The sequence below is a fragment of the Lissotriton helveticus genome, chromosome 4_1 (genome assembly GCF_964261635.1).
Source record: "Lissotriton helveticus chromosome 4_1, aLisHel1.1, whole genome shotgun sequence".
NCBI classification, from domain to species: domain Eukaryota; kingdom Metazoa; phylum Chordata; class Amphibia; order Caudata; family Salamandridae; genus Lissotriton; species Lissotriton helveticus.
Window position 1 is genome coordinate 390,972,348 of NC_136063.1, and position 144,179 is coordinate 391,116,526.

General features: G+C 43.2%; 1 protein-coding gene across 1 annotated transcript; it reads left to right on the forward strand.

Annotated features, from left to right (window-relative positions):
• Nucleotides 1-20,951: 20,951 nt before the first annotated feature.
• Nucleotides 20,952-71,746, forward strand: LOC144828003 (uncharacterized). Its single transcript, XM_078686150.1, has 3 exons — nucleotides 20,952-21,255; nucleotides 21,531-22,093; nucleotides 71,690-71,746. Exons 1-3 carry the CDS (start codon nucleotides 21,099-21,101, stop codon nucleotides 71,744-71,746), a joined length of 777 nt encoding a protein of 258 aa, XP_078542276.1. The 5' UTR covers nucleotides 20,952-21,098.
• Nucleotides 71,747-144,179: the final 72,433 nt, after the last annotated feature.

Below are 144,179 nucleotides of genomic sequence, written 5' to 3' on the forward strand. Positions count from 1 at the left end.
AGAGTTAATGAGGGATGCTATTTACTTTTTAGTCCATTCTGGTGCACTGTTTTCATATGCACAGGAACTAAAACGCAAATATTTATCATTTCGTGCTTTATGTGGCATCAAAGAAAGAGTCATCCGAACTGTGTCCCTTAGCTGATGGTTCTCAGCCCAAGGGGCTATGAATGCTGAGAGGGCCTTTTCACAGAAGATTACATGGGAAGGAAAGAGCGAGCGCACATGACCCAAAGACTCACTGAAGAAGTATTGTATGGTGTACTACAATAAGATTAATTTGCAAAAATCTATTTGGACCTCATATACACTATAAGTGCACTGTCTATATACCATGTTCATTTAGTGCAGAAAGCAAGCAATAATAAAAGCAAAATGTTCCATAAACACCGGAAAAACACTTTTTCTGTTGTTTTTAGTGGCACGAAAATGTGTAACCACTGATAAAAACTGTTTTTAGGTTTCGCCCTGGCCGTAGCACTGCGCAGCAGTGCTCGCGCAGGGTGAAATCTTATGATCCTACAGTGTGGGGCTTTGTCCCACCTTCTCTTCCATTGGCTAGCTCCATAAATGGAGGCTAGCCATTGGAAGAGATTGGCTGTCAATCACTCTTTCCCGTCAGAATGCGATTCAGGGGCGTTTCCGTGACTTTTTTTAAGTCCCGCCCTCTCCTCTTCCCATTGGCTGGAATTTTACCTTCCAGCCAATGGGAAGGGGAGAGCACGAAAAACACGCCCCCGAATCTCAAATTGACCTTGTTTTTCGTCGGTGCATGGGTGGGGGTAGCTATTCTTTTGTTTCCTTTCCTGCTTCCTTTAAGTCCCGCCCCTTTTGTTAATGAAAACAGATGGCGAGACTTTGATCTCTACGGAGTATCTTGCTCCCGCTGTCTGCACGGGCCAGTCGGCTCTGTGATTGGTTGGCAACTACCAAATATGCTTTGTGATTGGTGGACCTTGTCAGCCAATCAGAGAGCCTACTGGCGTGTACAGGGAGCATGAGCAAGACACGCTGTCGACTCGTTTCTCCTTTTCTTTCCTTTCCTCCGTAAATACATCTTCACACTCTGAAGGGACTGCAGGGGCTGTGTTATGCCCCTGGTTTTGAATTTAAGTGCTACTCTAAAACGCTTTAAGCACGCCCAGTGGTTTTGTGATGGTGAGGCGTCTCTGCCTTGTGCATATAGCCAGTGTCTAACCCAGGGTGGTGTGGAGTGCAATAAAATGATGGATTTAGGCCCAGATCCTTGTACTGGGGTGAATGTATGACATTGTTCTACATTCTGTCCATCAACTGTGTTTTTTGCAATTTTCACCCCGAGTGGGCTGGGTATGCTCAGACGTGAGTCCCAGGCTCTCCACACCACTGGAGTCAAGCTATCCAGGCTGAATGAAGGCTGATAGCCAGAAACCGGTCCTTGGATGCTTGATTCCGGTCTGGAAAAGACATGGCTTGGTAGTTCGGACTGGACTGTTCCCATGAGGCACAGGGTCAGAGCTGATTTGCATATAGCCAGTGTCTAACCCAGGGTTGTGTGGAGTGCAGAAAAATGATGGATTTAGACCCAGATCCTTGTACTGGGTGAATGTATGACATTGTTCTACATTCTGTCCATCAACTGTGTTTTTTGCAATTTTCACCCCGAGTGGGCTGGGTATGCTCAGACGTGAGTCCCAGGCTCTCCACACCACTGGAGTCAAGCTATCCAGGCTGAATGAAGGCTGATAGCCAGAAACCGGTCCTTGGTTGCTTGATTCCGGTCTGGGAAAGACATGGCTTGGTAGTTCGGACTGGACTGTTCCCATGAGGCACAGGGTCAGAGCTGATTTGCATATAGCCAGTGTCTAACCCAGGGTGGTGTGGAGTGCAAAAAAATGATGGATTTAGGCCCAGATCCTTGTACTGGGGTGAATGTATGACATTGTTCTACATTCGGTCCATCAACTGTGTTTTTTGCAATTTTCACCCCGAGTGGGCTGGGTATGCTCAGACGTGAGTCCCAGGCTCTCCACACCGCTAGAGTCAAGCTATCCAGGCTGAATGAAGGCTGATAGCCAGAAACCGGTCCTTGGATGCTTGATTCCGGTCTGGGAAAGACATGGCTTGGTAGTTTGGACTGGACTGTTCCCATGAGGCACAGGGTCAGAACTGATTTGCATATAGCCAGTGTCTAACCCAGGGTGGTGTGGAGTGCAAACAAATGATGGATTTAGGCCCAGATCCTTGTACTGGGGTGAATGTATGACATTGTTCTACATTCTGTCCATCAACTGTGTTTTTTGCAATTTTCATCCCGAGTGGGCTGGGTATGCTCAGACGTGAGTCACAGGCTCTCCACACCACTGGAGTCAAGCTATCCAGGCTGAATGAAGGCTGATAGCCAGAAACCGGTCCTTGGATGCTTGATTCCGGTCTGGGAAAGATATGGCTTGGTAGTTCGGACTGGACTGTTCCCATGAGGCACAGGGTCAGAGCTGATTTGCATATAGCCAGTGTCTAACCCAGGGTGGTGTGGAGTGCAAAAAAATGATGGATTTAGGCCCAGATCCTTGTACTGGGGTGAATGTATGACATTGTTCTACATTCTGTCCATCAACTGTGTTTTTTGCAATTTTCACTCCGCGTGGGCTGGGTATGCTCAGACGTGAGTCCCAGGCTCTCCACACCACTGGAGTCAAGCTATCCAGGCTGAATGAAGGCTGATAGCCAGTAACCGGTCCTTGGATGCTTGATTCCGGTCTGGGAAAGACATGGCTTGGTAGTTCGGACTGGACTGTTCCCATGAGGCACAGGGTCAGAGCTGATTTGCATATAGCCAGTGTCTAACCCAGGGTGGTGTGGAGTGCAAAAAAATGATGGATTTAGGCCCAGATCCTTGTACTGGGGTGAATGTATGACATTGTTCTACATTCTGTCCATCAACTGTGTTTTTTGCAATTTTCCCCCCGAGTGGGCTGGGTATGCTCAGACGTGAGTCCCAGGCTCTCCACACCACTGGAGTCAAGCTATCCAGGCTGAATGAAGGCTGATAGCCAGAACAGGTCCTTGGATGCTTGATTCCGGTCTGGGAAAGACATGGCTTGGTAGTTCGGACTGGACTGTTCCCATGAGGCACATGGTCAGAGCTGATTTGCATATAGCCAGTGTCTAACCCAGGGTGGTGTGGAGTGCAAGAAAATGATGGATTTTGGCCCAGATCCTTCGACTGGGGTGAATGTATGACATTGTTCTACATTCTGTCCATCAACTGTGTTTTTTGCAATTTTCACACCGAGTGGGCTGGGTATGCTCAGACGTGGGTCCCAGGCTCTCCACACCACTGGAGTCAAGCTATCCAGGCTGAATGAAGGCTGATAGCCAGAAACTGGTCCTTGGATGCTTGATTCCGGTCTGGGAAAGACATGGCTTAGTAGTTCGGACTGGACTGTTCCCATGAAGCACAGGGTCAGAGGTGATTTGCATATAGCCAGTGTCTAACCCAGGGTGGTGTGGAGTGCAAAAAAATGATGGATTTAGGCCCAGATCCTTGTACTGGGGTGAATGTATGACATTGTTCTACATTCTGTCCATCAACTGTGTTTTTTGCAATTTTCATCCCGAGTGGGCTGGGTTTGCTCAGACGTGAGTCCCAGGCTCTCCACACCACTGGAGTCAAGCTATCCAGGCTGAATGAAGGCTGATAGCCAGAAACCGGTCTTTGGATGCTTGATTCCGGTCTGGGAAAGACATGGCTTGGTAGTTCGGACTGGACTGTTCCCATGAGGCACAGGGTCAGAGCTGATTTGCATATAGCCAGTGTCTAACCCAGGGTGGTGTGGAGTGCAAAAAAATGATGGATTTAGGCCCAGATCCTTGTACTGGGGTGAATGTATGACATTGTTCTACATTCTGTCAATCAACTGTGTTTTTTGCAATTGTGTATGTACTGTGACTGAAGCAGTTTACTTTCGCTTTCAGAATGGGTCTAGATCTATTGGGAAATGCAGCCCCACTATTTGCGCTGTTAAAATCCAAGGTTTATGCTTCTCTGTGCAGCAGAAAGCACTGCTGGGCTGACATTGCCCGTATCTTCCTGCCGGTACAGTGCCCTGCCTTCACCCCCGGATCAGCTGTTTGTTGCCGCTGCAGCGCCAGGACCTCTCATCCGATCCTGCGCACACAACGCCTTACAAAGCGCTGGAAGGCAGCCGCCAGAATCGCTCTCTGGACGACAAAGTCGCTGCCCGGGGCCATGTCAGCCGGTCCCGAGGTCCAGCGAGTTGAACCTACTGGGGGAGCGCCCCCGTCTCCCTCTCACCGCCACGTCCCAGCCCAGCCCCCGGGAGCCCTAACTGCCACGTTGCCCCTGTGCACTGATGTGTTTGACTTTGATGAGGACGATGACCTGGAGGTGTTCAGCAAGGTACGGGGTGAAAGGAGGGATGCTGAATCTCACGGGGGATGCTAATGGTCCGAGGTTGTGCTCGGGTGGCGACTTGCCCTGTCTCCCGCCGGCCTGAAGCTTCTCGGTGCTGCGCCAGATCAGGGTCGCATCGGAAATCAGGAAGTCTCCTGTACAAGGGCCACATTAGTGGCTTCAAAAGCAAACTTGCGTTTTTTAAGTAAATGCAGTTTTCTGAGACGACGAAGTGCTGTTCGGTTCATCTGCACCACTGTCCTTTCCACTGAGGCCGTCAATCAGACATGTCAGTTATGTGATTCAGGGAGAGGGCTGCGATGTCACTGCCCTTTACATGCCTGGTCGAGAGAAATGGGCTGCGGGTGAGGAAAGCAGCTGCTTGATGGCGTCTACTTTGTGGGAAATGTCACTAGTCACACACTCACCGCAGCTTCGTCTGCACTATGCAGGAACAGTTCACAAGTGCCTAGCCCCCCTGCCCCATCTCCCTGCTTATACAGTGTGCATGCCACGCCCTCCGTGATGTCCTTAATCTGATTTCATAAAGCAATCATCCATATTTACATTATATGATGTTAGAAGCATCAGGTGCGTGCAAACAATTACTGACCTTTTGTTCATTATCCAGTTATTCTATATAAATACAGCTGCAGTTCCTGAGAAGCCTCGACGGGATGAGAGCTCCCGTCAGACAAACCTGCGCAATTCGTTTTCCCTTTACACCGCATTGTGTAAGTGTAAGCTGCCACGTCTGGTTTGTAGGCTGATGAATAGTAAGAAAGTGAATATGATGCAAATAAGCATTGGCGCCTGTTACCTACAGAGTTAATAGATTTCTGCCTCACGGATTCAGCGGATGGGATAATCTCCAGACTTAATTGTGATGCAGCTACTGTCTCCAGTAGCCCTAGGGAGGACAGGGCTGGGCCCTCCGCCGTGACCCCCGTCCCCCTAAACCAGCACTCTAGGGGGTGTGGGGGGGAGGGGGTTATCAGAACTGCCGGGCGTGAGTCTGCAGGGCCTCGCCTTTGCTTTTTGGCATCCCCCTTTGACGGGGGTGCATATAGCTTCCCTGTCGTTTGGCGGTCAGTACCCGCCCCCTTCACCACCCCCGGTTCCTCCCAGCTAGCACTAGGATTGTTTATATTTATATTTTTAGATCACCAGTGACATTACAGTTTTTTTTATTTCGTTGCCATAAATTGGATTCGTTCTTTGTCAGGGGTGAACGGGTTGCGGGTGCTCTTTCTAAACTTAAAATGAATCTAACATACGACTTGACATGTTTTCCGCTCTGTCCCTAGTTCAGTTCCTCGTGCCGTTCTGCTTACTGCGCCCCAGCCCCGCTGCCCCTGCTGAAAGCCTCCTCCATTCCAGTCACTCAACCCTAATATCCAGTGTCTCTTCCATCTGTTGCTGACTGACTGCTGCTTGTATGAGCTGCTATTCTGCTGTCCCTGCCCAAGCCCTACTACTCCTGCTGAACGCCTCCTCGACTCCAGTCACTTAATCCTAATATCCGGCCCTCTCTCTTCCTTCTATTGCTGAGTGACTGCTGTTTGTCTTTGCTGCTGTTCTGATCTCTCCACCCCAACCCCGCCGCCTCTGCTAAAAGCCTTCTTCACTACAGCCACTTAATCTTAATAGCATGCCCTCTCTTCCTTCTATTGCTGAGTGACTGCTGTTTGTATCAGCTGCTGTTCTGCTGTCTACGCCCCAGCCCCGCTGCCTCTGCTGAAAGCCTCTTCCACGCCAGTCACTTAATCCTATAATATTCGTCTCTCTCCTCCTTCTGTTGCTGACTGGCTGCTGTTCGCCTGCTGTACTGCTATGTGTCCATGCATGTCTCCAACTGCACACTCACACACCCTGGGACCCGGGTCACCTGTGTGTGCACTCGGTGCACTACACGCCCCTGTCATACCTGGCAGCCCAGCCCTTTGTTTTATGATGTTGCCACTCAATGCATGCTGCACTTTGCCTGTTCTCACAAAGTTCCTCAGTACAACGCTCTGATACCTGCTCAGGTGTGGTTAGCGCTTCATAAGGCAACACATACGTAAATAAAGTAAGTCTGCATTCATGTAGGAGTAAAACAAGAAACTGTAAGCTCTACCACAGAGGCTTTAGAGATGGTTGCTTCCCTGCCCCCTGGCTGTGCTTGCTTCCCTGCCCCCTGGCTGTGCTTGCTTCCCTGCCCCCTGGCTGTGCTTGCTTCCCTGCCCCCTGGCTGTGCTTGCCTCCCTGCCCCCTGGCTGTGCTTGCTTCCCTGCCCCCTGGCTGTGCTTGCTTCCCTGCGCCCAGGCTGTGCTTGCTTCCCTGCCCCCTGGCTGTGCTTGCTTCCCTGCCCCCTCAGTGTGCTTGCTTCCCTGCCCCCTCAGTGTGCTTGCTTCCCTGCCCCCTCACTGTGCTTGCTCTCCTAGGTGTGTGTGTGTGGCTCTGGGTGTGTGGGTGTGTGTGGCTCTGGGTGTGTGGGTGTGTGTGGCTCTGGGTGTGTGTGTGTGTGTGGCTCTGGGTGTGTGTGTGTGTGGCTCTGGGTGTGTGTGTGTGTGTGGCTCTGGGTCTGGGTGTGTGTGTGGCTCTGGGTGTGTGTGTGTGTGTGTGTGTGGCTCTGGGTGTGTGTGTGTGTGTGGCTCTGGGTGTGTGTGTATGTGGCTCTGGGTGTGTGGGTGTGTGTGGCTCTGGGTGTGTGGGTGAGTGTGTGTGGCTCTGTGTGTGTGTGTCTGGGGGGCTCTGGGTGTGTGTGTGTGCTCTGGGTGTGTGTGTGTGTGTGTGTGTGTGGCTCTGGGTGTGTGGGTGTGTGTGGCTCTGGGTGTGTGTGTGGCTCTGGGTGTGTGTGGCTCTGGGTGTGTGTGTGGCTCTTGGTGTGTGTGGCTCTGGGTGTGTGTGTGGCTCTGGGTGTGTGTGTGTGTGGCTCTGGGTGTGTGTGTGTGTGTGTGTGTGGCTCTGTGTGTGTGTGTGTGTGTATGTGGCTCTGGGTGTGTGTGTGTGGCTCTGGGTGTTTGGGTATGTGTGGCTCGGTGTGTGGGTGTGTGTGGCTCTGGGTGTGTGGGTGTGTGTGTGGCTCTGGGTGTGTGTGTGGCTCTGGGTCTGTGTGTGGCTCTGTGTGTGTGTGTGTGTGGGGGGGGGGGGTATGTGTGTGTGTCTGGCTCTGGGTGTGTGTGTGTCTGGCTCTGGGTGTGTGTGTGTGTCTCTGGGTGTGTGTGTGTGTGTGGCTCTGGGTGTGTGTGTGTGTGGCTGTGGGTGTGTGTGTGTGTGTGTGTGGCTCTGGGTGTGTGTGTGTGTGGCTCTGGGTGTGTGTGTGTGGCTGGCTCTGGGTGTGTGTGTGTGTGGTAGTAATTGCTGTCTGCTGAGCTCGTCCAGTAGGGTACAATAGGTCTTACATTTGCGAGAGATTAAGCTGTTGGCAATGTAAATTACAATGCCATTTATTTATCTGTTTTCAAAACCAACACATAAATAAAAATGTTGTCATTTACAATGCCAATAGCTCTAACTTTTGCAAAGGCGAAACCGTTGCATTGTAAATGCTTGTTTAAGATATTGAAAACACTGAAAAAAAAACACCAGAATTTACCAAAAATAGAAACTGAAAACAGGAAAGCCTAATTATAGTATAAAGTAAATAGTTTGAAGATAAATCTTGTGAAAACAAGATGAAGATTTTAGGGGGAAAAGTCAGTAGCTTTATATGTTAACTTAATTTTTATATTCTTTATTTTGATTTTTGATAAATGCACAACACAGACATAAAACTTTAAATGACAACTTAATGCGATGCAGATCGAATCAGTGAAACAATATAGGTATTTAGAACTTACTTTTTCAAGTAACACAAGGTGGGAAGCCCACATGAAAAAGGTAAAAGCAAGGGTTTTGTTATAGACAGGATCACTTGTTGAATTTGATCAGATGTATGAAGGCTTTCATTGGATCATCTTATGAAAGCATATGGTGGGAAAATAGCTCCTTTAGCCTTGTACGGGGTAGCTGTTCTATGCTTGGACCTTAGACATATCTGGAAGTCAGTTGAGAATGTAGCCTTATTATGGATATTGAGTTTATCCATGTAGTCCATGGTTTGAAATGTAACCTAACATCATGGTACCTTACGGCAGGCTCCCACCTCTTAAGTCTCCTTTATAAGCTGTATATAGATGAAAAGCCAATACAAATATCAAAGCTACTCTAGTGTCTTGTGAGTTAGAAATGATGGAACCCTTTTGGTTCCTGATGGACTATGTAGAACTGTTATGTAAGTATTAGAGCGGCATGCAATGAACGCTGGTTTAGAATGTGGAGTTACACGCAGGCGATGAAAGTCATGCATTACTAAACTCCATGTGTGGGGTAGTCATTGGTGGGGACCCTGTCTGGGAGAACACAACAACTAGCGATAAGTTAGGGGGATAAGTAACCTGAATATCAACAGTGCTCTCCCAGAGAGTTTGCTGTGGTCCAAGCAAACAGCTCATACGTGCCATGTGTGATGCAGTCGAAGTATGGAACCAACACATAACGCTTGTGGAATCAAAGCACAACTCCAGCTGCTGTAAATAAGTTGAAAACAACAAAAGCATTGCAAAAAAATCTACATATTGGTGACCGAGAACCTGCTGGTCAGACCGTACATAAAGGTACCGTGCTATTATATGATATATAATCATACATAATCCGGAGTGTTGATGCTGAAATCAGATACAGATACATTTTCAAATGCGGCTGTTGATAATCATGTATTGCAAGATAGTGTTACAATCAAAAGTGGAGAATATAAAGAGAGCGTAAAGAAACGCCAAAAGATAAAATAGTTATTATCTCACCAGAATGTGAGTAAAGTGAGCTGGTACGACCTCAGCACCAGATGCCACAACATAGGAAGAGCACAGGGGTTGTGCTTACGATGCTGATGAGTCTTTTCAAGCCCACTGAAGGGACCTGAATGTGGTAAGAACATGAACACAATCAATGGGTTGGAGATATTTTGGAATAGTGAAACACTGCTTTTCCAATGGAGGCAAAGACAAAAGACGTCAGTTCAAATGTCATCAAGGATGATCCAGAGGTCAGCACGTGTCATGGCCTCATAGATAGCTCACATGAACATGTTCAAGATGAACAGTCGAGGGAGCCGGAGAGAGCTGACCGTCAATGTCAGACACTCCCAGAAAAGGTTACAATGTTGCCTTGTTCCTGAAACCACCACCACCATTCAATACCGCCAAAAAGCTAAATATTGGCGATAGATTGACTGCTTGGATAGAGACATTCGGTGATTTCAATGATGCACTTGAAGAGACTGATAACAAAAAGGTAAGCAAGATTCTCAAAAATCTTGCTGGTGATGGTGTAAAAGAAATCATGAATACAATGCCGCAAACTGATGAAGAAGTCACATATCGTCAGATTAAAGAATTTTTGAATTTCAAGGTTAGTCCAATGGCAAATATTATTAGGAACAATACATCTTCAACCAAGAAGGCCAGAAAGACTTGACACACTCATCAGACAGACATTGTAAGTTCTATTAATTTAGTGATGAAGCTGTGCGTCTGAGAGTTATTGACAGATGCTTGTCATATTCATTCAGAAGACGAATGCTGAGGGAAACTCTTAGTCTGGAGTGAGAGATAACGGCTGTCAGAACTTGTAAGCATGTTGCTGTGTTATTTACCATCCTTAGTCCACTGGTTAGAAAGAAGTTGAGAGAGGGGCAATCATCCAGGATGTGTAGGGCCTGGAAAAACACTGATGGGACAGCCCTTAAGGGCTTGCTGATAGCGTCCAGGCCACTCCCACAATCTAATGTGAGTAAAGCTTCCATCGAATACACTGAATGGCTTGATAAAGCATGTCATAGGTTAGTTCCACCCAAAAATGTCGACCTACTAGGTCGGTACCCTCGGCCCCATGGTACTCAGCAGAGCTTAGAGAAAGCAAAACAAATTGCAAAAAGCTAGAAGGGATTTGGCGAGCGAACTATCACGAACCAGACAAAGAGAGACTAAAAACTAGTCTTAGGTCATATAAAGAACTCATCAGGAAAGCCAAGAGCGATTTTTACACGGAGAAAATCGAGAAGGCTAAGACCTCAGCTAAGGAACTTTTTGACAAGGTGGTCAGTTTAACCTCCCCGAAATTGGTGGTTGTTCCTCTCAAGATCGAATTCGTTCAATCACTGGCTGACTTCTTTTTAAATAAAGTTCAAGTTATTTTCTCCACACTGGAAAGGCAAGTAACTCTGAGTAGGGCAGAAGATCTACAAGGTGCTGTCCCGACCGGGACATTGGAGGAAACTTTTGAGGCCTTCAACCCAGTAAACTCAGACGAGGTCTTAAAACTTTTGATGGAAACCAGGTCAGGCTCACCTCATGATCCTTGTCCGACGTCAATTGCAAAGTTGGCAGCCGTCACTATTGCAGACTCTCTAACCAGCATTTTCAATTTAATGTTTGAAAAAGGTGACTTCCCCTCAGTATGGAAGCGGGCATCCATCAGTCCACTACTGTAAAAACCCTCATTGGACACTATGGACCCGAACAGCTACAGACCTATTGCCAGACTACCTCTACCTGCAAAACTGGTTGAGAAAATCATGAACTCCCAGCTCTGCTCCTTTCTTCGTCACGCTAAGGGTTTAGACCCGGCTCAACACGGGTTTAGAGAAGGACACAGCACCGAGACCGCCCTGATTAAATCAACAGAGGAGATCCGGAAGGTGCTTGATGATGGGGCCAAGCAGTGCTCATCCTCTTTGATTTGACGGCGGCCTTCGACACGGTTCACCATGTTTTGCTGGTGGACCGGCTGGAGGGCTGCGGGATCCAGGGGCGAGCACTTAACATCTTGAAGGCCTTCCTGAAAGACCGGGTACAAGTGGTGGCTATGGGGGACATCGAATCAAGACCTTTCGTACTCCCCGGGGGGGTCCCTCAGGGATCCTCCTTAGCCCCACTTTGTTTAATATCTATGTATCCTCTCTTGCTCCGGTGATTAGAGCTTTTCGGGTTTGAATTAACCACCCCCCTTTTCCAAAATCGGTTTTATCCACACTATGTGTGGGAGGGTATACTCAGACGTGAGTCCCTTGCTCATTGCACCATCAGGATTCAAGCAAGCCGGGCCGAAGAAGGCTGTGATGCCAGAAACCGGTCCCCGGAAGCTTGTTTCCTTCCCAGTATAAGAATTGGCTTGGTAGTTTGGTTTGCCCTGTTCCCATCATGCACTGGGACAGGAACAGACTAATTTGCATATAGCCAGGTTCTGAGCTGGGATGGTGCTGTGAGCTAAAAAACGGTGATGGATTAAAACCATGATCTATTGACTTGGTAAGAGTATTCTGCATCATTCAGAAACTCTGTCCATCACCACCCCCCTTTTCCAAAATCGGTTTTATCCACACTATGTGTGGGAGGGTATACTCAGACGTGAGTCCCTTGCTCATTGCACCATCAGGATTCAAGCAAGCCGGGCCGAAGAAGGCTGTGATGCCAGAAACCGGTCCCCGGAAGCTTGTTTCCTTCCCAGTATAAGAATTGGCTTGGTAGTTTGGTTTGCCCTGTTCCCATCATGCACTGGGACAGGAACAGACTAATTTGCATATAGCCAGGTTCTGAGCTGGGATGGTGCTGTGAGCTAAAAAACGGTGATGGATTAAAACCATGATCTATTGACTTGGTAAGAGTATTCTGCATCATTCAGAAACTCTGTCCATCACCACCCCCCTTTTCCAAAATCGCCAAGCAGTGCTCATCCTCTTTGATTTGACGGCGGCCTTCGACACGGTTCACCATGTTTTGCTGGTGGACCGGCTGGAGGGCTGCGGGATCCAGGGGCGAGCACTTAACATCTTGAAGGCCTTCCTGAAAGACCGGGTACAAGTGGTGGCTATGGGGGACATCGAATCAAGACCTTTCGTACTCCCCGGGGGGTCCCTCAGGGATCCTCCTTAGCCCCACTTTGTTTAATATCTATGTATCCTCTCTTGCTCCGGTGATTAGAGCTTTTCGGGTTTGAATTAACCTCGTATGCAGACGACACCCAGATTGTGGTCTCGGTGCATCCGGAGAAAGAGCTAGGGGTGGCAGCCAGGTTTCAGGAATGTATGTCTGCTGTCAGTTCTTGGATGGCAAAAAGTTGTCTAAAACTAAACTCCTCCAAGACTGAGGTGATCGTCTTTGGGTCCAACTCAAATCTCTGGAGTCCAAGATGGTGGCCAACAGATATGGGTGACCCGCCGGCTCCAGCTCAGAAGGTAAAAAATCTGGGAGTCATTATAGATAGCCAACTCTCTTTCAAACCCCAAGTTATGGCGTTGACCTCGTCCATATTTTGGCTCTTGAAAACCATCAGGAAAGTGCTCCCCTTTTTACCGGAGGGAAGCAAAAAGACGGTAGTGACGGCACTTGTTCTGTCGCGCCTCGACTATTGTAATAGTCTTTTTCTAGAGGCCCAACAGGGAGTGTTGAACAAGCTGCAAGTCCTTCAAAACGCGGCAGCCCGCCTTATTGGAGGTCTGCCTAAATTTGCCTCAGCTACCAAGGAACTGGAGAAATTGCATTGGCTCCCGATGCGAAAGAGGATTATGTTTAAAGCCCTCTGCATTGTCTTTAAGGCACTGCACGGATTGGGCCCAGTGTCTCTTCAAGATCAATTCCAATGGTACAGTCCTGAGAGACAGCTGAGGTCTGCCAGTATGGGACTGGTAAAAATAGCTCGGATCAGGAAGGCACGCTGGGGGGGCAGGAGTTTTGTCCGAGGAGCGGCAAAGGCTTGGAACTCCCTCCCCCTGACCCTTAAATCAATCACCAATCTGTTAGCGTTCAGAAAACACCTTAAAACATGGCTTTTCACCCTTTAGCCGGGGATTCTTAACCTTAGGGAGTTACCACTTCAGCGCCAGGACACTGGTTGGTATTAGTGCGCTTTATAAGTGTTAAAATAAATAAATAAATAAAATAAATAGACAGGTTGCTGACATGGAGGTCAGCGGTTCCCAGACTGAATTCGTCATGAGTATGAAAAGTAAGACAGAACAAAAGACTGAAGGACACAAATTGATATCTACAGGTAAAAAGATATTGTGTTTTAGATGTGGGTTTTTGATTCCACACAATGGTAAATGTCCCGCTCTTGGACTGATATGTAAAGGCTGTGGGAAGGAGAACCATTTTGTGATGATTTGTAATGTGTAGGAAAGTAAGTACATCATAGCATGAAAACCAAATGGACACCAGAACGTTCCAGAAGCAATGTTCAATGCAAAACAACAAGGCCAAGCGGCAACATCAGTTAAGACAAATTGACACTAAATGAAGTTGGTCATCTTCTAAATCATTGTCAAACACTTCTTCTGTGTCAGTATCAAGTGAAAGTGATGAAAATGACTGTGCCATGTTGATGTTTAACTCAGAAAATCATGTGAATGTTGGTTTAGCCACTTGTGAGAAAAATGTAATTCAAAGAAACATCAACGTGCCAAAGCATCAAAGTCATTCAAGCATTGTCTAAAGATTACACTGAAAGTAAATGGTTAGTCAATACCTTTAATTATTGACAGTCGTGCATCAATAAACATTATGCTTGAGGAGAAATGCACTGAATTATCTCCATTGCCACAACATACGCCATTGAAAACCAAAGTGTATACATGTGCTGCATCAACGCCTTTAAAAGTCAAGGTTTATTTGTAGTGACAATGAAACACAGGAAAATTAAGGTGCGAGCTCCCATCCATTTGCTTCAAGGCACAGTATCAAGTGCCTGTCTACTCAGCTGATACATGATTGATTTCTGTGAAAAACAACATGAATGCTCATCACGAAATAGTAAGCCAGTTCTCTTCATTATTTCATTGTTTGGGAAAGCTTAAGACTATGAAAGTAAAGTTGCATATTAATGAGGACACCCGCCCTGTTGTTCAAAGACATAGGAAAATTGCTTTTCATTTGTAAGAAGCCGTTGAAAAAGAACTTGAACCGTTACCTAAGCATGATATTATTGAGCGGTCTACTGGTCCAAAGCCCAACACCCTGCTATTTTCCCATAATAATAGTGCCTAAAAAGGACAGTGAAAAAATTTACACATACGCGTTGACATGCATCTGGAAAACAAGGAATGGACCAAAATGACATACCGGCCCACACATGCTGACGTGATAATACCATTAAATAGTGTAAAGGCCTTCTCTAGCCTTGATTTAAATAAATGTTATCATCAGTTGGAACTTGAAGAAGATTACAGGTACATTACAACCTTTTCTACACATGTTGGTCTGTTTTGATACAAAAAACTAAGGGGCCCTTTAGGATGGCGGGCGGATTGCCCCGTCAGGCTGGCGGTAGCCACCGTCAGCCTGGTGGGGGCAATCTGCCCGCCATCCGTACCTAAATTCCACCCGCCATATTAGGATGGCGGGGGACCGCAGCGGATGGAAAGACCGTCCTCCGCTTTTCTGCCCCGGTCGCCTTGTGGCCGGGGCGGAAAAGGTGTTATATGGTAGCGGTGTCTATTAGACACCACCAGCCATATTAGCATTGCCCAAACCAGATGCCTTTCCGTGGTGGCGACAGGTGGGGGTGCACACAGGGGGTACCTGTGATACCCCCCTGCATTTGCATAAACAAAGCGGCAGGCACCGCGCGGTGCCTGCCGCTTTGTTAATGCAAATGCATATGTGCAATTTTAGCATTGTGGCGGGCGGTGCTAAGAGCACTGCCCGCCACAATGCTAAACATGCAGGATGCGCCCGCCACAATGGCGAGCGCATTCTAATCCCCCCCTCCATGGGACCCCCGCCCTTATGGCGGGCGGTTCCAAACACCGATAGGATGGCGGGCGGACTAAGTCCGCCCGCCATCCTAATGACCCCCTTAGGGTCTGATTAGGAGTTTGGTGGATGGGAAACTCTGTCACAAACATGGCGGATATCCCATCTTCTGTATTATAGGTTCCATAGGATATAATAAAACAGTAATACGGCTATGGTTACTGGAGTATAATTATACCATTGTACCTATACAAGGTCACAGTACTCCATCCAAGAAGACTGAGGTCTATATTAACTACATTGTGAAATTAAACACACCAGCTGTCATTTTGTTAACCCAAATTATCACTGCCTGAAGCTGTGATAGTGGCATATTAAAGTTGAAGGATATAAATCAGTCATGGAACGAAAAACACTCAACCGCTCATCAGTGATGGCGAATACCAACAATGTCAAGGAAGAACTGTCCATAACTCAGGAAGAAGTAGTACTACGAGGGTCAAGGATTCTGATTCTGGAGAGTCTGTCACAGAAAATACTTGAAGTAGCCGATGAAGGACACTATGGATTTGTTGCCACAAAATGATCTCTCCAAGACTGAGTCTGGTTTCCTTATTTTGATGACAGGGTTGAAAAGGAATTAAAGGCCTGTCATCTGTGCAACTGCCTTTCTACAAAAAACTTCTCACCAGACCTTGAACCTGTCAGAACTCTGCAAAGCATTCATGGGAGAGTATAGCCATTGTCTTTTTCGGTCAACTTGACAATGGACATCACCTGCTGGTGAATATGGACGAATACACACAATTTCCAATAATTAAAGATCTTTCATCTACTACTAAAGAATGAGTCATTAAAAGACTAAAAGGCATCTTTGCGACATAGGGTGTTCCAGCCGTAGTGAAGTCTGACAAGGGGCCCCCATTCAATAGGTGAGAGTTCAAAGATTCCTTGGGGCATTTAAATATAAAGCTTCAAAAGATCACACCTTTGTGGCCGCAAGCCAATGAACCTGTTGGACATTTTAGGAGCATAGTAAAGAAAGCAGTGCAGCTTGCTACTCATGAGAAGCTCAATTTGAAAACTATGTTGAATTCTACCTTGAGAGCTTATCGCTCAACACCTCACTAGACCACAGGTGAAAGTCCTGCGACATTGATGTCTGACAGGGCAATCAACACCAAGTTACCACAATGGACAGATCAGAGAAAGAAAGATGATAATGCAATTCATGAGAAGGACTTGGTTAACAAACAAAAGATGAAAGCATATGCCAACAAAAGACGGCATGCAGAAAACATCGCCTTTAAGAACGGCAATACAGTGGTTGCACAATAAATACAGAGAAGGAAATCTGATGTTCCATTTGATGATGAACCTTTTCAAGTGGTGTCTACATGGTGACTGCCCAGCACCCTGGGAAGTCTATTACCAGAGACTCTTCTAATTTCTGGTACTTAACAAATCATTCATTAGATCTAACTGTTGAAGGAGAGACTGTGTCTGAATCAATGACTGCTGTTGTCTCTACACCATTGACCCAGATCCTTGACATTGGTGATGACAGTTTCCAGTTTCCAAGAACAAGATCAGGTCAAACAATTAACAGGCGAAAAAGATTGATTGAAGAGATTTAATTGTGCATGTTTATAAACAGATTTTGTCAAAATGTTGGCACATTCTCAAGACTTTTGTGACGCAGCGGTGGTGCAAATCCAGCACCAAGGTGCGGGGTACTTACAACGTGACCCATCTGGGAGATGCGTAACGTTGTAAAGCCCTGCGCCACAAATAGGCATTCCTGCGTAAGGGGGGGGGGTGATCGGGTGCAGGAACGCCTCCTAAAAGTGACTGAGTGAAATCTACAAGATTTCACTCAGTCACTTTTAGGGCCATGCTGCGTCAAAACCCTGCGCCTGCTTGAAGCAGGCGTAATGATTGACGCAGCATGTTAGAGATAGGGCACCCTGAGCCTTGCCGGAGTTTCATCGCGCTTGCGACGCAACTCCACCAATGCACCACATTTCCGCCGGGGATGCGTCACGCATCTGCCCATCCGAGCGACACGTGCGGCGCATTGTAAATGCGGCGCATCAGTGGTGGCGCACGAGTGGGCAGATGCATCACAACGCTTCTGGCGCATCTCTGCTGATTAGCAGAGATGCGCCAGAAGTCATACATCTTCCCCTGTATATCTTAATCACTGTTCTGTCAATGTGATGAATATTAAATTTCAGTAAAATACATAAAGCAAAGAAGAGAGTTATGGAACACATGTGGATCATAGCTAGACATTTTGAATTGGAACATAATGGAAAGGTTAACCTCCTAAAGTTTGCCATAATTCACAGAATACCACCTAATGTTAGAAGGCCAATAGGATCTTCGAACTCAGGAGATTAGAATCTAGGACGATTATCAGGAACAGCACCTTACATCCGATTGGCCTCAACCTGGATGAAGAGCTGTCAGTACGTCTGGGTTGAGTTATTTGTTTAAGTGGGGACTCAACTGCATCCAGATCTGTTTTGTGTAAACTATGGACTAAAAGAAACTTTTTTTCTGAAGAACTCTGTTGGATCCTTGTGCGTGGAAAGGTATATGTCACCTGTGTTTTTAACATGATTTTAAGCTAGGGGTTTGTGTTTATGTTGCACTTTTAGGTATGCACCTGTCGTGGATTTCGGTGCTGTATGAGGTTTCATTCACGTTGGACACTAGAGGGTTTACCCTCATGGCACAAGAAAGCAAAGGCACTAATATATCCTTTTCTATATAGTTGACAACGGTGTTCGGGCACCAATCCAGGGATGCCCAGTTTCATCTAGCGAACTCGGGCTTGTCATTGCCCACTGGGGCTTTTGTGCTCATGCATGTCCGCACTGCATGGTAGTATTTTAGCTGTCCTTTATATTCCTGCCATTTCAGTGATGCTATTGCTTGACATACAGATATACATATACATTTATATCCTTTGTACCTCAGGTTTCCTGGAGCCTGGAACAGGACAAAAGAAATGGAAGCCAGAGTTACAAAACTAAAGAAGGACTACCATTTTCCTATGCAGGGAAAAGGTGGAGCAGCAAGATGCGGGAGCCAATCTGGCAGAGAGAAGAAGCTCACCGGGTGCGGAGGAGGTGCGGAGGAGGTGTAAAAGGAGACAAAATCTGTAGGTGTAGAGAGAGAGATCAGGAAGACGTGGGATGCGAGTGACTGACAACCAGAGAGGTCAGTGTGCGATGGGAAACTCGGAGCAGATGAACCCAGGAGGAAAGAAGTGGGGTCCATGGATGCAGAACCGGATGGAGCCTCGGAAGAGTGGAGCGAGAGGTGGTGGTCACACGGCAGAGGACGTGCACAGCCACAACAAACTCATGAGAGTTGTGGCAGATGCAGTACTTATGTCAGGGACAGAACTGAAAGGAGGGTAGGGAAAGACAGAATGGGAAGTACCTGTAATTGGAGCAGACGGTTTCCTCCCTCGTTCTCAAACTAATTTCATCCTGCTGAAACTGGAATAGTTTCTCCACCCCTGTTGTTCATGCTTGGGCGCATGGGGGAAAAGAACTAAACCCAAATGTGGGTCGTATAGTTTAATCTACTTAGAGCCATTTCAGGATTAAGCAGTCCAAAAACTAATTAAAATGCCTTTTTTTTCAACCGTGAAAAATTAAGGAGAGAAAAGGAATAACGAGTAGAAATAGATAGAAAGTTAATTTTTTTCTTTCTTTTCCCACTGTACCAGAGTAGTAGGGCTCGTGTTATCACAAGGGTGTGGTGAAAGTGTCTATTCTACACAAATTTAAGGAGAACGGACTGCTACCTTGTTAATTATTATCCGTGAGCCTCGCGGTGGCACCCTCCTGGATGAGGTAGATTGTCTAGAGGAAGAAAAGAAGTAAGAGGAAGTCCGCAGAAACACTGGCTTCAACATTCAAACTTATAAGAAACAATTTGTTTTAAATAAAACTCAATAAAATACGCCATCATTAAGAAACATATTCAGCCTCCTCACTTCTTTTTCCGCCCATCCCTCCCACAATCCCATTGCCAGCTTACTCTTGTTCTAGTAGTACCAGCCTAGGATGCCCTATATTTTATTCCATACCACATATAGTCGTGGCCACTGACATAGCCTCATCAAAGACGTGCCCTTCTCTCAAAGATGGTAAGTAAAAGAATGAACTGGCCTTGCTAAAGTGCCAATTACAACTTACTTGACAATAGACATATCACAGGGCTCTGAAGGATGTCTTTCATCGGTTGGCAAGCTTAATGAAATAACCTCCTGATAGCTTTTAGAATGGGCATTATAGGACTTTATAACTCAGCTTACGTGGCCTGATCTTTTTTGGAAGAAAGGACTTTTTGCGCATGGGACCATTATTCACGGCAGTTCAACATGCACTTTTTCTTTGCCAACTCTTATGTATGCGGATTTATCTTTGATTTCATGTGGACATGGTGGTTTTGTCCTTCTACCCTGCCTTTATTAGGCTAATGTTGTTGGACACGGATGTCTTTTGCCTCGCAGTGGGGAAATTCTTATTGGCAAATGTGACAATAATGTCCCCATAAATTGCAGTTAGTTTGCTACCCACTAAAAAGACTAGCTTCAATTGCTATGGTCTTTAAGATTGTTGTGTTTTTGTTATGGGAATCAGCTGTTGCATTTGATGTTTGGTTTTACGAATTGTAATGCTGTGCAATGCTGTAGGGATTGTGTTTATGGTTCATACGAATCCAAAAACGAACATTGTGATTGATTAATAGTGCACTACTTAGTAAACTTTAGTGCATGCTCTGATTTCCCCAATATTCAGTACTGCTTGTGCATGGTCAGGTTTGTACCGCTACTCTCCCACAGTGCTGTAGTGATCTCTTGAAAAAGAAAAGTCTTTCAAATGTGCTATAAAAAAGTTGGTCATTCTAGAAATTAGATTTTCTAGCAAATGTAGGAAAGACATTTGTGTTACCAACGTGTACAGGACACATTACAGACAATAGAATATATGGAAAACACATGATATCTTGATGTGTGTATGGAACTCATACTATGGTGTGCAGTACTTTCCTCAGCGCATTAGGGGCCCGATGTAGGTAAAAGGGAATTTCCGATTCCAAAATACCGAGGCGGGCCGATTCGGTATTCTGAAATCGGAAAACGAGATGTAGGAAACAAACAGCGAAATAATAAGGAATCGGTCGGCATCGGTAATGTGAATCGGTACGTACCGAATCAGCACGGACCGAATCGGAAACTACCGAATCGCCTACCACCGAATCGGAACTAGCCGAATCGGCTACCACCGAATCGGAATTAGCCGAGTCGGAAAAATCAGATTCGGCTATTACCGAATCGGAGGTATGAAAACACACCCATGGCCAAAAAGCCCATAGGAATGCATTGAAGAAACCGATTCGGCTATCTCCGAATCAGATGATACCGATTCGGATTTTACCGAATCGGTAATATCCGATTCGGAGATAGCCGATTCGGTTAAAGCCGCTTCAGCCAATGAGGTGGCTCCCCCTCCCCCTCCCAAACAGGGAGTGGCAACCCTGGCAGGTGCAGCCAATTAAGAACTTTCTGGAGAGCCTGCCTGAGCTGAGCAGTCACAGTTAGCAGCAGTGGGAGTAGGAGGTAGTGAACTGTTCAGACCAAGATGGCAAACCAGAGTGAGAGCCAGAAGTCCAGCCAGAAGAGGAAGCCTAAGTTCAGCAGCACCGAGCTGCAGGTGTTGGTTGAGGAGGTGGTGAGGGTGCACCGGCAGCTATTCGGAAGGCTGTCCCTCAATGTGCCAGAATGCACCAAGAGGAGGCTCTGGAGCGATATCGGTCAGAAGGTCAACGCTGTGGGTGTCACCCCCAGGTCCCTGGATGAGCTGAAGAAGCGCTTCTACGACATCCGCAGCCTGACCAAACGGAAGATGGCAGAGATCCAGAAGCAGGCTGGAGTCACTGGTGGTGGCAGGAACCCGGCGCCACCCCTCACCGAGCTGGAGGAACTGGTCTCCAGCACCATTGAGAGGGAGAGCGTGACCGGAATTGGGACCCTGGACAGCTCAGCCAGAGCTACAGCTACAGGTAAGAGGCATGCGCATCAGGACACACCCTACCAGACACCTCCCCATTAGACACAATGCATAGCCAAACCCCAGCACAGTACTGCAACCAACATACAAGAGACAAGCATCATGGTACATCCAGTCAGCAGTAGGTATCAAAATATGGCAGTGCAGAATCACAAGACATGAAACAGTGGAACACATTCTACGGAGATGCTAGGACATGTGGAATGCTTTAATTGTACTGACTGTAATACATCGGTACTCTATTTACAAATGCTTCTTTGTACCTAGGGGCACCATCAGGCGGACAAACACTGCCAAAGGAGGCAGCAGCACCATCTACCACTGCACTCGCAGGGCCGAGCACGAGTCAGGCTGCCGAGGAGGAGGAGGAAAACACCATAGGCCTGGATATTGAGGGAGACCTGGAAATTGACTTTGATGCACTTCACTCCCCACAAATGCAAAGCACACCCTCCTTGCAATTCTCCCCAGAGAACTCCCCGACAAGGGAGCTCTTTCCACCTACACCAGCTCCTGCCACTGTGGCTCCAGTACACCCTGTCCTGGGAGCAGGGGCTCAGGCCCCGGCCAGCACCACACCCCCACCAGTGGCACCCCAGCCCACGCAGCAGGCGGGCAGCAGCAGTACCCGGCGCCGTGCCATTCCCACCACTGCAGACCCAGCACGGGAGGCCAGTGTGTTCCGGGGCCTCGAAGGCAATATGGTGAAGATCCAAAGGCAGCAGGCGAAATCCATCATGGCATGCCAACGCCAGCTCCTGCAGCACAACCTGCAGATGGGGGAAATGGTGAAAGGATTTCAGGCCTTTGTGGCTTCCAACAAGGAGGCAGTAGAAGGTTTAGGCAGGCTAACCACTGCCATCACACAGTTATGTGGCAGAATGGAGGAGCAAGAGGTGGTGCGCAGGCGGGATGCCCGGGTGCAGAACCGCTCCTTGAGCCGCCTTGCTGCAGCAACGGCACAACTCTGTCAGCGTGGTGCCAACATGGAGTCTAGTCTCGCTCAAAATACCGCAGAGTTGACAAGGGGAATGGCCCGCATCACGACAGCAATGGAGGCCTTGATCATCTCTAACACTGCCGCAAATCCTGCCCTGGACCTGGGGGATGCTGGGGACAGCAGCAGCCGCAGCAGCCCGGCCAGCGCTGCGTCAGAGCCACGCAGGAGCACCAGGCGCTCCGCAGATGCCGCTGGTCATTCTGAAGGGGGTGAGGGACACCACAGTGGGGCTGCAAAGCGCTCAAAGAAATAGCCTAGCAAGGGCGGGTGAGGCAACCTGGACCCTAGACTTTTGTTTTCATTGACATTACACCTTTGTTTTGTTGCACATCAGTGCAGTAACTGTGTAGCAACAGTATTAAAAATTGCTTATTCAACACAACCATTCACCTGTCTGTGCATTTTTACTCACTCAGAAATAGTTTGCTGTTATCTCCTCACGTCTATGTCTCCCATCACTTGGCGTACACACCCCAGCTGGCTGTGTTAGTGGCACAGCTTCGTCGTCATCATGGTCCTCGTAGTCACTCAACTCCACCTCAGTGCCCTTCTTCACCGCAAGGTTGTGTAACATTGCACAGACAGCTATGATTTTGCAACAGGTGATGGGGGTGTACTGCCTTGCACCTCCACTCTTGTGCAGGCATCTAAACCTGCTTTTCCAGATGCCGAATGTCCTTTCCACAACATTCCTGGTGCTTTTGTGGGCACGGTTATACCTCCTTTGGCTGGGTGTAGAGGGGTTGAGGTAAGGGGTGAGAATGAATGAACGGAGGGCATATGCACTGTCGCCTAGAAGGAAAAGGGGTAAAATTACTTACATGCATACATGTATTTCACTTTGCTGTTTTTGGTTATGGGGGGCTGATGATGTGTCTCACCTAGGAGGTATCCTTCTCCAAATTCCCCAGCCATCAGCCGTGCATAGATGCCGCTCTGTTGGAAAATGTAGGAGTCGTGGGTACTACCCGGAAATTTTGCTACCAGGTCTGTGATGATGCATTTCGCATTGCAGATCACCTGTACGTTGATGGTGTGAGTGGACTTCCGATTGCGGTAGATGTATTCTGTGTCAGATGGTGGGCAAATCGGAATGTGTGTGCCGTCTATGCAGCCAATGATGTGGGGGAATCTTGCCATCTGGTAAAAGTCTGCTTTGGTCTGTACAAGTTCTGCCTGGGTTGCAGGGAAGGAAATGTAGTGGGCCATCCTCTGGATCATGGCATCAAGGAACTTGTGGAAGAACCTTGACAGGCTGCTCTGGGTCACCCCTCCTGCCACAGCGACTACACTTTGGTAGCTGCCAGACGCCAGCAGGTGTAGGCAGCATAGCACCTGCACCTGCACAGGGATTGCGTGTGCCCTTGGGGTGGGGTGCTGCAACAGGGGTTGGAGGTCCCTAATGAGGTCTGTGATGGTCTCTGAGTCCAGCCTGTACCGCTGTAGGATCTCTGCATCTGTCAGCATGACCAGGGTGATACGTTGTCTGTATACCTGCTCCTCTCTTTGCCATTCCCTCTCTCCTTGCTGCTGTAGCCGTAGCCGCCTCGCTATGACATAAAAAGCTGCCATCCTGCAAGTTGCAATGCATTTTGGGGCTGTTTTTATGGGTTGGAGTTGGTTACCACCTGATCGTAATCCATGGTAATTTCCGAGTGGATTCTACCGATTTTGAGCCAAAATCGGTGTTTCTGTGTCTCCCTACATCTCCCCATCTGTCCGAAGCGGGGATTTTCCCGATCGGTGAATCTACCGAATTGGTAGGTTCTCCGATTCGGCTTCTGTCCGATTCGGTGTCACTACCGAATCGGTACATGCACCGATTCGGCTTATGTCCGAATCGGTGTCACTACCGAATCGGTACATGCACCGATTCGGCTTATGTCCGAATCGGTGTCACTACCGAATCGGTACATGCACCGATTCGGCTTATGTCCGATTCGGTGTCACTACCGAATCGGTACATGCACCGATTCGGTGTTTGCATCCGATTCGGTGTGTTACCGATTCGTACTGTATCCGATTTTCGGTATGTACGTATCGCATTCTTTTACATTCGGTAATCATTCCGATTCGGTTTTCGCTCCCATTTGTACTTTTTTTTGTGCCCTACATCTCGATGCCAGTATACCGATCGGTAAGGGCCCAGATTCGGTATTTTCGGCCGTTACCGATCGGTAACGGCCTACCTACATCGGGCCCTAGGTCTCTTATTTTGGAAATGTTACAAGTTGTGTGTTCTGATTAACGATGTCATGAATCATGGCACTGGCAGTAATGTCATGTGTGTACTGCACAGAGGGAAAATTAGGGTTACCTAGGGACCTTCACACATGAATCTTTAATAATCTAAAGTTTTACAACATATCCTTAATGCTCCCAAATAAATGTACACATATGCACATGATTATTGAAGCAACAGTGGTTGAAGTGCAGTTCAAATCAAATCAAAAGCATTTATAAAGCTCACAGCTACTCAATAGAGTGTCCTGGTGCTGATAGGTCAGAAAATGGAGAAGATCTACAAATGAGTGTTAAAACACCTCATTAAAAAGCCGTGAGGCTGATTTACAAGGACTGGCGCACCTCTGCATATTAGCAGGGATGCACCAGTAAAGATACAACACGTAAAACTATGCTTGCGCCACCCTGGATGTGTCGCATTTACAATGCGCGCACCATGGAGCAAGGATAGTCAGATGCGTGTCGCATCTTTTGCCGTACGGGCAGCGCATTGCTGGAGTCATGTCGCAAGCGCGACGCAACTCCAGCAATGCTCGGGTGGCCTTTACCTAACATGCTGCGTCACGCCTGCTGCAAGGAGGCGTAAGGTTTTGACGCAGCGGGGGCGTAAAAGTGTCTCACTGGAATAGTAAATTATCCAAAAATTGCCCTACTGTTGCACTCGCTGGAGTGGGAATAGTAATTTTTACCTCTCCACTATCCAACACTTTCCCTACTGTTGCATACCCTGGAGTGGGGATAGTAATGTTATCCCCTCCACTATCCAATCATTTCCCTACTATTGCTGTTAATGTAGTGTAAAACGCAGCCGCGGCCGGTAGTGGGAGTACCGGCCGGGCGGTGATGTGGGGACGGGGAGGGGCAGGGTGGGGGGTAGTAATGTATGGATTACGGACTTTAAAAGGTAAGTAAACATAAAAATAAATAAAACAAAATTCGTTGCACACACTGCATCGCATTTGGTGATGCAGTGTGTGCAACGAAATTCGTTTTATTTTTTTATGTTTACTTACCTTTTAAAGTCCGTAATCCATACATTACTACCCCCCAACCTGCCCCTCCCCTCCCCACGTCACCGCCCGGCCGGTACTCCCACTACCGGCCGCGGCTGGTAAAATGTTATTGTAAACGAATAAAAATATTGTAATATTTTGAATTAATATATATATATATATGTTATTTTTATTTTACTGATATATGTATATATGTGTTTATCATTTTTAAAATGTTTCTAACACTTTATAATTGTTCATAATTATTTTTTAATTAATGTTATTAAGTAAATATATATTTTATATTTTATGTATATGTATGTTGAATTTTTTTTATGTTATATTTATTTCTAATTTTAAACATTTTATAATAATTATAACTATCTTTTTTCAAAGTATATTTATTATTTACTTTATTTTATATTATTTGTTACATATTAAAAAAACTATATTTTTAACAAAAATATTTTTTACAACAATATTTCGTTTTTTGTTGATATTTTTTACTTACCATGAAGTAGATAGGATGTTGATATTCTTGACTTCAGTATTTTGGTGTCGATATTTTGGGACCTCGATATTGAGGTCGTCGATATTCTGTCACTGATTCACCAGAAACCAGTGCAAGACTTTGAGGTGGGCAAACACTGTGCTACTCCTAGGAATCTTGAGTAAAAGATGAGCAGCAGCGAATAACAAGTATTCCAGGAGACCCTAGGAGAGAGCATTTGCATAATCCAGCTGGGACGTTATCAAAGAGTGGATCACCTACTTTTGACAGGAAGCTAGAAACATATACAGAAACAGCCTCAGCATCCTGCGAAGGCCAAAACATGTACCAACCATGCTCTCAGCTTGGGATTTGAAGGGGAAATTATTACCAAATGTTACTCCTAAATTACGTACTACAATGGGAGGAGTCGGCGGGAGGGGAATGAGTTGGACCAGATCTCACCTCCTCACCGCGGTGGTGGTGAACCAAAAACCAACACCTCCATCTTATTAGTGTAACATTGGAGATTATTCTGAGACATCCAATTAAACACTGCAAAAGGCACAATTTTCGTTTAACCTGGGCAGTTAAAACATCACTCTCTCATGTTAGCATTAGCTGCATATCATTGTAGTGTAGTTCCTATAGTCCCAATAGGCTCTGCGCATTGGAATAATATATTCAGTAGTGTAGACGTAGGACTGAGGTTATCTAGGTCTTTACTGACTATATTAGACGTAAGTTTTTTGCCAGCTAGCTCAGAGTTCACTAGAAACTTTCTCGAATAAGCGAGGATGAGTTTAACCTCCCTGGATAGACAAGAAGGGATTTAGTTTCTGACAACCATAAAACATGACAACTTTGCTCTCCCTGAATAAGAGTATATCTCTAGAGTCGTATGAAAACAAAAGACAGCTATTTCACTCAGTCAATAAGTGCGTACTTAGTTTCACCAGTTTGCAGAGAAACAGAGAGACGGGCATTTTCAATAAAAGGTGTTATTTATTGAGCAGTCTCTTTCCTCATACAAGAGAAATGAATTGCTACAATTGCAATACTTATAGTTAAGTAAAGTGCATACAGTAAAAGCAGGATTATGAAATAATACTGTAAAAGCATTGATATGGTTTCTTAGCCATATGATACTTTAAAATGGATAAAATAGATACATACATATATACATTGACTAATCGTACTCAACTGGTGCTTCTAACTACGCCTACCCCGGTGTACCTGACCTAAGCCTAATACATGGGAGGGAGTAAGTAAGTAGCAGTTTAAGTTAAGTTTGGTTTGCCAATAATCTGACTCAATAATTCTCTGTAAGGGTTTAGTCAGTTCAGTACCTGGGTATTAGAAGGCAGGAGGGCTGGTATCTCTCTCTCAGGACTCGGTATCCCAGTCACCTGCAAGGGTAGGCTGGAAATGCCGGAGGCTGGATTTCTCGGCAAGAGAAAAGACAGCGTCTTTCTCAGCGCGTCAAAAGGGAGGGGCAGCGTCCGTGGGCTCTCGCATCAGCTGGGCTCTTCGGAAGTAGTAGCTGCTCTGCTCCAGGATTACCACCGTGTGTTTGCTTAAGGCAGCGTTGGTATATTTATACCTGAAAGGTGCCGGGGTTGACGTAAGGATGGACATAAGACGTCAATAAAGATGTCACTAAGGACTGGTCGTTCTTACAGTGCTTTACAGGAGTTCTCGGACGAAATCAAAACAATAGCAGCGGGGATTTCCCAGGTTGCTGGAGGCTTGGATTTGTTTAAGAACTCGGTGTGCTTTCTAGGGGGCTGGAGGAATAGGCTTGCTTAATGTGACAGCATGCGCTATGACCGAATTATGAAAAGGGTTTCTGTGCCGTTGCAGGGATATTATTGATTTATAACCGGACAAGGGCAAAGAATAGGATATTGATTCAGGTACCTAGATAAAACACACTACACCCACTCCACGAATTCATGTCCATAATTACTAAAACTAAGCAATAGTAAACATATCTAACGGTGCATGTGTATACCGATCCACCCCAAAATACATTATTTTGCATCTGAAATTGTATATGCGAAATACACGAAAATGAGTATAGGTACTGTATGCTTTCAAGCAGTGTAATCATTCAAAAAAAGATGCACATATATCGCAGCATGAATGATTTGCGAAAATTACACATGAAATGGCTCTTAATACAGAAAAGAAAAGTGCGAGACCATTCCATCACATATAAATACAGTTTTTTGTAAATATGCTAGAGGCTGAGTTAATATATTGTATCTAGAGTTCCTAAAAATAGAAGCTCTGTTCTCTAAGAATAGTTCTACTTTAAGCAGATGATGAGTGCCAAAAAAAGTAAATATTTTGGAATCGGGGAAAAATAGTTTCGTTTTCAAGGGAAGAAGTCAAAACAGTTCCAAATATTTTTCAGAAGCTTTTGTTTTTCAAAGCTGAAGGCCAAATTCAGAGTTCATGGAACGCTGAGAGCTCATTTGCTTAAGAGTTTATTCTTTCTGTTCGGGTGAGAACATCATTTCAGACTGACTTTCAAAAAAGCAGTTTGCCGCTTCAGGTGAAAGTTCGACCAAGTTGGAAAATGCCGCAACTGTGCAGTCGTGAGCGTGATTGCTATCATCGATGACAGGATTAGCAGTGCTCACAGAGGGTCGTACCTGGTTGATGCTGCTCTCATCTTGCACTTCACTACCCTTCAATCGCAGTGGTGAAGTCTCAACGAATGCCGTCATCAGGATGGGTAACCGCTGGGGACAACACGATGCATGAGCCTTTACTGGGTTCAGCAAAGTATCTGTATCCAATGGTACTTCTGATTGTAGTGTAAGACAGACGTCTAACACGCATTCTTCACCGCACAGCATACATCTTAACACAGGTAAGATACAGTTTTGCCAGATGGGTCTGAATGAAAGAAACCAGGTCATATTCAGATCTCTTAGCCAGGCTAATCCAAGGACTTTAGTTATGCGGTCCCGATAGCGTATAGCTAGAATCGTTTCTTCCATTGTTGCTGGAGTCTTGTCTGTGACATGGCTTGCCATAACGAAGCAGGAGAGTCAAAAATAAAATGCCTGCTACGAGTTCCAACAGGAGTGGAAGGCCGCCAAAGAGTGAATGGACAAAATTAGAAAAGATGCCCAGGACTGCTTCGAAAGGTGTCAACAGTCCCGAAAAAATTGACTTAAATACACTCGCGATACCATTCGTATCAGAAATGTTTAAGATTTCATTTAGCATTTCTGCGAAGTGTAGGGGGCAATTTGTTGATAAAAGGTTATGAATCTCTGCCGTTGTCCTTGCAACTTGGAGATCATACGTTTCTTTTGATGACGTCAAGTGCACTGGCGTCTGTAGAAGAACAGACTTCATTCTGCTTAAAGTATCAATTCGAATAGAAGAGATTTTCAGACTGGGCCAAATTTTTCCCTCCCTGTCTGGAGTGTCGTTGGGATACAATACTTGCTCACAGCAAGTGACCCTGGACGTTACACTTACGAGATAAGCTTTTCCTGGCACCAGGCCACAACATCTGTGGTCCACTATTAGAATGTAGCTCCCGTTAGAAAGCCGTCTAAAGAATGGCTCTATTCGAGTTGCAGGTGTGCCAAGCTGGTGACATGAAAGGTTATTTGAAGTCCCCTCACAGGCCCCATGCAAATTTATTCCCTGACACCGAAGTATACCACTTAGTGATTTTTCACAATTATCACCACTAAGAAATACATTCTGTCCTTTTTCAATAGAACATGTTTGTGTGTAAGGTAATTTCCATGATGACTTGATGTATCCTTTACCCAACCTTTCATACTGGCCTGCCTGTATATACTGTTGGCAGTATCGAAATTGGAAAGTCGTTATCGGAATAGTTATTATCCAGTGTATTATCCATTCAATGACAGGTCGTTCTGACATTGTCAATGGTAATCTCTCAAGTTTTTCAATGCTCAGAATTGTATATTCTGCTCCCTTTTGTGCCAAGCTGATTTGTATATCAGTAAGGTTAAAGATAGAGAACAGTGACGTTGTGTTGATTAAACGCCAAGGCACGTAGCCTGAACGCAGATTTTGTAACGTCCAGCCAAGCTCTACAATAGAACGCAATTGGGACTGACTATGTTGTAACATTAGCATGTCCTGTTCTATTATATCGATTGCAGATGATACAATACTGTCCAGTGAATATATTCTGGAAGACAGAGTCATTAACCCATTGTCCACAACAGAAAGTGATTATTTTTAAATTAATACGGTCAATTCCCCGTATTTTCTCTGCTGTTTTAATTTGAGTTACTTTCCAAGCTTCGTTATAAGCTGCATATATAGAGGCCGCTATGAAACGTTTTTGACGCTGTTTGCGTGGTCCCATAATGAAATCACGCAAGTCAGCACCTTCTTTAAGTAAAGTTAAGTGTTGCTTAATTTCTGCCAGTGTGGATGTATATAGCCATTCAAGGCATAGTTTACCCCCGCTGTATGTTGTTACAATCCCTGGATGTTGTCGCTGGGAGTATCTAGGGTCTGGCCTTGACAGTTTGAACCCCTATATTTTGTTCAGGAATCTATCTTGACAGTTATTTGTGTCTGTGGGCCAGATCAACCATTTCTTCCAATCAGGATGTGTTCTGTTTTGGTTAAAAATATGGGCTACGTCTATCTCAACATCTGTAGTGATATTACTATCAGGTGATGGCTTTGGAATAGACGGTTTGTTTAAGTCTTTAATTTTGGCTAGGCCAAGACAGGTTGTTTGTTGAATTGTGTCATTCAAAAATATAATTTGTTCTGGGATCATGCAGGCTCTGAGTAATGATTCTATACCTCGGACTTGCCAGTCTCTAGTACCCCAGTTTGTTTTTGTTTCAATGTTATTATTCCAGAAATCAAAACCAAATGTATTCATTTTTTCATAAAATAATTCTGAATAGATTAATTTTGTATTTGTTAGCATGGTTTTCATTCCTGTCTTATTTAACAGTTTGAAATAAAATGTTTCTGCTTCACTTGTGTTAAACCCTGAGAAGTATGGAAATTTCTCATAGAATGTTTTTGAACTACCTTTTGGTGGAGTTGCACAATGTTCCCATTGATTATAATTTAAAACATTTCTAGGCTGAGCAGATTTATGCAAATAATGGTTACCATAGTGGTTGTAGCAGTACATCTGATCATAATTCGATGAACCCTGTAAATAATCATGTTCCGTAAATTTGGCTGACATAACTAAGTCTGACATCATATCATTAATACCTTTAAAGTCCCAATCATCAGAGAATGTGCTCGGTTTTACAAAGTCACTTAATGAAACCTTAAATTGATGAGGATACTTCAAGAGTTCGACCGGGCCATATATATCGTAATCTGTTTTGTCCCATGCTACCCCACCGGGTAATGGATTGGCTGTGAAGTTTACTGAAGAAAGTTCTCTTTTCTCGATGTGTGACGACTTGTGTGGCTTTAGGACCAGGTTGATGTTCTGGCTTGCTGTGTCCATTGTAACATATTTTCCCTCAATGAAGTGTCCCAAGCATAGTACCATGATGAGCCAAAGCAGGAAGAAAAGTACACCTAGCACCACCCAAAATTCAATCCATGGGGAAATCAGATAGGTCTCCTTTAGTTGATGAAAGAGTTTTTTAGCCTTGTCTTTAAAAGTTGTTGTTGTTGGCTGTTCTTCAGGTTTGCTCGGATCCTCAGAAAAGTCATTGAAATTGATGAAGTAGCCTGATGCAGTTCAGTCAATTATTGGAATTGCTTCTGGAATTTTCCTTGTTTTATTAGCATAGTCTGTGGCTACATCGTTGTAGACAGGTGTTTCTTGACGAATTGTTGTAATTTGGGTTTCAAGAGGCATAAGTTCCATGGCTTTGTTGCATAGTCCTTGTTGATTCACTGTAGGTTTATCAAATGTGATTAGTCTCTCAGTTTGAACCTCTTGATTTGTAGCAAACTTTGGTGTTCTGCTACTTCTTGGGAGTCCACTTGGCCTACTACTTATTATTGGCCACATGATTGTGGTTTAACCAGGTCGATGGATACAACTCGGTTCTCCTTTTTATCAGCAAGAGGCGGTAGTACAACTGATCTTGTTCCGTTGACAGCTAAGACAGGTACTGCTTTTCTGTAAGAAGGCCCAAATTCCTTCTTCACCGCGATTTTCTCTCTGACCAGATCCCCAATCTTTGGAATCCAGACAGGCCTTGCTGGGACAGGTGGTTTCTCTTCAGTGGCTGTTGGCTGTTGTTTCAACTTTATGTTGCTCAGGTCTTTTCTTGTTTCATTTAAGTCCTGTAAAATAGCCAAACGATCTTTGATATCAAAGCATTTTCTTTCTACCACTGAAGTTTGACTATCGAGGTCCTGGATATGCATTCTAGTCCCGAACAATAGTTCGTATGGACTGAAACCTTTTAGAGAATTTCTTGGCAGATTATTAAGACTACGTTGGACACTTATTAAATGTTTGACCCACCCAACACCCGAACCTAATACCTTTGCCGTTATAGATTGCTCTATGTCTCGGTTTTTTCTTTCCACCATCCCATTTCCCTCAGGAAGGAAGTGATAAGATTCCCGCAATGCAATGCCCATGCTGGTCATGGCCTCCTTATAAGCTCGAGAGCTAAAAGCAGGACCCTGGTCAGAATGTAGCATGCCAATTGCGTCTATGCCGCTATAGACACGCAAATCTTGTATAACAGTTCAGACGTCAGCCGAGAGCTGGGATCTACATTTTTAAGTGAATTTAGTCTTAAATAATATTAATGGGACGCATTATTACTGGGTTTTTGCATATAGATTTCATTGTTCTCTCTAAGCGAAGGGCCATGGCAATACACCGGCTGGTTCGCCACTGCGATCTCTGTTGCAGTCTGGGCAGTTTATTGCGAATTTGTGATGTTGTAGGCTCATTCCCGGTCACCAGTATATTGATTGTAATTCTTTCAGAGATTCCTTAATCTTAAGGTGTCTTAGACCCTCACCCATATGTGCGTCTGCCACTAATAAGTTTTTCCTGTTCGTGTTTGGAATTACTCTATCCCCCACTCCAGGGATTTGAGCAAAAGGAACGGAGTTTGCATCGATTACGTATGTATAATTGAGTGGATAGTTGACAGGTAGCGCTGAACAGTCGCCTTTTGATGACGTTTTTATCGCCAGCATCGTTTCCCCGTCTACGTATTTTCCTGAACGCTTTTTTGTAGCTACGGAAGCCGGCTTACTTGCTTACGCTTTGGCTGTCTCAGCCAATGAATTCCCTGGAACGTGAACGCCATCACGTTCATGACTCAATGAATGTATCACGTGAGTCTTTGGTAGTTCTTTCTGTAAAAGAACTACTTGTTCCCAAAGCGATTTTTGCTTTATTGTGGCACCTGTGTCATCTTTGTAACCGTTTTGAACCCATTTCTGCAAATGGTTATTATACGATTTGACGCAGTAATATGAATCGCACACTATTAGTGTCGGGAATTCGCGATCCGCATTATCTAGCGCCATTTTCAACGCTATTATCTCAGTTTGTTTATCTGAATTATTTTCTACAGAGTGTGATTTTGTTACCAGAGGTCTCAATTTACCTCCGCGCCACACGTTTTTAACAATCTTGCATGTGGCGTTATATGCTTGTTTTGCCCAAACCGAAGGTTGTGCATGTCCGTCTGTGTATATTACACAAACGTACTGTCGTATGGGCAGAATGTCGATTGGCAGAGGATATTTTCTTTCATATTATAGATTTTTTAATTTTTTTCATTTCCGGGTCAAAATAGTATTTCAGTTTTTCTGTAGCAAGAGAATTTTCCCATTGTATCCATTTTGGATTTAATGCCACAGTAGGTAAATTACATGGGCTTGTTAATGCCTCAAAGGCTGATTCTGCTGTTCTAACAGTAATCTGTCTGCTGTCAGCTTGGTCTCTTTCTTTTGCTACAGCTGTTTGAACCGCATGCACAATGTTTTCCTTAATGCTGAATGTTTTTTCATCTTCTGTGTACAAATGTGATTTGTACGCTATTGGTACCTTTTCTCCCTCATTAGAGGTCAGGTATGTGAATCCGCATCTTCCTGGGATGACCCGGATCACAAGGTTGCGTGTGTTATCGCGTGTTTGCAATTTTGTTTTAGCTAACATGTCTGTTTGTAATGATTCCAAAATTTCTGTGTGTTTTTGAGTCCAATTGATTGTTTTAAAATCTGGTTTTATTAGTTCATAGAGAGGTTTAACCCTCTCTGCATAATTTAGAATGTAAGTTCTTCCGAAATTCAGGAAACCTAGAATTGATTGTAAGTTTTTCAGCGTTCTCGGTGCTTGGATTAGAGCACATTTCTCTAAGAAATTGTCTGCCAGGCTTTTGCCTTCACTTGATAATTCATATCCTAAAAACAGGACAGTTAGATGGGCAATTCGTGACTTTTTAAAGTTGAATTTGTAACCCTCTGCTGCGAACCCAAGTATTATGGTGTTCACTCTTTTCAAGTGAGTATCCAAGTCGTCATCTGTTAGATAGATGTCATCGACATAAGATAATGCCTCATCATCATACATTTGTAGTAACTCTGTTACTCTCGCTGTTAATAGTCCTGGGCTGTTCTTGAACCCCTGGGAGAGTCGACAGAATTTTTCTGCGAGCCCATTATTGAGAAAGCGGTCAAATACCTGCTTTCAGGTGCTATATTTTGACAAAAGAATCCATTAGAGATGTCTAATGTTGTTTTGTACTTTTTGCGCACGATGTTATTCATTAGTGTTGCACTATGTGAGTTTTGTACTGCAAAGGTTTTGCAACATGAGTTAGGGTGTCTGTAGTCCAAAACTAGACGATATGAATCGTCTGGCTTGGAGACAGGAAACAAAGGGTTATTCATTTGCGAGGTGCATGTTTCAATCACCCCCTGGTATTCAAGTTGATCTAAGATCTCCCTGACCTGTTTTTTAGCTTCTTGCTTAATTGGGTACTGCCTCTGTGCAGTTGGTTGATTTTTTAACTGGATTTTGTGAGGAGGAGAGTCCTCATCCCATCCAACATGGTTTTTATATAATGCAGGAGCTTGGGCTACTGCCCACTTTCTTGCAAGTGTATATTTTTTATGAATTGGAATGTGATTTGAGAAGGCAGGCATAATCATTTCTTCGCCATGAGGGCACTCCCTGACAAACTCCGATGGCCATTCTTTCTCAGCTAAAAGGATGTCATAGCCTTTGGAGAGGTTATCCCAAAATAGACCCCTTATTTTCCTAGTCTTATCTCCCTCTATACGTAATATTATTTCGTATATTTTATGAGGTTTGCTAACTCTGGTGTCTGCAGTTTCCACCTGAATGTATTCATTCGTGTCCACTGTCTCCAGATGATTCATCAGGATCTTGCGAGCTATGCTCACTTCTGCTGCGCTGTCTAGCATTGTTTGAGCCCACTCTCCGTTTTTCAGCTGTGTCCTCAGGATCCTTGGCATGTTTGACTATTTTAATGCTGGCTACCTTCTTTTTTGGAAATTGTAGTTTTTTACTTTGATGAGCAGGTTCTTTGTCTTTGGACTTGACGTGCTCTTCCCTGTGTTCTGACCGTCCTCTTCTTTCCGATTTCTGCGAGGAAGTCTGAAAAGATCGAGAGGGACGTGTATCAATATCTTGATATCTATCAGGTTTCTTCAAATTATCCCTATTTCTAAGGTTGTATATTTTCTCAGAGGGCTCCCTCTGGGGAGACCTGTGTCCTTGGTCCGGAGATCTTTCTCTCCGCCGAGGAGACTTTCCTCTGGACTGGAATCTTTTTTCTTTGGGAGTGGATTGTTTATTTCCATCCCAACTCTTTTTTGGAGTGGTTAGATTATTTTTAATAAATATCTTTTCAGGATTTTCAGTTAGTTGGGGTTTTACTGGTTTCCCACCCAAACTATCTCTTCCTAGCTCTTCATAGGATTTTTCTATGATTCTGGCAAGTTCAAATGGCTGTTCTGCTATATCTGTTTCTTTCAATTTCTGGCGGATCGCCACAGATGCTGCTTCTCCTTTTATGTTAGATAATAATAAAGCTGGGACCTGCTTGAAGTCTTTCAGTAATTTCATACCCAGAGTTAAAGCAGGTTCTGGACCGTATTCATTTTGAATCTGTCTTAGCACATCGGGTATTACCGCCATAGACGGAACACCATGTGTTTTTGTGTAAATGGAAGCAAAGACTGTGCCCCAAGTGTCACAGTCCTCCACATGTGGTGCGATCCCCATTGGAAGACAGATAGTCAGAATTCTGTGTTTCTCAGTAGGGGTAGTATCCAGAAATACTGCGTCTATTTGAGTGATTTTTTGTGCTAACCAGAATGGAATTTGTTCCCGTTTTGCGGGTACTTTACCCAGACATGACTGTATGTTCTGTGGTGTAATTTTGTTTGTATTCCCCTGATGAGGAGTCAGCTGTGGAATGTCAATAGCTGGTTGGACTGTTGAAGTCCGCATTACATATTGGACTAATTGTCTATGTATTTTAATCAGTTGTTTTAACTGTACCAAAAGTTCTGGTATTGACATTTTTTTCAATGTCTGGATGTGGTGTGTAGCTGGCTAGAACCGGCCACATTGCTCCTGGTCTACCTAGTGGACCGAGCCTGGTGATGTGATAATTATGTTTTAGGGCGCCTTTAAACCAGAGCAGGTGCTCTTGGTATTCTAATGGTATTGCCACCTCCACGAAAGGAGTGTACTCTTCCGGTGGTTCCTCTATTTTGTAATAGTGGAACTCATGTGTGACAGCGTTTGCTGCTGGAAAGTTTATCCATGAATAGAATACCTCTGTCTGCCGATATTCATGTGCCTCAATTACGAATATGTCTATACCACCTCTCGATGTCAGTCCATTTTCTATTAGTTTAATAGTTATAGTTTTTCTTATGCTGACCGGGATGAGTATTGCATCCGGGTCTTGCTGTAGGAGACTTGTGTCTTCCGCTAGGAGTTGAGCTGCTATTCTAGCTGTCTCCCTATCTCCTTCATTGTCTGACATTTTACTGACAGCAAGGTTTTTGTTGCAGATTAGGTTTTCAAGGAAACAAAGATTAGGTGCACAATATTTTGGAACACTGTATCCTTCAACGTTGAATAAACCAAAAACTATATATAGAAATCTCTTTCTACTAAGTTCAGGCGGATTTTAACCTTTGACCCACTCCAGACGTCTTTGGAGTATTTACGGGAGAAAGGGTCTATGTGAAAAAGCACGACTGAGTTACTCTAACGTCTTGCGTTAGATTTATCGCCTTACCAAACGTTGGGCGACATGTAGTGTAGTTCCTATAGTCCCAATAGGCTCTGCGCATTGGAATAATATATTCAGTAGTGTAGACGTAGGACTGAGGTTATCTAGGTCTTTACTGACTATATTAGACTTACGTTTTTTGCCAGCTAGCTCAGAGTTCACTAGAAACTTTCTCGAATAAGCGAGGAGGAGTTTAACCTCCCTGGATAGACAAGAAGGGATTTAGTTTCTGACAACCATAAAACATGACAACTTTGCTTTCCCTGAATAAGAGTATATCTCTAGAGTCGTGTGAAAACAAAAGACAGCTATTTCACTCAGTCAATAAGTGCGTACTTAGTTTCACCAGTTTGCAGAGAAACAGAGAGACGGGCGTTTTCAATAAAAGGTGTTATTTATTGAGCAGTCTCTTTCTTCATACAAGAGAAATGAATTGCTACAATTGCAATACTTATAGTTAAGTAAAGTGCATACAGTAAAAGCAGGATTATGAAATAATACTGTAAAAACATTGATATGGTTTCTTAGCCATATGATACTTTAAAATGGATAAAATAGATACATACATATATACATTGACTAATCGTACTCAACTGGTGCTTCTAACTACGCCTACCCCGGTGTACCTGACCTAAGCCTAATACATGGGAGGGAGTAAGTAAGTAGCAGTTTAAGTTAAGTTTGGTTTGCCAATAATCTGACTCAAGAATTCTCTGTAAGGGTTTAGTCAGTTCAGTACCTGGGTATTAGAAGGCAGGAGGGCTGGTATCTCTCTCTCAGGACTCGGTATCCCAGTCACCTGCAAGGGTAGGCTGGAAACGCCGGAGGCTGGATTTCTCGGCAAGAGAAAAGACAGCCTCTTTCTCAGCGCATCAAAAGGGAGGGGCAGCGTCCGTGGGCTCTCGCATCAGCTGGGCTCTTCGGAAGTAGTAGCTGCTCTGCTCCAGGATTACCACCGTGTGTTTGCTTAAGGCAGCGTCGGTATATTTATACCTGAAAGGTGCCCGGGTTGACGTAAGGATGGACATAAGACGTCAATAAAGATGTCACTAAGGACTGGTCGTTCTTACAGTGCTTTACAGGAATTCTCGGACGAAATCAAAACAATAGCAGCGGGGATTTCCCAGGTTGCTGGAGGCTTGGATTTGTTTAAGAACTCGGTGTGCTTTCTAGGGGGCTGGAGGAATAGGCTTGCTTAATGTGACAGCATGCGCTATGACCGAATTATGAAAAGGGTTTCTGTGCCGTTGCAGGGATATTATTGATTTATAACCGGACAAGGGCAAAGAATAGGATATTGATTCAGGTACCTAGATAAAACACACTACACATCAGCATATGAAACAATCATACAGTTAGTGTTTTCATCTAGCCAAATATGCACTTCTAACCATTTAACAATTTGACTATGTACACAGAAGAATGGCTAGTAGAGAAATGGTCTTAGAATGATAATTTGTACCAACTGGTGAGAAAAAGACTACCCCAGCTTTTAGAGAGTTCTAAAGATTCATCACCTCTGACAAGTATACCTTTGTGAGCCCCAAAAGTCTTAAGTGCAACCTTTTTAAAGTTGTTTTAATACATTTTAAAAGTAATGCAGGTTGAAATAGATAGATAGGATCATCTATATTAGTGAAAATATATTAGAAGAAAATGACATCAGGTACAGAGAAACAGAACAACTAATGCACCAAAAATGCTTTGTTCATACATTCATCTTAAAATCGTGTAAATAAAAGAAATATACTAATGTTAATTCTTTTATGTTGTTTCACGCTAGCTCACTCTCACTAACCATAAAATGATAGACCCACCTATGACTTCTAATTAGAGGTAATAATAGATTTAATTCCCAAACCCATCAGGTTAGTTAAAATTTCACATTCTCCCATTTTTACAAAAGATTTCAGCCCTTTAAACTCATAAATATGTTTTGATACAGTAAATTTCCCACCCTATATGCCGAAATAATGTGTAACAGCTTAACAATGGAAGAACATATGAGCTAAAGCACCTTCTTTATCATTACATTTCAAACAACTGGAGGAAATTAGGGCCAGATGAACAAAACAGTGGTTGCTGGTCATGATTGAATCCAGTATTTTTGTGTCCAGTGTCAGATTTTGCAAACCGACCTATGTACTAGAGATTGGTTCACAAGATTTTAAATCATAGTGAGTCACAATGTGACTTACCAAGACGTAGGTAACAAATTGCTTCTCACTATGATTGGTGGCCATTGCATAGTAGGTGGCCTTGTGGGGTCAGTAGACCACTATGTCAGTGATCACTTTTGTATTTGTTTTGTGAAGGCAGCCCATTTTCTATAAAGGTGATGTGACTGAGTTTAATTACAAGTTTTAAACCTTTCAGAAGCTTGTTTGAGAGTGGCCAGAAGTCACCTTGAGCACTGACTACTCCCCAACAAACATTTGTTTACATTCGGAAAGGGAATGGCTTACCATCTTGTGCTATGAATCAGAAACATTTCAGTGTTTTGAAATGATTTTGGCCGTAATACATTGATCCATATCAAAAAGAAACTGTGTTTGGAAGGAACGTCCTAAAATTAACATTTAATAATATCATTTTATTATCCCTTCTAAACCAATTTTACTATTCGGTAGCCTGTTACTGTTTTGCAAACTGGTTTTACTATGTACAAAAAATAATTTTTGGGGCTGCAAACCTTGGATTTAGCAAATCCCAGATGTGAGAATGAGGATTATTTGTTAGGGTGGTTGTGAAACCTAGCGTAATAGTAATATTGTTACTATTCTGTATCGGGTCCAGTTAGGTCACTTTGATGTAAACCTTAACTCAGTCATGGCAAGTTGTGGCACAGAACAGTCAGGCTTAATGCAAAGGAAAACAAATATAAAGTGTTTATCAGTACCATTTCAGTCAATAAGAAGAAAACACAACTCCACTCCAGTCTATAAAAATAGCATATATTTTTTATCTTTAAACAGACATCAACATGACTACAATCCAATGTATGGAACGGGAGATATGATTTTTAGGCAGGGTTGTGTGTCAATTTAGATACCGTATATAGGTTTCCTGATTTATGACCTCATAAGGCACAATTTGCATTGCCCATATTTATGCATAGAAATCCTACCCTTATTTAGGCATTATCCATGCGAACCAAATACATGCATGGCCACCTACATCCGTCCATCTACGTCACAACGAGCTCTTGGAGGACCAGACTCTTAAGCCTTTAGGACTTACCCTTGCTTGGATATTGATTTCTCTAAGAACTCATTTATTATGCATGAACATCTATTCATTATTGGTTCATTCATGACGTTCTTCTGCCCAACTTTTACGTCAATACTGGCATTCCTAAACACCTTCAAGGAATAAATATACCTTCACTTACCATGGCAAACCACGGTTCGGCTGCCTACTTGCACAATGCTGCTCGCCGCGGCAAGTTCAGAAAGAAGTCAAGTTCCCACCTGACGCACTGACCAGACGCTGTCATCCTCCTCGCAGAGAATCCAGCTCCAGCGTTTTTGACACCCCCTGCGGGGTGTTAGAGATTGAGACCCGGAAAGAGATTCCAACCTCACTCATTCTAAGGTATGAAGCGGACTAGAACATAGAGGGACTTTTGGCAAATCTTGGCAACCCCAATCTAAACTGTAGCCCAACTAGACTATAGACAAACAGCACCTACTTCTTACCTCTTACTACACTTAGGTTAGGTACACTGGGGTAGAACTAGCTAGAAGCATCAAATGAGTATTCACATTTTAGCCTGTGTTATTTATGTATTTATTTTTATAAATATCTGTCATAGCTAAAAAACATGCTATTGCAGTATTATTTTACCTTACTGCTAACGCTGTTCATATTATACTTCGCATTCTCTCTTACGATTGTAGCAGTTCATATCTCTTACACGAGAAATAAGACTGTTCAATACACCCTTTTTATTGAAACGCCCATCTATCTATTTCTGTGTAACTCTGTAGAAAAGAAGCATGCACGATTGACTGAGTGAAACTGTTATCTATTGTTCCCACAATTCTGAGTTTGTTCTGATTCTAAGGGAAACAAAGGTGTCATGTTTATGCCGTTGTCAAAAACGAATCCCTTCTTGTTTATTCAAGAAGTTTCAGTTTTCTCTGAGTTAACTGGCACACACAAGTAATTAAGTTTAATGTACTTGATAGAGACATACTTACCTCAGTCCTATGTCAAAACTATAGTGCATATTATTTCAATGCGCAGAGCCTATCAGGGATATAGGAACTATACTACATGGCGCCCAACAGTTTGGTAAGGCACTAATTTAATGCTAGATACTGTAGTAACTCAGTCATGCTTTTCTCAGAGACCACTACTCATAATACTCCATAAGACGTCTGGAGTGGGTAGGGATAATATCCGCCATAGCTGAGTAGGACGAAAAATCCTATGTATTAGCTGTTTGGTTTGTTCAACATTGAAGGATACAGTGTTCTAAAATATTGTGCACCTTATCTTTGTTCCCTTGAAAGTTGCTCTGTATTTTTCATTAAACAAAGATCTAATAACGGGGACTAACACCAAAACCGATGGAGCTGTAACCAACGAGGTTGCAGCAACTTTTGATTATACAGGTTTTAATGAGACCGATGAGAATGCTATAATCAATCCTCCAAATTTAAGGAGAGCCATTACCCTAAAACTTATAAAACATGGCCTAACACCGAGAGGTGGTAGAGCAGTTTTTGTGATAGAGGCACATTGAATCTCAACAGACAGAGGTATTCTACTCATGGATAGTATTCCCAGAATCACATCCAGTAACTAAAACATTTCACTTCTACAAAGATGATGATCCACTTAGGAATATATTCCTTTTGAGGATATTGAAATTCCACTCACATACCAGGAGCATGATCTTTGGTTTAAAGGCGCCTTAAAACATTACAGTCACATTACCAGGCTCGGTCCACTAGGTACACCAGGAGCAGCATGGCTGATTTTAGCCTGCTATACACCACATCCTGAAATTGAAGCAATGTCAGACGTAGAATTACTTAATCAGATACAAAAATTAATAGAATTACATAGTTAAACTACAACTGTGTGAAAAGTCCTGAAAAGGCCTTTATTAAAAATAATCCTACCCCTTCTAAAAAGATGTGGGAAAATAACAAACAAAATTCAAAAGAGAAAGATTCTCAATCCCGAGATAGGTCTCCTCAAAAGGAACCCTCTGAAAGGAGGTATAACTTCAGGAATAGGGATAATTTGAGAAAATATGACAGGTATCAAAATACTGATAATGTTCCTCTCGGACCTTTCAGATATCGTCACAGACATCCGAAAGAAGAGGAAGGTCAGATCAAAATGAAGAACGCGTGAAGTCCAAAGACGATCAACGCGTTCAGAAAAACAAACCAAAACCTCAATTCTACAAAACGAAGGTAGCAGGTCTGAAGATCAGACATGCCGAGGATTCTGAGAACGCAGTTCAAGAACGGAGAATGGGCTCAGACAATGTTGGATAGTGCAGCAGAAGTATCAATAGCTCGCCAGAACCTGAAGGGACTTCTGGAGACAGTGGACCTGAATGAAGACATTCAAGTTGAGACTATAGACACCATGGTTAGTTCCCCACAAAGTTTATATGAAATAACTCTCGGGATGGAGGAAGACATACCAAGAAAAGTGAAAGCACTCTTTTGCGAGCGACTTTTTAAAGTGTTATGATATACTTCTAGCAGAACGGGACGGCCACCTGAATTTGTCAGAGAGTGCCCACATGGCGAAGACATCATTATGCCAGCCTTCTCCAACTATGTTTCAGTACATTTAAAATGGGGTGGTGTGGTGAGCAAAAAAACAATGGATTTAGGCCCAGATCTCTGTACTGAGGTGAAAGTATGACATTGTTCTGCATTCTGTCCATCAACTGTTGTTTTTGCATTTGTCACCCCGAGTGGGACGGGCATGCTCAGACGTGAGTCCCGAGCTCTCCACGCCACTGGAGACAAGCTATCCTGGCTGAAGACGGCTGATAGCCAGAAACCCGTCCTAGGATGCTTGATTCCGGTCCAGGGAATACATGGCTTGGCAGTTCGGGCTGGACTGTTCCCATGAGGCACAGGGTCAAAGCTGATTTCCATATGGCCAAGTCTGAACTGTGGTGGTGTGGTGAGCAAAAAAAACTATGGATTTAGGCCCCGAACTCTGTACTGGGGTGTATGTATGACATTGTTCGGCATTCTGTCCATCAACTTGTTGTTTTTGCATATGCCAGAAAATGGGCAGTTGCCCAAGCCCCAGCATGATACAAAAATCGTGTAGGACGGGATAAGGACTTACCTTACCCCAAAATCCAGTTAAAACATCAACCAACTGTGCAAAGGCAGCACCCAATTAAGCAAGAAGCTAAAAAAACAGGTCAGAGAGAACTTAGATCAACTTGAATACCAAGGGATGATTGAAAAGTGCACCTCATCAATGAACAATCCTTTGTTTCCTGTTTCCAAATCAGACAATACATATCGTCTAGTTTTGGATTACAGACACCTAAACTCTTGTTGTAAAACATTTGCAGTGCAAAATGCACATAGTACATCATTAATTAATAATATTGTGTGTATAAAATATAAAACTACTTTAGATATCTCTAATGGTTTCTTTTGTCAAAACATAGCACCTGATCATAGGTATTTGACAGCTTTTTCAATAATGGGGACCCACCGTCAATTCTGTCGTCTCCCACAGGGATTCAAGAATAGTCCAGGGTTATTCTCAGCAAGGATAGCAGAGTTACTATAAATATATGATAACGAGGCATTATCATATGTCGATGATATCTATCTGACAGACGATGATCTGAACAGGCACTTGAACAGGGTGAACTCCATTATATTGGGCTTTGCCTCTGAGGGTTATAAATTCATTTTAAAAGAATCAAGAATTGCCCATCTGAACATCCTTTTCCTAGGATATGAACTATCAAGTGAAGGCAAAAGCCTAGCAGCCAACTTTTTTTAAAAGTGTGCGCTGCTCCAACCTCCAAAAACAATGAGAAACTTACAGTCAATCCTAGGTTTCCTACATTTTGGAAGAACATACATTCTAAACTACGCAGAAAGGGTTAAACCTCTCTACGAATTAATCAATTCTGACTTCAAAATCACACATTGGACACAGGAACAAACAGATATTCTGCGTTCACTTCAAGCTGACACGTTAGCAAGAAAACACTTACAAACATGCGTAAATATATGCAACTTAGTGATCCGAATCATTCTGGGTCAATGCGGGTTCACCTACTTAACTTTTAATGAAGGTGAAAAAGTACCAATTGCATGCAAATCACATTTGTATACGCAAGCAGAAATGAAATTTACATCAACATAATTTTATTTTTACAGCAATTCAAACCGCTGTAGCAAAAGAAAGAGCCCTAGCACAGGGGAAATGCGTTAATGGTCGTAACTTCTGTACCAGCCTTAGAGGCAGTTACAAAAGTTTGCATTCCGAATGCAAAAGCTTTTCATCCAAGATGGATACAATGGGGTAATTCTCTTGCTGCAACTGATGTTGAATATGTTTCTGATCCTTATTTAAAAACAAAAGCATTTCTGCAATATGAACACGAATGTCATCTGCCTACTGAAATTCTCCCTCTTGACCAATACGAATTTATAATTTATACTGACGGATCTGCACAACCCGCTAAGATGGGGAAGCAAGATTATAGTGCAGCATGCGCAATCGTTAAAGGTCTTATGCTCGATGGAAAATTTAGACCTATGGTCACAAAAATGCAAACTCTAGGAGATTGTACAGCTCAGCGAGCTGAACTACAAGCATTCAAAATGGCACTTGAAAATACAGATCGTGAATTCCCCACACTCATAGTGTGCGATTCTTTTTATTGTGTTTAATCTTACAATGAATATTTACAGAATTGGCTTCAAAATGGTTTCAAAGATGCAAAAGGTGGCACAATCAAGCATAAAAAGCTTTGGGAACATGTAGTTCAGTTGTGAAACGAACTATAAAACACTCACGTGATACACACGCTGAGTCATCAACGTGATGGCGTTCATGTTAAAGGGAATTCATTGGCTGATGAAGCCACAAAATGGGCTGTGCAAACGACTTCCGTAGCTGCAATCACTCGATCGAAAACAAAAATAGACAGTGAAATAATACTGGCTGTCAATGGTTCAAGCAAAGGTAGGGTGCAGGGTTACCTAAAAGGTTTCCACTCAAATACTCATATACAATTGATGCGAACAATGTTCCGTTTGCTCAAATCCCTGGAGTGGGGGATTAGGGTAACACCAAACATGGAACATAGATTAGGACTAATCTAGCATACTGGTGGCCAGGCATTATGAAACAGACCAGAAATTATGTTTTGGACTATGAAATATGCCAGAAGATGAAAGTCTCTACTGTGAAACGTCCTGTGCAGACGCCCCTGGTAATTTCAGATAAACCATTAGCGGGTGTTTACCTGGACCACCGCGGTCCCTTACAAAGGGATGGTAATTTTAAATATACCATGGTTGCATTAGATTTATGTTTAAGATTCCTTTGGATGTGGCCTCAGCGCTCGGCTGACGCTCTAACTGTTATAAAAGATATGCGAGTCTTTATTGGCACATACGCAATTGGCACATTACACTCTGACAAGGGCCCCACGTTTAGCTCTCAAGTTTACAAAGAAGCCATGGCCAGTCTGGGCGTGCATTGCCGTATTCTTCTCCATTCTATCCTGACGGGAAATTCTGTTGTTGAAAGAAAAAACCGGGACATAAAGCAGTCTATAACAGTTAGGGTATTAGGTTCGGGTGATGGGTGGGTCAAACATCTATATGGGGCCCAACGCTCATTAAACAATTTGCCAAGAAGTTCTCTAGGGGGTGTCATTCCATATCAAGTCCTATTTGGAACTAGAATGTTAATTCCGGACCTTGACATGAAAGGCACAGTTGTGGAAAATAAAAAGTTTTATATCAAAGATCGTGTGGCTGTTTTACTGGACTTATATGAACTAAGATCAAAACAAAGCAACGTGTTCCTGAAGCCAACCACCACTGGGGAAAAACAGCCATCCCAGCAAGGCCTGTCTGGATCCCAAAGCTTGGTGATCTAGTCAGAGAAAAGATCGCGGACAAGAAGGAATTTGGGCCTTCTTACAGACAACCAGTACCTGTCCTAGCAACCCACAGATTGTTACCAGTACTACTGCCGCCCCTTGCTGGTAAAAAGGAGAAAAGATTTGTGTCCATCGACCTGATAAAAACACACTATGTGGCCGGTACTAAGCAGTAGGCCAAGTAGACTCCGACAATGTAGCAGACGCACTCCGCTAGCTACAATCCAAGAGGTTCAAACTGAGAGACTCATCACATTTGAAGATTCTACAGTGAGAAATGATGGACTAAGCAACAAAGCTATGGAACTCGTCCCTCTTGAGACCCAAATAACAGTCCGTCCTGATACACCTGTCTAGAAATGAAGTAACAAGTGATCAACTGGTTCCAGTGATTTCAACTAATCCTGATGCAGGTCCAACCATAGACAGAACTGCCTCTGGCTATTTCATTAACTTTGATACATTTTCTGAGGATCCCAGCAAACCTGAAAGACCGCCAGCATAAAGAACTATCAAAGTAAATGAAACAGACTTTTTTCATCTCCTGAAATAGACTTATGTCGTTTCTCCATGGATTGAACTCTGGATTGGTTTGGGAATATTCTTCTTTCTACTTTGGTTAGCAGTGGTAATATCTCTGGGTATGCTGATAAATCGAAGATATATTCAAATGGACACAGCAAGTAAAGGAGTGAACTTATTTCTCCAGCCTTACAAATCATCCCATTGTGAAGCAAGAGACTTCTCAGAAGTGAACATCACAGTCGTACCTATACCGGATGGTATAGTGTGGGACAGAACTGAATATGACATTTTTGGCCCGTCGGAACATTTGAAGATTCCACACTTATTTAAAATTCCATTAAGTGACTTTATTACCTCTAGTACCTTTTCTGATGATTGGGAGTTCGATACTGTTAATAACATGATATCTGATCTAGAAACGTCTGCAGTATTCACAAATCATGAATATTTAGAGGGTTCACCAGACTATGAACAAATGTATTGGTACAACCATTATGGTCCTCATTTCTTGCATAAAACTGCGTCACCTAGAAATGTATTTATGTATAACCAATGGGAACATTGTCCTACACTTCCAGAGGATAGCTCAAAAACTTTTGCAATTAAATTTCCATATTTTTCAAGGTTCAACTTATCAAATCCATAATCGTTTTATTTTAAGAATGTGAACAATACAGGAATACAAAAATATGCTAACGAATATGAAACAGAATTATTCTGCAACCTTTATTACCCAACTATCTAGACAGGGTTTTGACTTTTGGAAAGACAACATTGAGACAAAATGTGTCTGGGGTACGACAGATTTGCAAGTGCAGGGCATAGAAGCTTTGTTTAGAGCCTGTATTATCCCTGAGCAAATTATGTTTTTGAATGACACTGTCCAACAAACGTCTTGCCTTGGGTTAGCCAAGATCAAAGACATGAACAAACCGGCCATACCTACACCTGAAAGTAATAGCACTACACGGGGAGGTCGACGTACATAAATATTGGCATCACAACAGATCAGATCCAGAAAGGAAAAAATAGTTGCTCTGTCCCACAGACACAAACAACTGTTCGATTCCTTAACAAAAAACAGGGTTTCACTATTAAAAGGCCAGACCCACGCTATGTTCAAAGACATCATCCAGGGGTGGTAACAACATACAGTGTAGGGAAACTTTGCCTTGATTGACTACAGAAAGCTACACTAAAGGATTTTAGAAAACACTTATCTTTACTTCAAGAAGGCACAGACCTTAGTGAATTCTTGCTAGGACCAAGAAAACTGCGTCAAAAACATTTCATATATGCCGGTATCTACGCTGCTTATAATGAGATATGAAAGATTACCCAAGCAGAGACTGCAGAACGAATAAGAGAAATTGATCGTATTAATTTAGGGAAATCTCTCTCTGTAGTTGACAATGGGTTAACGACTCTGTCGTCCAGGATATATTCAATGGACAGCATTGTGGCTTCTGCCATAGACATCATGGAACAAGACTTGGTCATGCTGCAACATGGCCAGTCTCAATTACGTTCTCTAATGCTATTATGCTGGATGCTCCAAAACTTGTGTTCAGACTATGTGCCTTGGCGTTTAATCAACACTATGTCACTGTTTTCAGAATTCAATCTCACTGATAAACAGATCAGACTATACAGTGCTGAGCATTGAAAAACTGGAAAAATGACCATTCACGGTGGCAGAAAAAACAGCTACTGGGTGTGTCATACATGGTAAAATTACTCTGCCTGTTACAATTTTCCATTTTCAGTATTGCCTAAAACATATACCAGCAGGCAAATATAAACGGTTGGGTAAAGAATACATCAAGACATCTTGGGATTTACCTTACACACACAGATGTTGGAGTGGGGGGGCGTGAAGTGTTTCTTAGCGGTACAAACTGTGAAAACGCACTAAGCGGTTCTCTCCTTTGTCAGGGTATTAATTTACATGGGGCCTGCAGTGGTTCCACTACAAACTTATCCTGTCACCTTCAACGCTCACCAGCTGCAGTGATTATTCCAATTTTTGGACAACTTTTAAATGGAAGTTACCTCATGTTGCGAGGTATTCCATATCTAGTAACGGTTACATACAGGGTCACTTGCTGTATGCAAGTCTTCTTTCCACAAATACAGACAGTCAGGGAGTCGCCTCTATCACCTATACTGAACATCTCTTCTATACAAATTGATACTCTAAGCAGAATAAAAGCCATTCTTTTATGACCAACTGTGCCACTATCCTCGGCCAAAGAAACCTATGATCTACAAGTCGCAAGGACTTCTGCCGAGATACAACCCCTTTTGAATACAAACTGCCCTATATATTTCTCAGAAATGTTGAAACGTATCTTAAACATGTCAAATACGAGCTGTATTGTACATGTATTGAAGAGCGTATATTCAGGACTGTTAGCACCTTTGCAAGCAGTCCTCGGAATAATTTCCAACTTCGTGCACTCTGTGTTTGGAGGACTGCCACTACTTTTAGCACTTGTTGCAGGGATCCTATTTTAGCTCCTACTGCTCCGATATGGCAAGTCAAATCACCAGCGTCACTCCAAGCACCATAGTGAGAGCTCTATTAGAGATGAAGCGTCGTGAGCGCATCGTCCACATTTTAGGTTTACCTCATCTATGAGAATAAAATACCACATGGTTCCTGTCATTCAGGCCAATCTGGCAATATTGCATCTTACCTGTTCTACGCTGCCTGCTTTGCGGTGAAGAATGTGTGCTAGACATCTGTCTAACACTCCCATCCAACATGCCTACGGATATCGTTCCACTACTGGACCCGGTAACGGCCCATGCTCTGTGTTGTCCCCAGCGGCTACCAATCCTGATGACGGCATTCATTGAGATCACAGAGACTCAAATTACTACTGCTGAGGTACGAGAGGAAGCAACAGGCACGCAGGTAATATCCAATACGAACATTGCTGATGCGACCAATGCTGACAGCGATGCTTCTCATCTATGGGCGGTTAGTCTTCTAAACGAGGTAATCCAACTTTCACCTACAACGGTAGATGACTGTTTGTCTACAGAATTAGAAGATTTCATGTTTTCTCCAACCCCATACACTGACTTTTGATTCAGCACACAGTGTACCGGGAAGACTCTGAATTTGGCCTTCATTTTTTCAAAACAAAGAATAAACTTGGAGCTTTTTCCTATTAATAATTCTTTTTGTTTCAAAATTTGAATTTTTTCTTTTTATGGCACAGTAATCTGCTTACAGTAGAACTATTCATAGAGACCAGAACACTTTCAGAGTCAATATGTCACCTTGGCAATAACAATTGCTTTATGTAACTTGACGTGAAATGGTTTCGGCTTTTTTTCTTCTGTAATTACGAGCCATTGTGTATATATATGTATGTTCATCATTTAGCAATTCACTGTAAATATATGCTTGGAATGAAACATTGCTTTAATATGTAGAGCACCAATGCATGGCAACAGTTTTTATGCATTTTACAATATATTCTTAGCCATCCATATGTGGCTATATTTTAGATATGTTTAGCATGTTTAGAATTTAGTAATGTCGTTCATATGAAAGTGAAGTGGGTGTTGTGTGTCGATTTAGATACCGTATATAGGTTTCCCGATTTATGACCTTATATAGGCACAATTCGCATTGCCCATATTTAGGCATAGCAATCCTACCCTTATTTAGGCATTATCCATTCTAACTAAATACAGGCATGGCCACCTACATCCGTCCGTCTACGTCACAACGAGTTCTGGGGAAACCAGACCCGTAAGCTTTTAGGACTTCCCCTTGCTTGGATATTGATTTCTCAAAGAACTCATTTATTATGCATGAACATCTATTCCTTAGGGGTTCATTCATGACGTTCTACTGCCCGACTTTTACGTCAATACTGGCATTTCTAAACACCTTCAAGGTATAAATATACCTTCACTTACCATGGCAAACCACAGTTCGGCTGCCTACTTGCACTGCGCGGCTCACCACGGCAAGTTCAGAAGGAAGACAAGCCCCCGCCAGAAGCACTGACCAGACGCTGTCATCCTCCTTGCAGAGAATCCAGCTCCAGTGTTTCTGACTCCCTTTGCGGGGTGTTAGAGATAGAGACCCGGAAAGATATTCCAACCTCACTCATTCTAAGGTATGGAGCGGACTAGAACATAGAGGGACTTTTGGCACAGCTTGGCAACACCAATCTAAGCTACAGCCCAACTAGACTATGGACAAACAGCACCTACTTCTTACCTCATGCTACACTTAGGTTAGGTACACCGCGGTAGAACTAGCTAGAAGCATGAGATGAGTATTCACATTTTAGCCTGTGTTATTTATGTATTTATTTTTATAACTATCTGTCATAGCTACAAACCATGCTATTGCAGTATTATTTTATCTTACTGCTAACACTGTACGTATTATACTTCACATTCTGTCTTACAATTGTAGCAGTTCATATCTCTTGCACGATAAATAAGACTGTTCAATAATTCCTTTTTATTGAAATGCCCATCTATTTCTGTGTAACTCTGTAGAAATAAAGCACGCACGATTGACTGAGTGAAACTGTTATCTATTGTTTTCACAATTCTGAGATTGTTCCGATCCTAAGGGAAACAAAGTTAGCATGTTTATGCGGTTGTCAGAAACTAATCCCTTCTTGTTTATTCGAGAAGTTTCCAGTGACCTCTGAGTTAGCTGGCACACACAAGTAATTAAGTTTACTGTACTCGATAGAGACATACAGACCTCGGTCCTTTGTCAAAACTATAGTGTATATTATTCCAATGCGCAGAGCCTATCAGGGTTATAGGAACTACACTACAGCAGGTTAAAGTTTTCTAAAAGCAAAAAGCATAAATTATCAACCAAGGGTATCTGTCTGGGTGGGGCTACACCGGGTCGAAGTCAAATGTCAAGGTCAACCGAGGTTGGCTAAAGGGACCAGGTTCATCACAATGAAGAGTTTACCTTCTGGCTCAGTCTTTTTTCTGGAAGAACTTTCACATCTGTGGGGTGTGCTGCAGGCTTCAGCCAACAGGGGGTTCAACGACGGCAGGATGCTACTTTCTCAATAGTCTCGATAAAACTCTCCATATTGAAACTTAGAAACTTTTCTCAAAGTTGGGCTGCTTTTAGCGAGAAAAAACAGTAACTTGAATTTGACTAGTGATGTGACAACTGTGGTTGACGGTGGTCCCATGGTAGCCTCTGGTTCTTTTATGAAAATGTTCAGAAAAGGGAAATTAAGAACTCCTTCTGGAAAACCACTTCAAGGAAAACCCTGTGCTTTTCCCCAAAGGCATTGATTCCACTCTGGCTACTTAAGCAATGGTAGGGGCAGACCTAGATGTGAGTTACATCTGCCTGTGAAAGGGGTGCCCCCTTGAAGCTTGTATAATTGTGGCCATATTTCCCAGGCCATCCTGTCCTCCCAGCCAAGGCTTTTGTTGTTCCTTTTCCTGAGAGCAGTTTCACACGTCTCAGCAGGCTGCCAGGCGACAACTGGGGGATTATCTCCAGAGGTGTACTATGGGCTTTAGGCAGAAAAATGCCAACTTTCTAAAGGTGCCATTTTCAAAATAATAGTTTCAAATCCAACATTACCATAAGTTTGGATTTTAAATTACTATTAATTTGAGCCCCTGAATCATGGTTTAAGCTATTCCAAAACTTAAGGTATACATTATAAAGTGTTATAATGTAACCCAGTGATTATCTCTGGGGGTGCCCACTTTTCTACAGTGAAAAATGACTTTGGGGATTTTTCACTGTTAGCACATGTAAATATTAAATACATATGCCCTTCCTTTTCAATACCTTGCACCATGTCCAATTGGCATATAGGGACTACATAATACCTGGTAAAAGATTTATTTTGCCATGTTGAATTTTCAGTCTTAAAAATGCACATGCAGGCTGCAGGGGAGGCCTGAAGATATGCTTAGCATTTTCACTTTAGTGTTAGCACAATGCGTGCTACATTCCACTTGTGTCATTTAACTAAAAGGCCCTGGGTACACTGGTAACCATATACTATGAACGTATAAATAAATGAAATATGCCAATCAGGGACAAGCCAATTACACATGTACTTCAGGAGTCAGAGCACATACATTGGGCATCAGCACCCCAGTGCTCAGAATCAGTGGGCAAGCACTAAAAGTAGCAAAAAGTGAGGGCACAAATTGGGATTGATCCTACAAAAAGGCAATTTCCTCAAATCAGAGTTTGAGACCACTAAATGGGTCCATACATCTGGCCTACAGTAATTTGGTGGAAAACATTTCCCAGGGAGTTCATAACGAATCATGAATTAAAGGTAATTAATGTTCAAAATACAAGCTAGTGATACATTTCAAAGTAATACACAATCATCATCTAGAATCAACAATTCAGCTATTCCCGCCTACCTACGTTGCAATCAGATGTTATTTTTATGACGTTGAAACATTTTATAATAATACAACCTTACATGCGTCTACAATCCGCAATGTTCCATTGAAAGTGTCACTTCTGTCTTTAGGTGTCAAAGCACATGTGTGTATGGAAGGGGCTCTTTAGACAACACTCATACAAATAGTGGGAAGGCCTACAACCTGAAATAGATCAAAAGAAACAGTGCTGGCAAGAGCAGCTGCACATCTCAGTGTAATTCATGTGTCCAGTGGCCCTAGCAGTAAGAGAGTGGCCCCCAAAGGGGAAATATCATCCCTTTCTGCTCTGTGGGTTAGTAGGGGTGTACAAGTTACACAGTATGCTCGTAGTTAGAGCACCGAAATTAATACGGAAAGCCCAGAAAGATTACAAATATTTTCAAAAAGACTGCTGTAATTTATCTAGGAATTCCACACTCGGCGAAAGACAGAAGCTAGGCATACGCACATTTTCACTGACGAAAGACCACTTTTCGAATGCATTGCTTTCAGGTAAAAGCTCAGAATTGGCTGCGAAAGAAACACAACTTAATTCTACAACAAACATATTGCATGCCGTTGGCCCTGTCCAGATTAAGTACTGAGCCAGGAGAATCCTGGCATTGATGTGGAGAATATTTTCTGCAAATGAGGCAAAAATATGAACACATTTACAACTTTAGGAAAACGCTGTCCTACTGCAGAAACATATGACGGGTGGCTACTTAAGCTGTAGCGTGCTTTCACTGTATGTATTCTGGGGATAGCATTGTGAGAAAAAGCAATTTCAAATTAGAAACAGAAGCTGCTACCTAAATACACATTGTATCTATTAACTTGATTGTAAAAAAGTGCAAGTGTGCCATGGCTGGGCCAGACCTTACCAAATATTAAGGTAGAGGAAATTTGGCTATCAAGGGAATATTTCCAATAAGGCCGTAAGTGGGGTAGATTTCAGGACTCTCCCGCCCCTGCTGGTGAGTTTCGTGGCTTCTACTCAGAGAACAAAACTAAAAAAAGCGAAAAGATTATTTTAGTTCTTTAGATTACTCAGAGAATCAGCAGGCCATTTATGGAAATAGTTGTTTTTAAAGAGAAAGTGAGAAATGTATTAGCAAATAAAGTATATGTTAGATCAATAACTGGCATAGTCGAAATGATTTTTGCAATCAAAGAGAGAGTAAGGGATTTTGTCCACTTGAAAGTGAACCCGAGATTACTCCTATTCCCCTAGGAGGAACTATTTGAAAACAAAGAGAGGAGTATCCCCAACGAAGATATAGAACAGACTTGTCTGGAGGGTGAGTTTTTTGGCAAGAAGGAGAACATTCATCCTTTTGTTAAAAACCCCTCACTCACCAACCTAGTGGTGACATGCTTCATCATCGGGGTCCACCCTGGTGACCTAGCGCCACCAGGATGTGCTTCAACACCTGTACTACAGTGGAGCGGGTTGTGACTGTAGGTGCAAAAAAATTATGTTAAAAATTGTCCTGGTTTAACTCAAAAATATGATTTTTATTATGGAGCAACTGAACAATATTAAAAAATTTTACTTGGTGAGATCCTGGTAGGTGAGTTACGACCAGAAGATCTCTATATGTGTTTGTGTGGGTTGGTCAACATGTTTCTACCATGTGGGCGATTGCCCGGTATTCCTCAGGACCAAAAACAGGAGGACGGAAGGTGTGGGCCCCCTAAAAGGCGCACCCTATCCTGATCCCCTGTGTACCTGCTGGTAAGTGACCAGTGGTATATAGGCTCAATCAAATAAATGAGCACGTAAAAAAGTGAAAAAAGAAGAGACCTGTGGAAAAGAGAAGGTAAACAAAATTCAGTTTCCATCATGCTTACTCTCCTGTAACGTCGTGCAGTGTCTCTATGATGTGAAATATCATGCCAATAGGTTTGTTTAAAACCCTCCTGCTGATTCGATCTCGTGATGATGGGGTGTCCATGTGGGGTATTAATGGGCATATATACTGATCAATAAGTGCGTGCGTTGTAGCATGCAATATCATTATAGCACTCATAATTCATGGCACCTTTATCATTAGGTGCGTGCATTGCTAGCATGCATTTTCGTCTGGTGCTATCATAGATATTCACGACAGTGCGGCGAATATCCCGTCGTGCTTTCAGTCATAGCATAGTGACTAAAGACTAGGTAATACAGTGAGTGCACATCATTTATGGATTGCGTAAATGAATGTGAAATAACGTACAAGACACACACACATGTAACACCACTTACAACCCTGGTACCCTTCCATGGACTCTCCACCTGGAGAATTTCGTTCCCATAGTCATTAATACATACTGTCATCCTCTCTTTAGACACGCAACCCCCTGGGGGTGCCTACATATTGACACCACCCCAACTGACAATGTCCCTATCCATTATGCCAAACCCCCTTAAGACACTTAACTCCCCGGGGATGCCTACATACTGACATCACCCTAATTGACAATGTCCTATGCCATGATGCCACATCAGACCATTCATCCCAATTATGAGAGGTGTTAATATGCCCCATAGCATACTCGCCTGTATAACTAAGGCACTATCACCTTTCCATCAATGACTGCCACGAAGCTCCTTTAGGCACACTATTCTACTGAATAACGCGAGTGTGTATGTATATATATTTTATTTTTATATATATATATTGCAAAATGTACTTTTTGTTAAGCAAGCCAAAGCGCATTTCTTTATAAATAATTTTCTAGCGTTGTTATGCCTATACGTCAGCACGCTATATGACGCTTCTGGCCCTGCCCCTTTCCTCGAAGCGGCCACGCCCACCCCGGAAGCGGCCGACGTCTCATTACTGAGACCGCTCTGCACGGCAAACACTAGCCGAGCAGAGGTCGATAGCAGTAGGTTTCATTCGGTTCCCTTCACCCAGCAACTGCAAGTAAACCCTATCTTTTTCCAGAGAACCCGACACATTGTCGGAACTCACGGTGCAGTTCACTCTCGTGAACCGGGCGTACCCGGGCGCGGCGTGTTTTTTACCATCTCCAATTCCGCCATTACAGAATATGTTGTTCTTACGTGAAAGAGCCTACGCCCTGCCCGTTGAAGCACCCTAGAGTCCAGAATTAAGTAAGCCTTCGCCCACGCCATACAGCTTTTATGTATTCCTAAATGTTACATGTGTGTGTGTCTTGTACGTTATTTCACATTCATTTACGCAATCCATAAATGATGTGCACTCACTGTATTACCTAGTCTATAGTCACTATGCTATGACTGAAAGCACGACGGGATATTCGCCGCACTGTTGTGAATATCTATGATAGCACCAGACGAAAATGCATGCTAGCAATGCACGCACCTAATGATAAAGGTGCCATGAATTATGAGTGCTATAATGATATTGCATGCTACAACGCACGCACTTATTGATCAGTATATATGCCCATTAATACCCCACATGGACACCCCATCATCACGAGATCGAATCAGCAGGAGGGTTTTAAACAAACCTATTGGCATGATATTTCACATCATAGAGACACTGCACGACGTTACAGGAGAGTAAGCATGATGGAAACTGAATTTTGTTTACCTTCTCTTTTCCACAGGTCTCTTCTTTTTTCACTTTTTTACGTGCTCATTTATTTGATTGAGCCTATATACCACTGGTCACTTACCAGCAGGTACACAGGGGATCAGGATAGGGTGCGCCTTTTAGGGGGCCCACACCATCCGTCCTCCTGTTTTTGGTCCTGAGGAATACCGGGCAATCGCCCACATGGTAGAAACATGTTGACCAACCCACACAAACACATATAGAGATCTTCTGGTCGTAACTCACCCACCAGGATTGCGGCAAGTAAATTTTTTTATTATTGTTCAGTTGCTCCATAATAAAAATCATATTTTTGAGTTAAACCAGGACAATTTTTAACATAATTTTTTTGCACCTACAGTCACAACCCGCTCCACTGTAGTACAGGTGTTGAAGCACATCCTGGTGGCGCTAGGTCACCAGGGTGGACCCCGATGATGAAGCATGTCACCACTAGGTTGGTGAGTGAGGGTTTTTTAACAGAAGGATGAATGCTCTCCTTCTAGCCAAAAAACTGACCCTCCAGACAAGTCTGTTCTATATCTTCGTTGGGGATACTCCTCTCTTTGTTTTCATATAGTCGAAATGATACCATACTCGTCAAGGTACCGTTAAAACAAATACAATACTATAAAATATAAGCGCACAATACACAAAGCCATTTGTGCATGCAACTCAAAGCAAACGATTTTTTTATGAGACAAATTAATTTTAAAAAGTGCAGTCATAACTCTAATTGCATGTGGTCAATAGTACCCCATGATCATGCAATATCATGTAGGAGAAATTTTTACTCTAGCGGGAGGCAGTGGGTGTTGATAAAAACAATCTGACTCACCCTCGCCCTTAAATTGATTGGTAATGTAATCCTGACAAGGGTGAAAGAAAATCTTTTTCCTTCCTTTTCGAGGGTAGCAATTGCAAGAGAACTCTCCTAAAATTGGTTGAGGTGCCAGTAAAAAGATTTCCCTGTGGAGAAAACTGTTTAACCAGTCTGGAGAAAATATACAAATGAGATTAAAATCCCCCATGTGCAGTTTTAGCTAAGATACAATTACTAATGTGGTAACTTTTCTGCATAAATGAAATTCTGGATTTCATGAAACATTTCCAGGTGTTCTCTTGAAAACCTACAGCTGTCAAAGGCTTCCCACAGTGCACGTGTGTATATATATGCACACCTATTTGGCACTAAACCTGCAGACATTGATTAATGAGTTGATTTTTGCATAGTGTTCTATACTGTACTGTAATATAAGACTTATAAAGTGCACGACTACCTGAATCGGGCCTCTCAGTGCTAGACCATTCAGGCAAAAAATGCTCATACAACTTACACAAAAAGCCAAGTCTTAAGAAGTTTCCTGTAAAAAATGAGCTGTATTCCAGCCATCCATAGCCTCATCGGCAAGGAACTCCAAAATTCTATGCAGAATCGGACTGGGGAGTGTTTTAACAATTTGTATCATTTTAAAAACATTGGGAGACAAAAATATCAGAAATTAAATATCATGAAACACAAATATTATGAAAAAGAAATACTGTTGACAAGAATTTCGTTTTTGAAGTAAGTAATATCATTGTACATAACATCAATGTTTTTAATATTGTTTTCACTAGTATAGCGGGTAATAATGCAGTTTTTTAATTATTCTAGTTGATATATCAATTTTGTGTGCTACTATTGTTTGTATCAATATTATTTAACTGTTTTTAAAATACAGCTTGTACTTCTGATAATTTAGACCTTTTCATTAATTTTTAACAGTCATTTATAGTGTTGTAGGGGGTTGTTGGGTTTGTAGGGGGATTGGGAGGGGAGTTAATTAGGTAATAAATAATTAAGAACTATTTAATACATTTTTATTTAATTATATAATTGATAATAATAATGCAATTTATGTAATACTGAGTTATTTTCATCATATGGTATTTGCGGGCTGTTCGGTTTGTAGGGGTAATGGGTTTGAAGTTACTTAAGTAATAAATATTTAAAAATTAATTATTAATTGCTAATTACTGTTTTATTGAAATTTAATGTAATTTATGCAGTACTTATCTATTTTATTTATATTTTAGTTGCAGGCTGCTAGGTTTATTGGGGAAAGGGTGGAAAGTTAAGTAAGAATTTGTTAACTAAAAAGTATTACTTATACATTAATTATTTATTTGAAATTTAAATATGTCAATTGTGGAATACTTAGTTAATTTCATCTTATTTTAGTTGCAGTAAGTTAGGATTGTAGGGTCTAGGATGAGATGTTGACTAAGTAATAATTATTTAAGAAATAATGATTCATTTATTATTTATTTTAAAATTTTAAGTTAGGGAATAGATATTTTTTTAGTTATATTTTAAGTGTGGACTGCTAGGTTTGTAGAAGTAAAGGATGCAAAGTTACTACATTAAAAATGTAATAACAAATATTTATTAATTGAAAATCAATTTTTTATTGAATGGAATTTATGTGAGTTCATTGTTTTATTTTTTTTTAATACAGACACACACACACACATATATATATATATATATATATATATATATATATATATATATATTACCTACTGGCGGTCGCCAGTAGGTATATATAGTTAGGATTTTTTCTCTATGGGTTTTTTGAAAATTCTATGTCTAATAACTTTGGCGTTTCTGGACGGAATTGGCTGAAATTTTCAGGAAAATGGCACATTTTGTTTCTGAGCAGCCCTTGAAAATTTGGGGGGGGTTCGTCCAGTGGGGGCCGAGAAAAAAGGGGGGTCCCAAAACGTGTTTTTAACATTGAGTTTTCCATAGGGCGGTTGGCCTCACTTTTAGCCCGAACGGCTGAATGGATTTGCACGAAACTTGGCAAAATTGTAGGGACTGGTAGCCCGATGTGCCTTTTGTAGGTCTCAATATATGTGCTCCAGTGGATTTTGAGAAATTAACGTTTAAAAAAAGATATATATCTGTAACAGCGGACCGGTTAGCGCTCTGGTTCGCGGACTTTTCGCGCAACGGAGCTTTGTGAAGCGAAGCTGATTGGTTCTCCGGCGTCTGTCAACATTCCAAACAGTCCGTAGCGGCCGCCATCTTGTCTCTCGGTAGGATCGAGAGACAAGAGGAGGTCAAAACAAAGGGGGAAATAACTATAAGGGGGCATAGTAGATCCTCGCTGACCCCCTAGGTTTGATGTGGAGGTTTTAAAAGGGCCCCGCGGGGCAAAAAAAAAACAAAATAATAATACTCGAACGGCTGAATGGATTTGCACGAAACTTGGCAAAATATTAGGGACTGGTAGCCCGATGTGCCTTTGCTAGGTCTCAATATATGTGCTCCAGTGGATTTTGAGAAATTAACGTTGAAAAAAAGATATATATCTGTAACAGCGCTCCGCTTCGCGTACTTTTCGCGTTACGGAGCTTTGCGAAGCTGATTGGTTCTCCGGCGTCTGTCAACATTCCAAACAGTCCGTAGCGGCCGCCATCTTGTCCCTCGGTAGGATTGAGAGACAAGAGGAGGCCAAAGCGAAGGGGGAAATGACCATAAGGGGGCATAGTAGATCCTTCCTGACCTCTTAGGTTTGATGTACCATTTTGCCAAGTTTGGTGTAATTCCGTTCAGCCATTCAGGCTGTAGACGTATGTAAATGTCCTATGGAAAATTGCATGGGGAAAACACATTTGAAAGTGTTGAAATTTAGAACCAATTAAAATGTTACTTTGGTTTTGTATTTGTGTGTGATGAAAGTTAATTGGTTATGTATATATGTCAAATGAGAGGAAACCACAGCCATTTTGTGATACTACTGTCTGAGGTACATTTGTGAGGAATTTTTGGTGGTGAATTTCTGGTGTTTGATTTACACAGTACTAACACTTCTGCTACTTTTAAAAAGGTGAGTTGTTAATTTGTATGGGGAACTATGTTGTACACTTGAAGATAATTTGAAAAATGTTTTCTGTTATTTATTTGCAGTCCTTCTGTTATACTAAATACTTGATAAAGTTAGTTTTATATTATGTATTACTAAAGACGATAAATGAAAGTGATTATTTTTTTCTGCAATTTACAGCAAGCAATTTCAAAATAAAATGGCTCACAATGAAGAGACCGTGGCAATTTCTTTTGAATTGTCCAACACATTGATTGAAATTGAGAGCACCAATAATGAAATATTGTCACAAGGAGGACATGACTTGTATGATTCCATTAGATTGATTGAAATGGACAGCACCAAGAATGAAATATTGTCACAAGGAGATGACTTGAATGATTCCACTACATTGATTGAAATTGAGAGCACCAATAATGAAATATTGTCACAAGGAGGAGATGGCTTGTATGATTCCATTAGATTGATTGAAATGGACAGCACCAATAATGAAATATTGTCACAAGGAGGAGATGACTTGAATGATTCCACTACATTGATTGAAATTGAGAGCACCAATAATGAAATATTGTCACGAGGAGATGACTTGAATGATTCCACTACATTGATTGAAATTGACAGCACCAATAATGAAATATTGTCACAAGGAGGAGATGACTTGAATGATTTTTTTGATCAATCTCTTGATGGCGAATTTATCGAGTGTTTGGAGACCATAGAGTTACAAGAATCATCATTGGAGACTTTTAATGAGGACATTGCTGATGAGCACATGTTACTAGTTCTTTCAAATTTAGAAAATTCTGAAGAATAAATTTATATTTAGAAATCAAAAATTGTTTGAGACATTATTCATTTTTATTTTTAATTTATGAGGTTGTAGCGAAGTGATTGTAGTATAAAATGAGACTTATAGTATAGAGTGCAACATTTTTATGTTACATGGTAAGTTTACTCATATTTACTTCCCTTCTGCCACTATATTATCTCCAATGTGTATTTGACATGTCTTCTTCATCTCCGGCCTCCTTTCTCTCACTGTGTGTCTCCGATGCATCTTATCGCTGGTATTTTGTGTAATTACAGAAGAGAGTAAAATAAAATAGTTCGGAACGTGAAAAGGGGGCAAAGTAGAGTACTCCTCACCCCCTAGGCCTTTTTAGGCGGTCCCAAAAGGATCAGTTTCTGCTTTCCTGAGAGATTATGGTATGAGTTCCATATACCACAATAACTTGCATTACAACATGCAAGATATCTATCTCCTATTACCAACTTTTGGAGATATTCGCGCTAAGCGCGAATATCTCCAAAAAGTAACACCTGCCCTGAGCAGTTCTTAGCCATGTTATCCAATGGGAGGTGGATAACATGGCTAAGAGTATTAGCTCGGTAATGCATGAATATCGCTGAGTTTTTAGCGATATTCATGCATTGCGGCCGTTTATTATCGCATTTGCGATAAACCTTGATAATAGTAAGGTTTATCTTCGATAATTTCTGACGATGCTTAGTGGTAAAAAATTGGTTGGTAAGCATCGTTAGCGATAAATATCGCTTAACTTTGGTAATATGCCCCAACGTCTGTTAACGTTCGATTCGAAGGAAATGAGGAAGTGTTGAAAAACATTGTCTGCGCCATCTTGCCTTTTTTGAAATGCCACACTTTTGTCGTGCACGGCAGCCATTTTAGATGTCTTGACCAGACCCACTCTCTGCACGCTGTCGATTCGTAGCATGGCTCCTCACCCTCGTAAGCATCTCCCCCAGGCACTGGTCACCACCGCTCTCTGTCTTATGCATGGGCAATAAACCTCCCCCCATCTGCGCTGCTCTTCCCTGAGAATCACACTCTGTGCCCGCCCGACACCTCCCTTTCGCCCTATTCACTACCGCACCCTCTGACACTCCTCTTTCTCTGTGTCCGATTGTCCAGGCTATCAGCTAGCCCTGCAGATGTAGTTTATGGCCCCAGCTGTAAAGAATCACCCCTCTTCAAAGGAGTTATAGTAGATCAAGGCCCACACTCGATGAGATCCGTCACACCACACGTGTTCCTACTATCTGAAAACCATCCTGTATTGTGATTGGGGAGGGGACCGAGCCTGAAGCGGAAGATTCCAGGAATGACTCTTTGTACATCAAAGTTTTTACAATTATGTGTCACATTAAAAATATATAGCACTCCAACAAAGTAGTAGGAATATAAAACTTTAATAACATATAAATATATACAACAAAACAAAAACAGTAAAAACATTTAAACAACGAAGAGACCGTGGCAATTTCTTTTTAATTATCCAATAGATTTATTGAAATTGACAGCACCAATAATGAAATATTCTTGTCAGTAGCGGTCTGTTGTGCGAATAGTTCCAAGGCAGCAGAACGCGCTGAAATCTAGATGGCACGAAAGTGATGTCTAGTAAGTTGCCGCCCAGCAAAAAACGGCGTGGGGCGCCGCGGGGGTGAGTGAGTCCAGTAGGCACCACAGCTATTCTTACCGGCATTGCAGAATTACTGCTGGGGACAATGCCTGTGCTGTAGCAGGGTCACAGCAGAAACAAAAAGGATTCTGTTGAAGATGTTGTTGGTTTTCAATTTGAAAACAGTTCTGGTGTCAACTGCTATGCTAATGTAGTGGTTAATGTTTTGTTTTCTCTAGAAAATGTAAAAGAGGGGGAGGCAGTCCAAAGTTCCGTTAAAAGGGCAAAGGAAAGGATCGGTGGTTTGAACTATCAGTCAAAAAGGGGAGGGGGTGCAATAATTTTTCCTACCGGGTCACACTGTGCTTTCACCGGAAGTGAGGTCTGCAGGATTGTAGTAATTCAAAGTGAGGCTGGCGCCAGCATGGGAGCGCCGACGTCCCGCGGATACAGTTTCGTCACTCCACGGGCGATCATGGCAGTCATTCCCCATCGGGGGTCGGAGACTCCCGCGGCTCCTCTAGAATCTTCAAGGTCGTGGAGGACTACGGTGGTGGAGTCAACCAGTGACCGGGCCATTTCTTTATGTTGGGCCCGCTCTTGCCAGGTCGACCGCCATTTTGAGAGTTCGGCAGCTACCGGCGATCGCGGGGTCACATGAGCGGACGGGCTCCACCCTGCCGGGCGAGACGTTGCAGCATGGCCACAGTGGAAGAACCGTTATCTAGGTCGTTCCGAAACTGTGCAGCACTGTAGTTGTTAGGATGCCACCGCCTGGAGCGCTGAGGGTGCAGCTGGGAAGTCTCCACCTGGGGAGGCGGGAGAGGCCTGTTCGCACCGTCTCTCCCTCCCAGTGCACCCCACGGCGTCTCGCTTGAGATTTGTTATGGCCGGACCAGGCGATGAGGACGAGGGGGGGGTCGGAGGCATGTGCAAGACATCCCCCCCCAGTGTTGTCGCAGCCATTATAAAAGAAAGAAGTGTCCCGTCCGTCTTCGGGCCGGGCTTCCGGTGGATGTCGGCCGGACGCCCCTGGCTCTGGCCCCATGAACGGGTTTCTTGGTTTATCGGCTGCAGCCGGATCCCGTCGGCCTCGGCCCCCCGACCGTTGGTGGTCGGACCGGAAGAGCATGTGGCGGGACTACCTGCAACTCTCAAGGGCCACCGCGGCCGGACTGGGAGAGAGAGGGGAGGGTCGAGGAGACATTCCCCCCCCCTGCAACTGTTCAGCGTTGTAAAGGCAATCCCCTGGCCGGGTCCCGCTGGCCTCGGCCTCTCCTTCGGCTACACCCTACGTTAGGATCTCCTGGCCGAGGCGTGGCAGCAGGACCTGCCTTATATGGGCTGCTCCCGGCTGGGCGTAGCCGGAACCCTGCCCCACCTTGGAAGTTTCCAGAGTGGGGGTGGATGTTCTACTGACTTGCATTTTCCCTAGTCTATCGATTTTTTTGGCGTGGCAGGCGGTGGGACAGCGAGGGGTGATTTGGTTTCTCTTACTGTTTTTCTGGTCTCTCACCACTGGCATATTTTAACGTTTTCTTGTTTCTAGGACATTAATAGGTTTTATCATTACGTTATGTTATCGTTTCTTTGTTCGTTGTTTAATAAAAGTTCATGTTCATCAGTGGCCTACTGATTTTCGTTTTCCTATTTTTTTCTTTCCAGGTTGTTTCATGGTAAAGTTTCTGTTAACAGGATACAGTGATCACTTCGTTATTATTGCATATGTCCTTTTCACTAGGGGTGCTCTCTGGTCGGGCCAGATGACGTATCTCTAGTAAATGGTCCGGGTGAAAAAGGTGCATCAATCAGTGGGGAGTAGATAGGCATGACAGATTACAACGGGGGAGAACGGTCCGCATTACGTACCCTTTCACTACTTGCAAAGATTTTCCTACGTTTATTTGCAAACAGGGAATACCTCCAAAAAGAACTAATTCCCAAACAGTCAATGTTCGGACAATCAATCAATCAATGAGGAATGAAATAGGTACGACGTGTTAAAGGCTTGCGTTACCTACCCTTCACTATCTGCAAAGGGAGATAGAATATTCCTATTCTTCCTCGTTTGCAGGTAGAGAAGATCGTTAAGAGAATTAACTTCGAACAATTCAATGCTCGATTGAAACAATCAACAAGGGGTACTGTGAACACAAATGAACGCCGCTTATATACATACGCATTGCTATTTTCAACAGGTTGTTCCTAATGTTTCTATTTTAGCGAGGTCAAAAGAGATCCCATTAGTGGCCTACTGATTTTGCTCGATTCCTTTTGTTTTTTTACACGATTTTTCGCTATCTGCAAAGACTAAACAGAGTATTGCGACTCTGTGCTTGTTTGTAAATAGAGAATGAACCAAAGAGAACAATCAATCAAATGGAGAGAGAAGCAGGCACGACGGATTACAAAGGGGGAAAGGGCTGCGTTAACTACCCTTCACTATCTGCAAAGAGAGAGTACTCCTAATAGAAATGAGGGGTGGGGGGCAGCAATCAAAGCAGATCAGTGTGCATAAACACGAAAAAAAAAATTCTTACCACGTACTTGACATTCGACAGCTTATGATATTTGCTATTAAAAAACCATTGAAATTCACTGAAAAAACCATAGGTTATAGACCATATATAGTTAGGAATTAGCATTTACAAAACCTTGAAAATTCACTGAAAAAACCATAGGTTATAGACCATATATAGTTAGGAATTAGCATTTACAAAACCTTGAAAATTCACTGAAAAAACCATAGGTTATAGACCATATATAGTTAGGAATTAGCATTTAAAAAACCTTATTTTACTCACACAAAACCATTGAAATTCCATATATAGTTAGTTGCACTAACTATATATCGCGCACCCGCAATCCACTGCTGATGATGTCACATATTACATCATTCATGACATGGTCAGTGACATCACTGATGACATCACTGATGACATCTCAAATGACATCACTGATGACATCACTGATGACATCTCATTTGACATCAATGACCACATCACTGATGATATCATTCATGTGACAATACAATGCATCTCTTCACACTTTAATATAACCTCTGTTACACCCAGTGTTAAATACAGAGTATAATTTTTGAAACCATTGACACACCAATACTAGTTACTACATACGCACTCAGTGATTCCTATGTTTACACACACATTCACTCATTTACCCATACAATCATTCATACATACAATCACTCATCTTTACAACACTATCATATGCACTCATACACCTATACAGACTCTCACACTCTGTCACTCATCCATGGAGTTACTCACACACCTAGTCAGTCCTGTAAAGAATCAATCACACTTCCATTTTCTAATCTATACAGTTAAACATAGAGCACCTTACATTTTGAAACATATACTAACACATAATTACTCTCTTATACAATCATTGATACAAGTACACATTGATCTGCACAGAGTCACACACCTCCCAGCCAGCCACACACACACTCAGTCTCCCATACAAATATTTGGGCAATCAATCAATAACCCATATAGTTACTCATATAGCTACTGATCAACACATGCAGCAGTTTACAGAACAACAGACATAATGATGCACAAATTAAGACAGTTTAGTCACTAACCCATGCACTCAGTGAGACACATTTAATCACTCACTTATACAGTCAGTCATGCACCTACTAAATCCTTCATCCAGACACTTATACATCCACTCATTCTTCAATATGTAAGACATATTTTAACTTTACAGAAACATACAGTCACTGGATGTTGTCATCAGTGATGTCATCAGTGATGTCATTTGAGATGTCATCAGTGATGTCATCAGTGATGTCACTGACCATGTCATGAATGATGTAATATGTGACATCATCAGCAGTGGATTGCGGGTGCGCGATATATAGTTAGTGCAACTAACTATATATGGAATTTTAATGGTTTTGTGTGAGTAAAATAAGGTTTTTTAAATGCTAATTCCTAACTATATATGGTCTATAACCTATGGTTTTTTCAGTGAATATATATATATATATATATATATATATATATATATATATATATATATATATATATATATATATATATATATATATATATATATCACAGTATTTCATCCAAACATCCAATCCAGCCGGAAAGATGAATATTCGTGGACCCAATTAGTTCTTTGTGCAAATAAGTTTATTTAATGAGCACCCTACATCGCCGCCATGACGCGTTTCAGCCCCACCTGGGCCTTGATCACATGACGCGTTGCGCATGAAGCTAGACCTATTTAAAGTGCCAGTGCAATTTTAAAATCAACGTCAGCTGCTCTGTTCAATGATAAATAACGAAGATAGACTAACGTACTCCAAATACATACTAAATGTGACTGAGTGTGATATAAATTGCTGCATAAATGCAATTCAAGTTAAAACACAATATAGACCTGGAACATATATACAAATAAATATATATAAATAGGTATATATAAAAAAGTATATATAAAAAAAACACTTATTACGTAAACCATATGAGTACATTGTTGCTTTCATACAGTACCAAACGCCATCCTAATAAATGGGCAAATGGATTATTAAATGGGTTTCTAAAAAGATCATGCGTACAAAAAGTTTAAAGTGTAAACATGCTTAAATATTGCACTGCAAGATACAACATTAAAATCAAGTATCTCATTGTGTTGTTACAACAGGTCCTACAAACCCAGTCAAGTTGTACAGAAAGAAAACTTGGAGTACAAAGTACTGTCTAATACAATAGGCGAAAATTAATTCATCCTAAAGTAAAAATTAGGCCCAAGTGGGCAGTACAGGCATCATTATTAGATCTATTCAAAAACAGCCGAACCCATACTATCAACTCCTAACCATCCGGAAAGGAGAGTAGATAATGTCAAAAAAAGTGTGATAACAAAAAATGTGAAAATCCCAAAATAAGATAAAATATGATGGTGATTATTGTAATCCATATAGATGTTAAAAAAACCACACATCCCCTAATCAAAAGAAAAAAAGAATGATGTGTAAACATTGGAAATAGCTCATGAGATTGATCTATAATAAATTAAATAAAGCAGGAACCTCAGACAATTTATACAATATACATCAGGGTAAAGATGCCATATTAAATACATGTATATAAATCCTCAGTGGTATTTAGCCCTGACGGGGACTTGGTATTAAGTTCAAGAATGTATTTGGTCTCCAAAAGGCGAAGAGCTCCCTCCCTATTACCACCCCTACGCAGTGGGGGCACACAGTCAATGGCATAGTAACTTAGATGTATTGGGTTACTTGCATGTGCAGTTTCAAAGTGCCTAGCCACCGGATAAGCTTGATCTTTGTTAGAGATTGTGCGTAAATGCTGGAGAATTCTTTTGTGCACTGGCAGCTTCGTGCTGCCTATATATCTCAGTGCACACGAGCATTCCAGCACGTACACTACATAGTCAGTTTTACAATTAATTCGCTTAGTGATGCACTTCGGTTGAGGTAAAAAGGGAGTGGTATATTTTTTTTTGTTCTTAGCAAACTTACATACTTTGCACGTGGCACACTTAAAAAATCCCTTATTTTATTTATTTATTTTATTTTTTGCATTTGTATGGCGCGCAGCTACCCAACAAGGGTTTCCCGGCGCCGATGACAGAATTTAAGCAAGTTTATGAAGGAAGGTAAGTGATGGTGGATTATTTCTGGAAGAGCCAGGTCTTTAGCTGTTTTCTGAAGATGTTATACCTGTCTTCTTTCCGGATATGGGGGGGAGTTTGTTCCAAAGTGTGGGCCCTATGACAGCAAAGGATCTACCTCCCATTCTTGCAAATTTGAACTTTGGGATGGAAAAGTTTGCAGCATTTTGCGAGCGTAGTGCTCTCGCCGGAGTGTAGGGAGTGGCGAGGGTTTGGAGATATTTAGGGGCGGTACCAGATTTGATCCTAAACATATAGCTCAGGGCTTTGAACCTAATACGGCTTTCCACCCTGAGCCAATGTAGGTCTTTTAGGTGGCTGGACACACTGGAGGTTTTTGGGATATTACAGAGTAGCCTAGCCGCTGAATTCTGGACCACTTGTAATCGGTTAATGACAGCTTTGTTTGAGCCCAAGTAGAGAATGTTGCCGTAGTCAATCCTTGATGTAATAAGTGCATTGACTACGGACTTTTGGGTGTCGAGGGGCAACATCCAAAGGATCTTCCTTAGCCATTTTAGGATGGTGAAGCAGAGGCCTACCACTCTGTTTGCCTGCTGCTTCATGGACAAGGTGTTATCGATGATGACTCCCAGATTTCTAACTTGAGTGGCGGGAGTAGGGATGGAACCGAGCTCAGAGGGCCAGTGAGAAGCGTTCCAGAGGTCTTTGTTTTTCCCCAAAAGGAGGACCTCGGTCTTGTCTCCATTGAGTTTCAGCTGGTGTGCGGACATCCAGCTGAAGATGTTTTGGAGACCTTGATTAAGGCGAGATGGAAGAAGTGGGTTTGCTTCTGACAGGGAGAAGATGATTTGGGAATCATCAGCGTATGTCATGAGGGTGAGGCCAGATTCATCCGCTAGATCAGCCAAGGGCCGGAGGTAGAGATTAAAAAACAGAGGGCTTAGGATGGAGCCCTGTGGTACTCCATGGGGGGCGCTCATTTTATCCGAGCAGGCTATTGGGGATGTGATTTGGAAGGTTCTCTGTGACAAGAAGGACTCAATCCATTTTAGTGCATCGCCCCTGATGCCATTTCTCCCCAGGGTGGCCAGCAGTTTGGCGTGGGAGATGGTGTCGAAAGCCGCACTCAAGTCTAGTAAAATGAGTGCGACTGTCTGGCCTTCGTCCAGGAGTCTCCTGATGTTTTCGGTAACTCCTAGTAGGGCGGTTTCAGTAGAGAAGCCGGCCCTAAACCCAGATTGCGAGGGATGGAGAAGACCGTTTTCTTCGGTGAAGAAGGTGAGGGCAGAGTGAATATGTCTCTCCAACAATTTTGAAAAAATAGGGAGGAGGGAGATCGGCCGGTAGTTTGAGGAGAGCTCCGGGTTTGCAGTGGGTTTTTTTAAAAGTGGACTGACCATAGCGTGTTTCCACATTGAGGGCACTACTGCGAGTTGAAGAGAAGAATTTAGAGTTTCAGCAATAGTGGACAGAGCAGGGACGTCCAGGATTTTAAGAATAGAAGTGGGTACCGGATCACAAGGGGAACCTGATTTAACAGTTTTGAGGGTGGAGACTAATGACTCTATGGTAAAAGGAGGCCAGGATTCAATGATGTTAATGTCGTTTGGCCAGAAGGGAGTTGATTCACCAAGGTCATGGGTGGGGAGGTTACTCCTAATGCCAGAGATGATATTCTCGATTTTCTCTTTAAAGAAGGAGGCAAGATCTTGGCATTGTTTTTTGTCCAAGGGTCGAGCTGAAGCTGCCGTTTTTTCCCCTGCGAGGTTTTTTACCGTGTTGAATAGCATTTTCGCTTTGTTTGTCGCAGTATTGATGGTTTTGGCCACATGAAGGGCTCGGGCTTTGTTGCAGGCTGAGTGGTAATCATTCCTGGCTTTGTGGTACGTGATTTTTTTATCATGAGCGTAATCTTTCCGCCAATTTCTTTCAAGGGTTTTGCATTTTGATTTCATGGTTTTTAGGGAATCATTAAACCAAGGAGCCGGGGGGCGGTGGATATTGCTTTTTTCTTGGGATGGGGGAAGACATCTTTCGACGGCGTTTTCTAGCCAGGAGTGGGTGGGCAGAGCAATATTTTCCATGTCCGTGCCTGGACCTGGAAGCTGGCTTTCTAGAGTACGATTAAGTTCCTTCACATCTAGAAGTTTCCAGTTCCTTCTCATAGATGAGGGCCGAATGGTGTTTGTAATCGGTGATGTAGGTAATTTTAAGCAAAAATGAATAAGGTAGTGATCTGACCAGCAAATCGGAGTTGTGTCTAGCCAGGAGAGTTGAGGGATGTTTGTGAAAACGGGGTCAAGCAGATGCCCCGCCTTGTGGGTAGCCCCAGTGTTAATTGGGGTTAAATGTAATGCAGCTAGATCGTCGAGTAAGTTCGTGCAGGCCGTATTAAGGGGATCATCCAAGTGAAGGTTTAGGTCCCCCAGCAGAGTAAAGTTTTTAGAGGCAAGAAAAAAGGGAGTAATGTAGTTTATCAGATTTGCAGCCCAGATGTTGGCATATCCAGGGGGCCTGTATATTAAGATGCCAGAGATCGTAAAATTAGGGTTAAGACACATTTTAAACGAAGCTGCTTCGCAGTCAGGGATGGGGACTGATTCAAGCGTACATATAATGTCCCGCTTGAATATGATAGCGATTCCTCCTCCTGTATGACCTTCCCTGTCTCTTCTGACTATGGCATAGTCAGGGGGAAGTGCGGTTGCTATGTCTGGGCCGGCACTGTCATGCAGCCATGTCTCTGTTGTGTTGATGACCAATTAGATGGTGGTTTGATTTCAGGATCATTTTTCACCAAGCAATTGCCCATTGATCTAGCCTTTCTGAAGTTTAACTGTGGCATTCGACCTTCCAGTGCCAAATCGGCACCTATTACCGGGTCTTTAGGTACCAGGTTCCAATTACGTTTTAAAATACCCCTGATAGCCTTATGTTGCTTATTGTACGTTAGAATGACCCTGGTTTTAGATTTGGCATCTTTCATAGAAATGCTAGTTCTTCTTCTGGGAATAAGTGTCTGGTCCCTTGTAAGCAATTTGGTCTTATTGATTGCTTTATCAACAACTATCTATTGAATAACCTCGTGCTAGGAACCTTCTTCTACTCAGATCCTGAGCTTCTAGGCAATCGGTATCATTGCTGCAAATGCGTTTGACCCGCAGCATCTCCCCATAAGGAATGCTCTGGATAAGATGCTGCGGGTGATGACTAGACGCGTGCAGCAGCGAATTGCCTGCTGTGGGCTTTCAATGTAATTTGGTGGATATTGCATTGTTCTCAATGAATACTTCTACATCAAGAAAAAACACACTTTCCTTGCTCATATTTGCTGTAAATTCAAGGTTCAAATGATTGTTGTTCAATTGATCAGCAAAACTCTTGGCAGAGGATTCCGACCCTTTCCAAATAAAAAAAAGGTTGTCAATGTACCTTAGCAATAGGGGTACATGTTTTTCCACAGTCTCCTTAAGTTGCCCTCTGAGGACCTGCTCCTCCCACAGTCCCATATGCAAACAAGCATAGCTGGGGGAGAAGCAGGCCCCCATCGCAACACCCCTAATCTGCTGGTAAATGTTGTTGTTAAAGGTGAAAAAATTCTGTTCTAAACAGATTTTAACCATACTAATGAGCATTTTGTTATGCATAGTCAAATATGCTGGTCTAAGGTCCAACAAATGTTGTACTGCTTTGATACCGTCAATATGGCCAATAGAGGTGTATAATGAAGTGCCATCCATAGTGATGAGGACAAAATCCTCATTCCATTGGATGTCCTGAATTTTCCTCAAAAAATCTGCAGTGTCTTGGAGGTATGAGGGTAAACTGGTGACCCATTCCTGCAAAAAGTAATCTATATATTTAGATGTATTTTCCATGATGCTACCTAAGACAGAAATAATAGGCCTCCCTGGGGGTGTTGTATTGCTCTTATGTATTTTAGGTAACAAATACAATGATGGAATAACCGGATGTTCATTTTTTAAGAAACAGTATTCATCCTCACAAATTAACCCCCCACTTTTCCAGGCAATTAATTTGCTATAGTAATCATTTCATGAAGTCTTTACAATATGCAAATTACTTAGTTTATTGCAAGAAGGGTTACTCAATTGGAGGTTAGCTTCCTCCAAATACAATGACCCAGGCCACAAAACAATATTCCCCCCCTTGTCCGATTACCTTATGATGACTTCATCATTGCGCTGGAGTTTTTTCATAAGTTGAACATAGCTTTGTTGTTGGAAACTAGGATTGTAACATGCAAAATTCATAGTTCTATATAGTTCCTTAAGATCTGAGGTTACATGTTCATGAAAAAGATCAAGATTATCATGGAGCATGACCGGTTGAAACACCATCTTGGGTTTAAACGGTGTCTTGATTGTACCACTTATATTCACATGCTCCATTCCTAATTCGCTTATGGGAGCAGTTTGTTCATCCTGAAACGATTGGAGATTATGAAACAGATTAACATCCCCAGCTAAAAATAAAGGCGGACTAGAAGGAGCTTCAAGTGCTTTATCTGAAGGTTTCTTTTCCTTTAATGTATAAAATGTTCTCAGTTTAAGTTTCCGGATGAATCTGTACACATCCATTCTTGTTTCAGAGTAGTTGAAGCTACTTTCCGGACTGTATGACAAGCCAAGGGCAAGGATCTGTGTTTCCGCTTTAGACAATGTGATGTCCGTGAGGTTAATGACTGGTTTTTCTGTCATTTCTTGCTCTATTTCCCTCTGCGATTCCATCTTCCCCTTGTCGTTTTTTTGAAGGGCTTGCCTCCGTTGTCTGCAGCAGTGTCTCCTTGCCCTGCGCTTTTCGTTTGCCCTCCTGTTTTTTGTGGTTGTTGGGGTGTTTGGGGTGTTTTACGATTGCGCGGTCTCAATGTATCCCGCCTGTCTTGGCACAGACAGTTGAGCTCCTGTGCTAGGGAAAGTGCTGGAAACCCCACCTTTGGTGCCCCAGCACCTTCCCCCTCCGTCTCGCTCTCCGCAGTTGTGCTAAGGTCAGAGGCGGACGTAGATGCAACAGTATTAACACTTAAACCAATCACATTAGAACGTTGTAAAGCAACACCCACTTTAGCTTTTACTCCAGCGTATCTTTGTGCGAAAGTAAAGACGTTGCCGTTTTGATAATCAAGTTTATCACGGTTGAACTTGTAAGCCTTACATTTTTTAATAATTTCTTCATCTTTTTGCAATTTTATCAACATGTCATTCCTCATTTTTTTGATGTTTTCTGTTTCCTCCAGTTTGGCTATTTCAACATTTAATTCATCAACTTTATTCTGCAATTTCAGTCGATCACTTTCAGCATATTTAACCAATATGCGGACCAATTTGCTTGAGGAGTCCAAATTGCATTTGGCCCATTCTGCGAGCATATCAGGGTCAGGGTTCTTGTAGCTGGGTGCCAGAGTAATACACAGCCCCCTCGGAATCCTGCCTACCTCCAAGTAACGTGTGAGTGATCTTTGTTCCCACCACTTGGCCTGTTCGGACCTCATAAGCTTTTCCAAGTTTTTTTAATAAATCAGGAGCGCTGTTGTTCACTTGGGGTACAACAGCCTGTTCTATTACCAAATCCGATTCCCAGCCGGGGAATCGACAAAAAGTTCGACCGCCGCTGCCTCGCGGCTGCGCAACACGTCTGCGGCCATGATGCAAAATTACGGGTGCAAATTGTTACAATAACGATGAAAGGTGTGTTGAACAGTGCCGACGCCTTCACCGAGCACACTCCTCCACTGGACAGTCAAACGAGTCTCCTACCTTAAACCAGATATCTTCCGGCAGACCGATTTCCATCTCCGGTCGCCTCGACTCCAGATATTCAGGCAGAGACAAATAACAAGCATCCAGGGGGCTGCCGTGCGGTACGCTCTTCACCAGAGCAAAATGATTAAGCCCCGTAAAACAAAGCCAGCTGCTTCCATCCACAACGCCCAAATCGGAGGAGGCGTTACCACGAAGTGTCGCTGAAGCAACTCGACACCGTAGAAATCCCAGTATTTCATCCAAACATCAAATCCAGCCGGAAAGATGAATATTCGTGGACCCAATAAGTTCTTTGTGCAAATAAGTTTATATATATATGTTAAACAACAAGAACACAGGAGGGTCGAGGCAAGAGAAATGCACCTGTTAATATAAGTGGCTTTGTAGTATGTCGATGGTGCTCAAAAGACTGAAGTTAAAAATGACTATGAGGTTACTACTTGATGGGTGCTAATTCCAATTTTGTCTTATATATATATGTTAATTAATAGTTTTTTTATCAAGAGTTTAATATTTTTTCTACATTCATGGGGTTACTCGCACATGTAATGTGTTTGAACTGAAGTTATTCCCTATTCTTGTTTAGATTTCAGTAGGAAAAATAACATGAACCTCTTTGCAATTCAGCACTTTCCATACTGTTGCGCTGTTTGGAGTGGGATTAGTAAATTTCAGCCCTCTGACATCCAACACTTTCCCTACTGTTGCAGAGATTAGAGTGGGAATGACTGGAGTGAGAATAGTAAATTTCACCTCCCAGAAGTCTAGCTCTTTCTTTACTATTGCACAGATTGGAGGGGGAATAGTACATTTCACCTCTCTCAAGTCCAACGCTTTCCCTACTGTTGCCTAGACTGGAATGCGAATAGTACATTTCACCCCTCTGAAGTACAATGCTTTCACTTCTGTTGCACTGACTGGAGTAGGAATAGTAAATTTAACTCCTCCGAAGTCCAACACTTTCCATATTTCCCTATTATTACCCTGAAAGCTGTATGAATAGTAAATCTAACCCCTTCGAAGTCAAACACTTTCACTACTTTTGAATAAACTAGAGTGGGGGTAGTATATTTAATATAATTAGACTCCAATAGTTTTCATAATATTGGTTAAGTAGATTTTAGAACATTAATTGTTTTATTTTTTATATATATATTTTTTTTACAGTTTTAATATTTTATTAATAGAAACATTACATGAATTGGTATACATTTTCTTACTGAATTATTTATATTTTCTAAGATTGTGTTGTATATCTATCTATCTACCTATCTATCTATCTACATATACATATACACAGAGTGAAAGTAGAAACTTTGTAGTTATAGTTAGGGTTACAAGAGATAAGAATTCATCGAAGTTTTGCCCCTTAATAACTTTGCAACCATTTGGCAAATCTCCCCCAACCCTTGCACACCTATTGCACCCATACATTAGCAGAGGATGTAAAGTTTTGAGACATTTGGTTGAAAGGGATTCAAAGAAAAAGGGGGATCCAAAAACAAATTTGGACGCTGTTGCATTGTACAAAAACTTTTTTTGCATCAGATGTAGCGCCAAAACGGTAGCACAGATTTAAATGGAATTGCAATGATTTGAATGAAATTTCATAGGAATTTACAACATACTTTCAAAATAGTTTAGTGGTTGTTAAATTAGATTATCCTTTTTAACATAGTTTAGTGGTTGTTAAGTTATGAGGCAACAATGTAATGATATCTACTCAGCTCAATACTACTAAAAGTAGCAAAGAATCCAAAAAATAAACTAGACTGCCTATGTAAGGTTTCAGATTTTCTACATGAGCTGAAAGACCCATTGAGGGTCACATGCTAATGGAAAGCAATAAACAAATACATAACAAATAGACTGCATCTTAATCTACATATGTTTTATTTGCATGCTCTCTGGCACACAAAATAAAACTGTGCCCAACAAGCCAAAAAAAGCCATATTCCTTATGCACTCCTGTGCAATAAAATGGAAAAGTGGCCTTGCAGTCAGCTACATAAACTACTATATGGAGGACTTATACTTGAACCTCTTCTGTAATTGTTAGTATTCACAGAGATAGGAATTCCTCCAATCATAGCTCCCTAATAGTTTTCCACCTGTTTGAAGAATCACCACAAAACTTTCCAGACCTATAGCATTTTCTACATTTCATGATGACGTAAATATTTGTGAGGAATTGTTAAGAGGGTGCAAAGAGAAAAGGGGGGTCCCAAAACATGTTTTTCTAAGGATGCATTTTCCATAGATTTTAATAAATAAACTTGGTGATATCTTTGGCCGCCATACTTTCGCGGAATTTTATTGCCGCAGCACATGGCTATGACAAGTCATTGTCTGATTGGAAGTAGTGTTTTCTGTTTGGATTTAGTATTACCACTTTCGTGAAGTGGTACTAGGTAGGCAAAAATAACTATACATTTTTATACATTTAACAAAAATGGTACGGAGCACTGCAGTACTTATAAAAAGTTTAAAAAAATGTAATTCTGTAACAAACATACAGAGTACTGTGGTAATACCAAAAAATATTATGCAAATTCGGCGCAAGTTAAAAGAAATTTAAAGAAAAACAAACATCTGCTAAAAAATATAGTACTTACGAGTAACTAGTGCAGTACTCCGGAAAACATATTTAAACATACATAAAAAAATATAAATACATTTCCCTACCTGGTACCACTTTGATAGGTAAGGAACTACAATAAAACCGAATTACCTATATCTAAGGACCTACCACTGAAAACACTGTACACTTTACACAACTCCACTCCATGTCAGTCCACTCTACACTATTAGATTGTATACAACTACACTCTGTGCCACTCCAGTGTACACCACTCCATTATATGCCACTCTACTAAACACTCCTCCACTATATGCTATTCCACTCTACATCATTCCACTGTAAGCCACTCCACCCAATTCTACTGTATGCCACTCCACTGTACAGTACTCCAGTTTATGCTATTCCTCTGTATGCCACTAAAGTGTACGCCATCCTACTATACGCCACTCCAGTCAATGCCACTCCACTCTATAACACTCCGTTCTTTGCAATTCCAATGGATGCAACTCCACTGAAGGTAATTCCACTGAAGCTATTCTACTGGATGCCACTCCAGTCTAGAACACTCAACTGAATGCTGTTTCAATGTATACCACTATAGTGTATGCTACGCCACTCTAGTGTACTCTCCTCCACTGTATAAAACTACACTCTACAAAACTCCATTCCACTCTATTCCACTCTACTAGACGCTACTCCTCTCTATTCCAGTACATTCCAATGTCTAAATTAGATTGATTGACCATTTACAAAATCAACTGATCGAAATGTAAAGAGCTTCCAATGTCGAGGGTGAGCACCAGAGTCTTTATCCAGATGTGTAATATGCAGTGTATGATGAAGGGCCCAAAGTATCTGGGATCTACATCAGCAGAGGCTTGATTAGAATGGTCAAAGATAATGTCTTGCTGTTAATAGCTAGATTGAAGAAGGATATCCTCAAGTGGGAGCACATGACCCATTTGTTAGGCGAGGGTGCAGACTGTCAAAATTACTGTAGCGCCTTGCAATACTTATGTGCTAGGGATGTATCCCCTATGGGTAACTAGTTCTCTTATTTAGGGGATGGAGGCTGATATACAATCATATATTTGAATAAGGCGCAGGCCACAGCTATCGAGATTGTCAGTGGATACTTCGGCAGGAGACTTCTGCCTTCCGCATATGACCTCGTACAGGCTGGCTTTCCGCCATTCACAATGATCTCAGTATATCATTAACCTGAGGTATGTGCCTTTATGATTTGGGATTGAACACCACACCTTGGGATGTCCAAATATGCTTCTTCCAGTCTCCTCACCTCCAGTACACCTAGGCAGAGACTACTTACCAGATGACTGAGAGATTCTACTCCTCTGTCATGATTACAGTGATGTAGATTAGAGTGGTGCACAGTAGAGTGCAATGATGCAGAGTGCAGTGGTGCAGTAAGGAGAGGTGTAGAGTGGAGTGGGGCAGGGTAAGGTAGAGTAGAGTGGTGTAGAGTGAAGTAGCATAGAGAACAGTTGCGTAGAGTGGTGCAGAGTGGGATGGCGTAAAGTTGAGTGATGCAGAGGGCAGTGGTGCAGCGTACAGTCAAATGGTATAGACTGCAGCGGCATAGAATGCAGAGTAGAGTTGAGTGGCATTGATTGCACTGGTGTAGAATGGTGCAGAGTAGAGTAGCATAGGGTGCTGCAGAGTAGAGTATAGTGCCAGAGTGCAGAGGCATAGATTTGAGTGGCATAGAGCAGAGTAGCATAGAGTGAAGTAGAGTGGCATAGAGTTCAGTGGTGGAGAGTGCAGTTTGGCAGAGTAGAGTGTCAGTGTGCAGTGGAGTAGAGTGGCATGGAGAGCAGTGGTATATCGAGTACAGTGATGAAGAGTAGAGTGCAGTAGCATAGAGTGCAATTGTGTAGAGTGCATTGATATAGAGTGCAATGATTATGAGTAGAGTGGTGTAGAGTGCAGTGGCGTAGAGTAGATTGTTTCAGAGTAGATTGAAGTGGCATAGAGTGGAGTGGCGAATGGTAGAGTGCAGTTGTGTAGTGTGGCATAGAGTGTAATGGAGTAAAGTAAAGTTTTGTAGAGTGCAGTGGCATAGGGTGCAGTGGTGCAGTAGATAGACCTGCGTACAGTGGATTGGTGTAGACAGGGGCCTAGAGTTGAGCGTGTCAGAGTAAAGTGCATTGCATAGAGTCTATTGGCATAGAGTACAGTGGTGTAGAGTGTTGTGTTGCACAGTGGCACAGAGGACATTGATGTAGAGTGGAATTGTGCAGAGTAGATGGGTGGAGTGGTGTAGGGTGCAGTGGAGAAGAGTCCAGTGGTTTAGAGTAGAGTGGTGAAGAGTGCATTGGCATGGAGTAGGCTGGAGAAGGGTAGTGTAGAGAGGCATAGTGTGCAGTGGTATAGAATGCAGTGGTGTAGAGTGGTGCAAAGTGCAGTGGTGTGGACTGGTGTAAAGTGTAGTGGTGTAAAGTGGAGTACAGTCGTGTGCAGTGGAGTGGAGTGGTGCAGAATAGAGTGGAGTGACACAGAGTGAAGTATTAATGGTGTGGTAGTACACTGCCAATACAGACAACACATTTCCGATTGAGGTGACCATTACATTTGCACTGACATACAGGTTTTCTAATAAAATGTAGGTTACACAGACAAAAATGTGTGGAAATCAAATCACCTAATGTAATGATTTTTTTAGCATAATAAAGTATTTCTTTGTAACACACTTCAGAAATAACAAATAATTTGCTTCATTTGTGCTCTTTATTCTGAAATAATATGAAATACTTACACATTTCATTTAAATGTTGTTGTGTACTGGAAAAAAACTCTGTGCTACCCCCAGAGACCAGCAAGATCATCACATAAATCTTCTCACTTTAAAGTCAGAGGAAGAAAAGTGAACAATCGCCCTCAGAAGATCGAGCCTGATATTTGACCTCAGTCTTTGAATGCATAGCAAATGTGATGAGATAAGAAAAAGATTTACAGGCCTGTTTACGGAAAGAGAGTTCGTAGAAGAATACAGTAAACACGATTTAGGCAACAGGAGGGATGAAGCTAACCTGCAGAGCATAAAGCTAATAAAGTCAGTAAATAGAAAGCCAGAAATGTGAGTTACAAACCACAAAGCCAATAATAATCAACTGGCAGAATGCATTCCTAGGTCAACTTTCTGAAAGTCCCCAAGATGTCTTTAGCAAACAAGACAGCTGTGCCATCTGATAGGCTGTGATGTGAAAACAAGCAAATGCATACAATTATATTGAATACATGAAACTAGGATGGTAAAAGTATGTTTAATTAAAAAAGGATGGAAATTAATGCAAGCAATAGTGGACTTAATTTGAAAATAAATTAAGTGTGAGAAAGTAAATGCAGATTTCTCTGCAAAGATATTTGAGGTAAAAATAAGATCAATATTTCAATAAACATCATAGAAAATGTAATAAGGGTCCAAAAATGAAATTTCACACTAACAATGACATTGAAAATGTTTTTAGGAAAACAGTAGCTTCGGAGAAAACAAGTTTGTTCTGTGTACTTCTCCTACCAAAATCAAGCAGGTTTTAAATAATAGTGAGAAATAAGGGAAGATAACCTTTATTTGCTTATATTATAGAGAGCAATCATGTAGGTGTGGTGAAAGGTATGAAAATTAAGTGGAAATTATACTTTTTTTATCACACTAATTCTAACCTCCCTATAAAAACATTTGAATTCTCTCATGTGAACAGAAATCATGTCAGATTTTCTTCGCAGAGTGTTGGCGATGCATATTGATTCATTGTCTTAAGCACTGATTATCACCATTGAGTAATGGAGCTTAGTTGATAATTTAATGTGAGGGCAAGTTGTTCAATGCGTAAGCGCCCTTTGGTGCTTGGACATTGAATTGTTCTGGCTCTAGGCTGCCTGCAACAGTACCAGGATCAGTAATCCTTTCGGACCGGAGATCTTTGACAGTAGCTCTTTTAATTCTGTTTTTCAGACTTCTTTCAATGTTGAAGGAATTAATTTGGCATTTGATGAAACAAGAACTCAGTGTACAAATGAGATAGATCCATTGGTGCCTGAAAACGTCTTTCAAGATGATTATTAGGAGCAGGTTTGGCAGACTCAACTACGACATTCGCAAAGGCATAGATCTGCTAAAAAGAACAGAAAATTAAGCAGGCACAGAAATAACTTGTTGAAGAAGCAGCACAGTGTAGCAAGATTTGCTTTATGAAGACACAGGATGTCTGCGAAACAGCGGTTTGTATGGCCATATCCTGGGTGCACCCCACAGCTACCATGGGACTATGATCCACAGAGGATGTGATGGGAAGGAGGGGAAGAGGTGTGGGGATGAAATCCTTAAGTACTAAGGGCCAGATATACTATGAACTGATTGCAAAATACTGGCTACAATTTGCAACCAGCCTTTTTGCATTTGTTCTGATAGGTCAGTTTGAAAATTACAATTTCATAGTGGGTCACAATTCAATCCAACCCATGATTATTAATGAGGTAGGTCATAAATTGCGACCCAGTAGGAAGCTCAGTTATCAAGGAGGAGGAATGATGGCGTCCGCGGGGTGGACGCGAGTGTTAGAGGCTCCAAGTAGCTCACCTTTTCCTGCTGATTTGGTGGTGGCGACTGGATGGCGGAGCGGCCAATTTTCTCGTGGTTTTCTGGGCTCTCCGGAGAGCGGCTTTTGGGAGTCCTGGAGGATTCTGTGCTTCAGTGAGCTTCATTGGAGGTCCCATTGGGAGCGGGTAGCGGAGTGTCGGCAAGACGCCAATGGACAGCAACAGCGGCAGTTGGTGGAGCTAGATTGCAGCACACCTGGGCTGGAGCTGCGGGCTGTGTTCGTGGGTGGCGTTTGCGCTGCAGTACAGCGCTACAGTGCTCGTGGCAGGCTCATTGAAAAGGAATTATCTATACCAGCGAACTGCTTGTGAATTGACTGCTCCTGGATGTGTTTCTCTGTGTGCCGTGTTCTGCTGGTGATTACACAGGTGCTTTAAAACAAACTTTAACAAAATAAACTTCAAAAAGAAAGAAGACAGAGAAAGACTCCAGTGAGTGCGTGGGCCCGCCAAACGGTAAAAAAGACATTATGCTGTTTGTGGCAAGATGCACTGCTTGTTCAAAGACTGTTGTAAAGAGTGATAGCAGGTGACAACTTTTTACTCTCCCCCTGCATTTCTCCACTTTTGAGAAAAGAAGACTTATCTTGCACCGTTAGCCTCTGGGCAATTATTTGGGTGTACTGGAGCAGCAGCATAATTTATTGGTAGTTGTGGGGTGTGTAGAAATTAAACATGCCTCCAAAAACAACTCACGGTGGCAAGACAAGGGGCAGTATGCAAGCGATAGCTGGTACCCGGGCAGTGCTCGCTGGGAAAGGCCCAAAGGAACATATAAGGGAAACGCAGTTGGAGACAATTATTCAAGGGAAGTGATCTACCCAGGAGCCCCCTAAGGTTCCAATGATTTTTCAAGGGGCTGTCAGCAAGAGATTAGCTGTATCATCGTCAACTACCTTGGAAATGCCCCTAATCTCTGCAGCTGAAGGCGGTGGCGCTGACGCAGGAGAGTCGGTTGTCGGGACCTCTGGAGAAACCCCTTTGGCTCCAGCAGCTATTGCGTATGTTCAGACTAATGCTCCAGCTTCTAGCAAATCCTTCTTAACAGAGGGAGACATTGTAATATCTGAAGAAGGGAACAAAGCTACTAGCAGCAAGGAAAGTGAATTCTATTCTATGCCTGAACCCTCAGATGTGTCAGAAGGTGAAGATGACGATATTTAAAAACAGGCTGATGGGTCTCCTAGCAGTTCCCCCATAAATATGGGCAAGGTGTTAGAGAACTCTCCTCGGAGGTCTGCAACAATGGAAATTCTCACAGTACGGAAGGTGGCCAAGGTGGAGGGTGCTGCTGGCGCAATAGTGGAGGCACCAGAATAGGACCCCTCCATAGGAGAAAAGACGCCCGAGGAATTGGATCTTTTTGATGAGGCAACTGGATGTTTGCTGGATGAAATACAAGGCCAAATATCACTTGAAGCAATTTATAAATGTATTTCCGACCACAGGAAGGAAACACGAGCAGAGAATTCCAAGACACACATCGCTTGCAGGAAGTTGCAGAATACTGTAAGGAGACTCGCCAAAATGTGCAATGACTTTACTGAGCGAATGGCTGAGGCTGAGACCCATATCTTATTGTTAGAAGACCAGATGGTAGTACAAAAAGACCTCATTGTAGATATGCAGGCTAATAAAGAGGATGTGCATAATAAGCTGGTTGACATGGAAAAACGACTGCGTCGTAACAATCTTCGTATACTGGGCGTACCGGAAGGCTTGGAAGGGCAAGATGTCCGGAAATTCGTTATTGAAATGTTGGATGAAGCGCTCCCTGAACTTAAAGAATGAAAAAGGTCTCAGGAAATACAACATGCAAACAGATTTCCTTTTCGGCAATGGGTGGTAAGAAATGGACAGTCGGTGCAGCAACCACGGTCGATCTTGATTTCTTTAAATAACTTCCTGGCCAGACAGGCAATATACGATTTGGCAAGACCCGATAAGAAGAGAACTGGGAAAGGGACACAATTTTTTGTTAGACCTGAATATTGCCACGCTACAGTGGAAAGAGATGGCAGATGCGTCAATTGATAAATCCATTTCAAGTAAAAGGGCTGCAAGTGTTCTTACTACAGCCAGCTACTCTAAAGGTTGTTAATAAGGGCCAGACACGCTTTTTTACCTCTGACGTCACTGCTAAAGAATATTTACAATCTTTGGGGTGAGTAGGAATGATGCTTGGAAAATAGATGTTTGACATTACTGTAGTTGTTAAATCTGATGGGATGGGAAAAGGAATATATTATGGTGTGATAGTGTGATAATTCATCTGCACATATAATGATATTTTGGGAAAAGGTGAGCACCATGTGAGCTATTCACCGGGCATCACAAGGGCGATCGCCCCTAAGGCCTCTATTGTGGGGGAGGGTCACGGGAGGCGGGGAGTCTTTTGGGGTAGGTTGTGGGGTAGTGTAGGGGGGTCACTTAGGAGGAAGGGGAAGGGGTGGCAGGTAAAGGGGGAAAAATCAGTTCATAGCATGTGCTGTTGGTATGTTGCGACTTATGTAGATAGATTTATGTCAGTGAGGTAGGTCGGCATTAATGGTAGATAGGAGGGGTGATAGGCAGCTGCAAATATGCACATTCAATGTATGTGGATTAAACAATGCTCTTAAAAGGAAGCGTATTGCTGCTGAGTTAAAGTTATTAAATCCAGAAATTTTGTGTTTGCAAGAGACACATGTTCCTTGGTCTAATAGGAGGATACTATTTGACTTGGGGTATACGGTAATTACAGCATCCAGACAGTCTATTATTATGAATAGGGGAGTGGCGATTCTAGCACAATGTGGAATCTCTGGTATGGGTAAGGAGAAGGTTGACAATCTGGGGAGGTGGGTCACTACTGAGTGCGTTATAGGTGATACTAATTTAGTTCTGTGTACAGTATATGGCTCTAACTTAGATGAGGCCAAGACCATGGAATTCTTGAATGTTGAATTGGCGCTATGGGGAACCCCGTTGATATTGTCTGGGGATTTCAATATACATGGGGAAGGCCAGATGTGGGACCCCGCATTTGTGAAGTATAGTAGGCATAAACCCAGAGTATATAAGGCCCTACAACAACTATTGCAGAATCATGGGCTAGTAGATGGCTGGGCTGTTGTGAATCAGGGGGATCCAGGGTACATGTTTTATTCATACCCATATAATACATTTGTTCAGCTTGACTATGTGTTTTTGCCCCGGCCGCTTACGGTCGGCGCAAGGATGCAAGTATGGCCATGAATTGTGTCGGATCATCGACCAGTGTTTGTAGATCTTACAGACCTCAGTCTTGTAAGGGAGTATATATTTTTTACTTTTAACAAGAAGGTATTATGTGATTCTGACTACATTAGCCATGTTAAGACCTGGGCTAAATTATTTCTTGAGAGCAACAGAGGCACGGCTACTCAACCAATGGTCTGGCATGCACTGAAAGCCGGGTTGAGGGGGAAAACACTTGCCTATGGCTGGGCTAAGCAAAGGCAACAGAAGGAGCAAATGTTGGGTCTATTAGAAGAGCTAAAGCTTGCAGAGCGGGAACTTACACAAGTGGTTAGAGACCACATGAAACCCAAGGAAGCACAAACTAAGACGGCATGTTGTAAAGCCAGGATTAATGGGATATGGTGTCAGGAGATAGCGTCTCAATTTAAAATATACAAAGACGAAAGATATGAATATGGGGAGACAACTGGTCGCTTCTTAGCTCAAAGGCTTCGGGGTAGGCAATCTGCCCAGAGAATTGCAATATTAGAAAATGGGAAAGAGGGGGATAGCAGAAACTACAGAAGGGATAATGGGTGAGTTCCACTCTTATTACCAAGAGCTCTATATGCAAGACATAGTGCAGCAGGCCAATATAACCCCGTTTTTGCAGACATTAGAACTGAATGGGCTCGGGTAAGAAGAACGAGATGAGTTGGAAACCCCAATAACAATGTTAGAACTAGAAGAGGCATTTGGTTCACTAGCCCGGGGGAAAGCGGCAAGACCGGATAAACTCCAGTTGGAGATATTCCAGACACTCTTTTCTATTATTAAAGAAGACATGTTGGCTACTTTTTTAGAGGCTCAGTTAGGGAATCCAACACCATCTTGGGATGATGCCAATATTGTGGTTTTTAAAAAGAAAGATAAATCTGCAAGGCTTTAATAAATGCTGATGGCAAGCTGTATTAAAATATTCTAGTAACTAGAATGGCCGCGTTATATCACCATTAGTCTCCAGGTATCAACATGGCTTTATACCGGGTCGGAGCACGGTCAATCATATACATAGGGTGATTGCAACTATAGATTATGCTAGTGTACAGCAAAAGCAAATGGGCATAATTTTATTAGACTCCGAAAAAGCGTTTGATTGTGTATCATAGCCGTTTCTCTGGGCCGTAATGCTTAAGATGGGGTTTGGGTCTGGCTATAAAACATCTATACAAACAATGTATAAAAGGCCACGGGCTAAAATATGCACTATGGGCAGAGAGTCAACCTTTGTAAGTATCACTAGGGGAACAAGGCAGGGATGTCCGTGCTCGCCCCTTCTCTTTTCCATTTATATTAACCCATTGTTAACACTGTTGGCGACAACCAATGAAATACAGTCACTGACAATTCAAGTGCGTGTCCTTGCTTACGCTGAGGATATAGCGGTAGTGTTGTTCGATCCAGAGCAAGCGGTAAGAGAAATCGAGAACCTAACTCAGAGATATGATGCAGTTGCCGGGTATAAGTTGAATGCATTTAAAACTCAGATTGTTTGTACTGAAAGACTTTGTCTAGGAGAAACACGGGTAACGCAAGAAGCTAGATATTTGGGTATTAAAATTCGGATGTCACTTCAAGAGGTTGTGGATGTAAATTGGGCAGATATAATATCTTCGGCATGGCGACAATTGGAGCGGGCTGAGTGCTTGCATTTGTTGATGGTAGGGAGATGCAATATGCTTAAAATGTGTATACTCCCTAAGGCAATGTACTATTTTAGGACTGTCCTACTGGAGTTAAAACGCCTTCAATTGTTACAGTTGCAATCCCTTGTTGATAGGTTTATCTGGGGGCAGAAGAAACCTCGCCGGGCTTTGAAGTATATAACGCTTCCATTAGAGTGTGGGGGATGGGCAGTACCGAATTTTACATTTTCTTATTGAGCGTGCCTCCTGCAAAACATGCAGTATTTAGTGACTGGAGCAGAAGTACAACATGCAGGAGCGCCAAATATATACCAAATGCTGATGGAGACTCAGGTCAGTGAGGCTTTATTTAAGTGCTATGAACCTAGCTACTTTAAGAAGACGCAGTTTAAAAATTTTAGCACAGCATATAAAGCCTGGAAGATAGTACGCAAATTGGTATCGATTGGCCCTATAAATTATTATCCACCTTTAACCGCCATAGAATTATTCCCTGCTATATTCTGGTATGCAAGGATGGGGAGATGGCATGATAAGGGGATTTGGCATCTAGGAGATCTGTATAGCAGTGGGATAATAGTTTCTTTTACAGAATTTGCTGAACAGTATAATCTATTTAAACACGACTTCTTTATATTTCTACAAATCCGTAATTACTTGACTAAGCATTGTAAACACCTAGCAGTAACACCTAATACGTTAATAGAGGCGGTGAAGAAAAGAGCCAGGATCGGGTCATTATATGGAATATTGATAGAGACTTTAAGTGATGATATTGAGAAACATGATGCCATGTGGAGTGGAAGATTTGGGTCTACAGGAGAATATGTGCAACAATCAATTGACACCGCAGCTAAAGTCATGTTGACAGCTAATCTGCGCACGCAACATTATAAAACTTTGTTTAATTTATACCACACCCCTTTTAAAATGAAGAAGTGGGGAGGACCCCATGATGGGATATGCTATAGATGTCAGATGGAGAATGCTGATATTGTACTTATTTTTTTTTATTGCATATGTTTCATTCAGTTTCGACAGGACATATCACAGTTTTTGACTCATATTACTGGGGTCAATGTGTTTATCTCGAGAGAAGTGATGTTAACGGGAGTGGGTGAAGGTGTTAAGCCTGTCCAGGTATGTTATCCATTTAGATATCTTATTTTCATGGCAGCGGCAGTTGCTCGACTGTGCGTTGCATCAGTGTGGCTTGAACCTGAAGCACCTTTGTTTGAAATGTGGCGTGCAAAGTTTTATAATGCATTTAATTTGGAATATAGGTTGTATAGCATTAAATCTGTGAGGAAAAAAAAGCTGGGGTTCAAATTTGGGGGCCTATGTTGCAACACATGGTCATATCATTGTGAAATACAACAACATCCTATATATCTTATGTTTTTCTCTTTCTGTTATGGAAATTATGTTCGCATTAATGATTTAATTACTGATTTGTAAGTATGCACATGCAGTGAACTGAACAAATAAAAAAAATTTAATAAAAAAAAAGGAAGGCCAGTCATCAGAGGGATGGTGGTCTGCTGGGTCAGCAGAATACCATTTTTGTGATTGCTTGTACATGAAGCATGCCCTGGTAGTGAAAAATTCTCAAATGTATTTTCCACTTTTGCAAGGCCTAAGTCTCTCATAGGATAGCATTGGGTTATGTTATTACATTTAATAAGTAATACATTTTGTTGGAGAGCAGGACGGACTAGCATGTTTCCTCTCTGAGGAATTGCAATTTTAAACCCTCGTTAATGGTAAAGGTCGCAATTCTAAACAAATGCCACTCATAGAAAGTTGCAAAAGCAAATGCAAAAACAAATGCAGAAACAAATACAAAATCAAATGCAAAAACAAATGGCCATGTCTGAACTGGGGTGGTGTGGTGAGCAAAAAAACGATGCTGAAGAAGGCTGATAGCCAGAAACCGGTCCTAGGATGCTTAATTCCAGTCCAGGGAAGACATGGCTTGGCAGTTTGAGCTGGACTATTCCCATGAGGCACAGGTTCACGGCTGATTTGCATATGGCCATGTCTGAACTGGGGTGGTGTGGTGAGCAGAAAAACGATGGCTTTAGGCCCAGATCTCTGTACTGGGGTGAATGTATGACATTGTTCTGCATTCTGTCCATCAACTGTTATTTTTGCGCTCATGGAAAGTTAGCATTTTCATGCCCTAACCATTTGGTGCCTGCAGCAAACTCCTGGGTCACATGACTATGTGCAGTTGGTAATTGGCATTTGTGTATGCCTCGAAGACAGCCTCTCAATAGATGGTATGGGTGTAAGGAGGACGGGCCATCCTGACTTGATGAAGCCAGTGGAGCTGTTGCCTACCACAGTTGCACTTCAATGGGGCTGCCTCAGCACACTCAGAAAAGACTTCACACTAGGTCATTATGCTGCCTGCCGGGGGGGGGGGGGATAAATCCAGAAACCTCCCACTATAGGGGGTACAAGGTATAAAAATAGGACCCTCAGACCATCTCTGAAGTACACTCCTGGGTCTGTGGATACTACAGAAGAAGGAATTCCCTGCTGCCAGAGGACTACCCTGCTGCTTGAGGCCTACCTGTCTGCTGTCTCAGTAGGAAGGCGTTTTACACCATTTGACTTTCATGACAGTGTTTAGATTTGTTTTTCCACAAGGATTTGTTTTGTCACCAAAGGATTTGTTCTGTCAAAAAAGGATCCAGTTTTGTAACCAATTGGTTAGCATTCATCGAAAACCATTTTGCTGATGTACTAAATAAATTTGCATCAACCGGTGTGGGCTGGATGAAGGCCAATAACATAACAATCAATATATGGCAATCATTTTGGGGCAGTTTTAGGATGGGCACTTAGCTATGTTCCATTTGAATTAGGAACGCTTAGAGATATCATTCATCTCCTATAGACCTTCTATGTGAGGAAGGTCTTGCTCACCAAATAGAAACATATGGCAAGTTAGCACAGAAGATGCAATTATTGTCCACTTATAAATAGAAAGCAAAGTGTTACCTGCCTGACTAGCCTGTGGCTATAAGTCAACGAAAGATAGTCTTGGGTTGACTAAGGCAAAGCGAGTCAAGTGGCGGGAAGATCAGGCGAACAGGATTTCAAAATGTATTAACAGGGATTAAAACAAAACTGGAATCCGCCTCTTTGGTGCCATCCAAACCAGGGGAGATTAGCAGCTCCTCTGTTAGGGAACAGGAGCACACTGCCCCATCCGTTCCTCATTGGTATTAAATCATCTTTCCTCTTGAGAAGTCGGACCAATGCAGATCAGACCAGTCTCCCCACCTTTCACCCACCCCAGCATACAGCTGCAGCAGCGATAGTCATTCGAATTGACTCAAGAAGCAAGCATCGTGTGTTGTGTTGACTCACGCAGCAACAAGCCTCTAATTAAAATTAAAAGGCAAAGTAAGTCATGATTTCACTTTACATGCGTTAGTACTGTAGTGCAAAGCAAGTATGTTGTTTAATGGTTGAGGTACTTGCCCGAAAAAGTGCACTTCTCATTTGGTGCCCTTGTTTGTTTTTATGTAAATTACTACCTACTGTCTAATTTTGATTGCTTGCCTACCCAAGCAATATTAGTGTGTCTGTTACTAATTGATTAAGTGGGTGGGGCCAGTGGAAGAAGTAGGTGGAGCCGGGGGAAGTGGATGTGGCCTCCTGCAAAAATCTGAGCACCTGGACTTAATAGTTTACAAATTAAGTACTGGCCCTCTAGACCTTTAGGGTGAGGCATACACATATATTAACATGTAGAGGCCAACTGCACACCAGGAAGACTTTCTTGTAAGCATTCTTGAAAAACATATAAGTACTACGCATTCCTGAAAAACATTTAAGTACATTGAGGGACTCATTGTTCATGGTGGAAGACCTCACTTGGTGTAGTACTCAGAACTGGACAGGCCGGCATCAGTCTTGCTAGACACAAAGGCCTTCTCAGAGAAATTGAGTGGGCATTTTTGGGAGCTGTGACTTCGAGATGCATAGTGTGTATGCACCAAGGGTGGGGATTTGCTCCTTTATTTGCACTACACAGAACATACACCCATAAATACTATCTTTTCATCTTTCACAGACTCTTGGGAAAATTTGCTGAGGCCCAAATGATTGTCAGAACTTTATTCAATCACTCCCATCTGGAGGTAAAATGGGAAGGGGGGGCCGTTTCCAGACAATTTAGGTGGAAAGTGAGCATGAGTATATTTAGCAGCCCTCTAAATAGAGAAGAACTGAGAGAGGTCAATCATAACTACTCTATCAATAATGATCTGCAAGACACTAACATGCATGCACACTGGGATGCACTTAATGCCACCGTGAAAGGAGTGGCCCTTGCCATAACATAGGTCCCGTTGAAATTAATTTCTATTGAAATCCAAGCTTCTGAGGCAACTTGAAGAAGAAAAGAAACGTAAAAATGCTCCCATCCTTCAACTAGGGTGGGAATTGACCTTGGTTGAAAGCCAACTTTAGGCTCTTGAAACTAGGAAAGCAGAGCTCACACTTCAATACTAAAAGAAACCTTTTTATGAGAAAGGGATCAAACTGGATAGATCACTGGCATTGCTCCTAAGGGCACAAATAACGAACTCAGAGGTATCACATATTAAACTTTTAAAGGAGACCTTATCAAAGAAGAGCAAGCAAAGATTGAGGAGTTACACTGCTGAACCAGTTGATAAAACAGAAAGTAATGTAAGAATTTCTGGAAAGGGTCTGGACAAAAGAGCTTCTGCCCCAGGAAGTGTTGAAGATTTGGTCAAGCTAAAAGAAAAGTAAGTCATAATGGCACAAAATGCCGACTCCTGATGATATACCTCCTGCTTTCCATAGGGGCAATGTTGATCAACTTCTTGACCCACTGGTAGCTCTGTTCACTAACTTAGCGAGAGCCAGGGGATAACAGCATCACTGTGCGGAACTATGGAAGTTATTAAGGGGCACTTTAAAAGTGGGCTTGCCACCTTCTTATGATCTGATACTAATTTGTCAATTAGTGAGCTACATGTTGACTAGTAGTACATTTGTTGTTCCAAAAAGTGCATGAAATGAATGAAAATGGATTTTGTAAAGCGCACGTAGCTGCCCTGAGGCGTCCAAGCGCTGAGACTAATACAGGGTGCAGTTAGATGAAGTGATGTCCCAGTGAGAGTTCTACTTATTGAACAGAAACGTTTTTAATTGCTTGCGAAAAGAGGTGAGTTCTGGATTGGACCTTAGTCATTGAGGGAGAGCATTCCACATCTTGGCCACGTTATAGCCATGCATAATCCAAGATCGAAGAGTTGCATGGGTTCGTAAGTTCTTTTTGTCCACTAAGACAGCATTTTTCAGCACATTGAGCATTTCAGCATTCATGTATGAGTCCACTGTGATCTCCAGGACACAAAGGGGTTCTAATAACTATACTTAAGGCAAATCCACTTCTCTAGGCTCCTGCCTTCCATGGCTTGTTCAAGTATTGCATTATGAGTATTCACATTCCAGATTCCCGGAATGGACACTTATTGTCCCACAGTAGAAGGTAGAAAGGAAAATCTGTTTAATTACCACCCATTGGTTTGCTGTATGAATCAGGAAATATATAAGGTCCTACTGTATGACCTGGAAACTTGGATAAACAATAATAACTTACTGTCCTGGGCACAAGTAGGATTTCGTCCCTCTTGGGTGGTTATTATGTGGGAAATATGTAATAGTGAAACATCAGATGTTATATACTGGATCTGTATTTTTTTCCTGAGCGAGCGTTAGACTGTTGATTGTGGATTGCTGTGCAGTAGTATTTTATGTTACAGTGATGAATTGATAGCCATAACCCCTGTTTTGAACACTCTTAAACATGAGTGCGCTTTAGCCACTGCATGTTTCTTTTGTAGTTGATACTCCAACATTTTGAAAAATGTAATGCATTCCCACCAAAGATATGTGAAGTTCATGTATTCACTTCATTGCCCGGCTAAATATGGCAGTGATCATCATTTAGGAATAAATAAAATCAAAACTCAAGTTATGATTTTTGGAGTAAGAGGTTTATATTCTCCTCGTTAGTGGCTAATAAAATTCTAAACTCCTAGAAGTTACGAAAATCTATTTAGGAGTAATAATTAACAAAATGATGTCTTGGTCTATCCAGGTTAAGTACCAATCAGCAAAGGCAACGTCTGTGGTGTTTGAACATTTCCAAGGCTTTAAGGGTCCGGTCCATCTGGATCTCAGTTAGGCAGTAATTAAAAACATATTGAAACGGGTCTCTATCGGGCCGTATATTAGTGTCCTCAACTTTAATGGCAAACACTGACACTAATAGAGTTCTGAACAACGAAAGTAAAAAAAAACGTTAAGTTAATTGTAGAATCAATTATCACAGAAATTGTTGATGGATAAAGTAAGTTTATTTGAAGATAAAGAAGCACTCCCAGCAACACATCTGAAGGCTCCGGACAGTCAGCGGTAACTGACCTAACAGTAACTGTACGCCATGGAACGGCACGATAACACACAGTGCCGTGTAGCGAGACACATACATTCAAAGAATAATAAATGCACGAGATACACTTGAAAAGAAATACATGCGCGAGAATTAACACGTGCATGCATACACAACACACCTTCCTCCCTTATAAAATGAAACAAATGAAAAAAAAAAAAAACTAAACTTACAATTTTCCTGTCATGTAAGCAACAAAATCTGACAACCATTTTGGTTTTCTTGTAGTTCTTTTCTGTAAAGAAACATTATTGCTGTGGATAGATTGAGATTGAGGAAGAGATTGGACACCCATATTCTGATTGATATTACTACCACTGGAACAACAAGGTGTCGCAGCCATGTCACTACAAACTACATTTCCACTCAAATCTTCATCCAAATATGAAAAATCAGAATGTTTCAAAGTAGATTCCTTACAGTAAACATCTTTATCGGCCTTGAGAATAGCAATCCTACTGAGAGTCCAAACTTTATTGTCTGACAATCTCACTGAGTTTTTTAAGATCTCAATAACTTCAAAAGGACCCATGAATGAACTTTCACCTTTCTTGACCTTCCAAGGTTTTTTGACTTTAACCATCATACCAATTTCTACTTTTGGATCCATTTTGGAGCCAAATTTCTCATCAAAGTACTTCTTATTGGTACAATGGGTGCGAGTAAGATTCTCTTTAACCTTTCCCAAATCCACATTAGAAGAAGTTGACTTCACTAACCATGAAGGATTCACCTTGGTTCTGGGAATTCTTCCTCTCATGATTTCAAAAGGAGAATATCCAGTCATGGAATTCATGGTTGTTCTGTACATCCAGACTTTCTTAAAAATTTCAACTTCCCATTTTTTGTCTTCACTACCAACAGACTGTATAGCACCCTTCAGAACTCTATTGAACCTCTCTATCACTCCATTCCCACTTGGGTTATATAGAGAAGTAGTGGAATGGGCTATGCCAAGCCTTGAAAAGTAATCATTTGCTTTCTTAGAATTGAATTGGACTCCATTATCAGTTATGATCCTTACTGGTAGCCCTTCTTCAATGAAAACCTTATCTAAAAAACACAAAACCTAATCAGTATCTATTTTATGAACAATTTTGATAATGGGCCATTTTGAGAAAATGTCAATAGCCGCAATGATGTACTTGGAATCACAGCCAATGGGACCCATAATGTCCAAAGCAATGGTCTCCCATGGATTGTCAGGAATAGTATGCACACCCATATTGGGTTTAAGAGTGACCAACGACTTATCAGAATTCGCGCAAACAACACAATTCCTAACTAATCGTTTAATAAACACATCCATGCCTGGCCACCAAAATAAATGCTTAACTTGTTGTTTAGTTCTGACCATACCACTATGACCTTCATGACCCTGTAAAACTATAACCTTTCTCACACCTGCCGGTGGAACAATACGCTCACCTCTTCTAATGACATTGTCACAATATGAAAGTTCTGATCTCACCTCCCAGAAACTCTTCAACTCTGAACTAAGATACCTCTTATCAGGCCAAACATCAATGATGTAACTTGCCACATTCTTTAAGATCTCATCATCCTCAAATTTCTCCCTCCATAGAGTCTGATCAATAGAAATGGGACCCTCATCATGAATCATGGCAATCTGAAAATCATCCCACTCATTGTGCAAATCTTCTTGAATGGGTAAAGGCATCCTTGACAAAAAATCAGCAGACACATTTTCCCTACCAGGTACATATTGTATATCATAAATAAAGTCCTGTAATCGCATGGACATGCGTGCAATGTGGGCTGAAGCTCTCAACATCCCTTCAGTAGTGAGAAGACGTACTAATGGTTTATGATCACTCCTCAGTATACACTCCTTACCCCAAACAAACACTTTGAAATGTTCCAAAGCCCAAATGCACGCTAAAGTTTCCCTTTCTATTGTGGAATACTTTTCCTCAGCAGGAGTAAGAGCTCTGGAAGCATGTGCAATAATGACTTCCTTTCCTTCCTTAGTTCTTTGAGTAAACACAGCCCCCAGCCCCTTTGAGCTAGCATCAGTGGTAATAACATTTTGTAAAGAAGGATCAAAACAAGAAACTGCATTCGCAGAACAGATAGCACTCTTAACATCACAAAATTCCTTCTCACATTCATCTGTCCATTCAAAAGCAACTCTATTCTTAATCAACTGTCTGATATTAAATGTTCTACATGAAAAATCTGGTACATACCTGGCATAAAACTCAACTAGCCCTAAAAAGGATCTTACATCATCCTTAGACTGAGGGTGAGGCGCAGACTCAATGGCTTCTAAAAGAGAAGATTTTGGTTTGATACCTTCTTCACAAAGTTCATGGCCTAAATAATTTACAGAATGAACACCAAATTTGCATTTCTCATACTTAATGGTAAGGCCATGTACATTGAGTGCACCTAACACCTCTTCCAGAGCAGCAATGTGTTTATCCTTGTCATCATTAAATACCAAAATATCATCTTGAAAACAGATGGCATTTTTGCAATCCTTTAGAATGTCTTGCATAACCCTCCGAAAAATTGCTGCTGCAGACGCCAAACCAAAAGGCATCCTGTTAAATCTGAAGCACCCAAATGGTGTGATAAATGCAGTTAGGTCTTTACTTTTCTCATTAAGCTCTATCTGGTGATAAGCAGCAGATAAGTCAATGGTTGCAAAAAATTTTGAACCACCAACAACCGATAACATTTCAGAAATGCGGGGAAGGGGAAATTGATCTACAACAATATTATTGTTGAGATGGCGAAGGTCAATACAGAGTCTGACCTTGCCATTGGCTCGTCTGGCAACCACTATGGGCGAAACCCATTCAGACGATTCAATTCTTTCTATTATGCCACCTTCCACTAAAGCATCTAATTCATTCTTTACTTCTTCTCTAGCAGCAAAAGGAATATTTCTAGCTTTGTGTACTTTAGGACAAGCATTTTCTTTTAAGCGAATTTCATGTTTAAAATTGGTTAATCTCCCAATGCCTTTTGAAAAAACATTAGGAAACTTATTTAACATCAGAGTCGAAATTCCATTTTGTTCATCCACTAACATTACAGGATTGGGACTATTAGGATTCAATATGATATCTAGTTTGCCCTGGTCAAACCAGCTAAGCACTGAAGGACCTTTTTTTGAAACATACAACTTTGCAATACACTTCCTGTTTTTGAATCTGAAAACTAAAGTTCTGAACCCTAAAATGTCTATCCTTCCACCAGAATACCCTTCAGGATTGATATCACTTTCCTCTAAGTGACTACCTAATCTGTGTACAAATAGTTTTTTCCATACAGATTCACACACAATAGAATAGGGTGATCCAGAATCAGCATACATGTTGATTTTTACGCCTCCAATAACCATATCACATAATGGCTTTTTCTTAATCCTAGTATCATTTACATTAAAAATCACAGACTCTTTTACATTTAACACAAAGGAACAGTTGTTAGAGTCATTTGTGAAAGTTTCATCATCACTATTGTCACTTTGCTCAATACATTTCACTTTTTGGTTAACTTTACCCCTTCTGCAAGCAGAAGTAAAATGTCCCATTAAACCACAATTTGAACATTTCTGTTTTAAACCAGGACAATTTTTGTTATTTGCCAAATGTGATTTGCTGTTGCATCTGAAACACTTTAAGTTACCTTTGAAGTCCTCACAATTCCCTTTGGAGGGGAATGTTTGTTTCTTTTTTGAAAAATCCTTATTCTTATTATCATATTTAGGATTAATCTTTGAAACAATATCCTTACTAACAGAAACTTCTTTGCCTTTGACCTGTTGCACACTCCTACAGGAAAGTTCTGCTTTTCTTACAATGGATACAACAAAATCTAGATTTTCATCACCATTGATCCATAATCTTTCTTGTATAGTTTCATTACTCGAGTGCATAACAACTTGATCTCTAATAAGATCTTCTTGTAAATTTCCAAATTTACAATCCAATGCTAAAGTTTTTAGAGAAGACACAAAATTGTCAACCGATTCTTCACTTAACTGTTTCCTCTGAAAGAATTTATATTTGGAGATTCCTATACATACCTTAGGGGAACAATATTTGTCAAAATCATATACAGCCTTATCAAAAACATTCATATCACCACTGGCTTGTGATACGGGTAATTGATTAAAAGCTTTTAATCCTTCAGGTCCCAAGCAATGTAAGAAGATACCTTTCTTTTCTGGGGCTTTCATCTTCCCATTGGCATCTAAAGTTTCAATATAGTTTAAGAAATAAGCCTTCCATTCAATCCAAGGCATACAAGGAGAACTACCTGCTGACTAATAACTTTGTGGTGGAGAAAGAGTGTAACCTTGCGCACACATAATGAAGAGAATGTGAAAGTTAAATTACACTTAGTATTAATGACTTGTATATAAAGCATTCAAATAAATAAATAAATAAATAAAAATGCGTCAAAAATGTTCATCAGCACCTAATGAGTAATTTCAATGAAGTAATAGTGCGTCAAAAATGTTCATCAGCACTTAATGAGTAATTTCAATGAAGGAATAAAGTACTTGTGAGGAACACAATAACACAAGAGAATGGCTGTAGAAAAAAAAATAAACAGTCACACGGCTCTGGAAGGAGTAGATCCACTTTCCACTTTCCACTTTCCAGTAATGGAATCTGGAAAAAAAAATGAAGTCACCTCTCTGCTTTTCTTTTCCACCTCGCAGTTAGTAAACTGTACTTTTCGTTTTCACCTCGTAGTCAGTTAACAAACCGGAGAAAATGAAGTCACCTCTTTTCTTTTCATTAAAAACGGGAGAGTAGCGTCTCAAAAAAAATGAACCAATCGCTTCCGCCCAAAATCATCCACACGTCAGCACAGAAATCTCGAAGACGATATTCGCGCACACAGCGCAAAGCGGAGAGCTGAAGGAGAGAAGTGTCGAAGTATGAAGAAAAAGGTGAGTAAATGGGTTCCAAACCTCACTTTGTAGATCTCCGTTCAACTTGTGGATTACACAAATTCCATCAGTATTTAAAGACGTTTATCGATGCTCATAGGAAATGAGTTTTAAATATAAATTAAGCCAGGAAATGCTTCTAAATGGTCCGTAAATGCTCCGTCCCTCGTCGCCAAATTGTAGAATCAATTATCACAGAAATTGTTGATGGATAAAGTAAGTTTATTTGAAGATAAAGAAGCACTCCCAGCAACACATCTGAAGGCTCCGGACAGTCAGCGGTAACTGACCTAACAGTAACTGTACGCCATGGAACGGCACGATAACACACAGTGCCGTGTAGCGAGACACATACATTCAAAGAATAATAAATGCACGAGATACACTTGAAAAGAAATACATGCGCGAGAATTAATACGTGCATGCATACACAACATTAATCCATGTCAATGATTTAGTTGTTGTTTCTATTTCACATGATTTACTTAATCTCCCATTCCCTATGAGTGTTGGGTGTTTCAAGGATGCTGTGTTTCTGCATTTATTTTCGTGTAGTATATTACTCACGCATAGTGCACAATTTGAACTCGGTCACCTCCAGGAGCTCATAATGGCCCACAATTGAGAGCTCTGGAGTAAAGGCAGCAGCAGGCAGTGCGAGTTTCTCACAGTGCCTGTCGATGAGTCAAAAAGGAGTTCAGAATACATGGTTATCTATTCTTGGCCTCTCTGCAGATCACAAAGAGCAATCTTCATATATTCCAGTTGCAATTGTGATTCTGCAAACGTGAAAAAGAACAGTTATCAAAATATAGACAAGGAGAAAGTAAGAGAGAATGCAGTGCTTTAAGGTGAGTGGTTTTCTTTTGTGTTTGGGGTGGTGAAGTGAGAAAGTGCATTCAGGAGAGAAGAAAGGAGAGTGCTAAAGAGGAAAGAGATGAAGAGTGAGATATGCAGATGGATGAGATGTGGACAGAAAAAGGCTGTTCACATGTCTAACAGAATGAACATAACACAAGTGATTGAGATTCTATAAAGATCACTACCCCATCTACATTCCAATATTATTTACAACACAATCATGGTATTTACTAATTTTTTTAGGTTGAGCCTAGCGGCAGCGTGCTTGCGCTGCTCGCTCTGCAAAACTGCCGTAGCAGAGTATGGGAGACAAGCCGCACCCACTCTCCTCCCATATTTTTCATTGGCTTGTGTCATTGTCTTTCATAAATGCTGCCTTCGGAATCGGGAATAGGCTTGTTAGCCCCTCCTTAGTAGGGCGTTGTCTTCATTTGTACCCTACGATGGTGACAGGCCCTTTTACTCCGGTTGTTACACGGGACCTATTATTTAGTCTCTATTCACTATTGAGTTTCTCTTACTGCAGGCCTGACATGTGCTGTTTCAGCCCCCCCACCCAAGTAAAATACATTTAGAAATGATTAGCGATTTAAGTCATGTGAATTCCAGGCAGGACATAATCCTGTGCTAATGGGCTTAAGCTGACAACACTACATCTGTGTTGCATGTCATCTGCACTAATGCCACCTGATGGGTTGTTTTCAATAGCCTGTTTTATTAACAACAACACCCCCAACACCACCACCACCACCAATACCACCACTATCAATACCACCATCAATACCACCACCAATAGCACCACCATTAATACCACCACCTCCACCACCACCTTGGAAGAGGTGTGGCGCAGCCGCCAAGGTGCCCGACTCCGGACCACAGGATTCATAATTCGATCCCTGGCTCCGGCGGCAGGTTAGCCCAAGACCATGTGACTCTGGCCAACAGCTTGCTTAATCTTCCCGACGGCCCCAGCGCCGGGACACCTCCGTCAGAGGTAGCTGTGCGCTTTACAAATGCTGGCAATACCACCATCACCACCACCTACACCAGCATCAATACCACCACCTCCACCACCACCAATAACACCACCACCACCAATAACAAAACACCACCAATACCACCACCACCAATACCATTGCCACCACCAATACCACCACCACCACCAATACCACCATCACCCTCAATACCACCACCACCAATCCAATACCACCACTACCAATACCAATACCAATACCACCACCACCAATATCACCAATACCACCACCACCACCAATACCACCCACACCACCAATACCACCACCCCCACCACAACCACCAATAACACCATCACCTCCAATCAGCCAAGGCCGGCAGTGGGAGTACCTGCAGGGGGTAACGTGGGGAGTGGGAGGGGCAGGGCAGGGGTAGTAATGTATTGATTACGGAGTTTTACAGGCAAGTAAATAAATAAAATGAATTTCGTTGCGCGCACTGCATCGCATTTGGGGATGCAGTGCACTCAACAAAATTTGTTTTATTTATTTAAATGTTTACTTACCTGGGAAGCTCCATAATCCATATATTACGACCCCCCCACCCTGCCCCTTCCCCTCCCCACGTCACCGCCCTGCAGGAACTCCCACTGCCAGCCGCGGCTGCCTCCAATACCACCACCAATACCACTACCACCACCAATACCACAGTTATTACTCGCCTTTTTGTACCATGAAGTGCAGACTTCAATAGTTACTACTTGCTCTTAAGTACCATGAAGTTCAGACCTCAGTAGTTATAACTCCCCCTTCACGTACCATGAAGTGTAGACCGCAGTAGCTATAACTCACTCTTAAATATCACGAAGTGCAGACCTCAGTGGTTATTACTTATCCTTAAGTGTCATGAAGTGACAACCTCAGAAGTTATTACTTTTTAAGTACCACAAAGTACAGACCTCAGTAGTCATAAGTAAATGTAAGTACCATGAAGTGCAGACTTCAGTAGTCAGTACTCACACGTAAGTACCACGTAGAGCAACCTCAGCGGTTAATACTCTCAATTGAGTACCACGAAGTGCACACCTTCATAGTTATTATTCTCCCTTAACTACCACCAAGTGCAGGCCTCAATTGTTATTACTCACACTTAAGTACCATGAAGTGCAAACATCAGTAGTTATTACTAACCCTTAAGTGCCACGAAATACAGACCTCAGTAGTTATTCCTTGCCCTTAAGTACCACAAAGAGTAGACCTCAGTAGTTATTACTCGCCATTAAGTACCATGAAGTGCTGACCTCAGTAATTATTACTCACCCTTAAGTACCACAAAGTGCAGACCTCTTAGTTATTACACAACCTTATGTGCCACGAAGTGCAGACCTCAGTAGTTTGTATTCACCCTAAAGTACCATGCAGTGCGGACCTCACTGCAACCATAGTATACATCACTTGCCCAAAAGTATCATTAAATGCATCCATCAGAAGTTATTACTCACCTTTGAGGACCATAAAGTGCAGTCCTCAATTGTTATTACTCTCCCTTAAGTACTACGAAGTGGAGACCTCAGTAGTTATTACTCGCTCTGAAGTACTATGAAGTGCAGATATCTGTAGATATTACTTGCCCTTAAGTGTCATTAAGTGCCGACATTAGTAGTTATTACTCACCCTTAAGTTCTACAAAGTATAGACCTTACTAGTTAGTATTCACCATTAAGAATATCAAAGTGCAACCTCAGTAGTTATTTGCCAGCCTTAATTGCCATGAAGTGCAGACCTCCATAATTAGTATTTGAACGTTAGCACCATGAAGTGCAGACGTCAGTAGTTATTACTCTTCCTTAAGTACCATGAACTGCAGACCTCAGTATTGATTAGTCACCCTTAAGTACAATGAACTGCATACCTCAGTAGTTGTTACTCGCCTTTAAGTACCATGAAGTGCAGTCCTCTGCAGTTGTTATTCTGCCTTAAGTACCACAAAGTGCAACCTCAGTAGTTATTACTCACCCTTCAGTACAATGAAATGCAGACCTCAATAGTACTCACCCTTATGTACCACAAAGCACAGAACTCACTAGTTATTAGTCACCCTTAGGAATATTGAAGTGCAACCTCAGTAGTTATTTTCAAGCCTTGAGTACCATGATGTGTGGACCTCGGTTGTTATTACCCACCCAAAGTGAAACCTCAGTAGTTATTACTCACCCGTAAATACCATGAAGTGTAAACCTAAATAGATAGTATGCAACCTTAAGTTCCATGAAGTGCAGGCCTCAGTAATTATTACTTGCACTTAGGTACCATGCAGTACAGACCTCAGTAGTTATTACTCCCCCATAGCTGAAATGAAGTGCAGACCTCAGCATTAGGTACTCACCCTTAATTACAATGAATTGCAGACCTTGACAATTAGTACTCACCCTTAAGTACCACAAAGTGTAGATCTCAGTAGTTATGACTCTTCCTCAAGTACCATGACGTGCAGGCATCAATAGTTAGTACTCGCCCTTAAATACCATGAAGAGCAGACCTCAGCAGTTATAACGGGCTCTGTTCCTGTGAGCTCGGCTCACAGTAGACACACTGGTACTGCTGTTTGAAGTGTGATGCTAGTGATGTGATGTGTAATCCTGCTTAGTTGTTAGAAGCATCCTCTTCCAAGTATCTCTCATATTAGCAGGATACCTTTCGCCTTCAGTCCTTGAACAACTTCCGTATTTACTTCAAGAAATCATGTTAGGATCCAGCTTAGAGATGTACAGTGCTTAACCGCTGTCGAGTGATAGGTCTTGAGGTTCAGCTACTTCAATGAAATTTAAGATTCTGGTCAAAATCAAAAGCTGCTGAAATATAGACTTTCAGGGTCAGAACTTGTTTTCATTCCATAGGAAAACAAGTGTGTTTTTTTGTTTTTTTTGCGTTTCCACCTTCACATTCACAAAACAGGATGTACCTGATTGTGGTAAATATATATGTGTACAAGTACATGTAATTGTGTGAATGGGATCCGTCTGGCCTGTAGAGAGCCAGCCATATCTATGAATGACAAAAGGATGCACCAAAATGTGTACTCTTCCAAGCTTCCTTCTGCGCAAGGCCAGAAATTATGTAGAAATCAATGCCGCTAAAAATCGATGTTCATACAGGCAGCGGCGTTAGGAGACAGAACATAATCCCATCCCCATATTAGCCAAGGAATTAAATCATTGCAGGGCAATGCACAGTGGGCCAAACATTGGTGCATGCAGAGTCGGTTGTACGGCGGTGCGACCAGTGCAGCCGCACCAGGCACTGAACTCGGGCGTAGCAGTGCTTAGAATTAGCACAAGTTTAAAAGCACCTACTGAGAATTTCCTTGTGTGGCTTGCAGTTTTCAGGCAACAATAAAAATGCCAAGGTAACTCTGATGATTCATGTTCCTGGTGTAGAGAGATCGGAGTTTTATCTAGTGGCAGTTTCCACTCACGGCAAAGTAGTGCAGAGGGTTACTATGCCTGTTGAAAAGCATGTGTACCATGGAAATCACGGAACTCTATGGTATGTGGATCACTCACTAGGATGCTGCTTTTGTTACAGAAGTCCTTCGGTTACTTACAGTTCAAATGTAACAACCCCAATATAGCACAGTGAACTATGGACTGTTAGCAAAGAGCTGCATCCAAACTGCATGTATAGGATGTAGTGTCTTAGCGTGGACACGTTCTAGTGTTCCGGTGTGATGTAACATACTCTACACCCACCCACCACAGACGTCATGGTGTCACATGACGCTGCCAATAAAAGAGGCCGAGCGCACGTGCTCCGGACCTTTCATACCACCCATTCCTGGTGTCTGTGTCCCTCATTGCTGCGCCTGACATGCGGGCCTAGGCCCTCCACCATACATCATTACAATGGCGACGAGGTCGGTAAGGCAGCCCATGCGTGCCACTACCCTACACTGAGGAAAAGGGGGAGAGAGTTGCCCGCCGGAAGGGCATCCCCTGCAGCAAGGTGCAGCGAGCCGAGAAGCCGGTGAGCACGTCGGAGCACAGCAGCCACTAACAGGCTAACAGCAAGCCGACCGAAGCCACCCGCGTCAGCCGCCACCAACATGTGCCATCAGGAATGAGCGGACCGCCCAGAGCCCACCTGAGACGGCCGAGAAGCGGTGACCCCCCGGAGAGGTGTACCGGCCGGGCGGAGGCCGCGACAGAACGTCAGGCCCGTTGGCTGAAGGTGAGCCCCAGGGGCGAAGCGCTAATAAATAAACTGTGCCCAATCATAAGCAGGACCAGCGGAGCCTACCCGCGGCTTGCCTGAGTCATCCCCTGCCCCCGCCGCATGTGTGACTGTAAGTGTAAGCGGCGGGGCCCAGAGACAAGCGACTGCGTGAGGGAGAGTGCGGCTGGACCCGCAATTAACACAATCAACGAGGGGGAGGGAGCGGAGTAGCTAACCGCCTCCCGACCCCCCTCGCAACGTGGTCTGGGCCAGCGGAGTCCACCCGCGACCTGCCGACGGCACCCCCGGCGAGGATAGACTCAGCAGCGCCAGCAGAGCCCACCCGCGACCTGCCGGCGGCACCCCCAGCGAGGATAGACTCAGCAGCGCCAGCGGAGCCCACCCGCGACCTGCCGGCAGCACCCCCAGCGAGTAAAGACATTGCAGAGCCAGCGGAGCCTACCCGCGGCCTGCGAAAAGCAAGGCGGGTCTCCGCCGCGCAGCAAGTGCCAGTAGAAGCTGCTGCGGCGGGAGACCGGCGGAAGCGGAACCTGCTGGGCCAGTGAACAATCAAGTCGGCAGAGCCGGCGGAGCCCAACCGCGGCCTGCCTCGAGCGCCCCCCGTCAGGGAGGAGTGACCGGAGAGACCCGCTCCCCGCCGGAGTGAAGCACAAACCCCCGCCCGCGTGAGGACTGCCGAGGCTTCCGCGGGCGGTGAAGGGAAAGCGGGAGATTGAGGAAGCGCCTGCATGCGGCCAGTGCGGCCGCGATCTAGGTGCTCCCACCTCGTGGGCAGGAACAAAGTGCCGGGAAGCGGCCGCGCCGCCAATACAAAAGGTGCCCCCTCCTTGAGTGCTCCGTGTGAGGAGCAGAGACCGGCAGAGCGGTCAACACCGCCAAAGATTAACCAGCCCCACCGGAACACTGATCAAAAGGAAGCACCGGTGCACCCATAAAGACTGTGAAATTGCCCCCCAGCATCAATGCTGCACAACACCAAAGGGAATACACAGTGCTGTTGCAATGTCTTCCTGAACGAACCTGGCAGTCCTGGGAGCATGCTTCAGTACATTCTGCCTCCAATAGTGAAAAGGAAAGAGACTCACCAGGAGGACACATCGAAACAAGTTCTCAACAGCAGCCCCAGCCCCCTGTGCACTGAGTGAAACAATAGAGTGCACCTCAGGGAAGACAAGACCCACAAGACAGGCTGCTAACAAATCCAGCAACACTGCCACCCTGTGGCCAAAAGCAAAAGTGCACTCACAACCACCAGTACTGAAACAAGCATTGTACAACGCAAGAGACGTTAGCACCATCTAGAGGCAACACACTGAGTAGCGCCCCCAGGGAAAGCATCTGAACTCCCGTAGCAAGAAAGCGCGCACAGCGCAGAAGACATCCACACGCACCAACAAGGAGTCGGCAGACGCCACTTCCAGAGTGACGTGGGAAGAGGCATCAACACCTCTCCGAGCATCTAAGCAAGGACGAAACGTCTGGAGAAAACGACTGCCAAGCACTGGAGGAACGATCAAGGAAAAGACTGCCGCGATCAGAAGACGGAGAGAGCAGTGACTCCTAGTGGCCACAGGAGATCACCGCAGCATCAACTACTCCCGCCAACGGTCCGAAGCAGCAAGCACCTGACGCCAGCCAAAGCAGCAAGTACCCAACGGTCCAAAAGCAGCAAAGTACTGGACGTCAGCCAAGCAGCAAGAAATCGACGCCAGCCAAAGCTGCAAGTACCAATGACACGCAACTAGTGTCCGAGAGCCTTGAGAAACTACGGGCGCAGATAACGCGCCATGTGGCACGGCACAGCCCCCACGAGATGGAAGAAGGGCACAGGTAACGCCACAGTGCAGAACAGTTACCGGAGACGACCACTAAGCGTGGCGCCCCCCAGAAGCCGATCCACAGAAAGATCTCGTACCAAGTATGACTCGCGACGGGTCCCCTCAAACAACACCAGAAAGTGCTAATGCACCAAGTCCGACAGGACGACCGAAGAAGCCTGCCAAAACATCAGCAGGAGTGGACCGCCAAACGGTCCAGGACGTTCAACCTAGTCAAGGTCTGTGAACACCATCCCAGGAACGTCACCTACAAGAATCTAGAGAAGAGGGTTTGCGACACCAACTCAGGAAGCTGAGGAAGAGGGAGGAAGTGTTCCTGTCAGGGACAAACCAGGAGTACACATGCAGCGGGCGCGCCCTGCATGTTGGAGCCAGGTCAAGAGAGAAGATGCAAGATTGGACCAAGTGATGTCGCGAAACAGGAAGGGAGAAAAAGGAGAGATCCGAGTGGCACGCCTGCCACTGTGAAAAGAAAGGAAGAAGAGGAGAGAGCGGTGTGGCATGTCTGCCACTGTGAAACAGAAAGGAAGAAGAGGAGAGAGCTGTGTGGCACGTCTGCCACTGTGAAACGAAAGGAAGAAGAGGAGAGAGCGGTGGGGCACGTCTGCCACTGTGAAACAGAAAGGAAGAAGAGAAGAGATCTGAGTGGCACGTCTGCCACCGTGACAAGAAAGGAAGAAGAAGAGAGATCTGAGTGGCACCTCTACCACCGTGTAAAGAAAGGAAGAAAAGGAGAGACATGTGGCACCTCCGCCACTGATAGAGCGGAAGGAAGCATATTCCACGTGGCCGTTGCCACAGTTAAAGAGCGGAGAGAAGTATATCCACGTGGCCATTGCCGCAGTTAAGAATGGAAGGAAGTATATCCACGTGGCCGTTGCCACAGTAAGAGTGAAGAAGAAGTCAGTGCAAAGTAGTGAGTCCAAGGCCGAAATGGGTACGTAACCATCATTCCACGGTGAACTACAAGAACTCCAACCGCACCCGTTATCACGGAAGGCAACAACAGAAAGACTGTGAGGACAAAGGGGCTACCCAGTCGTCTACAGACTGTTTCCATCGAGCACCACCAACCGGTGCCAAAGCGGACTAAGGTTCCCCGAAACAGATGGAACTCCATCTGCCAATTCCAAGCAGCGGCGGACAGAAGAGCATGGCGGAACTGAACACTTCACTGCATCCTGAGACATGCTACTTTCCCCAAATGTGAATTCTGAAGTTGGGTCTTTTCAATGATTAAAAAGGGGAGTGATGTAGTGTCTTAGCGTGGACACGTTCTAGTGTTCCGGTGTGATGTAACATACTCTACACCCACCCACCACAGACGTCATGGTGTCACATGACGCTGCCAATAAAAGAGGCCGAGCGCACGTGCTCCGGACCTTTCATACCACCCATTCCTGGTGTCTGTGTCCCTCATTGCTGCGCCTGACATGCGGGCCTAGGCCCTCCACCATACATCATTACATAGGTTAGAACATTATGTTTCTTCCACAGTCTTTCATTATCCTAATATTGTTAAAAAGGTTTTGATGGGGTAGACATACATTCTTATTAGTATAATCAGCCTAATCCACTGTGGTACATTTTAAATTCTCAGGTTGTGCTTCTTTAGAACAAACAGTCTAACAATGTACTGCCTAATAGTATGGATGACGTGATTACTACACCTTGTAATCCTCATTGTTTTATGTAACGTTTCCCATAGACTGATTTACACAGGTATACATTATTGGCTCTGAATAATGTGTGTGTGATGTAAAGTGTTCTGACACCCTACACCGGTATGAGTAGAGCTATAAAACTAATTCAGAGCATGCTAGAGAGGAGCTATGGAGACATGAGGGGCAATGGTGGAGCATGGTAGTGAGGTTAATTTGTGCATAAGGAGTTTTTTTTTTGGGGGGGCAACAACGATTGTCGCACGGGGTGCCACTGGTGCATGGCCCAGAGCCTCTTACACAGGACTCCTTTTTCATTCCTTGTGGTCAAGGAATCCTCGCCCAGGGCTTCAGCGTTCAAGGTGGACTGGACCTAAAGGGTTGTGCAGCACTCCAGCTCCCAGACCAATCCTCCTCCTCACATGTGTGCAGCAATTATTATGCCCCTAACATCCAGGAGTATCAGTTTATCCATCGCATGCATCTGAAGGCAGATTAGTTAATCTGCTCATACATTTTCATTCATACTTGTTCACCCTGCACTAATCCGCAGCCATAAGTGGGGAATCTTAAAATAGCCAGTCCCTGTTGTAGACCAGCAATGCAAATGCACACTTCATACGTCACACCACCATCGATTTACTGCCTGACATAAATATAAAAAGAAACCTTTCAAATCTCACCTTTTACTCTCTCTGGCGCATACTCTTCGTTCAAAACATCCATCTTCACGGAATGCAAAGGCAGCCGGAACATAAACTGTTGCCAGATTTCATTGGAAGCTGTTGCAATTTTAATTATTTTCATGCTATGAATTTTGGCATAAACTATGTTAAAGATATGACATAAATTCACAAACCCTTTCTTATGAAAACAGCATTCCCGGTTCAGCTCTGCAGCTGCCTATAAAACCTAATCTGTACTATTCCACATCCCCATTCTCTCAGTATTAGAAGGAGCCACACCTTCTACTGCTTTATTCCACCTCCTTCCCATATCAGCTTCTGTCAGTGCACCAGGGAGTGAGGCACTTACTTCCTGTGAGAGTGAGGACAGTGAAGCGTGTCCTGAAGAAACTAATTAGCACACGGAGATTGAGTTAGACTTTTTACAAGCTTTTGAAGCCTTTGTTTGGACTAAAAAAATCTCCCCGACTAATAATTAAAGAGTAAATTAAACTATAACAGTTGGCATAGATTTTGCGACTTTTATTTTTATTGTTTACAATATTAAATACACCCACTTGCTTATACTTTATAGGCACTAGATGTGTGCCTCTTTAAAGGAGATACCTATTTTGTTAAAATATATTAATTGTTGTTTTCTCTTTTCGTTTGTAAATACGCTGCACAGGGAGACAGAGAACTGTGGCTGCCACAAGCCTAAAAATGTCAGTGTCCATCTTTTTGTGACTATCTTTTTTCAACGTTTTTTTTATCAACTTTGCCAGCACCACAACTAAGGGAATCTGGTAAAAATCAAAGAAATATTTTAGGTTGCAAAATGTTTGGCTTAACGTCATAAATCGCCTTGACGTGTGACTAAAAAACAAATAGATTAATAATTGTAAACCTTCTCCTTTAACATACATTTTTGTCCCCCGTCAACAGTTTAAGGTCATCCAATAATGAGGGGAAAAGGTGCTAATTAGTATTACCAACTGCATAGAGCACATGGACACATCTTTACAGTAACCTTACCCATGCTACACTTTCTCCTCCATTATTTTCCAATAGTTCCTTATCATACAAAGAATATTCCTGCTACCCCCTTTCATACATTTTCATCATAAACCAACCCTTTGTACAGACCAGTTGCTGACAGTAGTTAGCGGTGCGAGATGGCCACCTTCATGTCAGTGGAGATCTGGAAGAGTGGTCCATCATCCACCATTTCACCCTTTCATTCAGGGCACTAGAGACTGAATAAGGAGCAGAAGACCAGGAGAAGTGAGCATTTCCCTTGGTGACTTCACATCAGTGAAAACCATCTTTTTGGGTTGCACTGTGATAGCAGTGGATAACTTGACTTAGCAGGCGAAAGAATCAATCGAAGTCCCTTAGAGACAGAACCTGGAGATCTGGGTAGTGGGCATTTACAGATAGAGTCACTCCTACAGTCCCTTAGAGGGGACTTACTTTCCAAATGTGAAATTTCCGAGGCCAACCAGAAGGGAATACACGAGAAGTGCGCTAATTTGGAAACTAAATTGGACGATATCTGTAAGCTGATGGGGGCTATTTATAAGCTGATATTCAGACTACTAGCCTTCAATGGAAGATATGTTTCTCAATTAGAGAGATACCCCTTTGTGAGCCAGGGGAATAGGGTACTTTAACAGTAGAAAAGAGGGTTTTCCCTTGGCATTAATTAAAATGGGGATGTTTTGGTTCCCCGACCTAGACTACTGAATTCTACACATTTAAGTGCATCCACATGAAAGGGTAGTTTTGACTAAAAAATATAATTTTTATTTTCTTATAAAACACAATGTAAATTTTGAGTACATGTACAAAATTAAAACCAATGACACACCATGTGTCCACATTTAAAAAAACATATATTACACATTTCTGAGCATCATAATCACATTTAAATCAAAAACAGGATAAATTCAAAACACAATTTGCAATTACAGGAAAATGAATTCAGTTTTAAAACAATTTAAACAAACAAAGGAGAGACAAACACAGACATAGTTTCTTAGTCATTTGCGTGTGCACATCAGAGAACCTAAATTTATACAAAATCAGAACCTGGACTACTTATTTTTGTACAGTGTACAGGATAGATTTTCGGTCTTTCGATTGTGCAAAGGGTTGCGTCGACGCGTTTCGATGGTTTTTTACACATATACTACCATCTTTGTCAAGACAAGTTCATTAGTCTCTCCAATATCCTTGGCACTGGTTGGTTGCCGTTGCGGTTATCCTTTCCTTATTGCATGACAGTTCTCATCTCTGTATGGGTCTGTTTAATCAGATTTCAGTTGATTTCTGCATCCTATTAGCCTCTTACAGAGACACTTGAGTCTCTTCAAGAACGCTCTTCTCCTTATTCTTCTGTTTGTATTTTTAATCTTGGTATCCTATGACCTGTGTTCGATATTTTGCATTAGCCTTAAAACTTCTGGGCATGCTTTACTCGAGTCTCTTCTCTCTGTGTCCTGATGGCCGTGTTTTCCAATTGAAGATCCCAATGCGGGGTGGTAAGCCTTGGGATTCCTAGGACTGTTTGCATCTAAACAGGTGGGTCCTCCTGACTCTCCACTCCCGCTCCCTGCTGGTACTAGCTCGCAGTTCCTTCGTAACGTACCAAATCCGATTTGGTACGTTACGAAGGAACTGCGAGCTAGTACCAGCAGGGAGCGGGAGTGGAGAGTCAGGAGGACCCACCTGTTTAGATGCAAACAGTCCTAGGAATCCCAAGGCTTACCACCCCGCATTGGGATCTTCAATTGGAAAACACAGCCATCAGGACACAGAGAGAAGAGACTCGAGTAAAGCATGCCCAGAAGTTTTAAGGCTAATGCAAAATATCGAACACAGGTCATAGGAAGATTAAAAATACAAACAGAAGAATAAGGAGAAGAGCGTTCTTGAAGAGACTCAAGTGTCTCTGTAAGAGGCTAATAGGATGCAGAAATCAACTGAAATCTGATTAAACAGACCCATACAGAGATGAGAACTGTCATGCAATAAGGAAAGGATAACCGCAATGGCAACCAACCAGTGCCAAGGATATTGGAGAGACTAATGAACTTGTCTTGACAAAGATGGTAGTATATGTGTAAAAAACCATCGAAACGCGTCGACGCAACCCTTTGCACAATCGAAAGACCGAAAATCTATCCTGTAGACTGTACAAAAATAAGTAGTCCAGGTTCTGATTTTGTATAAATTTAGGTTCTCTGATGTGCACACGCAAATGACTAAGAAACTATGTCTGTGTTTGTCTCTCCTTTGTTTGTTTAAATTGTTTTACTACTGAATTCATTTTCCTGTAATTGCAAATCCTGTTTTTGATTTAAATGTGATTATGATGCTCAGAAATGTGTAATATATGTTTTTTTTAATGTGGACACATGGTGTGTCATTGGTTTTAATTTTGTACATGTACTCAAAATTTACATTGTGTTTTATAAGAAAATAAAAATTATATTTTTTAGTAAAAACTACCCTTTCATGTGGATGCACTTAAATGTGTAGAATTCAGTAGTCTAGGTCGGGGAACCAATTCAATGGAAGATATACATAACAATTACATTTAAATTACATTACACCATTAAGAAATGTCAAACTCGAATTCAACCTAGTTGTTAAATATGGTCCCCCTCTGTCACCTACACAACTACACACGCCATGTGAGCATCTAGTAATGCCAGACCCCCTACCTTCTGCTTCATAATGTGGAGCAACAAGATTAGTTCATCTAGTTTTCTTGTTGAAAACACATTGCACAGATTGGAACTACTGGAGTGAGGCCTGTTCCTCACATTCTTCTACCAATGCTGATGCAAACGAAAAAATATATAATATGAAAATGTTAAAAAAAAGAAACAAAAAACAATACTCCCCCTCCAGAAAAATAAAAAAGGATGAAAAAAAAATCAGCAGGATGGTAAGAAAAAATTCAAGAACTGACATAAGACAGGAAAACATGGAGCAAGCAGCAGCAAAACCAGCCAGGCAGCCATTGAAACATTGCAAAAGTATTATAAAATGGCTGACTAATTCATCACATGTACTCACATCACTCCATGTCACATGATGTTCTGTTGTTCAGAACAGGAGCTCCAGAGGGCATCAGCAGACCAGCAGAATACTGTACTATGCTTACAAAGTGAGCTGGATGGTATATGGGCAGAATATCAAGCAAGCCTAGATAAGATATTAAAAGAAGGGTGGGACGCCAGTAAGCTTCAAAACTTTTCCTACGGTGAAAGATGTGGCCGCTTTCTGGCCTGGAAAACCAGGTCAGATAGGGTTAGAAATCAGATTAAAAGCCTATCCCAGCATAGTACAGGAGCTATCACACATGACGATGATCAAATTAGGGAGGAGGCAAGAATATTTATGCAAGATCTGTATAAAGAAGACACCTGTTTTATACCTCAGAGAGCGGAAGATTGGCTGAACCAGCTAGGGCTGCCTCAGATATCTGAGGTGGATAGAGCTTTTCTCTGTTCAAGCATAAAAGAGAGTGAAGTTAAAACCCAAATTAAGAAAATGACCAGGGGTAAGGCAGCCGGCCCAGATGGGCTTCCAATAGAGTTATACTTGATAGTTCTTGATAAGGTTGTTTCTGTCTTAACGATTCAGTTTAATAGAATTTACCTATCAGGTGAGACTGTTCCAAAATCATGGTCCGAAGCCACAGTTACCCTGATCCTGAAGCCCAACAAAGATCCGTTAAAAATTGAGTCTTATAGACCAATTTCCTTGCTAAACTCGGACTACAAAATTTTTGCGGGGGTTTTGGCAGCGAGAATGGCAAGAGTTATCAAAACAATTGTACATCAGGATCAGAGGGGCTTTATTCCCGATAGGCAGTTAAACGAATTAACCTTTCAAGCTATCGCGGCAATGGATGTGGCAATGGATAAGAAGCTTCCATTGACCCTAGTAGCCATTGATGCCGCTAAGGCTTTTGACCAAGTGAACTGGTCATACTTGTGGAAAGCTCTATCTGGGTTTGGATTTCCTATTAATTTTGTGTCAGCAGTCAGGTCTCTTTATTCTAGCCCTCGGGCAAAAATTCTAGTTAACGGACTTTTAACAGACTGGGTTATAATCTCCTGTAGCACCAGGCAAGGGTGCCCCTTGTCACCTCTATTGTTCAATTTATATATTGAACCTTTTGCTTGTCAGCTTAGGTCCGATCCCGTGATTAAACCCTTTAAAATTGCAGATCTGAGCTAAAATTTGCTCTATATGCCAATGATCTACTTATGTTTACCTCTAATCCAGCTGAAGCCATCCCGAGATTAGTAGATCAGGCTGAATCATTTGGGGAAATATCGGGGTACAAAATAAATAAAGACAAAACTGAGATCATGGAATGGAACCAAGATGTGGGGACATTAGGGGCTAAGCCACGAATGAGGTATTTGGGGATATATTTGGCTCAAACAATTGTATACATACCTACAATAAATTGGACTAGAGTTTCCAAGGATGTCTGTGGTTTGCTTCAGAGGTGGTCAAGCCTCCCTTTAAACATCTTTGGGAGGGTTAACTTGATAAAAATGACAATCTTGCCAAAAATTACTTTTTTATTTAATTAAATTCCGTTATCCTTTATGACACAAGATATCACGAAACTACAAGGAAAAATTGGCTCCTTTATTTGGAATACTAAGTCTTCAAGAATCTCCTGGAAAAAGCTAGAAGAGAAGTTTAAACACGGGAGGGCTAGCTCTACCAGATTTACTTATTTACTGTCACTCATTTCATTTCAAGAACATCAGAATACTGGCCAATAAGACGGATGCATCTTCACTGGGTTTATTGTTTCAGGCCTTATTGCATGATATTCCTCAGGGGCAAGAGTTTTTTCTTTTTAAATTTGGTGACCCGAAGTTCTACAAAAAAGTTAGGCTTAAGATCCTGGGTGCTGCCTTGAACAACTGGCTATGTATTAGGAAAAGTCTAAAAATCCTCCTATGCATTCCAGGCCCCGATCTGGGACTCTCCGGGTACGCCGGACTGTCTTAAAGATCAACTGTCCCGGCCCCTAAAATGGCAGGTCTAATTTGTTGGGGGGACCTGCAGAAAGATTTTCAGCTTCTAAGCTGGGAGTCCCTTTCTAGTACGACAGGTGGGACACTCACCAGGTTCAAGTATTATCAGCTGTCAGGATGGTGGAAAACGAAATCCTGGGACTTTGGAGAATCAAACCCAAAATTCGACTCAGTCTTAAGGAGGGGTAGTTGGAAGCGGGAGGTCTCCTTCTGGTATTGGGCCAGAGGTCGGGGGAGTGACAGAATCAGAACTTCAAAAACTATGGGGTAATGTCACCAGTCTAAATTCCAACAACATTAAGGGCATTTGGGGGGATTCCTTTACTATGCTGCAGGCAGTTGTTAAACCTGCTGCCCTCAAAAGAAACCATCTATACCCTACACATAGGGTATACATAACACCAAGAAAACTAGCTAAGATCACTGGCCTAGAATACCATTGCCCTAGGTGTAAGCACCCGGCCGCGGATGATTTCCATATGTTCTTGGATTGCCCGGGGATAATAAATTATTGGATTAAGATACAGGAATTTTTGGAGGATGTGCTCCCTCAAGAAGTGGAGTTCACTCCGGGAATTATTTTTCTCGGACCTAAGACAGATTACCACCTTAATGAACTGTCTTCTAAATTCATCTTTTATGTCATTATCCTGGCAAGGCGCGAGATATGTAGGACCTGTAAAGATGTAAATGCCCCGACCTTTACGGAGTGCCTGAAACATATAATTCTTACAAGTGAATCTGATATGGCATGTGACAGCACAAGTTATGATAAGATCTGGACGGCCCTCGTGGCTTGGCGTAACAGGTGACGGTGTTCCAATGATTTTGCCCGGGCACTGTTGGTTCTTTGCCTTCAAAGTAACACAGGGTCTTCGCGGTGGTGTGAAATGGAGTGGACTAAGAAAACAGTAGTGGCTTGAGGGATTTACATCTTTCTCTCTGCATGAGTCTTTAAACACAGGGTCGGAATAGGTTGGCCAATGCAGAGGGGATGTGTTGTTTCCCGTCAAGAATGCCCATCATGGTGTATGAGGACACAAAAAAAAAACAAAAAAAACTCCATGTCACATGATGGTAACTTGTAAGCATTTTGCACAAGTGCATCATTTATGTTTGCCTGGGAAATCGACACTGGGCATCAATGAAGAAATGTTACACAAGATTATTAATTTATTTTAGAGTTTTATATAGCACTAGCAAGACCTGAGTCTGAGTACTTCACAGCTCACACACTTAGTTTACACAAAACTAAAGTGAGTTCAATTAAGTCATTGGTTGAGCGCAAAGGTAAAGAAATACCTCTGACGAGGTACAAAGAGGGCATGGGTTGAAAAGCCTGCCACGGTGGGCTATTGATGACCTCCTAGTTGAGGTGTCTGTTAAGGAGGAGATCCTTTAGATATGTCTTAAAGCTCAAGAAGGAGGGGTTCATCGTGATGTATGTTGGCACGGAGTTCCAGATTTTAGGGCCATTGAAAACATAGTAAAAATAGGGACTCTCGTTATCATTAATATCACAATGTCATCAGTGATACTGACAAGCAGGAAGAGGGTCTTGCTCTCCCACTGCAATGAAGGTAAGTGACATGAGATCAATAGCACTGACTTTGATTGTTCCAGCAACATTATTATACCAGTATTTATCTGTCTTGTACCCTCCAATTAAAATCATGATAAATACCTTCAAGAGTGTAATCCATTGACACCAGATCCAGTTTTAATAGTGGTACATGGTAAGGCCACGTGCCTGCCATAATTGGTTCCAAACTGTGAATGTTCGCTGTATTACTTCATTTCCCACTTCCTATACTGGTAGTTACATCATTGAGATGGGTCCACCTCATGAGACGGACATTCTATTGCCTAAGCCTATACAAAACAAGAAAAGACAGACTGACCTTTCAATAGATGGCTTCACTGCCACCACAATAATCCTCCATTTAAATCCATGGACACTATGAGATCAAGACTGAAGTATTTTCAGGACAGAAATTGGTGGTATCATAGGTGGGAGAATATGGAGAAAATTTGCGTAATGAAGATTAATGGTAATTAATCTGAGTGCTACCACATTTCCTTCATACTTTCACAGCAGAAACAAAGCAATCCAGCAGTGAAGTAAAGCCTGCTTGTACCAGAAGGGAGGTAGCCTTATAACACTGGATTTATCTGCACCTCAACACAGACCACAAAAACACCAGGGCAAAAGTAGAGCTTTAACAAATCACCCAATAATTTGTGAAAGTCCACTCAAAAGCAATCATGAACTAGGGAGACAAAAGGAGTAACATCATATGATGCGGTCACTCGCAACCTGAAGAAAAAATAAATTGCAACCAAGATCAGAGCATCTTTTAAATGAATCATAGCCATGAATCCTGAACAGAGTAGCAACATAACAGCCATCATGAACTCAGTTTCCAGAACGACTGGTCGAGTAGCATACCTGTACATTCAACATCATTTCCACCTCTAGCTGAGAATGAGTAATGTTATAAGTAATGGCACAGAAGGTCAACCTTTCTTCGAAGGGGTGGAAATTGCCAAGGATGCCAGTTACCTCTCCAATTTGGATTCTGTAGTTTCCACTATAAAGAAGATAGCAGAAACAGCCCTCATCACACGAGATGCAGAAAGATGTGAAGGACCCAAAAGCCCACCTTGAAGTCTCATTCCCATGTAAGATTAAAGTCATAAAATACCCCAACCGAGGAGCTGCCACTTTGGCTGATGTCCTTGCTTTAAGAGAAGCTTTGCCCACAAATAGGAAAGAGGACATTTAAACAGATGAATCCCTCTTGAGTCCAAACTGTTAGCTAAAACTAAAATATGCTGAACCCAGGGTACCCATCAGGGGAGGTCACTCTAAAGGTAGGATCAAGAAATGGAGGGCCTCTGGCTAAGATGTGAACAAGAGACAATTCCAGATAGTTGCAACATGGAAAGAGTGGCACAGAATGGTAGAAAAACTCCAAATCAGAACCTCACTGTCCTTGTGCAGCTATCTAGTTGACTAAGTTTCAAGATACGAAGATAAGCAGTTACTCTGAAAGAGGGCACTTAAATCCAAATATCCTGCACAGATCTTTTCAAAGACGCACTGCCTCTCCAGGCCCTTTGAACAAGGAAACATAATCCCACACAGAAAAAAGAGAAGGGTACCCGGTCTCAGAACATATACCACAAGGAAGGACCCATACAGATAGCTTTAACTCCCAAATAATGGGACAGAGTGGGGTAGAAAGTCATGCACTGAAGCCAAGCTCCAAAGGGTAGTGGAATTCGACCAGGATTTAATGAGGAAGCCTACCAACATCAGGCAGGGTACCGATCCTCCCAACCCCATCCATAGCAGCTCAGACAATTCTTCAGTGCACTGCAAAGGATGAGACCTGAACCAGCTAAGGGATACAGTGTACAAAATCATTCAATCATCCATCAATACAACACATTTAACATCATCTTCTACCACATCTCAATCAACAGACTCCACCCAATTGGTATCCAGGGACATGCCCTCAAATGGAAAACCTCAAACCCCACCAGAAGAATCTAGAGAATCCGTCTCCCACCATTCACCTTAGAACCCAAGAAGATGATCTGCAGCATTCCGCAAGGATCATCCTTTAGCCCCATCCTCTTCAGCACTAACATGATCCCCCGGCCAACACCGTCAGATCGCACGGACTAAACATCATCTCCTACACCGATAAAACCCTGCTCATCCTCTCCCTGTCAGCAGACCCCTTCATCACCTAAGTCAAATTTCACAGATGTATAATGAACGTCATCGACTGAATGAAGGACATCTGCCACAAGTTCAAAACGGACAAGATGGAAGTCCTCATCTTTGGGAGAATACCTCACCATGGAACGACACTTGGTAACCTGCTGAACTCAGCTTTTTGACCCCCGTCCAACAAACAATGCCCACAACCTCGGCATCATCTTGTACAGCAAGTTATCGATGCAGAAATATGTAAACGCAGTCTCATCCAAGTGCTTCCACCCCCTACGCATGCTCCGTAAGATCTTTAGGTGGCTCCCAATCAACACCAGAAGAACCATCACTCAGACACCTGCCACCAGCAGGCTGGACTGTGGTAACACTCTCTACGTAGGAATCACCACACGTCTCCTGAAGAGACTAAAGAGAATATAAAACTCAGCAACAATACTCATCCTCTACCTCACAATATGGACTCATATCATTCCACACATAAAGAAGCTACATTGGCTCCAGACCCAGAAGACATGCCAGTTCAAGATGTGGACCCACACATACAAAGCCTTGCACAATTAAGCATCATCACACATCAACAAATGACTGGCCTTCCACCAACCGACCAGACACCTGCGATCCACCTCCTTCTTCCCTGCAGACACCCCCAATATTCGCCGAGCCAGCAGCGGAGGATGCTTGTTGTCGCACCTGATTGCCAAAGCCTGGAACGACCTCCCCCAGCACCATAGGACCATATTATTGCTCCAGGAAAGGACTCAAGACCTGGCTGTTCAACTGAACAGAGTACCACAAAGTGGCTAGCATCTCCAGTGCTTTGAGACCCTCACAGGTGATTTGCTGTGCTTAATAAATCCTGATTGATTGATTGATTGGTACAGTGCTAGAACTAGCTAAGCTAAACCCAATATGCTTCTAGTGAAGAAAAATCCCAAGTATAAAAATAACTCTTTCATTCAGAAAATCATTTCTGTTAAGAGAAAAACAGCCACGTTTGGCTTGTGCATTTTTAAGGTTTCACTGGCTGGCCACAGCAACCAAACTTTGAGCCAAGAAACACAACAACTCAATGGAGGGAGGGGAAAGCTGGAAAAGAGGTCTGTCTGGAAGTCAATTGTCAGAAGCTCCTTTCACCATCTAAGTAATCACCTGGACATATCAAATACAGAAAAACTGACCTAATCTGCCAGGATATCTTCTGCCCTCTACACAGAACTGAATACCAATGGCAACACAAATATAGGAAACACAGGGATTACCTCAGTCTGCAGGCTAGCAACCATCTGGTAGATCACACTTGGGGTAGTCAACAGCATCTGGTGTTCCTGGGAAAGTTTCCCTCCATCACATAATTTCTTGACAGGGACCAGGGTAACAGTCAGAAGGATGGTATGTCAGTAAAAATGCTAACAGGAAACTTTGCAATCACTCATTGAAGAACAAAGCATATCTTATGAAATAAGGAGCCCTTTGACTTGGAGACATCATAAAACCAAACTATGCACCCATAAACCGCAACAAGCAAATAACCCAATAAACCAGTGGACCTTAAGCTAAAGTATTCACTCTGCCCAACTGAAAAACAAGCTAAAAGCTTCAGAAGGAAGCCCTGTTCAGACTCCACATGATCCAGAGAAGTTGTGAAGCTGAAACATCTAGGTATACAGGTACAACAGTGAAAGTGCAAATATAAAAGCCCACCCATAAAAAGACCCAAGGGATAACCACCAAGCTATAGACAACAGAAATCGCAGCTGCAGTATAGTGTCAATCCACATGCAGAAGCTCCACCTGAGACCACAGAGTGGTGCAAACACAGAGTACTCTGGCAGCAAAAGGATTGGCCACTGTCATCATCTTTATTATTATTGCTGTCAGTAGAATTGGGGGATTGAGAATAATATACAAGGGGATGTCAGACTAGGGCACAACATTAATTAATGCAGCAGTTAAAATGGCACCACAGTCAAGGATCTTAGAGACTTACTATACCATGTATGTCAAGCTGTGCCATAGAGGGCCGCGCTGCGAAAAAAGACAAAGTCAGGAAACCAACCTTAGTAGTTAAGTGCAAAGTCTTGAGAAGCCCTGAGGATGTCCATTTGTATCCCTGCACAAAGTGAGAGTATGGGTTGTGCCGGTGACAGTAAAGCCCTGTGTCAGGCAAGGCCACCTAAGTTACAGTGGACCACTTACATACAAAACACCTACAAATGAGGAGGTGATAGGCAAGAAGTGCCAGACTTAACAGTGTACTGACAAAAAAATTGGGCACCCCAATAAAGCCTTGGAGGCTTGGGTAAAGGGATTTAGTTATAGAAAATCTTATTGATTCAAACATCGATATCAATAAAAGCTCTAATTAGTGACCTAAGGCAAACAAATGGGCAACATTTCTAATATTCGTTCAAAACTAGTGTATTAACAAAAGAAAAAAGGCAAAGGTGTTGTATACTTTGCAAGTACAAATTTATGTAGAAAAATCCATTGATAAATAAGGGTACAAAATGCAAATCACATGAATACAAAAGTGGCTGAGATAGATTGTTTATACAACAGCTAATTTCTCATAAACACTTTTGTTATTACCCATTTCAAATACTTTCCAGTAAGAAGAGCATCATTGAATAAACAATTAAAATTTCCAAGGAGTTTTTCTTAATGCAGGAAAATGGGTTGAGTTGTCGACGCTTTGGTCTTATTTCATGCTTTCATCTGTAATACCATCTTTGGGAGGAAATGTTCATATGAGGACTGAAGACCCCTATGTTAAACGTATAATCCAATATATTGTATGCGTCAAACAAGAACTAACTATGAAAAAAGAGATATACACCTGTGAAAGAAGAAAAATTATAAAAGAAATATGTGTCCCCCCGAATAGAACCAGGAAAACCAGAAGTGTAATCAAAGTAATACGAGGGTAATGTGCTATAGGACAGTTTATTGCTTTGAAATAAAGATGGCATATACCAACTTAGTGCAGAAGTCAAAAGAAGAAGATGTGAATCAGTGTTACTGTTTATACTGGATGTGAAGCTAAAATAACTAACATTTGCTTAGTAATGCAAACTTACAAAATCAATCAATGACTTTAGAGTGTAGCCCTGTAGACACAAGGCATCTTGTGGACGTACACCTGGCTGAGAGGCAGCTGCCATTGGACTGAGCAGGCGCTTATGGAAGGCATGTGGTCTTCCAAAACTGCAGCTTGTACATACTGCGGGACCCAGATTGGCTGTCCCCCTCAAAGAATCAATAGTGCACATGCTTATTCCTTGCTCCACTATGGTCCTCTCTCACTAACGTTTAGTTAGCATTTGCTGTGAACTGCACTCTATGGTTCCTCCGAGGGTACGTCAGGAGCACTATGGAGTGGAACGGCACTCTATGGTTCCTCCGAGGGTACGTCAGGAGCACTGTGGACTGGAACCTCACTCTATGGTTCCTCCGAGGGTATGCCAAGAGCACTTTGGTTTGGAACCGCACTCTATGGTTCCTCTGAGGGTAAGTCAGGAGCAATGTGGATAAAAAATTTGCTAGCATTCGCGCCAAGAATTTTCAATTCTATTAAGGACATGGAGGCGAGGATTATGCTTCTCAATCTTTACTGCAAAAACACAGCAGCCAATGAAAATGCATATTTTCATCATAACAGTATAACAAAACTACATTTCCCATGATGCACATATGTATAGGCACGCCCCCACAGTCCATAAGAACCCTTAGCATGCTGCCATTTTCCTTTTTCTTTGAGCGAACAAGTCCAAACGATAACTTGAATAATTGTACAACTCCTCCAACGTGGAAGAAAATATGATCCTCAGAAACATGATCCTGACATCCATCTTCGTCTAGTCAGACTTCTTTTCTGATCCTGAAACAAAGGAAATGAAACCACCGTAATCACTGAATATATGGGTGGGCAAGCTTGTTACACTTAACCAAGACGGGTGGGATAATCCTCGCCTCCGTGCCCTTAATAGAATTGAAAATTCTTGGCGCGAATGCTAGCAAATTTTTTATTCTATTACAGGACCGGAGGCTTCAGATTATGCTAGTTTAACGCTCTTTGAAAATCACAGAAGTAATATCACCCACCGGCTTATAATAAAAGGTCTTAAACGTTGACTCAGAGGACCAATCTGCACAACGCATAATGTCCTGAATGTTAGAACCCAACATGAATGTTTTTGACGCCATTGCGTCTCTCACAGAATGAGCACCAAATATTTGTGTGTCAATACCAGCTTCTTGCATTATGAATCGAAGCCATCTGGCAATGGTGGCGGCTGCCACAGGTTTAAAAGGTTTCTGCAGTGCAATCAACAATTGACAACAACCCTGAGGCCTTAAGGTCCTTGTGCATTCCTTATTTGTCTTTAAACATTGTACCACACATAATTTTTCATTTTCTGGAAAAGCATTATAATTAACATATCTTGACAGTGTTTTAGTACGACCTGTAATATGAAATGAAACCCCTTCAGGGGTAAATACTCTACCTGTAACGTCGAGAGGTCTCACGTCCGAGGAACGTCTGCACGACGACAGGCAAAGCAGCATGGCCATCTTGGCAGATAGTTGCTTCCTAGAGAGGAGTGCATTAACAGGCCATTTGTTGAATAGAGATATCACTAAGGAAACGTCCCACAGACCCCTATATTTGGGCTGGGGAGGGTTGGCAACCCTAGTACCTTTAAGCAATTTGCATACTACCGGGTGCATACCTACCGGTTTCCCGTCTATCTGGGTATGCCCCACAGAAATGGCCGAGCGGAAGTTGTTAACTGAACGATAAGCCAGACCTTCCGCCGCCTTATCCGACAAAAAATTGTACACATGGGGGTAATTCTGCCCCCACGGGATCCAAATGTCGTTCCACTCACCAATCCACCCAGTTCTTCCAGGCCGAGGAATACCGTTTTCTGGTGGAAGGTGCCCAGGCCTGTCTGATAAAGTCCGAAGTCCTGTCCGAAACTCCTAGCATTTGCCATTGTTCCCTGAAAGCCTCCATGCCATCAGCGTGAGCCTGCCTTCTAGAATCAATGGATGCTGCTCCTGAAGAGGACCCAGCAACAGCGATTCCGACTCCGGTAGTAACCTCAGTAGATCGCAACTCCATTGTAACAATTTGGTGACCCACGACTGGGACATCCACCGCGGCGTCACCATGACCAACTCCGCCCATTGCCTGATGACCTGCGTCATCACTCTGGGGATCAGCAGGAACGGGGGAAACGCATACTGTATTTCATTCGACCAGTCCTGCAGAAAGGCATCTGTCGCCTTCGCCAATGGATCCGGCCTCCAGCTGAAAAACTGGGGAATCTGGTAAGTGAGTCTGGAGGCAAAGAGGTCCGTCTGGAATGGACCCCAAATCTTCTGAAGCCACTGGAAGACTTCGGGATGCAGCTTCCAGTCGCTGAAGTCCCTGAGCTGCCTGGAGTTCCAATCTGCCACCTGATTGGATTGACCCGGAATGTATTCTGCCATCACTGAGATCTGATTCGTGAGGCAGTAATGCCAAAAGTCTTTGGCTATCTGCACAAGAAGAGAAGATCTAGAGCGGCCCAACTTGTTGATGTATCTCACCGCTGACACATTTTCCATGCGGAGGAGGATACAACATGAGATCTGCCTTGGGGATAGCGTCCAAATTGCGAACGACCCTGCGAGCAGTTCAAAGCAATTTATGTGCAAGGCAAGTTCTTGTGAAGACCATCTGCCGCCCGTGGAGATGTCCCCGCAGCGTGCGCCCCAGCCCCATCGGCTGGCATCTGACTCGATTACCACCTCTGGCTGAGATCCGAAGATTGCTCTGCCGTTCCAGGCGTCCACATGGCCTAGCCACCACTGTAGCTCTGACCTGACTTCCTGTGACAGGGGAATGACGTCCGAATAGGACAGTCCCTTCTGGAGATGTTTGATTTTTAGGTGTTGAAGGGCCCTGTAATGAAGAGGGCCCGGGAATATCGCTTGAATGGATGAGGCCAATATCCCCACTACTCTTGCTATCGCCCTGAGCGTGACTGTTTGACTGTTCAATAACTTTAGGATCTCCTTCTTGAGGTCCTTCAGTTTCGTCTTTGGAAAGCACAGTTGGGCCGACTGCGAGTCTATCGTGAATCCGAGGAAGTCTATCTTCTGAATCGGAACGATCACCGACTTCTTTGGATTGATAACAAACCCTAGGCTCTGAAGCAGCGATGTCCTAAGGACGAGGTGCTGCCTGAGTGATGCTCGATTCTGTGCCATGATCAAGATGTCGTCGAGGTATATTATGAGCCGTATACCTCTTTCTCTGAGATGGGCCACCACTGGTTTCATCACCTTGGTGAAGCACCAAGGAGCTGAGGAGAGCCCGAAAGGAAGAGCCATATATTTGTAGCATCGGCCGTTCCAGCTGAACTGGAGGAACCTGCGATGCGGCTGGAAGATTGGAATAGATAGGTATGCGTCCTTGAGATCTAACCTGACCATCCAATCTCCCTCCTGCAGCAAATCTGCCAGAAGATGGATACCTTCCATCTTGAAATGGTTGTACGTTAGGAATTGATTGAATTCTTTGAGATTCAGAACCAGTCTGTTCCCACCTCCTTTCTCCTGTACAATAAATATGTTGCTGCAGAAGCCGTGAGGCCCCCTGGATGGTGCTATTGCGTGCTTTCGCAGCAACTCTGCAATATCCTCGTCTATAAAACTGTGATCTTGTTGGGAAAAATGGAGATTTGTTGGGGGACTTGACTGAAATGGACGAGAGTTAAACTCTAACTTAAAACCCTGTACGGTTTGAAACACCCAGGAATCCTGAGTTAGCTCCTGCCACTGACGTAGACAGTGTTGAGTGCGACCGCCTAAAGGAAGAAGAGAAAGGTCTACAACGCTCACCTGTGGGCTGCTGGGCCTTGAAGTTCGCCCTGGTGTTGCCGGACTGGAAACGTCCTCTGTTGAACATGGTGAACCTGCGGGATGGGTAGAAGGTACCTCCACGAGTGGAATCGTAGTCACTGCGTCCGCGTCGTCCAAGTCGCCTCTCTGGGAACCTTGGTGACCACCACGGCCTGACGAGCGGCCCCCGCCTCGCCCGGCCCGATTAAAAACACTCGCTTTATCCCAGATTGCTCTTCATCGAGGGTAGTAAAGGTACCGACGTACTTTGCAACGTCCTTGACGAAGCGCTCCCCAAAGAGCTGACCCGCCGCAAGGGGTCCGGATTCTGCATCCGCCAGCTCCATAAGGTTGCTTTCCATCCGGATCAGAAGTGACTTCCGTCTTTCCGATGAGATTGCGAAATTTGCGTTGCCTCTAAGGCATATGGCCCGTTGGGTCCAACCTGCCAAAATATCAGGATCTATCGGGAGAGAGGACTCCTTGGCTGCCAGTGCCATTTCCAGGATTTTGGCCAAAGGGCCCACAACATCCAGCAGATTATCCTGGCATCCCTGCCAGGCACGGTCTATGCCACGTTTGGGGTCCTTTGAGAATTTACGCAGGAATTTTAGCAGGCTTGCGTCGATTTCGGGCGTCTCCGCCAATTTGTCCGGCAGCTTGGGGCGCGGACACTCTGACTTTAGGCGGTTGCGTACTTCCCTGGGGAAGTTTTTCCTCAAGTTGTCCTGAAGATAGGCCGATACAGCGGGGGAGGGCACCCAGTCTGAGGATCGAGGGTGCATGATGTCGGAAGGATCAAAGGTGAAAGGAGTAGAGGGAGGAGGATCTGCCCCTGACGGCGGAGTTGTCTTCGCCTTCTTTGGAGGGGGAGGCTCCTCCGAGGTGTCGGTGTCAGTATCCGTATTGGTAGTGGCCGTGTCGATATCTGTGTCTGTATAGGTCTTAGACTTTGCTTTGGCCTTAGTACCGGAATAGGAGTGTTCAGCCGTCCCACTAGCGGGCAACGTGGAAAGAGCCTGTGCATGTGGCCACTGCACTGGGTCAGAAGAGCCCTGGTCAGATGTGGAAGCCTCTAACGTCTTCTTTTGCGGCTTTTTGTCATAGCCGTGTCTCTTGGCGAAGTCCTCGTGCTGTTTCCTGATAGGGCGCAGAGCCGCTGCTAAAGCCTGTTGAACAGTCTGCGGGACCATGGTCTCCATAACTCTGTTCACAGAGGGCTGGACTGAGGCGACCAAAGCATTCACTAGGTTGTCCTCTAACACAGCCTCCTGCTGTCCGTCATATGTCTCCTCCTCAGCATACTCTTCTGGGTATTGCTCCCACTCAGCCATTATTAGGGGAGGCTTTAAGTATGAACAATCTAAGTAAATACCATTGAACTTATCAGGCAATGCCAGACACTTCACAGCCACAAGGAGGGTAATGGGGGGGGGGTCAGCCCACCAGCACACAGAAATATTCACTACAGACCCCCTCAGCAAAGCTGTATTCCAAGGGGTCAGAGACCCATGCCAATGCAGTACTATAAAGAGTGTGTGCCCACTCTTATCAGGCCAGAATTTTACAACCTGGGACAGGCATTTTCTGGAGCAGAGAGATCACCGTGAAAAAGCGAGTGTTTGAAGTGTGGGAAAATTCGCGCTGCTAACGTGCTGCCCAAACGCGACTGAAATCCGCCCAAAGATAGCCCAATTTCAGCGCGTTGGGGAGCACATCGCCGCCGAGAGCCACCCGGCCTTTACAGCATCATCGGGCGATAAGGGGAGCCCTTGCGCGAGAAGCGCGCGACTAATGTGGCAAGGCCAAAAAACCTGGGAACAAAAGGCTCAGTGAAAAAACGGTGACGGTCTGCCCCCGGTCAGCGACCATAACATCAACACGCCTGAAAGCGGCATGAACCTCACACAGAAGCCACAGGAATGAAAAGAAAGAAAGTGGGCTGACGAGATGCGTTTCCAACTCCGTGCTCGCCCGCTAATGCACCATTCCCTCGAAACAACAGTAATACCACACAATGAAGGTAAAGGCAGTTCAAAGAAATATCCAATCCAAATTAGGTTCAAATACAATCAAAATACAATACAGCAGAGGAAAGTAACAAAGGTGCACTTATCTCTTGCTGTGAGCAGCAAAGAAAGAGCAAAATGGCAGCACGCTGGGGGCGTGCCTATACATATGTGCATCATGGGAAATGTAGTTTTGTTATACTGTTATGATGAAAATATGCATTTTCATTGGCTGCTGTGTTTTTGCAGTAAAGATTGAGAAGCATAATCTGAAGTCTCCGGTCCTGTAATAGAATTGGAACCGCACTCTATGGTTCCTCGGAGGGTATGTCAGGAGCACTGTGGACTGGAACCGCACTCTATGGTTCCTCCCAGGGTACCTGAGGACAGAGATCAAGAGCCCAGCCGTAATATATGACTTTATTCCCAAAGCACACAATGGTGTTGGAATAGTGTCAATAGTTCCAAGAGAGAAAAAAAAAAAGGAAAATATTCCTTTTTTCTTTTTTTAGGTGTCCCCTCACTCACCAGGGTTGCCCCACGGTGACATGCTTCATCATAGGGGCCATCCCTGCCCTCTACGGACTGGGGCGTGCTACGACTTGCGGAATTACGTAGGAGCACTTACAAAGGACTATGTGTGGTGCAAGGCACGTGATGTGAAGGAGTGGAGTGTATGTGATAGTTAAAATTACCTGCCTAGTGAGTTGCAAATACTTTATTTTGGCTCCTAGGTGGTAAAGCTAAAAAACGGGGTAGAAATGGTAGAATTCCTAAATTGTAATGGGTTTAGGTGTACCTAACAACTCCTGTCTGCCAACATTTTTCGTGCGTCCCCCTAGCACTTCCTCAGGGCTACACAGGGACCAGCCCTGTGTTCGCCACTCCTTATCCAAAGCCTAATAAGCTATTAAATATACAAATAATTCAATGCTGCAAATAAATGAGGCATGCATCTGGTACCTACGCAACCAAACTTAATCACGTGGTCATGAAAAAAGGCTTAACTGTGCCCCATGGAATCGGTAGGGGTACAATATCCTGGTAGATTTGCTGCCGGGATACCACAATCGGTCTCACCTAGGCAAACCCCTCCGGTCCGAATGTTAGGAGGGTGAGCCCTAGCCTTTCTCCCTCTACCTCCCTTTTTGTAAATGTAGTCCTCCCAGGGTACGTCAGGAGCACTGTGGACTGGAACCTCACTCTATGGTTCCTCCGAGACTACGTCAGGAGCACTGTGGAGTAGAACCGCACTCTATGGCTCCTCCGAGGGTACATCAGGAGCACTGTGGACTGCAACCTCACTCTATGGTTCCTCTCAGACAAGGGAACGCATTGTAGAGGGGTGGTAACTGGGAGTAAAGGGCCTCCACTATGGGGAACACAACTGGCGTGACACACAGGCAATGCTTGATTGTCACACCTTTATTTGTTGCCTTCGGTTCGAGCCCGGTCCCGAAGGCTGAAGTGCGATACAATGTATTGCAGTGGCTGGATGGCTCATTACACGCACTGGACGGTGGGTCCATTAGTTTTCACTTGTTTTTGTTAGGCTTTGGTACAGAGAGATTAATATACCTCAGTAGTGTAAGAAATGGGGCAAGGAAAATGACTATGCGGTAATGGGGAGTTTTGAGGAGATCAGAGTCATCGAAACTATAGTACACAACAGTGAAGCTAGCAACTGGGGAAGTAGGTGAAATAGGATGAAAGAAAAGACCTGATGTGGGTTGGCACATTTTGATCTTTTGGGTTAGTAATCCACTGGTCACCGTTTTTAGTTTCCTTACCTATTTAGAGAAAACACTACCTAATCAGGAATACTGTTTGTCCAGAGTTCTATGTAGTAAAAGAAAGGGAGAGCTGGGGAGAGAGTGAAAGAAGTGGTGCTCGAGCACAGTCAAATACTGACTACTTTCTTTTGAGCATTATACGATTAGCCTTTGGCTATCAGATATTTTCGTAGGCCGAGGAACACATATCTTAGCTCCAGTGAATGCACCACAATCTTAGAAAATGAAATTGATAATGCTTCTAGTAAGTCCCTGGGTCCAAAGGAGCAGTGCATTAAAGGACTGAGCTTATGAAAAACCCGGAGCGATAACGTCTGAGCACATGAAAGAATTTAGTTTTATCCTACTGATAACAGGATTAGAAAGAAACTGCAACCACAGCTTGCTCTGCAAACAGACACAACATATGGCGGTTCAGTAAGCGAAACAATGCACTAATACCCAGTTATCGAGGTTATGAAATAATGAGCTGTAAACCGCAAAAGTTTTTGCAGTACAGATCACATTGTAAATTCTGCTTTTGATATATAATTCCAAACGTATAGTACTTTTAAAGGAGATTGTGCAGGGTCCACAGTTTACCAGTAGACCGGGGTATGAAAAGTGTGGGCAAAATATCCGCTTATTGTACCTTTCACGAACAGTTTGTTCCAAGCATTATGGGAGAAACTTAATTATGCACACTTTACTTTGGGAAAAGGACAAATTGGGCTGAGCCAAATCCTATCAGTGTTACACCTAACGGCAATCACCTATATGGTTAGCCTCAGATGTCCAAGTTGTGCCGGGCCAGGGGAAGTATTTTGCGGGGGAGGGAAGGCAGATCAGCTGAAATTCCTGTTATATCTTTAGGGTGTTGGTAATGTCCAGTTTAGGCAATTCAGCAGTAACACTGTGAGGTGGCAAGAATATCATGTCATTTTGAATTTCAGCAACACAAAATGAGTTTAAATAATTCACTGCCAATTTCAACTCTTTTTTGCCCCGATAACTAATTATTTTTTTCCAAGTTCGTCCAAAAGAGCGCTGATTTCTCGAAGTAGCAGCTCATTTATACATTCTCTATAGTTCTACAATGTCATGTTTTTTAGACCCCTGAAACCACTGAGCCTGGCTCCTTGGATTACCCTGGAAATTCTACAATTGATCATTGTTGATATCATTTGCAAACCAAGGGGCAGATTTACAAGCCCCTTGCGCCTCTTTTGCGCCGCCGTTGCGTCACTTTTGTGACGCAGCAGTGGTGCAAAAGATGCGCCATGGTGCGGGGTATTAACAACGTGAGATGAGTCACGTTTTAAAGCCCTGCATCATAAGCAGGCGTTCCAGCGCAGGGGGGGGCGTTCCTGCGCAGGAATGCCTCCTAAAAGTGGCTGAGTGAAATCTACAAGATTTCACTCAGTCACTTTTAGGCCAATGCTGCGTCAAAACCCTGAGCCTGCTTAAAGCAGGCGTAAGGCTTGAGGCAGCATTGAAAGAATAGGCCCCCCAGAGCATTGCTGGAGCTGCGTCGCGCTTGCGACGCAACTCAAGCAATGCGCCGCTTTTACAGCACAGACGCGTGACGCATCTGTGCCGTTTTGGCCTCGTGGTGCGCCGCATTGTAAATGTGGCACATCATGGGTGGCGGAGCTACGGCGCTCAATTACTGACGCATCCCTGCTAATTTGCTGGGATGCGCCAGTAATTGTAAATTGGCCCCCAAGTACCTAAAAAGAGGCTATATTATGTTGCTCTATGTATGCTTTTGGTTACTCTGAATATTTCATTGAATCGATACTTAAACATAATGATCAATATGACCTTTCACAACAAGCTGTTTTTGAGTACACCAAGGATATTCCTTAAAATGTTTAACTTGACGTTTTTAGTTTATACTACTGACACATTTTAAACTGCTGATAACAATGTTACAAAATGTCCAGCTGCTGAGTAAAACTAAGGGGCATATTTACACGCCCCTATCGCCACAGAGACATCACTTATACTGATGTTGTGTTGGCGATAGGGGCCTTGCCTGATCTGCAAGGCATTGTTAAGCCACTTAATGTGCTTAGCGTGAAAGAGGGGAGGCATGGGGTGTGTTGCGGTGGGCGTTACACCACAACACCCACTGATTTTGACACTGCCCCCTATTTACAAGGGCAGTGTAAATAGGAGGCAGCACCTAAATTAAGACCCGGGACAACCTGGTCTTAACTTAGCGAAACGAGGAGAAATACTTTATTTCTCCTTGTTTTTGCTTTTTCAATGTGTGCTGCCTTGTACAGCACATTTGGAAAAAGCAAAATGCCTTGGATTGCTTATGTGTAAGAAGATGATCCTTCCTGCACATAAACAAGCCTTAAATAAATGGCATTTTGTAACTTCCCTGTGTGCTGCATTGAGCAGCACACATAGTAGTGACAATACGGCATGTCAAGATTATTTATGCACAGGAAGGGACACATTCCTACACATAAACAATTTTCCCCTGCACTATGGTGCAAGGGTGCCTGCGTTGGTGATACACTGCTAAATGTAGCACCAGCGCAGAGGGAAACGCAAGGCTGCACCACATCCTTGTAAGCATGATGCAGCCCTGCATTTCAGAAGTGGAGGAGAAAGGCGTTAAGCCATAGCGGATAACGTCTAACTCTGCCACTTCTTTGTAAATATCCCCCTAGATTTCATAAGAAAATCGTTTTAAACAATTCTTGTTTAATGGAATTAACAAACACAAATTTTTTTTCTTTAGATGAGGCCACATACGTTTTTATGATTCATTGTAAACCATTTTGAATTCTGACCGTGCGGTCTGGTGTACCAGGACATCGAAGATCGGCTGGCAACAATGTGGGTACCAGACACAGTTAATAAGACCAGAACAAATTCAAACTGCTCCTGATGCATTTCATGGTGACAAGTGATACAGTGAAATGTGATAGACCACTTTGGTGTGTAGTTCCATGACATAATCCTATGAACAAAAATATTGTGATACACAAATATCGTGACAAAATATTGGAAACAAAATATTGTGGTTACATGCTTTGTATGTAAAGTGCAAAACTATCAAGACAAAAATATTGTGAACCAGAATATTTTCAAAAAAGATAAGTTAATCGATTTGACCTTATATACCAATATATTTAATTACATTTAAATTTGAAAGCTTAACATAATAATACAGTTCCAAATAAATATAATTATTAATTACAATATAATAAATGTAATAAAAACATATATTAAATTATATTTAAAAAAACTATTATAAAATACAAAATTGGACATTATTTAATTTTATATATAAGCTCAAATATATTTAAAAAACTTTAGATACATATTATATAAATATTTCCACTCCTAACTGAGTAAAGGTAGAGAAAGTGTTGGACACGTCAGATTAACTATAGGCACTCCTATTTTCAGAACAGTAGATAAAGTGTTAGACTATGTAGGGTTCAGATTTCCTATTCCCACTCCAATGTTAGCAAAAGTAGGGAAAGCGCTTTACTTTTGAGGGCTTAGATTTACAATTTCCCCTCCAACATAAGCAAAAGTAGGTAAAGTGTTTGGCTTTCGGGGGTCAGATTTACTATTTCCACTCCAATCTAAGCAACAGCAGGGAAAGTGTTCCACTTTGGAGGAATCAGATTTACTATTCCCACTCCAAAATTTAAAAAGAACAAAACATTTAAATACAGACCAAAAAATAAAATATATTTAAAATAATATATCCATTCATTAAGTGTAAAACAAAAATAATTTTTTTTTACCAAAAAAATACACATTTTATATTACATGAAAAAACTTAAAATTAAGAACATATTAATAATATTTTAAACTAAAACACTTCCCTCCTTACTACTTTAAAAGATAAACACTGACAAACATATGAATTAAAAAAAGTTAAATAATATAAAAATAAAATGCTTTAATATTCAATCAAGAATTAAATAAAACAAAATTAAAACAATAAATAAGAAAAGATATTTAACACAATCCAAAAACTAAAGTGATGGACCAATAGAGGTGGGCAAGTCACAGAAAGGTTGAGAAATGGTTTCGCCAGAAGCCTTGCTCTGGCTCAGCTAGAGTCCCTCTGGGAACCTTAGGTGCCCAAAATGAGCTGTGCATTCATGCATCTGATGTAGCCTGGGTGCTACAGCTGCCAACTTGTAATATGACTAATCAGATTCAAATCCTGGGCTTGGCTCTGTCTCCTGTGAGCCCCAGAAAATCTCCCTATGTGGAAACAAAATGTGTAACTGGGTCTGTTGTAAAACGTTCTTATGATATTGGGTAAGGTTGTTGCAAAGGGCCTTATTATGACTTTGGCGGTGTCGGAGCGGGGTCACCATTGTGCAGTCCGCTCCGAGACCAACAAAGCCATTAACGACCACCTGCCATAGTACAAACTATTTTTACTCTGTCAGACGGTTTTTTGGCAGTCCCACTGCAATGCCTTTGAAAAAGGCACCAGAATTGGAGGGCATTGACTATCAAGTCTTTGACCTGCAAGAACTGGGGAAGTAGGCACATGGTGTGCACAATAGGTACCCCCCTGCATGCATCCAATGGCGCAGAGGAAACAGGGGACCCTGTAGGGCCCCCTTTGTTCCCTCACTGCCAAACCTTTCATGGCAGTCACACTGCCATGAAAAGTGTGAGGGTGAGGAAACTCCTAAAAGGCATGGTGGTGTTGCAGTGGTACCACCAGTAAGCATGGGCGGATTTAGCGAATTGGCAATCCGCGAACTTGCGTATTTACGGATTCGCAATCTGCAAAATCCGCGAACTCTCGCGAATTTGCAGATTTTTTGGTTTTTTTTGTGTTCGCAAGGATTTCTGCCAGTTCGCGAGGGTTGTGTACCAGTTCGCAATTGCGAACTTACTTGTCGGCTCGCAACGGCCGCGACTATGTTGTTTCTACGTCTGGTTCATCATCACAGGTACACAGCACCCTCTGTTTCACCACTGCCACCCTCTGGTACACCCATGCCACCCTCTGGTACATCACTGCCACTCTCTGGTTGGTTTATCACTGTAGATTATGGGGGTGAAAAAAAGCAAGCACACCTGCCCTGCTTCAACTGACATGAATTAATTTGGGGTTGATTAATGTGTCACTGAATTTAAACTTCCAGTCTGGCTGGCACCTGCTTCCTTATCTGTAATTTGCTTTCTGTTGCAGTGCTCTGAGCCTGCTGTGAGGGTCGGAGCAGGGTCATAGAATAGTTGCAAGTAGGCAACTGAACTCTGAGGGGGCCCCTCAGGAAGCACTACAGGGAATGGTTACTAATGATAAGATTGAACTTTTGCACCTGCTGAGTGCTTTCAGTTTTGTCTGTAATTGCTTTCTGTTGCAGTGTAATTTTTTTAACAGGACCTTTGTTGTATACTTGTAGCTATTCTCTGAGCCTGCTGTGAGGGTCAGAGCAGGGTCATAGAATAGTTGCAAGTAGGCAAATAAACTCTGAAGGGGCCCCTCAGGAAGCACTACATGGAATGGTTACTAATGATAAGATTGAACTTTTGCACCTGCTGAGTGCTTTCAGTTTAGCAAAAATCCAAATATCCAGCAGCATCCACAAAAAGTAATCCTTCCAGGTCAAGATCCAAATCAAAGTGACCAGCACATGAAGAAAGCACTGGGAGGAGCCTGCTGGACAGGAACAGGAAGTTGGAGACTGTGGGACACTTCCTTCCTCCCACACCCCCCCTTCCCCAAAATGGACTCCTTGCAAAGAAAAAGTGCAGGCAAATGTCACCCTGAGGAGTTGTTCTGAAAAAAATCATAATTTTCAAGGTTTATGCTGCCTGCTGGTGGATTTCTTGTGCGAAATTGCAAATTTTGCAATCTCGCAATTGCGAGATTGTCGCTGCCCGCCGCATCTACATGTTCGCAAGTGTTTACTCCTGCGAAATTGTATAGTATTCTAGTTGGCAAGTGCGACCAAGCAAAAAATCCGCTTCGCACGGATTTTACGAATTTTCGGCAAGTTCGCGAGAGTTCGCGGATTGCGAATTTGCTGAAAATCCGCAAAATCCGCGAGCGGAACGGATTTTACACCCATGCTTAACCACCAGCATATTAGGGTCCTAAGACTTCTGTGCCGCCACCAGGGATCATGGATCCCTGGCAGAAGCAGTGGTCCCATGGCAGTCCAACTGCCACAGTCCTAATGCATCGGGCCAGTCTGACGGTCCACATACAGCCACCCCCGGGTCCAGCGGTCTAACGGATAATAAAGGCCTAGTGAAAACTTCCACAAAAAAAATTGGATTCAGTCTGTCATCCATGCACTAATCCCGTCCTCAAAAATAACAACAAAGCTATATATCAATCAGTAATATTGTAAGGCTTAACTACTCGATGCACTCAGTGGATGGAGGGGGTGGGTCTGTGGTTCAGTTAAAGAGACAGGTCTTGAGATCCTCCATGAATTCTTGCAGTGACTGTGATTGCCTGAGGTGCAGAGGCAATGAGTTCCAGATATTCGCAGCGAGGTGGGAGAAGGATATTCCTCCAGCCCTGGTCTTCCGGATCCATGGGATGGTGGCCATGGCCAGTTGGACAGAGTGAAGATGCCAGTCGGGAGTGTAGAAGAAGAGCGATAGTTGAGGTATGCAGGCATTGTGGAAGGCTTTGTAGGCATGTGTGAGGAGCTTGAAGGTGATTCTTGGTTAGCAGGTAGCCAGTTAGGTCTCTCAGGTGGCCAGTGATGTGGTTGCAGCATGGGATGTTGTGGATAAGTCTGGTGGAGGCGTTCTGGATGTTCTGCAGTTTCCTTTGGAGTTTCTGTGTGGGGCCGGCATGGAGTGCATTGCTGCAGTCGAGTCTGCTGCTGATGAGTGCATGTGTGACCATTTTCCTGGACTTGGTGAAGTTCCACATGAAGATCTTGCAAAGCAGGTGAAACATGTGGAAGCAGGAGATTGAAACAGCATTGATTTGGTGCTTCATTGAGAATGCCGAGCCCAGGATCATGCAGAGGTTTTGTGCATGGTCTGTGGGTGTGGAGGGGGTTCCGAGCGCAGCGGACCACCAACAGTCATCCCAGGTGGAGGGGGTGGAGCCCAGCATGGTGATTTCAGTCTGGTCTGAGCTAAGCTTGAGGCAGCCGTCCTACATTCAGGTTGCCACTGCCTTCATGCCATTGTGGAAGTTGCTCTTGGGGGCTCTGGGTTCGTCTGTGAGGCAGAGAATCAGCTGGGTATAATCAGCATAGGAGACAATGTTAAGTCTGTGGCTTCTGATGATGGCTGCAAGCATGGCCATGTAGATGTTGAAGAGGGTGGGGCTCAGGGAGGATCCCTGAGGCACTCCGCAGGTGATCTCTGTGGGTTGTGAGTTGAACAGCAGAAGTCTGACTCTCTGCATTCGACCAGTGAGGAAGGAGCAAATCCATTCTAGGGCTTTGTTGAGGATGCCAGCGTAGTGGAGTCTTGTGCAGAGGGTGTGGAGGGAGATGGCATTGAAGGCAGCTGAGATGCCCAGGAAGAAGAGGGCAGCAGTCTCGTCTCAGTCAAGAAGGGTGCAAATGTCTTCTGTCGTAGCAAGGAGAGCAGTCTCTGTGCTTTGGGTTGCTCCTAAAGACCAATTGGGAGAGGTCCAGGATGTTGTTTGTTTAGATGAACTTGGAGAGTTGGGCGATAATGGCTTTCTCTGTGACTTTGTCTGGGAAGGGGAGTAGAGAGATGGGTCTGTGGTTCTTGAGGTCCGTCCGGTCTGCAGAGGGTTTCTCCAGCAGGTGGTTGATCTCTGTGTACTTCCAGTCTTCCGGTAAGGTTTAGACTCGATGGAGCAGTTGATGGTGCAGCAGAGTTCAGTCGCACTGGAGGTGCTGGATATGTTGAAGATGTGGTGAAGGCAGGGATCCAAAGGGCTCTGGAGTGCATGCTCTTCATGATCCTTTGGTTGTTGTCAGAGGTCAGGGTGGTCCAGCTGGTCAATGTCTACTGGGATATCGAGCCATTGGATAAAGTGATTGCAGGTGGGGTGGGTGGGTGTTTCTTGGGTTGTGAAGTTGCCATAAATCTCCTTGATCTTGCAGTGGAAGGGGGTGTGAAGGTTGTCACAGAGGTCTTGAGAAGGGGGAATGTCTGCTGTCTCTGAACTAGGTTGAATGAATTCTTTGACCAAGGTGAAAAGCTCTTTTCTGTTGTATGCTTTGGCATTAAAGCATTCCTGGATGGCTGCTTTCCTTGTTGTCCTGATGAGGTGGCGGTGTGTGGTGTCGCCAGATTTAAAGCCTGTGTGGTCTGCCGTGATCATGCTGCTCCTCCATCTTTCCTCAAGCCATCTGCAGGTGCACCTGGATTCTTGGAGTGTGGGAGAGAACCAGCTGGCTTTCTTGGAGGGTTGTTTGCCTGAGGGGGATCAGTGTGTTGACACAGTCAGAGATCCAGTGGTGGAGATTGTGTGCTCTGTGTTAACATTCATGGGTGTGTGTGGTGGGGTCTTGCTGAGGGAGGTGGTAAGCTGGTGTTCCAATGCCTTTTTCCAGCTTCTTTGAGGATGTTGGTGGGTGTGGTGGCATACAGTGGGTTTGGTGAAGGAGAAGTAGATGCAGTGGTGGTGGGTTCAGTTTGGCTCAGAGGTATGGCTGACGGAGATGTTATTGCTGGCAGAGAAGATGGAGCTGAGCGTGTGTCCTGCTGATTGAGTTGGCATTGTGACCTGTTGTTTTAGTCCAATGGTGGCGGGATTCTCCAGTAGAGATGAGGTGTTGTGGTCTTGAGGTTGTCGAGGTGGAAATTGAGGTGCAGAGGAGGATGTAGTCCATTGAGGCAAGAGCATGGTGAGAGATGAAGTCGGTTATGGCTTTGCTGAAGGGAGGCAGGGTCCGGGAGGTCTGTAGATGAGAGTTCTGTGGTGGGAGATGTTTGAGTTGGTCTGGATTTGGAAAGTGGAGGTGATCCATGTTGGGTGAGTGGTCGTCAGAGCTGGTTGTGAGGTAGACAGTGTCATTGTGTACGATGGCGATGCCACCTCCTGTACAGGTGACTTAGCCCTTTTGGATGATTTTGTAGCTGTTGGGGATGGCAGTTGCAATGTCTAAGGCTGAGCTGGAGTTAATCTAGGTTTCTGTGAAGAATGGGATGTCGGGGAGATGAAATCGAGCAGTGCCCAGATCTCCACGGCATTTCTTTTGAGGGAACAGGTGTTGAGTAGGATGCATCTGTGGTGGTCAGGTCAGGTTCAGGGGGGTCGTGCAGTCGGTGGGTCTGTCTGGTGTGTGGAGTCCGGCGAATGCCTTGGGTGTTCTTTGGTGATGCAAGGTGGCAGGCAGTGGAGCATCCAGTATTGAGGGCTTCAAGGGCACCGGAGTCTTAATGGTGGATGGTCCGGGGACTAGGGTCCGTGGAGTTGGGCATGATCCAGGCATGGACAGGTGCGAACAGTCTTGCCTTTGAGGTGCTTTAGGCATGCCAGTGGCATAGCCACTCAGTGCCCACCATTGAATAGTGTTGGGGAGGGCTGGACAGCTGGGAAGCAGGAAAAATGCTGCTGGATGGTGGCGGGCTGCGGGGGATGAGCAGCGGCTTGGGGAAGGAAAAAAGGCTTAGTAAGGAGAAAAGAGAGAAAGTGACAAGAAAGCAGAAATAGAAAAAAGAAAATGAAAAAAAGAGCAGAAAAGGCAGAAGGCAGAAGACAGAGGGCAAAGCAGCAGTAGAGCAGAGATGCTCTCCATTGGACCACCACGGATAAAGTGCAGGCGGGTACCTGTGGTTGGAGAAGGGCCTCGAACTACAGACCTGGAAGGGTCAGGGGCAACAGCTACAAGGCGGTGCTGTACGCCTTGAGACCCTTACGGCTGAGTAGCCGCGCTTTAACACACCCCTGATTGATTGATACTGCAAGGAAAGCAACTTACTGACGAGGTTGTTAAAAGCATTAACCTTTGATTTTCAGAAAGAGATATCCATCTAGTGGATGAATATCACAGTGAGAAACTTGAAAATGCTGGCCTAATCTCAGCTTCCCTGCTGGCCAAATTATGTAAATCCAGGTGAAATATTTATTTCACCAAGAATCTTTTTTACGTTATCACATATGAGAGCACCTTCAAATACCTGAGGTCAGGATGTTCACTGTACACAAACCTTTCTTATGTTGATTTAATAGCCTATAACATTGCTTCACCCGCAAGAAGAATCTAGGCCACACATAGGGCACAAGGGATATCTGACATACCTCTGGGTTCAGCAATAGTTTTGTCATCAGGGCGGGGGTGGGAATGATCTCAGTTCAGTTTAAAAAGCACTCACTTCCCATAAATATTCTCAATGCAGTTATGTAATCTGATTTACTAAAGTGAAACACTTCTGTGTGTCACAGTAATACACTTTTTTGAATTTTAAAGAAACTTTATAATATTCTAAAATGAGGTTTGTTGCATGATTTACATGTCAAATAGTCTCAAGTCTGGTTTCGTGAATGGGCTCTTAGAGCTAGAGCTGACCTTTGACTTGGTTCTGACTTGACTTTCCCAGTTATTTTGTTGTCTCACCCACTTCTTTCATCCTATTTTCAATTAATTAAAACTAGACAAATAATTTAAATAATGATTAATTAATAACAACATATAATTACGAATTAAAAAATAAAGCAAATAAAAATGAATTATGAATTAAAAAGAATGATTTGCATTTTAAAATGCTTCCAACCTAAACGCTTACAAAACCAAGAATCTGCTGCTAATTTGACAGTTTCTAATTAAATACAAAATGAATTAAATCTCATATAAAACTTAAAAACTGTACTAAAACAAATTAAACACAAATATTATTATAATATTTATAACATTATAAAAATAACTGATATTTATGAAACTGTTAAAAAACGATAATTTATGTAACTTTATTAAATTAAACAGTATTATATATAGCTTGATTCAATAAAATAGTATTCATTACATAACAAACAACATTCCCACCTTCAATCTGAAATCAGTAAGCCATTTTAGTGATGAGGGGAAAATAGATAGTCACACTTAGGGTACTGCACTAACTGTTATCAGTGACACTCTAGTTTCCTTATAGACAAAACCAAGACTGACTTTTGTTATAAATGTGGTACTATAAATTGTATTAAATATTTTTTGTCAGTTTGAGTTTAGAGCAACTGTGCACTCACAATGGAAAATACCTTCTGACTAAAAGGCATACCTTATAATACCTCTCAAGCTCATGATGCTTTGCAAATAAAGAGACACGTACTCTGAAAGGGGTAACAATCCACTATCCCATTATAGGCTCACTGTAATAAAGAAACAGACTTTAGGGCATATGGACAGGTAGGGCAGGATGGAAGTTGAAAAATCCCTTGAAGGTGTTGCCTTCAGCGTCTTAGGCACATCCATGACCATTGACTGATCCAGATGATACTAAGTCTGATTCTGGTCTGCTGAATTGCAGATCCTGCTGGCTTTCACTTCTTGCACCATCCTCCATACAGTGTCAATTAGCTGGACCATATCTATTATTGGATTCCATCCTTTCTGCAGGGTCACCCCGGATGTTAGCCTTCTTTTGCTGAACCAGTTTGTGTCAAATGGTACTACTAGGTCCCAGTGCCTGCAAATTAAATGCTACTAGTGGACTGCAACACTCATTGTGCCACCCCCTTAAGAATCCCTTTAAAACATGTCTCAGGTGTTGGAACTGGCCCTTCTTGCAGGGTCATCCTCAAACTTTTTGCTTCTTTCTCCCTTATTTTTCCTGACCCGTGGCTGTTGGCAATAGGACTCTGCGCACTTTACCACTGCTGATCAGTGCTAAAGTGCATATGCTCTCTATGTAAATTGCTATTCTGATTGGATATACATGTTTGGCATATTTGTATCACCATGAAGTCCCTAGTAGAGAGCACTGGGTGTGCCAGGGCTGGTGATGACAAATGCTACTTGTGGGCCTGCAGCACCGATTGTGCCACCCACAGGAGTAGCCCTAAAATGGTGTCTCAGGCCTGCCACTGCAGTGCCTATGGGAAGTTTAGAACTGCCATGTCCTCCTGGTCAGTGTCCCCACTGACCAGGCCTAACCCTTCCCTTTTTGTGCACATCAGTCACCCCTATGGAAGGCCCAAGGTACCCCCCTGGGCAGGGTGCAGTGTATGTGAAAGGTAGAGCATGTACTGGTGCAGGTAACATGTTCTGGTAGTGAATTACAGCCATTTTCGTTTTTCACTATTGTAAGGCTATCTTGCTCCATAGATTAACATGGGGGATGCTGGCTACAGTGGTTAACAGCATTTCTTCCCATAGGAACAAGATAGGACATAAGTATCTAGTATCCCTGGACTCAGAATTTAATAACACATCTTTTAGGAAAGGTTGTTTTTAAATCCTGTGTTTGAGAACAGCACTTTTAGAAAGTTGCTGTTCTCTTGTCTAACCCTTCTGTGTGCCTGGGCCTGTTTGTGTATTGACTGTCTGGTTTGAGAGTGACAGGGGCTGGGGAATTCCCCAGTCGGGAATTCCCCTGGATGAGTCAGAACTAGGCTGAATGACTGCATTTGCAACTGGAGTAGTGGGAGGAGTTAGCACCTGGGCTGAATAGGGCTGTGCCTGCCTTCCACAATGCTGGCTCCACCCCCCTGCTGGGCGGCTGAGGACCCTGCCCCTCACTCTGAAAGGAAGTCAGAAGCCAGCAAAACAAAGTACTCAGGAAACACCCAGAACTGGTTCAGACCGGGCTCAGGGCCCACATGCACAGAGAGAACAAAGACTTTAGGGGTATAAGTACAGGACCCCTGACAACAGAAAATTAGATCATCCTGGAAATCAAGAAGGAACCTCTGCCAAGGAGAAAGCTGAAACTGAAGAAGGAAGATTGTCCTGCTGTTGCTCTGCTGGACTGACCTGTTGCTTTGCTGCCAAGGAGAGGGGAAGGACTTTGCTTGTGAGCTGTGTCCCCTGTCTTGAAGGAATCTCCAAGGGCCTGAGAAGAGCTGGCTCCCTGTTTTGAAGTCCCAGGAACAAAAGGACTTCACCCCCAGCTTCCCTGAACTCTGCTGAGAGAGTTCTGTCCCTCCTAGAGTGCTTGATCCAGTTGTGGGGCCTCTGGAGGTTGGACCTGTGCTGGGAAGCTTGAAACTAAGCTTGAGTGACTTTTGAAACTGAAAAGTGTCGCATCGCTTGCTTGCGGAGCGCATCCCCGACAGTGCGAGAAGTTTCCCGCCGCTACGGAGGTCGAGATCGTCGCAGCGCCTGACGCCGCTGCCAGAGACGTCGCATCCTTCGTTTGCGGGATGCACCAGACCGGTGCGGGAGAATCGAACATCGCTGCGAGTATCGTCGCAGAGCCTGTCGTCGCTGGGTGAGAACGCCGCACCGCTTGCTTGCGGACCGCATCACGTCGCTGCGAGTGTCGTCGCAGAATCATCGCATCGAGGAGCTGCGAGAGAAAGGATCGCCGCTGGACCACGCATCGTCGCCCCGGAGATCGTCGCAGCACCTACGAGATCGTCGCATCGTGCCTTTGCGAGAACAGACTTCCTACGGAACCTACGCACCGGAATCCATACAAGTGGCCTTCCTCCCCATACAGACCGGATTCGTCGCAACACGCTCGCTGCTGCAGCGGGGCTGTCGCATCGCCTCCCCAGGGTCTCAGGAGCAACGCATCGCTTGTTTTCCACCGCACCAGCTTCTGCTTTTAGAACTTTGTTGCAACTAAAGGTACTGTGAGTAAACGTGACGCAACTGTGAACTTTTCACGCATCTGTGGTTTATTTTACCGCAATTTGAAGAATTTTAACGCAACCTTAAGAACTCTTTTTGAAACCATATTCTTGAACTGTGTATGTTGGATTTTTGTCGTTTTGGTCTTGTGTAGTTTAGATTAAAAATACCTTTATTTTTCTAAACTGTTGTGGAGTCAGTTTGTGGTGTTTTCACTGTGTTACTGTGAGTGTTGGTACAAATACTTTACGCATTGCCTCTGGTTAGCCTAGACTGCTCGTGCCAATCTACCTAGAGGGTGAGCAGGGGTTATCTCAGAGGGTTATCTCCTTGCCCTGACTAGAAGCAAGGGTCCCTATTTGGACAGTGGTACCTACCTCTGCCAACTAGAGACCCCCAGATCTAACATTGGTGGCAGCGGTGGGATTTTGAACTTGTATTTGTACTTGACCCACAGTAATTGGTGTACATCACTAGTGAGTGCAGACCACTACGCCACCGCATACTACTGTGTTTTTGGTTGGTTCTATTTTTGATCATAATCCTGAAAGAATCCAAGCATCATGTCTCATAATAGTAAACCAGCAAGTGATTTTGCAGAACTGGAGTTTGATATTGAAATGTTAAGTGATTACAAAGTAGGTCAACTCAGGCAGTTCTGCAGGAACTTTGGATGCCCCATGAAGCGCTGCTTGAAGAAGGAGGAGCTACAGGAGGCATTAAGGGCCTGGTGGGAGACCAAACAGGCTGGGGAGACAGATGATGCAGAAGTGGATGAGGATGCACAAAGGGATGGTTTCAGGCCACAGGATCTGCCCGTGTCCAGAGCAGCCTGAAGGGCTGGCAGCAACCATTCAGCTGAAAGCTTTTCCCCAGAGGAGTTGGAGGAAAAACAAAGGGCTAGAGATCATAAGTTAGAAATGTTGAGGCTTGAAATGGAGCTGAAGCAATTGGAATTGAATAAAGAGAGAGAAAGGGCGGCGGAGGAGAGCAAAAATGCCCTGCCCTGGAAGAATTGAAATTGACCTTGGCCCATGAATTAAGAATGAGGAAGCTTGAGTTGGAGCTCAAGAGGCGTGAGGCCATGAGGATCTCAGCTGAAGAAGAAACATGGGTAGCTCAAGAGGTGAGCTTTGCTGAGTTGGAGGTGGAGTCCAGCTCAGATGGTGGCAGCATGATTATGATATCTAGTGTGGAAAGAAAGGTACAAACACCCAGAGATGTGGCTCCTGACTTGAGGGAGGGGGTCGACATACACCAGGGGGTTCAGGTTTATGATGTAGTTCAAGTGGAGTGCAGTGTCCCTGAAGTAGATTGGGGGACTGGCACAGGGGACCATATTCCTAGTGGTGGGAGGGACACTCTACTGACTCTAGAAGAGAGATACAGGGAGAGGGGTTCCCCCATGATATAAACCTTGGTGTGTGTGTGTGAAGACCAGCCAGAAGAGTGTGGGTTGTGTGACAGAGGCAGTCAGATACTGTCTTGCCAGTCTCAGGAGACTGGTGTGGGGTACTTGTGTGAGGCACTGGAGGGTGAGACAAAGGGTAGCGTGGTTAACAACTGTGGGGGGCTGTGTGATTCATTTGTTGGAGAGC

Coding starts and splice junctions, on each gene's coding strand:
- LOC144828003 (XM_078686150.1), top strand. CDS start 21,099: ATGGCAGAGATCCAGAAGCAGGCTGGAGTCACTGGTGGTGGCAGGAAC. Junction 21,256..21,530: donor AGCCAGAGCTACAGCTACAG/GTAAGAGGCATG, acceptor CTTTGTACCTAG/GGGCACCATCAGGCGGACAA. Junction 22,094..71,689: donor TGGCTTCCAACAAGGAGGCA/GTAGAAGGTTTA, acceptor TCGACCTTCCAG/TGCCAAATCGGCACCTATTA.